Here is a 132,515-nt window from a genome sequence, read left to right as displayed (position 1 = left end):
TTGTCATGTAAACATTGCCTTGTTAAAGAAAGTACTCTTTTTTCTATCCAACACTCACTCCATACATGAGTAATATACCATCGGATCTCAACAAAAATTCACTCACAATTTTATTCCTTATGCCTAGATAGTACTTTGATCGTATGGTATGGTATGGTATGGGATGGTACAGCTGGTTCCTAAAAAACAGATACGACTCAGTAACTTTTGATCATTTTGAGCAGGGTATTTGATTGGTCTGACATTATATTATATTTATTATGACAGACAAATAATAAAATAAACAAACAACAAACAACAAACAACTGATATGTTAATTCATAAATTGTAATAATTATTAAGGTCTAAATTTTGATATTATTTTGAATTCCTGCATTTGCAGTTTTCGCATATTCAAAAGGATTCTCTTCTAATCTCTCCAACAGCATACGATCTTAATGAGCGGTAGATATTTTTAGTCTTCCAGAACTTTGCTTTTTTTCGAGAGTTTCTTGTTCTCTCCATCTTTTATTAATATTAAAAACTGTTGTTCTGCTTACGTTAAAATGGTTCGGTACGGCAGATAGTGACCAATCATCTTCTAATTTCGTTGCAATTCTTGCTTTTAGTTTTTTTCTAGCATGTGGAGCCATTTTTGAGATTGAACAGAATAGATTGACAGTGCCAGTGACAGTATAAGTATTTATTTTTCAAAATACACTGCTCAATTTTCGACAAAATACGCTTTAACAGTCGTATCAGTTTTTTTTGGAAACAGGCTGAACATCGGGCCAGGGCCTACTTGTGAGCCGTTCAGACACTTAGACCCATAGTACTTTGATAGATGATAGATGATAGATGATAGCTAATAATTATCTATCACAGATTATGATAGATTGATACATTATTATGATAGATGACTAATTACACTAGTTTAAAGCTAATTTGCGACTGGAATGCAATATGCTTTTTTTTGTTAAATATTGCTCTTTGAATATGATTATGATGATAAAATGTTCCTAACACGTAAGATTTTTGAGTTATGATTTAAAAAAAATGAGTTGCGATTTTTGAGTTATGAATATTTTAATGTTGTTCTGAAGCTATTTCCTTGTGGCATTTTTATAATTACGTATTTTTTATGGGAAATAAGCCACAATTATACTAAAAAATGAATTTATTAACGTTTCGAAGCCCAAATCGGGTTTCGTTGTCAAAATACAAAATACTATTAAAATAAAACAAACATGTTGTTGCTAAGTAAAAAAATTCTTCTAATAATTTATTTAATCTGAGTCATTTATATTGGCAATTCAGACGTATATTATACATTTTAAAGTAGAAGACTTTAAAATGATATCGCCAATATTTATGAGTTGCGTTCCTGGGACGACTTTACTAAAAGATAGTTCATTCGATTACATGAAATCAATCCCAACTCAAGAATATCCGTCGCAAAAAATCATAGCATGTGATCTGTCTTTAAAAAGACAACCAAATGCAACGATGACAGTAAAATTCTCGCGTTAGAGATTCCATAGTAAATCACGAGGGAAAACCAGGAAAAAACCTCGTGATACTATCCCGACATCGTAAGTATTTGGTCTTACATTTAATCTACCTTCAAAAAAAAACTAATACCAAATTCTGACTTTAATATGTTTAAATTATAAATAATATTAATATTACATAGATATACAATAAGTAATACTAAAATATAAAATTTGTACTAACTCGATATGTTATTGACTTACTAATCGTGGTATTTTCTTTCTATTGACTTCCTCTTTCAGTATGGGTAACCACATCCTACTGCATTCTACCGAGGAATTTGCGACACAATTGGTTTCATTTAGCATAATTAGAGCCGCTTCTTTGATTTTTCTCTTTTTACTATCTGATTCTTTCAGGACTATACTTGAATCTCTCCACTGAACTCTATGTTCATTATCCCATGCGTGTTGACATATCTGAGATCTATCAAATTCTCTGTTTTTGATATAAGACTGATGTTCACTTATTCTAACGTTTAATGGTCTTGATGTTTCACCTAAATAAAATTGTTCGCATTCACAAGGTATTCTATAAATGCAATTCTTTGTTCTTTCTTGTTCATTGTTAGGTTTAGTTTTAGATAGAATAGATCTCAATGTGTTTGTTGTTTTGAATGTTGTTGAAATGTTGAATTTATTTCCTATCGTTTTAAGTTTCTCGGATAGTCCTTTTATATATGGTATTGTTATTTTCCTCGTATTATTTCTTGTGAATGTTGTAGGATCCCGTTCTAAGTTGTTCTGTTCCATTCGATCTAATCTTGTCAATTCCTTATTTATAAACGATAAAGGATAATCATTTTTTAATAAAACAGATGTTAACAATTGTTTTTCTTCTAAAAATGAATTTTCGTTAGAACAAGTAATTTTGGCTCTATCATATAAGGATTTAATGATTCCCTTTTTAACGTTGATGTTGTGATTTGATTTGTAATTGAGATATCTGTTGGTGTGTGTTGGTTTTCTATACACTTGAGTCTCATATCCAGTATCCTTCTTTGAGACTAAAACATCGAGGAAAGGCAAAGTGTTATTGTATTCCTTTTCCATTGTAAATTTTATTGTCTCTTCTTGATCGTTCATAATATTCAGGAATGTATCCAACAATTCTGATCTATGAGGCCATATTGAAAACACATCATCTACATATCTCCACCATACTGTGGGTTTTAAATTTTGTTTAGAAATGATATTAGTTTCGAAATCCTCCATAAATATATTAGCCAATAATGGAGATAAAGGAGAGCCCATTGCTAGACCAAAATTTTGTTTATAGAATTCATTATTTAGTTGAAAATAGGTATTATTAGTACATAATGTCAATAACTCCATTATAGCTGATACATTTAGTTTTGTCCTAGTTGTCAATGTATTATAATTTTCTAACTTCGTTTTAATTATGTTTAAAGTTTTATCTAATGGCACATTTGTAAATAAACTGTTTATGTCAAAACTTACTAAAATATTATTTGGATTAAATTCAATATTTGTTAATTTGTTTAAAATATGTTGTGTATTTTTTATAAATGTGTCATTATTATTTGCAAATGGTTTTATAATATTTAATAAAAATTTTGAGAGCTCACTACAAGGAGAACTGATGGTACTACAAATGGGTCTAAGTGGAATATTCGCTTTATGAATTTTCGGTACTCCATAAAAATGTGGTGTCTTACTGTAATGAGGTGTCATTAATTTATTAATAATTAATATTTAGGCTCTAATTATGCTAAATGAAACCAATTGTGTCGCAAATTCCTCGGTAGAATGCAGTAGGATGTGGTTAGCCATACTGAAAGAGGAAGTCAATAGAAAGAAAATACCACGATTAGTAAGTCAATAACATATCGAGTTAGTACAAATTTTATATTTTAGTATTACTTATTGTATATCTATGTAATATTAATATTATTTATAATTTAAACATATTAAAGTCAGAATTTGGTATTAGTTTTTTTTTTTTTTTTGAAGGTAGATTAAATGTAAGACCAAATACTTACGATGTCGGGATAGTATCACGAGGTTTTTTCCTGGTTTTCCCTCGTGATTTACTATGGAATCTCTAACGCGAGAATTTTACTGTCATCGTTGCATTTGGTTGTCTTTTTAAAGACAGATCACATGCTATGATTTTTTGCGACGGATATTCTTGAGTTGGGATTGATTTCATGTAATCGAATGAACTATCTTTTAGTAAAGTCGTCCCAGGAACGCAACTCATAAATATTGGCGATATCATTTTAAAGTCTTCTACTTTAAAATGTATAATATACGTCTAAATTGCCAATATAAATGACTCAGATTAAATAAATTATTAGAAGAATTTTTTTACTTAGCAACAACATGTTTGTTTTATTTTAATAGTATTTTGTATTTTGACAACGAAACCCGATTTGGGCTTCGAAACGTTAATAAATTCATTTTTTAGTATAATTGTGGCTTATTTCCCATAAAAAATACGTAATGAATATTTTACTAAAATTTTGTTTAAAACAGTCATTTGTAATATATCGGGGAGTGATGTTATCAAATTAACATTTTTTCTAAAAATTGTGCATAATTTGACAACACTGGGATATCTAATGTCTACGAATAACACATTAACATTTAAATAAGGAATAAACCAAAGGTAATCCTTAACCAGTAAACCTACCCATTTAAACTTATATAGTTCTAAACCGTTTTAACGACTGTTACTCCTACATGGCAAAAGTGTCTGTGTTTTCAAGGAAAAGCAAGTATAAAATTGAATATCCAGATATTATCTCAGCAATAAAGCCGGTTTTCCATGGAGAAGATTTACCAGTTCCAGTACCCACGGCAAATTGGGAGGAAGATTTGGAAATGTGTGGCGATAAAAGTAAACCCGATGATGTATCTGAAAAGAATGATTCTTATTTTCACGAAAGCGACGAAAAGCACCTTACTGCATCCAATAAGCTGAATTACATGATTTAGTTCGAGACCTTCACTTGTCCGAAGGACATGCTTAACTCTAGGTTCTAGATTACAATAATGGATTTTTTTTAATGGAATTTACTAGCCAGTAACACTTATAATATTTAGGAACCGTAAGGAGGAGCTATCCTAGTATTTTACTATGCAGGATAAAATGTGTGTTCGTGTTAATCCACATAGTTTTATGGGAAAATTGGGATATGCACAAAATTGTGTACAAAAGACTTACTATAGTTTTTGTTTCTAGTTCTGAACTTATGTGTATATACATAAAGAATTTTTGTAATAAACAGCAATATTTAATGCATTTTATAACTCAAAATCTAACATTTCACCTGACCAGACAATGTACGCGTGGACCCCTGCGCAGAAATTCACGGCACTTTTTGAAGAAGATAACTTAAAATCTATAGGTATGTGGTGGAAAATTTTAGTGTTTGAATTCGCATTCAGGGCGCTTTAAACTCCACGGTAGAGCCATTTTAACATCTGTCGCAAAAGTTTTTTGTTTATTTGTTGACTAGTGTTTTTTGATATTACCTATTATAAATTTTACTAAGATTATCAATTTCAGATTTTTTGTTAATTGTGTTAGAACCCTTGCTGATATAAACCACATCATGAAAAGTACGTTTATGTTTGTTTTCTTCTGTGTTTAATATTTTTGAAAATCCACAAAGAAAAAGAAATGTTTTTCCTGTAGTTTGCTGTATACCATCAATCACAAAATTGGAAAAAATCCTTTGTAAAAGGTATTTTACAAAGGATTTTTTTCCAATTTTAATATTTTTGGATCAAGAAAATTCATAATGTGGTTATTTTGAATTAACATGTTCTGCTAAGGCACATGATGGTTTAAGAATTTTACATTCACTTTTGTAAGATATGAGGCGACCAGATAGATTTCTACTAGTTTCTCAAATATAAACTAAATCGAAGTTTGTACAAGATTTGGAGTATACAACATTGCATTTTTCAAGAATGTTAAATTTTTGCTTAGTTTTAGTGTATAAAGAATACAAAGTTTTTATATTTTTAGTTGCTATCTTTACTCTCGCATACTTAAGTTCGCATAATATAAGTAATTATAAATTATAGTACATATATGTATTATAATTTATGTCATATCTACATTTTAAAATAATAACAAAAAATTTCTTGAGGATAACAAAATGTCAAATAGGGGAGAGGGATTTAAGGTGATACAGTAGCGATCAACAGGTAGCCAAAACGCGTTCCAAGATTGCCGCTGTAATTTTGAATATGTTTTCGAGATATTTGGCACACGTATTCGTAATATAATAAAGAATGGCGGTACAGAGCTCAATTTGAAAAATATATTAATATGTGGAAATTACTCTGTAATTAAATGCAATATTAAAAAAACAAGCCTGTACCGCCATTAAGAAGAACAAAAAAATATACTTTCTTCAAATAAACTTTTTTATCCGATGCCTAGATTTTGTGTCATTTTGGAACTACTAATAAAATAAAAAATTTTAGTAGTTCCAAAATGACACAAAATCTAGGCATCGGATAAAAAAGTTTATTTGAAGAAAGTGTATTTTTTTGTTCTTCTTAATGGCGGTACAGGGTCGTTTTTTTAATATTGTATTTAATTACAGAGTAATTTCCACATGTTAATATATTTTTTAAATTGGGCTCTGTACCGCCATTCTTTATTATATTACGAATACGTGTGCCAAATATCTCGAAAAAATATTCAAAATTACAGCCGCAATCTTGGAACGCGCTTTCGCCACCTGTTGATCGCTACTGTTTCCTCTTAAATGCTCAAGGACAGAAAAAACTTTTACTTTTGCTAATTTTACAGTCACTTTTAACCTATTCTAATAATAACAGCTTTATTGGTGATATAAATTATATTTTTTTGGTCTTATAATAATATGTACAAATAAATGATGAAAAAAGATTTGCTTCATAATATTTTTTAGGACATAGCGCATCATAAATATAGCGTGACTTTAGTCATTAATTACAAATAATAAATGAAACGTTATTTGCCAGCGGCATATTGTTTTTGATATTTGAAGCATTTCTAAACTAAAATTTAGTGCTATTAAAAATAAAAAAACATCTTAATATTATAAGGATAAGCCAATAGTTAGATAATCAATCCTTCTGCATTTTAATCATATTTGGCAAGTTACTGTCGTGTAAAGTGGGGCGAAATTGATAGTTTTAAGTTTTTTTCTTATAGAAGTAGATTTGTAAAGCTAGTTTTTACGAAAAAAATGATATTGTGGGGATCTACTAGTAATATATAGTGTGATGCAAATCTATGGAATAAATTAATTATTTCAAAACTATGCGACTTAAAAAAATTCCTAAAACACCTCAAATTTTAATTTTTAAATGGCCTTAATTATTATGAGCTAATTGACGATGTTTTAATTGCAAACCGATGTCACAGGATACCTCATTTGAAAGGTCACCTAATGGCCTTTGCAACAATTTATAATAAGTGTTTAGTAAAATACAATCGAATTATAAGAAATGTTGAAATCGATGACCTTCAGCAATGATTCAATTAGAAAGACGGTAAATTCTTTTCTAATGTTTTAAAATACTTTAATATACTTTTGTCTTCAAATATTCCCATTAAAAATTCTAGCAAATCTGGATCCCTTGGTAGCCACTCGATAGATTCCCTCCTACTTATCTATCTACCTGGGAAAACGTTAACCACAAATCATTTACATATGAAAATAGCTGATTCAGCTGCAGCTGTAATATCGCTAATCCTGAAGAAACTCCAGTTAACGAGGAGCAGTTAACTTTTCCTCAAAAAAATATGGCCCTGTAAGATGATTGTGGATTTTAGATGCCTATGAGAGTGTAGACAGAATGGCATTATACAAAGCCATGGTCGAATTTAATATCCCAATACACTTCATATAGATAGAAAAATTAAACAAAATAAAGGGGAAAATTGGTGAAAGCAACGATCTCAACAGTCGAGTGTAAGGTTAGAGTGCAGGACGGAGTATCAATAATTTTTCAGACACGAATAGGACTTCGACAGGGTATAATAGAATACGTTTCGTAATGGGGTAGTTACTCTGAGAAGAGGGTTGGTTGTTAGGAATACACTATTTGTTCATACTTTATTTATTGAACACTACTACTTATTATCAGTAACAAGTTGGTGGACGAAAGTCTATGTTATAACTACCTTGATGGTTGAATAATGAATGCTGAATAATGAATGATCTCTTTCTTTACTTGTTACGTATCTATAATCAATCCCAATTGTTTATTATGATTGTTGACACGATTCGACCTAATGAAATAATTATATCAAAATAGCTGACTAAGGTGATCTTGAAACAAGTGCATTATATTGGGAAATTTGTGTCACCTAGTTATTTACAACAACAGTCAATGTTTGTTTTAAGATATTTAAAAATTAAATGAATATGAGTTGCTTTTATTTTGGAATGATAATATAAGTCCTGTACATCCACTACCCTTACAAGAAAAATTTTCTGAGAGATGTACCTTATTTTCTCTGCCTTTCCGACAAAGAAGAAAATTTTTCTAAACAACGTCACCAACTCATTACTGTGTTAAAGATTTATCCAAATATATACAAATATAAAATACAAATATGATATATACAAATATACAACTTATTACCCTATAAAAAAATTAGTCCTCAAACATCGTCTATTCTTACTTATTACTTCCGTATATCTCGCGAAATTCTACACTCAGAAATTGTAATGTATATTTTACCTTTTCCCTACTTAAAATAAAATTATAACTTTAATTCTTACATTTGAACTTACTTTTTAATTATACTTCTTTCACTTTTAACATAATTATTTGATTTTCTGACCTTTTACATATTCTTCAATTAAAAAAATTTCTCCGTTTTCTTCCTCTTCTTCTTGTCTGGTACTTTACTAATACATATTTTCATTTTCTTTATACTTAGTACTTTCTTCGTCGTGTAATAATAAACAAAAATCTTCTTCTTCATATTTCTTCATGATTTCTTTATCACTTACTTTATATATCATGTATCTTCCTTCCTATATTCGTATTATTTCATAATTCTTCATTTTCTAACCCCTACCTACTTGATGGGTAGTTTTTCGCAACTTTATACCCTTGAATTTGCTTCCGCTCCTTTTGCACGTCCTTAGTCGTGAGAAGGTTTGTTCCAAAAAGACAATGGATAGTTGTGCGCTTAAAAATCATCTACGTCTCGCATCCCTAAATTCCTATTTGAACCTACTGCTCCCCCTTAGTTGAGAATAGGATTACTTCAAAACAAAAATTGGGTATGCTAAAATCTTCTGATCTTCATTTTGTACCTTTTTTCTTGACAAGATTGTGTTTTTTTTTGTTTTGTCTAGATTGTCTCATATTAATTATGCTTTTAATATATTAAAGAAATCAGTTATCTCATTAATTAATCATCATAAAACATTTAAAAATCATATTTATATTAGAATTCGACCGATATTAAAAAAAAGTTAAAATCAACGATCTTAATCGTATCAAACGATCTTTATCGGTATCAAAAAACTTCAAGCATTCAATTATGAGAAAAAAAAAATCCGAAAGAAAGTGTTAATAAAAATAGACTATATTCTGTTAAAAAAAATCGATTAAAATCTCCTGACCATAAGGAAAAATTTAAATCCTAATTCTAAATCTGTTTCTGGGCCCGGGTACACACAAAATATTTACATAAAAATTACGAACGAGAAAAACTTACAATAGCTAAAAATAGTTTATTTTTTGACACTAATTAAATATAAGTTCAGTTTCTTCACACGAATATTCACTTTTACGTCATAAAAAATAGTCTCTATTTCTCTAATTGAGATACAGTCTTACATGACTTCATTTGGCTTAAATAAGTATATTTATATTATAGAATTTAAAGTTAGTTTACCTTAAAAAAAAATTAAAGTAACTTAATATTATAGGTACTAAATATCTACATGTACTTGAAGCAATAAAACGTATTCTTCTTAAATAGTACTTTTTACTGTATAAAATTCTTTTTAATTATTCGGTTTCCTAATCTTTTGTAGTCAAATCTTCTTTAAATTATCCTTAAAACTTGTCCTTCATTATGATAATTTTTAAGGCTTAATTGTCCATATTCTTTTGTCTTTTTCCTCCAATGGGGTTTCCTTGTCATATATATCTTCCTTACGTCATTATAACTTGTATGTCTTTATTTTCTTCTTACGTCATTACTTTCTTTTCTTCTTAAAATCATTGCATAAAAATTCTTGTATATCCTTGTACATAAATAATTTTATTTTCTTTGTCATCTTCATGTTTTTTTATTTACCTTTTTAGGATTCTTCTCTTTGCCTTGTCCTTTGTAAAAAAAATTCTTTCAATCTTCATTATCGTAATTCCATTAAAAATATTTCTAATTCACCTTTCCTAGTGTAAAATTTCAGTAATTTTTATGTCTTATGTAATGCGTAAAACTCTATTCAGCAAATTCCTCATGTATGTATTTCTGACTCGTTCAGGGTCAGGTAACAAAAGTATAATATTATGCCAAATAAAAGCCTGATATAGCATTTTAATCCGTTCAAGTTAAAAATAGATTTATGTATAATATGTACTCGTATTGAGTTAAAAATAGCTATTATGTAAATAAAAAAATCGTAAACACTTTTAAAAGTTCTATCTAGGTATTTAAATCAAAGTTCATCTATTTTCAAAAAATAAAATATAACATCACTTATGTAGTTAAAATATCAAGTAACTTGTCAAGTTAATGTTTCTTGAAACGAATATTATGAAAACTAGACCTAATTTACTAATTGTAATAAAAAATAATTACCCTAATACTTCCATAATAATTATATATTATGCATTCTATTTACTAAAAGAAAATTTGTACGTGTCTGTGAGACTGTATGCAATTTAAAAAAATAGTTAAGAGTTACTCACATTCACTATTGTCATTGTCCACTACTGTCTATTTGGTTTCCAAGTCCTCTTGAAGCTGGGCGTGGTCCCAAGACTCCGAACTTCATTCCTGCCGACATCTACCATTTCTACCCTGCGGCTAGGTCTCTCCAAATCCATCTCATACTCCATCTACCAATTTTTTCCTTCTCTTCCAATTATAGAAGCTCGCCATCTTTCCTGTTCCCTACCTCAGAAGTCCAGTTCGTCTCTCCAGGTCGCCATATAATAGAATACGTTTCGTAATGGGGTAGTTACTCTGAGAAGAGGGTTGGTTGTTAGGAATACACTATTTGTTCATACTTTATTTATTGAACACTACTACTTATTATCAGTAACAAGTTGGTGGACGAAATTCTATGCTATAACTACCTTGATGGTTGAATAATGAATGCTGAATAATGAATGATCTCTTTCTTTACTTGTTACGTATCTATAATCAATCCCAATTGTTTATTATGATTGTTGACACGATTCGACCTAATGAAATAATTATATCAAAATAGCTGACTAAGGTGATCTTGAAACAAGTGCATTATATTGGGAAATTTGTGTCACCTAGTTATTTACAACAACAGTCAATGTTTGTTTTAAGATATTTAAAAATTAAATGAATATGAGTTGCTTTTATTTTGGAATGATAATATAAGTCCTGTACAAGGGGGATAGCATATCGTGTTGTAACGTTACAAACGCCACATGTTTGATATTTTATTTTTAAATAATTATTTTACTTTGTTTTCTTTAATATTTCATTAACAATAATTTTCTTCTATTTGTTTTACCAGTTTTCTTCGTTAAAAACTCGTTGGCGCCCTCTTTTATTATCTTCTATTTAATATATCTCTTTTCATCTAAAATCTCAATCATCATACTGAACGCACCCCGTATATTCTTACTATCTAAAGATATCTGTCTTAATACGGAACATGCCTGCTACTTCATAAGTACTTAGTCGTCGTTTCAAATGCCGTTTTCAATGACAGTGACACTTCATCCCTACCCGCTGACAAACTGAAAATGGAAGGGAAGAATTATTCCTTTAATAGGCATGTAATTCCAATATTAAAACATTTTCCATCCACAATTAGTATTCTTTTGGGGTGAGTTTTTCAAACAGTTTTTCTAATATTTTTTATATCTAACCTAACCTCCAAAACCAAAGCATGTGTTCTGATATTTTAGCTTTAAATATATCTTTTAATTTACATATATGCACGTTTAGTAATAAAATCATTTAACTATTCCGTCACTATTAATTTTATTTTATTCCTTCGCCAATTTCTACTCTTTACGATTATTTGGCAAAGGCTCGTTTTTGGTTTTTCTTCTTGATGATTGATATGTGTCTTTATCTTATAGTTTTTGGGAATAAAACCACTTTTCTCCCTCCGGGAGCTTCAAGCATCCTCAAATCGCCGGCGATACAACAACGACGATCGTTTCATCTGAACGGTAACCACATCACCAAGGCTGCAACGACCAACATCCGTAAACCTGATGGAATACAGCACTTAGATCCACAGCGCCAGTTGCAGAAATAGCAGTACCATTCGACATCAAGAAGTTACCATCGAACCGATACCAAAGCCATAAGTATAATCTACAAATTTTTAGTTTTTGGCAAGAATTTGAATATATTTGTTAATACAATTAATAAGTCACATTTTTATTATATCTTTTTTGAACAATAAACATGATTGGTTAAAAATACTGCTTTGTTTGCTTCCATTCCAAATTTTCAAAGTTTATTTCTAAGATTAGGACAAGACGAACACACACCCCGAGCGACTGAGCTAGGCTGGGGTGAACGATGGCTATCTTGAATGATTGAAATAATATTTTCGAATATTATTTCAATTAGCTGGGAAAGTCCAACGCCTCTTTTCGTTTCACTGGCGCCCAACGTGGGGCCCGAATGTGGGGCCCGTGGGGTCATTTCAAATGTCGTTTTTAATGAGTGACACTGCTTCTCTTCCATTTTCAGTTTGTCAGCGGGTAGAGATGAAGTGTCACTGTCATTGAAAACGACATTTGAAATGACGACCAAGTACGTATGAAGTAGCAGGCATGTTCCGTATTAAGACAGGTATCTCTAGATAGTAAGAATATACGGGATGCGTTCAGTATGATGATTGAGATTTTAGATGAAAAGAGATATATTAAATAGAAGATAATAAAAAAGGATAATAAAAGAGGGCGCCAACGAGTTTTTAACGAAGAAAACTGGTAAAACAAATAGAATAAAAATTTTTTTAATGAAATATTAAAGAAAATAAAGTAAAATAATTATTTAAAAATAAAATATCAAAGATGTGACTTTGTAACGTTACACACTCCTCTCATCCATCAGAAAAATTTTGAACACAAATGAGAAATTTTTCACAAAAAACAGGAACGTTGCAATGTCTTAACATTGTCCTAGACAATACTATTAGAGAATCTGGAATATCAACAAGAGGGACCATTATTAATAGGTCTGTACTGCACAAATACTAATGTATGCAGACGACATTGGTATCATAGCAAGAAGAAAGGCGGAACTGGTTCAATCGTTGACGGCATTGGAAGCAGCAGCAAAAGAATGGGGCTACACGTTAATACTAATAAAACTTAGTAAATGAAGATAACAAATAATAATCAAGTAGCAAAACCCGAAAATCTAACGGTTGGAACACATACTTTCGAAGGAGTAAGAGAGTTCATCTAATCAACCAAAGTATTACAGTAACTGCAAAAATTAACAGACGTATACATCTGACAAATAGAGCGTACTATGGATTAAAAAATAAACTTTAAACAACAAACATAGTCACAAAAAGAACAAAAATATTGATAAACAGAACTCTAATCAGCCCGTTATCACTTACGCGTAAGAAACGTAGACGATAACAAAAATGTTGAAGAACGGTTAGGTGTTTTGAAGGTAGAATGCCCAGACATATTTATATAAGGCGTGTAGGGAAACGGATTACGGCGTGGACGCTATAATTATGAGCTTTACCGTCTTTATAGTGAGCCTAGTGATGGTAGGTATATCAAAATAAGCAGGCTGCGGTGCCTAGGCCACTCAGAGAGAATGAATGAGGTGAAAAGGTAAGGAATACGATTTCGGTGTATAATCATGCCTTGTCCCCCCTACAGGGTGTCTCAAACTTAACATAAGAAAAACATTTGTTTTCTTCCACCCGGTATAAGTTAAAAAAAGAGTAGTAAAAGTAGAGTAGTAAAATAGTATGGACTCACACATGCAACCCATTCAAAAAAGAAGTTTGAGTGAACCTTTGTTTAACTGTGTAAATACCAAATACCGAACAAAAATCTAAAATAATACAAAAATAGCGGAATCCGTTAATCTGTTCACGAAAAATTCAATTATGAAAGTGAGCATAATTTTAGGCGATGCATAACTTTTAAAACTATGTGTATTTTTCACTCAGTGTTTATAGACATTAATAAAGTAAATTAATATTTATTTCGTTCATAAAATGCTTCACCGGTGGCCAAAAAATAGTTTAAAGGTCAAAAGATATAATTATAATATGCGGATTAAGGATTATACTTACCGTAGGTATACACTTTATATTTTAACGCGCTTAGTTTTGAAATGAGTCATTATTAAACGATTATATCTTAATTTTAATTACTAATATAGGTTCCATGGTATAATGCATTCTTGGCACTCTTGACTTTGAATCCAGCGATCCGAGTTCAAATCTCGGTGGGACCTCATGAATATTTTCTTGTACATATTAAACGTTACTGTGACACAAAATTCTCAGGTATATTATAATTTCCATCGGTTCCATGGTGTAATGGTTAGCACTCTGGACTTTGAATCCAGCGATCCGAGTTCAAATCTCGGTGGGACCTCATAAAAATTTTCTTGTGTCAAACGTGACCTGTGAAACGAAATTCTCAGGTATATTATAATTTCCATCGGTTCCATGGTGTAATGGTTAGCACTCTGGACTTTGAATCCAGCGATCCGAGTTCAAATCTCGGTGGGACCTCATAAAAATTTTCTTGTGTCAAACGTGACCTGTGAAACGAAATTCTCAGGTATATTATAATTTCCATCGGTTCCATGGTGTAATGGTTAGCACTCTGGACTTTGAATCCAGCGATCCGAGTTCAAATCTCGGTGGGACCTCATAAAAATTTTCTTGTATCAAACGTTACCTGTGATTCAAAAATCTCAGGATTCTTATTTGCATCGGTTCCATGGTGTAATGGTTAGCACTCTGGACTCTGAATCCAGCGATCCGAGTTCAAATCTCGGTGGGACCTTTAATGTTTTTTGTTTTTAAAATAAATGAGTTGTTATTCACGACGGTAAGTCACAATGACGACCTCTCGTAGATTTCGGCAGAACTAGTTTAATGTGGGTTTTTAATGTTAAATCGTTGTCAAATTTTGAAATTTTAAACACTAACGAAAAATATTGTTTATGTTTACATATTAGATTAATTGTTGGGTACTATAAAATTACTAACATGGAATCTTCACGTTTGAATAAAAGTGGCATCGATGTTGTATGGAAAATTGTAAAGGAACATCAGAATAATCGATGGGATTACTAACTTTTGCAAACGTCTTTTACCATTATGTAAATAATATATAGTAAAAATATATAGTAGCTAATTTAATAATCTTATAAAAAATTGTGTATAAATAACACAGATTATGTTTTAGTCCATGTGATATAATATGAAAAAAATTGAGACTTTAATTAAGTATCATTACTATAAATGACTAATTTGCAGTAATGTAATCGTCTTTTTTAAAGTGGTCACTACAAATAGAACAATTTTTGTTATATGTGGTTAAACCACAAGCTTCAATCCATAATATTTACTACGTGGAAAAGAATGCAATTGTAGATACCCAATCAGCAGATTTTTTTTACAAATTTTTATGCAACATTGACTCCAACTTTTATTCAAAAGGAAATCAATTTATAGTACCCAACAATTAATTTAAATCATGTAAACATCAACAATATTTTTTCGCGCGTTTGAAATTTCAAAATTTGTTAACGATTTGATATTCAAAGTCTACATGAAACTAATCCTACGGCGAAATCAACGAGAGGTTGTCATTGTGTCTTAACATCGCAAATCATATTTAATAAAAATGTGATAAAAAAATTCTATAAAATAGAAACGAAAATGTTAATGCCATATTACTGTCTTGTTATGAGCTTTATAACGCGATATACATTCTCACGAAACATAAAAGTACAACATGAGTATGGGGAATACAAGGCAATAACAGAGCTATTTATCTTTGCAGAAGAGGATCAGCTACAAAATGCTTCTGCCTATAGCCAGCTGGCTCTAAAGAACCTGGATCCGAATACAAAATAACTGTCACCCTCCGACAGTTTCTTTTCTTATTACTCCTACGGCCGGCTCTAGACACAATAGGGAACTTGCACTAAAATTTTTTTTGCATAAAATTGTTAATTTATGTTTTAAAATGTTATATTCAAAATATTACGTCTTAACAATGAATAGTGTACGTACAACATCTAATCAAAATTCCGCGCCTAAAATTTCCGTTTTAAACAACTTCAAAAGCGAGACCTGTGGTCTGACGTCACAGGCCACTCGTATCGTTTGTCCGTTCGGGGTAGGCCATTGCATTTAATGCAGTTTGCCCATAGATAAATAATATAGTTGAAATATCTTGTTTTACTCTGTGGCAAAAATGATTTTTTCTGTGACAGGCAAAATATTAACATTTTATCTCTGTTGACATGTATCAAAAAGTTCTTTTTTATGAAATTACTTTGTTCGTTTCTTGTGTTGAAGAACAAAGAAGAAACAAGTAACTTAAAAATAAACAAAACTTTTAGTAATAAAAGTAAGAGTAACTAAAAAGTTTTGGTGCTACTATAGTATGCGGTCTACAGTCGGGTTTCTACTATAGCTTGCGGTCTACCGAGGGATGCGGTGTAAGTATAAGCTGAGATGATAAAGATATTAACTTGTAAAATTACAATAATGATTCTTCTTATTTATGCGTATTATTAACTTTGTAAGGCCGATGCCACATTATGCGTTTTGACCGGATGCGGTGAAAACGCATCCGTTTCCAACGCAACCGGACCGACCTGTCACACTATGCGTTTAGTCTGGTTCAGTTTGTAAGCGCGTACCGATGACTCAAAACGCATCCGTTTCCAACGCAACCGGACCGATCTGTCACACTATGCGTTTTCACCGGATGCGGCAGAAACGCATCCGGTCAAAACGCATAATCTGACATCGGCCTTAAGAAGGATTTTGTTGCTGCTAATCACCATAATCTTTTCTCAGAAGGCTTTGAACACAATAATGAAAGGCTCCAGTAGGTACTAATAAACATTACAATAAAATATAATCTTTATTATAATGCAAATTACATCGTAATCTTTTCCAGGATATACGAAATCCTTCGATTAGAGGTAGGTAGATCAAACCCACGGGGTAAACCGTATAAGTACTGTAATATAATGGTACCAAACTATTGTTATAAACGGTTTAAACATGCTTATTAATAACTCTTACTTATTTGCCTTGGCATCTCGCATTTCTCCAATAGAATAGCTTTTACTACTTTTTATAAAAGTTGCCACGATGAAGACATCAACGGTAGGTAAGTTAGTCAGATTGACCTTTTGAAAAACCCTCGTCCGTCATATTATGCGTTTTAAACTCTTTACAAGGTAGCACTCAACTTTATCAATTTCAGTCATCAGTATCAACTAAGCTGATTGGGGAACTACTTATTACAATATATAAGATGAACATAAATAATACCTAGGAATTTTTCATTAAAGACGATTAAAATGTAATATACCCGTGATACCTACCTTAATCGCGTTGTTTCCGCCGATTCACCGTGGCCGGTGACGTCGAACCAATAGAAGGACGTTCAAGAGCCTCCTAAGATATTTGAATTTTATAGCATTTTCAAAACGTCGTAATTAGCGTACGGGTTAAAAATATTTGTTTTTTTCGCATGCAAGCGTTTTAAGATCATGTTACCTTATGTTTTTTAATATAATTTTAATATTTAAAAATTTTTGCAAGTTCCCTGTGTTAGCTGATCCTCTGCTGATGCTGAAGTTAAAATGTTGTTTTGCTGTAGTGAATTCACCGATGATCTGGAACCCTCACGAGTGTGATAGTGTTGTTTTACCGGTCGCATATTTACAAATGCTCCTATACTACGGCACCAGAGTGCCGAAATCGGTTAGCCTTTGAAATACACTATTACGCTACAAGCCCTCATTGATTTAGGCACCTATTAAAAATTATAAGACATCTATTAAATTATGGTGCCTAAATTTTTATTGCAATTAATATTATTGTAAGTATTGTGTATTTCAATGTATGTATTGTACTCAAATAGAAATGTCGAAACTGCAATAAACCTAGCATACTTAAGAATGTATTTTTTGACCCTAACCCGAGAAACAAATAAAACAAAAACTGAAAAAAACGCCAATGAATAAAAAACAAATAAATATTTCTTATTTTTATTTATTTATAAGTACAGATATAATTACTCATATACAGTGCATCCATAAAGTAACGCATAAATTCATTATTAACTAAATAAACAACATTATTAGAAATTATCATACCAAAAGAGGTCGATTTTTGATTTTAATTTATGATTTTTTGGCATATATATCATATTAGTTACGTCATCCGTCTGGATGTGATGACGTAATTGATAATTTTTTCAATAAGAATAGGGATCGTGTGATAGCTCATTTGAAAAGCAATTCATTTCTCTATTCAGTAATATAAACATTAACATAATTATTTATACAGGGTATTCAAAAACAATTTTTTAATTAAATTGATTGACACAAAAAGAAAACTTTGCGTAGTTTATTTAATTCAAAATACATTTTACTGCTGTCAGAAAACAGAAATAAAATGTTTATTTCAAATATAAACATTGCTTTTTGCTTAAATTCAATGTTTAAACTTCCACCCACCTGCCTTTGACAGTTTGAACATTTAATTTAAGCGAAAAGCAATGTTCATTTGCCAAATAAAAAATTTTATTTCTGTTTTATGACAGCATTAAAGTGTATTTTTAATTAAATATACTACGCAAAGTTTTCTTTTTGTGTCATTCAATTTAATTAAAAAATTGTTTTTGAATATAAAAAAAAATTGGACACCCTGTATAAATAATTATGTTTACGTTTATATTATTAAATAGAAAATTAAATTGCCTTTCAAATGAGCTAGCACACGATCCCTATTCTCTTTTAAAAAATCATCGATTACGTCATCACGTCCAGACGGATGACGTCACTAGTATGATATATATGCCAAATATAAATTAAAATCAAAAGTCGACCTGTTTCGGTAATTTCTAATAATGTTTTTTATTTAGTTAATAATGAATTTGTGCGATACTTTATGGACGCACTGTATACGAGTAATTATATCTGTACCTATAAATCAATAAAACTAAAAAATATTTAGGTATTTCTTTTTTATTCAATGGCTTTTTTTATAATTTTGTTTTTATTTGTTTCTCGGGTTAGGGTAAAAAAACACATTCTTAAATCTGTGCTCTGTGCGTAAAGCGAGTTAAGTCCATAAATGGTCGAAATTAGCTAATGCACTATCTGTATGTTAGAATTTGATATCTACACGTGTGTATAATTTGTCAAGTCCAATTCCACTCCGACACTGAGATATTCATTTTTCACAAATGAAAAACAATCAATACTGACTGCGTAAAGCGTGTTAAGTCCTGAACTTAGAAATATCACTCTTTACACTAAACATTATTTAAGAAACAGGAAGACTAAGTGTGTTAAGTCCCACAATTTTCCGACTTAACACACTGTACCCTAATAATAGACTAAGAGCCGCTATAGGTGAAATTTCTTAATCATTTTAGGCACGATGGGACCCTATAACTTAAATAGTAGAACCTAAAAGAAAACGTTTGAGCACTGTGCCGTCACTTTTCAGTGGCACATGCGTCGACAGTGGCGCATCAAACTTTCCACTTCTGGACGGGATAAATAAATTAAAAGTTACCCTCCCTTACTAACAGAATTAATTTTTTTTATTTTTTTAAGTTCTATGTGATTAACATAAAATTCAGCGTAATTTTAACCCACCACCCCCTTCCCCCTACCCCCACCATCAAAAACTTCATTTTTCGTTTTTATTTTTTTTTGGTGGGATGCAATCAATTTTAAAATTTCAAAAAATTCACAAGCATAGCTGAGGATTTTATAAAACATGCCTATTTTTTATAGACCCATAGGCAAAGTGTATATAACCTCAAAAAATTTAAACAAAAAATTTTTTTCAAAAAAGCGTATAACTTTTTTTGAGGAATAGCTACAGGTCCAATTTTTTCTTAATTTTGTGTGTTTTAGCAAACACTATATTTTTAATTTTTTTCAGATTTTTCTGTAAGGCTCCCCACCTTCAAAAATCCGAAAAACTGTTTTTTGGGGGGTTTTGGGGGATTTTCCCTATTTTATAGACTTCATAATATATCAAATTAATTTTGTTTTTATAGGTTATATGTAACTTGAAGTAAGTGAGTCCTTTAGAATATTTAAAAATCAGAAAAACACGTTCAAACCCCCCAAAACCCCCTTAAAAAACAGTTTCTTGGATTTTTAAAGGTAACCAGCGTTACAGAAAAATCTGAAAAAAATTAGAAATATAGTGTTTGATAAAATACAAAAGACTAAGAAAAAATTAGATCTGCAGCTATCCCTAAAAAAAAGTTATATACTTTTTTCAAAAAAAAATTTTTTTTAATTTTTTGAGGTTATGTACACTCAACCTACAGGTCTATAAAAAATAGACGTGTTTTATAAAAGCCTTAACTATGCTTGTGAATTTTTTGAAATTTTAAAATTGATTGCATCCCACAAAAAAAAATAAAATCGAAAAATAAAATTTTTGATGGTGGGGGCAGGGAGAAGGGGGGGGGGGGTGGGTCAAAATTACGATGAATCTTATGTTTTAATCACATGGAACTTAAAAAAATGAAAAAAATTAAATTCTGGTAATAAGCGAGGGTATTTTTTAATTTATGTATCCCGTCCATAAGTGGAAAGTTTGATGCGCCACTGTCGACGCATGTGCCACTGAAAAGTGACGGCACAGTGCCCAAACGTTTTCTTTTAGGTTCTACTATTTAACTTATAGGGTCCCGTCGTCGTGCCTAAAATGATTAAGAAATTTCACCTATAGCGGCTCCTAGTCTATAAGTTATTACGTTTACTCTCTGTACGCCGAGCGCCGTTAAAACTAATTTGTCTATTTTACTAAAAGTATTTGGAGAAAGTCGGACCTAGAAACTATTATTCAAAAGAAAAGATCATCTTCTTCGGGTATAATCCAACCGGATGAAAAGGAAATTTTAGAAAAACTTTTATAACTAAAGAAGAAAGGAATAAAGCAAATCAATTTTTAATTGAAATTCCAGTTGTTAATGAAAGAAACTACTCAAGACGAGATTGTGGGAAAAACTTTGTTTCTCCACATTTGACGATAGTGATACTATATGAAGAATACAACCGTACTCTATCTCAAACCAGGTCAAGACCGGTAAGTTATAATAAGTTTTGTGAGGAGTTTCACAACTTAAATTTAAAAATTAAAAAGAATAAAGTAGATACTTGTTGAAAGATAGGCTAGACATGCAACTTAAAATATGTTCTGAGAATGAAAACCAGGAGTTTTAAAACAAAAAAATGACCACCATGATAACGCGGACTATGCGTATGAGTCTAAAAAGTTAGACAAAGAAAACTCGAAAAGTTAACGATTCAACCAAAACTGTGAAATTTCACATGCAGCAATGCCTTCCCACTCCACTCGTGAATAGTTCTGTAGCCTTCTACAAATACCAACTTTGGACTTTTAATCTAACACTCTACGACGGCAGTGATGGCACAGCCTACTGTTACCTTTAACATAAAGGTGTACCTGGCAGAGGTGCTAATGAAGTTGGCTCATGTGTATACAAATTTATTTCCGAAGCATTAAAGCCTGTTGTGAAAAGTTTGACCATATACTCAGATACATGTGGTGGTCAAAACAAGAATACTCACGTAGCTGCTACCTGCTATGTGTATCGTGCAAAATTCTCCTAACTTTGAAGAGATTAATCATAAATTTTTAGTACCTGGCCACACGCACATGGAGTGCTATACATCACACGCCCTTATTAAAAAAAATTACACAGCTTTTGCTGGAAACGTTCACCATACTCATGTAGTTGGGCCCAATGTATACAAAGCACTTTTAAGAAACTCCCTTTCGTGGTGAAGAAAATGAATCAAGATAGTTTCTTTGACTTTGCTAAGCTGCCAAAAACCGACCTTAAGCAGCGAAAATATCATGGAAACAATTTTAGCTGGAGAGATGTACAGTGGCTGAAGTTTGTCTAAAACGATCCTGGAATAATTTACTCTAAGAATTCCTTAGACCTTAATCAACCGTTTAAATGCATTAGTTTCAAAAGAAGAGGCAAAGAAACCATTAGCAAAATGGACTTTAGTTTACGTTACCTATACCTAAGAAGAATAAAAAATTACCTCCTCGACCTGCTTCCATACATTTCACCAGTATTTCACCAATTGTATAAAGACTTAATAACCTCAAATGAAGCAGATGATACCCACCCTGATGAAAAAAATGACGAGATAGTGCAACTAGGAAGAAGGGAAAAAATGTAAATACTAATTAATAAAACTTAAAAAAATATATTGATTTGTTTTCCACATTATTTGTTTTCTTCATTTTTTGTATAATTTTACTTAGTATTATTACTTACTTGATTTATAATGAATAAACAGAAGTTTTTGTCTTGCTAAATGTTCTTGTATTATTATTTATTAAAACCTGCTACTTTCGTCTTAAGAATCCCCACTATTATTATTAAATATTACTTTTTATGCTTTTTGTAATCGTTTGTTTTATGCGCTAAGCGTGTTAAGTTCATGATATTTGTACAAATTGTGTTAAGACCATGTAAGAAAAAGTTTATTATTTTTTTTATAATACTTATATGGTTTGTTTATATTATTTATTGATTATGTTATTGAAAGAACTAAATATTTAATTCATCAAAAGTATTTAAAAGAATTTTGAGGGTTACATTCTTGTAAAAACTACAAAAGTATAACTCGAACAGATTATTGCAAACGTTAAACGCGTTTATCTCAACAAAACAGTGTTTTAGGACTTTAACTCTCTTTACGCACAGAGCACAGAAATATGCTAGGTTTATTGCAGTTTAGACATTTCTATTAAAAATTTCGACATTTCTATAAAAAAAAAATAAAAATAAAGCAACAAAATGTACCTATGTATCTATAAAAATAATATTGTAGTAGTTATGTTATGAAATAAGAAATGTTTATGACTATAAATCTGCAATCACTCACAAACAAGTCTGGCTAATTGGCTCTGCCAAAGACATTTTTCAGAAAAGAAAAGACATTTCTAATCCTGTTTTTCAAGCAATAAATTGAAATATAAATATATACATACTTACAATAATATTAATTGCAATAAAAACTTAGACACCAAAATTTAATAGAAGTCTTATAATTTAATAGGTGCCGAAATCAATGAGGGTTTGTAGCGTAATAATGTATTTCAAAAGCTAACCGATTTCGGCACTCTGGTGCCGTAGAATAGGAGCATTTGTAAATATGCTTACCGGTCTGTTTAGATTTTTCTGGCATATTCTGAATATTCATACATCGCATCTTTGTGTATCTGTGACCACGTGACTTCGCACCCCTGTGACCAAAATGATCCAGAGGGTGTGAGTAAAATAATCCGGGTTACTCTTCACCCTACTATACAAAATTCAAACAAAAAGTAGAACATACAATTATATAAAAAAACTTAAGTTTTCACTCTAATGGCATATATAATAATATAATGTTACTCTACATCCCACCAGACTGAAAACAATGGGAACCTTCTCTGGTTACACCTCCGAGGCTTCTACAATTTGCAAGCCATACGGATGCTGAGACTAAGGAAGATGAGGGAATTTTACAATTTATAGGTCACGTCCCATCTGCTGAGCCAGGTAAAGTTCCAACGAGAATGGTTCCCTTCGTACTCCAATGAGAGTAAACATGTAAATCAAAAATGAATAACCATTTTCAATTTCGTGGCAAAATAAAAATACAGCCGCACCATATTCTAGTCCAATCAGAGAGTGTAGCAAGCACCTCTACCGGTTTCGAAACTTATTAGTCTCTCATCAGGAGGCACATATGCTGCTCTCTCTGATCCAACCAAAACAAACCCCGGCGTGCAGTCTCGGATTGCAACGAACGAAATGGCATAGATGACCTAGCGGCAACTGCTAGCAAAAGACTAAGTTTTCACTCTAATGGCATATTGAATAACATAATGTTACTCTACATCCCACCAGACTGAAAACAATGGGAACCTTCTCTGGTTACACCTCCGAGGCTTCTACAATTTGCAAGCCATACGGATGCTGAGACTAAGGAAGATGAAGGAATTTTACAATTTATAATTCACGTCCCATCTGCTCAGCGCGGTAAAGTTGAAATGAGAAGGGTTCCCTTCTTACTCCAATGAGAGTAAACATGTAAATCAAAAATGAATAACCATTTTCAATTTCGTTGCAAAACGAAAATACAGCCGCACCATATTCTAGTCCAGTCAGAGAGATTGTAAAATTCCCTCATATTTCTTAGTCTCAGCATCCGTATGGCTTGCAAATTGTAGAAGCCTCGGAGTTGTAACCAGAGAAGGTTCCCATTGTTTTCAGTCTGATAGGATGTAGAGTAACATTATGTTATTCTATATGCCATTAGAGTGAAAACTTAGTCTTTTGCTAGCAGTTGCCGCTAGGGCATCTATGCCATTTCGTTCGTTGCAATCCGGGACTGCACGCTGGGGTTTGTTTTGGTTGGATCAGAGAGAGCAGCATATGTGCCTCCTGATGAGAGACTAATAAGTTTCGAAACCGGAAGAGGTGCTTGCTGCACTCTCTGATTGGACTAGAATATGGTGCGGCGGTATTTTCGTTTTGCAATGAAATTGAAAATGGTCATTCATTTTTGACAATTATTATACTTTTAGTCGATGGTCTCCAATACACGCTGTAGGTGCGCAGCCTACGAAGACAACCGGCTTAGTCGGTGGTCACTTCCATTCACCCCGTAATTTAAATTTGTTTTAGAATTACTCTTTTTTAACTATATTCGGTGGTAAGTTTTTGTCCTTCAAAGTTTATTAAAAGTAACGAAAATATACAATTTTCCTGCGGCGTGACGCTGCACGCAAACTACAGCGTCTATTGAAGGCCACCGCCTTGTAGTTTAATTGTAGATTCAGTCTCAAAAATCTAAAATTATTGATGTTTCTGAACAATCTGAACAATAACCCTATTTTTAACTAGTATCATTGAGTTAAGAGGATCGGTACGTATTTTCGGCTGCAATGCTATTCAAATGGGGATTAATTTTTTTCGAATCCTGAGAAAACTAATAAGTATTTTTGAAAAATTTAAAAGCAGAATAAAAGATTACGTTATTAGCGAGGGCCCAAAGTCCCTTAGAACTTCTATAATGTTTATTTTAATAAGTTACAGGGGTGAAAAACTAAGAGAAAATGTAGTGTGATTTTTAATTTCAAATATCTCATTCGAAAGAAACTTCTTATATATTCTAAGGGACTTTCGGCCCTCGATAATAATTTAGTCTTTCATTTTGTGTTTAAATTTTTTAAAAATATTTACTAGTTTTTTCAGGATTCGAAAAAAATGGACACCATGTCCGTGGAAATTGAACATTCGCTATCTTTGTCATACAACGCACTCATTCGAATATAATGTTATGACAAGACTCAAGACAGTGACAAGTAGAGATGTGTACGACCCGCTATTTCAATATAGCAGTTCATTCTGCTACTGCTTTTTAACGCTTTTACGATGATAATAAAATCAATCAAAAAGTTGTTTATTAAATAGTATTGATAGTGTATTTGAAAAATAATAATTGATTTAAGGCGTACAACTAATAAAAAGTTATTTATTGTTTATATATTATTTATGGAAAATACAAGTATTTCAAGTCATTAAAGTTCAAATAAAAGTAATATTTTATAAGAGTTTGTTCCGATATCCGTAAAGAGGTACGAGTTTAGCTATAAAGTAAAGTGCCCATGGTGGCATAAAATGTGGTAAATGCTAATGCTTCAAGTACGTACTACATTTTTAGAAGATTTCACTACACTTAAAAAGCATTTCCTTTTCTCCGTAGTATTTGCTACTATTTACCAGCCTACATAGAAGAATGTACTACGCTTTTGAAGTACTTATATGTGCTTGTTTAGTAGTATTTTGCTTCAGTTTAAGTGAAGTTGGTGGGTGGACGTCTTCAGCGTATGTATTTTTTTGTTACAATATGGCAGCATTTATGAATGTGTCATAGAAAAATTTACAAACTAAGAAGAAGATTCTTAATTTTTGAGGTCATTCTTTTATCAAATAAAATTTAACCTCTTCCGCTCCAGGCCACTTTTGAGATAGGGAGCTGTATACCAGCAAAAGTTTTTTAATGAAAATACATTTTACGATAGTTATGATGTATAATAGAAGAGATATTCACCTATGGGGCCAAAAAAATGTTTGAAGCAATTTGAATTTATATGACAATTTATAGTGTTTACCAGAATATCCACATAAGGATACTTGGGTGTAATAGTATATCCACCCTTGGATATCGATTGTACTACCAAAATATCCACATCTGGATACCATTAAAATGTATCTATGTCTATTATTTAATTTATAAAGTCACGCTAAATAAAAATAAAACATATATAAATAGACAGTGAACAATTAACAAACGTCGACCTTGAGCTGTTTACATTATTCTGGTAATTGTGTAAAAAAATGGCTAACCATGATATCGCCGTATGGATATCCATGTCCTACCGTGATCAAAATTAATCTACAGAGCACTACACCACTTTTACAGAGTGCAGTAATATCCCTATATGAATATCCGTATGTGGATATCATGGTAAAGTTCGCCATAGCTAAAAATATCCATACGTGGATACGATGGAGCGGAACAGGTTAATAATTGTGAAGAAGATTAACAAATAACAATTGTTCATTTCTATCCTCGCGTAACTCTTTTGTCGCTTCGGATCTGAGTCACTCATTTTTACTCATGTACATTTCTAATAATTTGGTACGTAAAAATGTGAATTCACAAATCACAAGCACATGGAAAACTAATTCCATCACAATTGGTGTAATGAATAGAATAGAATACTTTATTGGTATAGCTTTACAGCTGCCATCATAAAGATGGATATACACGTCAGATATACAACACAATATAGTCACAGACACATAATCAAATACCTATACATACACTTAAATTTTAGATTTAACATAATGTACATTGATAAATATGAAAATTATTAATATTAGACAGAACTCATAACAGCAATCTAGTTGCTAAGTATTCTTCTACACTGTAGAATGCATGTTTACATAGTATACTTTTCACAACTCTTTTGAATTTCACCGGATGCAAAGATCTAACTTCATTTGGAAGATGATTATATAGCCTGACCCCCACATAATCTGTGGACTTCTCAAATTTGGATAGTTTGTGACCAACAGTAACAAACTGATTGGCATTCCTAGTTGAGTATGCATGTAAATCAGAATTTCTCTTGAATGAATGTAAATTATGCTTAATATACAATATGGATCTCAAGATATATATGGAAGGCAACGGTAAGATATTGTTATTAATGAAAACTTGCTTACAAGTATGCCCAAAAGGAATATTGAAGATAAGTCTAATAATTCTCTTCTGTTTAATAAACACTGTGTCTGATTTTGTGGAATTACCCCATAACGTAACATTATAAGTAAGGTGACAATAAACCAAAGAATAATATACATTAATGAGAGTTTTAATACTGAGTGTTCTCTTCAACTGTACTAAAGCATAGAATGAACAATTTAGTTTCTTATTAACATATTCAACGTGAACATCCCAACTCATAAACTGGTCCAAGAATACACCTAAAAATTTTATGTTTGGAATATTTACAATTTCAGGAATAGACACAACTGGCATATTTCGTTTGCATCTAAAATGTATATACGATGTTTTATCAATATTCAGTTGTAGCAAGTTTTGTGTACACCATGTTTGGAATAATCTGATAACCCTTGACACTCTATTTTGAAGCTCTACGTATGTATGTGCTGATACAATCACAGATGAGTCATCTGCGTACATTACAATGTGGTCATGAGTAATATGATCGGGTAGGTCATTGACAAAAATAAGAAATAGCAGTGGTCCCAACACAGATCCCTGCGGCACTCCTACATCTACACTGAAGATGTCTGACCTTTCCTTGTTTAATTCAACATAGAATTTCCTCTCCAGAAGATATGAGTTCAATAAATTTAACATGTTACCTCTTATTCCGTGGACATACAATTTGTTAAGGACAAATTCAAATTTAAGACTGTCGAATGCTCTGGAAAGATCAAAGAAGATACCCACTACAAGAAGACCATCATCAAGATGCCTATAGACAGATTCCATAAATACTTCAGTAGCCCCCTCTGTTGATCTTCCGGATCGAAAGCCATGCTGTTCTGAACACAGTGCATTATTTTTGTCCAAAAACTGTATGATCCTAGTGTAGTAAGCTCGTTCAAAAATTTTTGAAATTACATTTAACAAAGAAATAGGTCTATAATTATCAATACAAGTGTGATCGGATTTTTTATATACTGGAACAATTTTACTTAATTTTAGGTTTTCAGGAAATTCACCTGTGTTGTATACTAGGTTAATTAAATATGCCAGCGGTTCTGATATAACATCCTTGATGTGTTTGATCATTCTTGTGTTTAATTCATCATTTCCAAAAGAATGTTTATTTTTAAGACCACAAATAATATCAAGAACTTCATCAGATGTTACTGGAAAATAAACAAAACTGTCTATAGTCCACCTATGTGATAAAGTACAGTTTTGAGGGTTATTGTCAAGCCTATTTTTTAGTGCATTATTTCTGTCATTGAAATGGCATGCAAAATATTGAGCTAAATTTTTATCATCTGATATTAGTTTGTCTTCAATTTTGAGTTTAATTTTATTAGTACTTTGCTTTCTCCCTATAGTTTTATTTACTATACTCCACATAGTTTTTTGTTTATTATTACTACTTATAATTTGAAGATAATTGAATTCCCTTTTCTTTTCAGCAATAAGATTATTGTATTCCTTCTTGGTAGCTTTATACTCATTCCAGATGTTACTATTATTAGAGTTTTTAGCTTCATTAAATAGGTTTTTTAATTGTTTACTCCTAGCATATATGTCATGATCAACCCAACCTTTACTTTTATGCACGTCCTTACCTATTTTACTTTTAAGGGGACAGTTTGAAGTAATAGCAAAGTTTAAAGTATCCATAAATTCGATAAAAGCGTTATTAATATTACTTTCATTGTATACCTCGCAAAAACCAATCCTCATTAAGTCTTGTTTTAGGATGTCTAAATTATTATCATTTAAACACCTAAAACACTGCTGTTTTATATTAGATTCCATCCTATCCTGATTACGACCTACAACAATGTCAAAAATAATGGCAAGATGGTCACCCATATTGGGTTGATTGACTTGACAAGTATGATTCATAGTGATATTATTAGTAGCAATGTAGTCAATTTTTGTTTTTGTTACTTTATTGTTATTCATGAAAATACGTGTTGGTATATTTGGGATATTAAGAGACAAACCAAACGATTGAAAAAGATCATCTAATCGAAGTTTTTCATTGCTCTGAATTAAGTAGTTGATATTAAAGTCTCCACAGAGATAAATTTTATCAACACGGTTGTGAAAATGACCTAAAATATTAAAACAATTATTTATAAAAGAATCTAGATTGCTGTTAGGCGTTCTGTACACATTAATGACTAGAAATTTACAGTTACTGATTAAAATAGTCACAGCACAACATTCAAAGCTTTCTTCCTCAGAGAATTTACGGCAATCAACGACTGAGACTGCATACTTGTCTGTCCCAGATTTAGATAAAATAAGAGTTCCACCATGTATTTTATTTTTTCTAGTAAAATGGGTTACTAAAGTGTACCCTGGGATATAAATAAGATTAATATTATCCTCATTACACCAGTGCTCCTGAATACATAGAATGTCAGGTTTTTCAGCATTAGAAAAAAGCTCAAGATTTAAAAGTTTGTTTGTTAAACATTGTACATTAACCGAGATTAACTTCAATTTAAAGTCATTTACTATACGTGAAATAGTTGTATTGCTTGAGGACCCACCTAATGCGACAGCGTCCTCCTCATCTTGAAAAACGAGACTAATGCTCCGCTGGGCCAGATTTCTCGCTTCCATGCATTCTTAATTAAGTCTCGTCTAATGGTCACTTTCATGGATGCATATATGTCAGGTTTTTTGGACTGATGGATTTCGCATTTTACGCCATCTAAATGATTTTCCAGGAACTTTTCTAATTGCTCCGGTTTTGTGTCAGGCTTTAGGCGAGTCACATGTAGGTTGATCATTTGTGGAACAGCCTCAATGTTGCAAGGTGACTCGGTACTTCCAACTAAGAACTTCCTCTTTTTTCTATGAGCTACCTGTGTCCACGCACCGTTGCTTGAAGACTCTGAAAGAACCGGAGCATTATTTTCAGTGTTCAACAGATTATGTAAAACAGTTTGAGTTTTGGCTTCTTGCATTGCGGCACTCATTTGTCTTGATGTAATGTATTTTTTTTCATTTGGCACTTCATTTCCAAAGTTTGTCGATGTTGAGGATCGCGCTAGCGTTCCGTCTGCAGGAATTTTAGTCACTACTAATTCAGTTTGTTTACTATTAGTAAGGTCATTAACATTTTGTAGTTGTTTATCATCTTTACCAGGGGAAGTCCAGTTTTTTCTTTTGTCAACGTTAATTACCTTGAATTCAGGTTCTTTAGTTTTTTGTTTTACTTTTTCTTCAAGGAGCTCGTTAGTTCTTTTTAACAATTGATTATTATCAAATAAAATTTTATATTTTTCCTCTTTTTCACTTAAAATTGTTTTTAGAAAATCAATTTCCAACTGTAGGATATGTGCATTTACCTCTTGAGTATGACTTACTGAGTTTCCTTTGGGATTTTCAGATTGTTCACATGTCTCACATACAATTCTAGTATCACATAACTTTATACATTTCTGCTTTTTTCTTGATGAACAAGATAAATGAAAAATACTTCCACATTTTATGCACACTATAACGTTAGTAGTTTTCTGGCAACATTTGAATGCTTTTTCCTTAAAATTCTCATCATTTACAGAGAGGAGTAATTTCACGTGCGCATCGTTCGGCGCCATCTTGAATAATGCAGACACGGCTGGCGCTACGCTTTGTAGTAGATACTTCTGGTCAGTAGTAGGTACTTCTTTCCATGGTAACAGTACATTATTAAAATAACTTTACAACTTTTTTCTTTTTCGACTATTTGTATAGTATATAACTAATGGTAACCACTGAATACATAATTAGTGAAAAAGTAATCCTATCATTTATACAAGTAAAGGTTATCCAAGAATATTCAAAAACTGAACGAAACCGCAATAGCCATCTCTACCTTTCTAATGACAATGTCACTGTCAACTTAATGTTTATATCTGCAGTTTCCATACCAGTGAGAATTTTACTACACGTAATTTGCCGTGTAAAGACAGAAAAAGTAGGGATAGCCGTAAAATATTTGCGAATTATGTACCCATAGCCTTAACAGCCACAATTATTTTGTTATAATAAACAGTCTTCTTTATTTTCAAATGTATCAAGCTACGTTCTCTTGATTATATGAGCATCTTTCTGCTTGATTATATGAGCATGATACGTTATTAGTTGTTACAGTCCTAATTGTTTCCGAGTAGACACCCCAGCAAACAGACCGACGTGTTAATTACGTGAATTTTGGGTACATTCGTCACCAATATACGTAAATTCCTTTCGTGAATTTCACGTGAAAATTTGTTTGGAATGTCACATTGAAAATACGTCTTTAAATTACGTGAATAACTCTGTCTTCAATACACGTGTTGTTTACCTTAAATAGCAATAAAATGTTTCGGGAAATTCACGTTGCAAATACGTGTTGATTAACGTATCTTTTATAGAATTTATACATTAGTATTCACGTGAAAGATACGTCCTGGGTTCACGTAAATAATTCGACCTTAGTTAACTTATGAATCACCTAATTATTATCCTCATTTTGATATAAATAAAACAAGCATATAAAGTATTAACAATGTATTATTTATTTAGTAGAATTTAGAGACTTTAAAACAGTTGTCTTGTATAATTATTATACAAGATAATGAACCAAAAATGGTACCGACCTAAAAAGGCATTAAAAAAATTTGCCAACACAAAACACAACACAGGTCACTTTTTATTTCGAGGAGGACACTTTCTTTTTTTTTTTTCTAATTGCATCATCGGCACTTCAACCCTCGAGCAGTGAGGTAAACGTTAATACGAAAGATATTATTATAAATAAACCCGCCCAAACTAAAACGAGAAAAATAAAGCTCTTCTCTTCACGTTTCACTTTTTGTTGTGAGAAATGTGAGAAGCTGATATTATAGGTTATGATCATCGATTATAAAAATCGATTATTTTTAAATTACAGTTAAACTATTCTACTTACTTTAAATAAGTATTACGTATTTTTTTGTTTTTAAATTTCTTCTACTATTAACTAATAATTGGTCTTACTAAAAATTTATTTCAATACCAGAATAATATAAAAAAAAATAATCCTATCGAAACGTATCTATTATTCGATAAATCGATTAATTTAGTTTTCGAACCAACTATGTTAATCACGTACCGTGGTCACGTGATAGTATTTAAAGGAGGAGAAAGGCTTGGTAGTACGTCATCACCGCGCGCGATTTGAAAATTAGACTCAACATCATTTTAGCTCCTGTGATATTTTTAAAGGAAAAAATAGCAAAAATAGCTTCAAATCAAGGTTGGATTGAAATAGTTATGCTAAATGATTTTAAAAGCGAAATCATAAACTTTTGCCATAAATTTGCCGTAAATTTAACGTAATGATCACGTAATTGGGTCAAACATGTTTGCTGGGACCAAATAATTATCGACATAAAAATCACGAGCAAACTCATCAGTGTCATCTGGACCGAAATATTTTGTAACTGATTTATTTCTGACAAGTTCAGAAGTTCTTTAATACCCGCTTTACACCAACAATAAATTGATAAAGAACTTAACCAATTTATTCAAAGTCAAACTTGACGTGTACAAAACACAATGTTACATCCAAATTTGGCGTAAATAAAATGAAAATGAAGAAATTTGACAAAATAAAACACGTAAAATTTAATAAAAAATTTTGGCTTGGTAAAAGTATATTAGTTTAAAAAGCCCCTTATAGGGCTAGAAACATACAAACAAAACTAGCCCTATAGGATAGGGGCTTTTTATACTAAGATACCTTTTACCAAGCCAAAATTTTTTATTAAATTTTACTTGTAATTAATGGTATACAGCCAGCTACAGGAAATTCTTCCTTGTGAAAATAAAACATGTTCTGTAATAGAATATGTTCTATTTAGTCAATTTCCTTTTTTTCCTAAAACATGTTCTATAGTAGAACATGTTCTATTTAGTCAAAATCCTTCATTTTATTTTGATTCACGGTAAAATCACAGAACACTTCAGATGATCAGTGGGTACAATTGGACGTCAAATTGTGCTTTGTACCACAAACCATACATTTTGTACCCATCAAATTTGTCCTTGAAGAAGTTGGTCAATTTCTTCATCAATTTATTGTTGGTGTAAAGCGAGTTTTACTGCTGTATATTCCCCGGTGATCTGAAAACCATACTAGTAGTCCAGGGCGCATCTGTTTTGAGATGGACGTTGAGAGGTGACTCATATTTTTTTGCAGAAATTTCTTGGAATTAACTCCTATAATAATAATTGGGTTATCCTCCCACTCAAAAATGCCTGGAATATTGTCTAAATAATCAAAATATCAAAAAATGAAGTAAAAATTCGAATATTTTCTTCGTTTCTTGATTATAACTTTCAAAGTATTTACTTTCGAGAAAAGTAGTTGTACTCGTATAAAAGTTGTGTAATCAAATTTCCTACAATATAGGATTGGTTACAAATTTTAAAAATTGTCACCTTGTTGCACAATAGCAGTAATTGCGAAAAAACCATAAAAAACAAGTATTTTCATTTTACGTTTTTCAACCATTTATGCTACACTTAGGACCTTCATATTTTACCCAGAAAATCTATATAATATAGTAAAACAATACTGTAAATTTCATTAATATCGGTGCAAAAGATTTTGCAAAATAAATTTTGCAATCCAGCTTTCGCAAAAAATATCATTTTTTGAAAATGTTGCACGACTGAAAATAAAGCAGATAGCAAGTTGAAATTTTTTTTACGTATAGAAGAATACCGTACCTTTCATTTACAATTAAATCCATTAACTACCACGGCGTCGGACATTTTTTTAAATAAACATTAATTTTTGGTGCTACGCGCAGGACAGCGGTGTTCGATTCACACAAGTTGATTTCCACCAAAATTTCTTCCAAAATTTATCTAATATATTATTTTCTTACACTATATTTTGTTGTACTTTAATATTTTAATTCCACAAAAATCAAACTAATTTGATTTTTGTTTGTCTGTTTTTGAAATATTGTCTAAACAGTTGCATATGTTTAAAAATAATGAACTTTTATTCTCTAACTTAAAATATATGATCAAAGAAAATTTTTGCCAAAAAAGTGTTATTTCAAAGGACGCATGTGTTTTTATTTTGCAATAAATAAATTGATTTATTTATATCGAAACGTACTAAAAATTAAAATTTGGCAATCATTATCAAAGGTCATTGGAATGCCCAATCAGAGCAAACTATCCGCTGTCCTGCGCGTAGCACCAAAAAAATGTGTATTTAAAAAAAATCCTGTCGCCGTAGTGGTTAACCGATTTTAATTTTGCAAATTGCAAATGAAAGGTATGGTGTTCTTCTATATGTAAAAAATTAAACTTGCTGTCTGCTTTATATTCAGTCCTGCAAGATTTTGAAAAAATTATTTTTGTTGCGAAAGCTGGATTGCAAAATTTATTTTGCAAAATCTATTCAACCGATCTTAATAGAATTCGCAGTGTTGTTTTCCTATATCATAAAGTTTTTTCTGGTAAAATATGAAGGTCCTAAGTCTAGCATAAATGGTTGAAAATTGAAAAACGTAAAATGCGAATAGTTTTTTGTTATCGTTTTTTCGCAATTATTGCTATTTTGCAACAAAGGTGACAATTTTTAAAATTTTTAACGAATTCTATATTGTAGGAAATTTAATTTCGCAACTTTTATGTCAGTACAACTTCTCTCAGAAATGAACACTTTCAAAGTTTTAATCAAAAAACGAAGAAAAAAAATCGAATTTTTCCTTCATTTTTTGATATGTTGATTATTTAAACAATGTTCCGGACCTTTTTGAGTGGGAGGATAACTCAAATATTATTATATGAGTTATTTTCAAGCAATTTCTGCAAAAAAATATGAGTCACCTCTCAACGTCCAAATGTAATAATATTTTTACAGATGATGCTCCCTTGTCTATAGTGTGATCGTGCTGTTTCGCCAGTATGTTTTTGCCAACGTATACTTTTATACTCAATATTCATATATCTGATCCTTCTTTATTTTGAGACCCGTTTGTGATCCAGTTATAACCGTACAACCTAAAATAGATTGTGTGTTTTCTCTGCCTCAACCTTCTCGTGGGCATAACTTTAGGTCTGTTTCTGTGTACCCATATTGTCAAAAGTTATCATACATTCGTTATTGTCAATTTGATTGGATATAATCAAGTCATATTATTATGTACTTATTATTATGTTTGGATTTATTAATGCTATTACTTTTCAGGAAAAAATTTAAAAAATCAAAATAGAATAAATATTTACAAGGAAAAATTTCCTGTTGCTGGCTGTATACCATTAATTACAAGTAAATTTAATGAAAAATTTTTCTTGGTAAAAGGTATATTTATTTAAAATCCCTTAAACGGGCTGCAAATATCACAACAAAACGTTTTCGCTCTATAAAAAGAGCATGTATTTTTTCATCAGTGTTACAAGCCTAACATGCTGAGCCACCCAAAAATACAAAGGTAAAAACCTTTTAAAAGTTGACAAAATCTTTTACATGATTAAATAAATTGTGGAATTCAAAGGATGGATATAATCCCTATGGATCATACCCTAGTGCAACATATGACTCCCACGTGTGGGTTGCTAGGTAATAATTAGGTCATTACATTGAGACAGGTGAAAGGCAACTGGCAGAGGCAACTCGAAAAGCAACTATTTGTAGCCATTTTAAGGGTTTATAAATATACCTTTTAGCAAGAAAAAATGTTCATTAAATTTACTTATATTAAATAGAATAAATCTTTTTTTTTTACAAAATGCAACAAAAGTGAAATTATAAATAGAATTAAAGTTATAAGTTTTGAGTAAAGTGGATTATGTTCTTAATAACGAAAATAAGAAAACCTGGGTTAAAAATATCCATTTTATTTTCAATCTCTTTTATGTTAAATAGTGATATACGTAACACATGTAATATTTGGTAAAAGCTCCATTATTGTTAATAGAACTTTCAGTCTTCTGTTCCTAGATAGCACCAGTCTCTTCATGTTATATTTAACAAGCTAATCCCATGCCTGCTCACAGTTCAATTCTATTTCCTGGCCTAATATTTCTTGCATTTAATTTCTTTGTTAACTCTACACTGAAAAAAATATTGTACATAGTACCAATGAACACCAATCATTGACTTTTTTACATTAATTCAATGAAAATTTCGTTAATACTATAAACACGTAGACATTAAGTAATGACCATATTCATTATTACAATGTAATTCTATTCACTAAAAAATAATGAATAGAATCATCAATCCAATGAATCGTTTTATCTATCCAATGACTTTCTTCATAATACTAATAATTTGTTCATTGTATATATGAAACTATACATCAGGATTATGCGGTTAAATTAATGGATATAAAACGTTACACTAATGTACAGTGTTCTTTAAATTACGAACTCGTTTATTGAATCAATGTGTTCGTAACATTAAATCAATGTTGTCGACTTTGATGTAACGCAATCATTGTATTAATGTAATATACCTGAATCAATGATCAATAACATTGTAGCAATAATCTTGTACATAAACCGATACATAAAGTGTTTTTATTGGTGTAAAAAATCACGTGACAACAGTTGCAGCCTCCTAGCAGACAGTCACTGTGCAGACTCTGAGGAGCGGTGTTTGGCACTAGTGATTTGGTTGATTTTTCTAAGGTATGTATTTACATATATTTTTAACTATTTATAAATTATTTTATTGGATTTCTATAAAAAAAATTGTACCCCTATTTCCACTTTTGCAGATTGATATGGACTTTGGAGTGGCATTTGGAAATGGAAATGGACTTATTGATGGATGGGGCAGCAATTTCGAAAGAATTATCTCCTTTCTTCGGTGTGAAAGTCATATCAAGGATAAAACAAATAAATTTTTATTTGAAAAGATTACCCATGAAGACATTACTAGTTCTGTCGCCAGGGGGGGGTACAACGGCCTCTTTTATTCAGATGGACTTACCCAAGTTTTTTTCGTGTATTTTGACCCGTAGAATACGAATTTTTTGGGTAACAGTTGATCGGGATGTTGATAAGATTGTTATAGACAAAGAACTTGAGGAATTACATAACAGCGATTTCTCGCAAAACAAAACATCTTTTTGTATTTTTTGGGTCATTCTAAGCAAAAAATGTTCTGGTAAGTTTTTTCGTAGGATGCATAGTTTTCGAGATAAGCGCGGTTGAACTTCCAAAAAATCGAAAAATTGCAATTTTCGAACCAGAATAACTTTTGATTAAAAAATAAAATAGCAATTCTGCTTACCACATTTGAAAGTTTAAGTCAAATTATATCGGTTTGGTTTTGATTATTTGCATTGCTAAAAATTAATTTTTTTTATTCTTAAACAAAGCTATAAACAGTAATAAACACCTAGTGCGTGAGTGATGTTTTCAATGATTTCTTCTCATTTAAAATCGAACAAGTAGGTAGAGTAGGTACAAGTGCAAGCGAGGCAATATCTACGTAGGATGTAATAAAACGCATGTATTAGATACGGGAAACACTATGTTTTATAGCTTTGTTTAACAATAAAAAAATAATTTTTTAGCAATGCAAATAATCAAAACCGATATAATTTGACTTGAACTTGCAAATACGGCAAGCAGAATTGCTATTTTATTTTTAAATCAAAAGTTATTCGGGTTCAAAAATTGGAATTTTTCGATTTTTTGAAATTTTAACAGAGGTTATCTCGAAAACTATGCATCCTACAAAAAAACTTGTGGGAACATTTTTTGCTTAGAATGACCCAAAAAATACAAAAAACTGTTTTGTTTTGCGAGAAATCGCTGGTATGTAATTCCTCAAGTTCTTTGTTTATAACAATCTTATCGACATCCGGATCAACTGTTACCCAAAAAATTCGTGTTCTACGGGTCAAAATACATAAAAAACTTGGGTAAGTCCATCTGAATTAAGAAGGCCGTTGTACCCCCCCTGGCGACAGGACTATTACGGAATGTAAGTACCTATTTCATTATTCAATCCTGCATATCTAGTACTAATTAATTTTTGTTCTCTGTAATTTTTTTCAAAAGCTAATTCGACACATAGGTAAAAGAAAATAGGAACTCTTTGAAAATATTTCTAAATGGTATAATCTTATAAAAGATTAATAAATAAATCTTTAGATGATTAAACCGTAAATAATTGAAAAATATTCTTGCAGTCTGTAGTATCTATCAAAGTAAAAATAAACATCTCAACATCTAGCAATTTTTTTCAGGATAAATTAAAATATTTCTATAAAAAAAGTGATACCCAAAAATACAACTATGTTCACTGTTTAGATTTATTTTTTTATAATAATTTATAATAATTTATAATAATTTATAATAATATAAATTGTAGATGGCTAACATGCAGTTCTTCTTTGGGTTCTATATCGATATTTTGTACGAACTAATAAAATGGTTAAAAAAAGATCTTAATGGACAACCAAATATATAATAAAATATACCATCAGAGATTTCCAGTAATCATTCTTACATCGGGAGGAAGACCCAGCAAGAAGTCAAAGATCATATTATTATTAGATTTTTGAAATCAAAGAGTTGCCATTCAACCATTTGTTTTTTGTATGGGTGGTGTTAATTAATCCCAGAGAGATGTTGTATTTATGGAGGTGTTATTGTAGATGTATTTATTTTCACGATATCAGGTATACATTTTTTATATAATATAAATATCTATATATACCTATATTTTTATATATTTTAAAAGAAGAATCAATTTCTGTTATATTTAGTTATTCAGTTTTTTCCAAATTACATTATAAAAAGTTGTTTGTGTTAATTAAAAATATATGTTTTTTTAAACTTATAGATACTTAACATTAGTTTGAGATTCCGCAAAAAATCGTTGCTTCAATCTATATTTGTAATATTTATGTAGATATTAAGTAGTCATTTTGTTTACTTATTAACTATTTGTATGTTATATACAAATATACATGAAGATGACATTCACTGAACCAAAAAAGTACGTAAATATAATGAAAAAAACATTGATTCAAAAACGGGGAGCATTAATTTTCGTCCAAAGATCAGTATCGTTTGTCCAATGTAAGTAGATAAATTAACTAATGCTCAAAAACATTAACTTCTATGAATTAGTACGTTCATTCAATGTACTCTCTAGTTAACAATTAATGTACCGATACATTGATTCAATGTACCGATCCATTGATTCAATGTAGCGATACATTGATTCAATGTACCGATACATTGATTCTTAACTAGAAAGTACATTGAATGAAGGTACCAATTCATAGAAGTTAATGTTGTTGAGCATTAGTTAATGTATCTACTTACATTGGATCAATGATACTGATCTTTGGACAAAAATTAGTGCTCCCCGTTTTTGAATCAATGTTTTTTTCATTATATTTACGTACTTTTTTGGTTCAGTGTACCTACACAATATCGATGGGGTAAAAATCTGGACTCCAGGAAGGACACGGAAAAACATTAGTTTCTTCCAAAGATCCTCGAACAATTCTAGCACAAACGTCCGGGCCTTCAGCACTTATCCATCCCTATACGTTGACCGAGGATACTCAACTATTTCTTAAATGATAGGTTTACCAATAATCAAACCTAAGATATCTCAGCCTATAAACTCTTTTTCGACCATTGCTATATAATTGAAATATTTCTTCATCGGAAAATGCAACGTTATACCAAAAGTTGTCTTCACGGTTTATAAATTCATTACAAAATGCAACTCGTCTTCTATTGTGATTCTCCATCATAAAATTTTTCCTTACTACTCCACCTTTTATCAATTCACATCTATGTTAGATTTTCTATATGCACGTCTCACACCCATACATGGGCACCGGACTCATTACTGTTTTATATATTCGGATCTTTGTACTCGTTAATTGCTTTTTATTTTTTAATACGCGCGATATTTTTAAATGGACTGCGATTTCACAGTATTACAATGTAAATAGGAAGGTGTAAACTATTCAGTGACCGCAGCTGTATATCAGTGTAAACGATGGTAGTGTATTGCTGATGTTTTTGGTCGTCATTAGTTTATACCGTCATTGTAAGACCTTGTAACCATTTGATATCTGCTGCACATGATGTTAACTCGCAGTATGAGCAAGCCTAATATCTGCGTTATTAAAAATGTCTACGGAAATGCCAAATCGAAGTTATGGAGTGATCAGAGCTGACACATTAAAAAATGCTGAAACCCATTAAAAACTTGTGGGATATGTTCGATCAATAGATACATTCGCAGTCGTCCTGAGCTTACTTCGGCAGTGTCATATTAAAAATTTATATCTTCAAAAAAAATTTCCGCTAGTTTTGTAAAGCACTGTATTGTATCACATGTACAAGAGTTTCCATTAACTTTTCTCTTTACCAAAACGAAACAAAGCTGTTGGATTTTCAACTTTATTTTATAAAAATAAAAACTCTTAAAATAAATATGTCAGTAGATAATAATCCTCCTATTAACAAACTTTTTCCATGTCTAACCATAGGCCACCCTCAGGCGTAGGTATGAATGCAGGCGTTAATTTGAGTGGCATTTGCATTTTCTTGCTTATACTTAGCCTATAGTTCCTTAAAACTGTCATGATACCTACTTTTACTTGAATGATGCCAAACCTCATACCTAAAAAATAATCATAAATTTAATGCCTAATAGGTTAAATATTATTATCAGATAAATATCAGATATCAAATAAAAGTACTCAGAAGTAGCCGAAACTGGCTCAAAGAGTCGAAAATGACTTGGCTACTATATTTTAGGATTGCAGAGACATAATTTCCTAGATTATAATATATTAGGTCTGGATCCCGCGTATGAAAAAAAAGTTGATTAATAGCAAGCTGAAAATTTGTTAATAGCTTAAGGGTGTCTAGTCGGATAAACTTTGATATATGGGAACACTGGAACAGGGGCAGTTTTAATTGTGGAACAGGTTAAAAATTTGGAACGGTCACACCACGAAAACGGCACATTTATTTTGTCCGACAGAACAGACTTAAACTCTCCGAACAGAGATTAAACTCTCATGCAAAAATCAGACTGCTATTTATCACCTGTCATAATTCCTGTCATTTGACATATTCTACATGTTCCACTCATTAAAACGCCCATTTGGTGATAAATAGCAGTCTAATTTTTGCATGAGAGTTTAATCTCTGTTCGAAGAGTTTAAGTCTGTTCTGTCGGACAAAATACATGTGCCGTTTTCGTGGTCTGACCGTTCCAAATTTTTAACCTGTTCCACAATTAAAACTTCCCCTGTTCCAGTGTTCCCATATATCAAAGTTTGTCCGACTAGACACCCTTAAGCTATTAACAAATTTTCAGCTTGCTATTAATCAACTTTTTTTCATACGCGGGATCCAGACCTATATACTTATATCCCTGAATATCAAAAAAACTTAAAGTGCTCGTCTATAAAAGACTAATAAGACCAATGCCACCTTATAGAGCAAAAACGTGGTTACTTATACAAAATGGCGAAGAAAATAAAGAAAAATAGCAAGTTTTTAGACCAGGTGTTACAGCTTTAAGTTGTATAGAAATTTTGAGAAATCTTCTTCTTCTTTGGGAGCTGTCTTCTTAGCGAAGGTTTGCAATGACTTCTGCAAAGTCCTCTCTATTTTGGACTTTTCTTATTAGACTTTGAAAGTCTAACCCTGTCCATTTTTGATGTTGCGCAGCCAGGTCATTTGTCGTCTACCAGGGCCGCGTCTTCAGTTTATTTTCCCTTCTATAATAAGTTGAAGGAAGTTATACCTGTCGTGTCTAAATATGTGTCCAAGATGAGATGTTTTACGTTTCTTGGCAATTTCTGTGAGTTCACGTTCTCTATTCATACGCCTTAAAACTTCTTCAGTTCTAACCCGGTCGGTCTATGTAATTTTCAGTATTCGACGAAATACCCACATCTCAAAGCTCTGTAAACGTCGTAATGAGCTGACTGTTAACGTCCAAGCTTCTACGCCGTATAATAGTACACTATATACATAACACTTTATCATGCGGTATCGTAGGGACAGATCAAGATTGCGGGTAATGAGTACATCAGAGATGAATAGAGAACATCTTTAAGAAGGTGTTTTTTGCCTGTTCTATTCTACATTATTTAATCTCTTGTTCTTGGTCTAAGGTTTCATGTATCCAACATCCTAGGTACTTAAACTTTTTCACTTGTTCAACGAGATTGTTTTTGACTAGGATGTTTATAACTAATGTGTGCTTTTTTGAAATTACCATTGTTTTAGTTTTTTTTTTACATTCACCTTAAGGCCATATAGTTCTCCTTCTCGCACTACATGCGCTAATAGAATTTGTAGTTCTTCTTCACTGCCAGCAATCAGTACTGTAACATCGGCATACCTGATGTTGTTCACGATTTTTCCATTGACTTTTATTCCTTCTTGTGCTTCATCTAGAACTCGTGCAAAAATTTCCTCTGAGTACAAGTTGAATAATAATGGTGATAATATACAGCCTTGTCTAACTCCTCTTTGGATACTTATGGTTTTAGTATCACCAATTTCGGTTCTAACAGAGGCGTTTTGATTTAAGTAGAGTTCACGTATTGTATTAATGTAGTTTGGATCCAGGTTCTTTTTTGCTAGCATCCTATTAGCTGATCATGTTTGACTTTGTCAAAAGCCTTTTCATAGTCTATAAAGCACAAGTAGACATCTTTTTGTTGATCCCGACACTTGTTCATGAGAACAATGAAACTGAACAAAGGTTCTCGAGTGCCCATATCGTTTCGAAAGCCAAATTGTTCCGGACCCATATCTTCTTCGCATTTTTTGTAAATTCTGTTATGGATAATTTTTAGAAATAGTTTCAAAATATGGGGCAAGAGACTTATTAATCGAAATTCGTTACATTTTTTGAGTAGTTTGATTTAGGTATAGGCACAAACGTAGACGTTAACCAATCTTGTGGAATTGTACCAGTCTTGTATATACTGTTGAAGAGTCTTGACAATAGTTCTAAATTGTCTTCTTCCAAAAGTTGTATACAATACAATATCTGGGACACGTAATGAGGGGACCGCGATATGAAATGCTAAGACTGATAATACAGGAAAAGATAAGAGGCGGAAGGAGTATAGGAAGAAGGAGAGTGTCATGGTTAAAGAATTTAAGGGACTGGTTTAGATGCAGTTCTATAGAACTCTTTAGAACAGCGGTGGATAGAGTAAAGATAGTGATGATGATATCCAACCTTCGATTAGGAGACGGCACTTGAAGAAGAAGGAGACAAGTTGTATCATTTCACTATGAACGTAGTCAGGTCCAGAAGCTTTTTCGGATTTCATATTTTTTAAGGCGTATTTTATTTCAGATGTTAAGATGGGCAAGTCGTTAATTTCGATGTTTGTTTGTCTTGAGAAATCTGACGTTCTAAAATCATTAAGGTCCCACACCTTAGATGGATAGGACATGTAATCAGGCGAGAGGAAGATGCAACAGAAAACTTTTGACCGAAGAGGGTCAATCGGACAACGAACCAGAGAAAGACCAAGACTTCAGTATCGTGACAACTTAGAGTCTTAGAGGATGATTTAAAACTTATTGAAGTTAGAGCATGCAGAAGAGTTACCAGAGACAGGGGCAAATGGAGGATTATTCTGATAATGATGAAAGGCGTACTTTTATATAATTAACTATCTTGAGAAGGGTAAAACTATCAATAGCCAGTATTATTTTGCATTATTGGACACATTAAAGCTGAAACTCAGTGAATAATGGCCCCATATGCAGAAAAAAATATTGTTGTTTCTCCAAGACGATGCAGCGATTCACAAGAGCGTTATAACAATGGGAAAAATTCATAAGTTGGACTTCGAATTGCTTTCTCATCCAGCTTATTCTCCTGACTTGGTCCGCTTTGATTATTATATGTTACCAAATCTAAACAGATGGCTCGTAAATAAAATATTCAGCTCGATCGAAAAGATAATTTACAAAACAAACGCCTACTTTGCAGAGCGTCGGGAATCGTACTATGCGAACGGTATAAAGAAGTTGGAAAATTGACGAAGTCATTATATTGAGCTAAAAGGAAACTATATCGAATAAAATAAAAGAATTTTCTGGAATGAAAAATATGTTTTTCATTTCAGAGGAAATTACATCATACCATCCAGTACCACCTATACTAGGAAAATATTACAATGTATGATTGATACAAAGGAGTACCTAAACAGCCATGAACAAGTAATTGTTACATGTCTAACTTTAAGGGGAAAGACGCAAAATGTCGCCTGTCAAAATTTTCAATGTGTTTTAAATGTATTTATTTTTTCGAATCCTGAGAAAACTGTTTATATTTTTTAAAAATTTAAATGCAGAATGAAAGATTACATTATTACTGAGGGCCGAAAGTCCATGAAAATTTCTATATTGTTCATTTTAAGTTACAGCGGTGAAAATAAAAGAGAAGATTTAATGTGATTTTTAATTACAAATATTTCATTCAAAAGAAACTTTTTATTTATTTCAAGGGACTTTCGGCCCTCGGTAATAACGTAACCTTTCATTCTGCGTTAAAATGTTTCAAAAATACTTATTAAATTTCTCAGGATTCGAAAAAAATGAATACATTTAAAACACATTGAAAATTTTGACAGGCGACATTTTGCGTCTTTCCCCTTAAGGAAGAATCAAAATAACTGGAATAGATCGAAAGAACAGCAAAAACTAAACATATAAGATAGTACAGCAAAAAAAATAAGGAGGGAGTGCAAAATATGAGATATAAATGGGTAACGTTCAAATAACAAAGATTTACATAAATTTTCAATCCAATTAATTACTAATATTAACCTACCTAAACATAACCTAGGGCCTTCTCCAAAAGGAACATATGTGTATGGAATAATGTTCTTTCTGTTCTCTTCTGAAAATCGTTCTGGATCGAATACATCTGGATTATCATAATATTCTTCATCATAGTGAATACCTATGGTAGGTATGACGACTCTTGTGCCTTTTTCAACTACTATGTTTGTCTCAGGTATCTGGTAATCTTGAGAACATTCTCTGGTGAGAAAAGGAATTGGTGGATATTTCCTTAATGTTTCTGAAAAGATCAAGAAAATGTTTAATGTTAATTAAGTATATCTTTCGAAATTTAAGATCGAAAAAATACAAGATATTGAGTTTACCATATTTCTAATGAAACGAATTTTCTGATAAGTCAAGTAATTAAAATATTGCACATGCAAATTTTTCGTCTATTTATACTTCTGCTTTAAGGCTCATTGACCTTGTAAGAATTAAGAATGTACAGTTTGTTTGAAGTTGTTAACATAGGTATTTCGAAAAAGTATAAATAATATTAAGAGGAAACAGTAGCGATCAACAGGTAGCGAAAACGCGTTCCAAGATTGCGGCTTTAATTTTTAATATTTTTTCGAGATATTTGGTACACGTATTAGTAATATAATAAAGAATGGTGGTACAGAGCCCAATTTGAAAAATATAATAATATGTAGAAATTACTCTGTAATTAAATGCAATATTAAAAAAACGAGCCTGTACCGCCATTAAGAAGAACAAAAAACTACACTTTCTTCAAATAAACTTTTTTATCCGATGCCTAGATCCTAAAATTTTTTATTTCATTAGTAGTTCCAAAATGACACAAAATCTAGGCATCGGATAAAAAGGTTTATTTGAAGAAAGTGTATTTTTTTGTTCTTCTTAATGGCGGTACAGGCTCGTTATATAATATTGTATTTAATTACAGAGTAATTTCCACATATTAATATACTTTTCAAGTTGGGCTCTGTACCGCCATTCTTTATTATATTACGAATACATGTGGCAAATATCTTGAAAAAATATTCAAAATTATAGCCGCAATCTTGGAACGCGTTTTTTCTACCTGTTGATCGCTACTGTTTCCTCTTAAATAAAATATTTGTATATAGTTCCGTCATTTATTATATCTTTTAGAGTTTATATCGTAACCTCTCTACACCCTACAATATATGTATACAGTGTGTTCCAACGAAAATTTGACCCCCGCCCCCAGAAACCCAGAAACCAAGAGTTTCTCCACAATTTAAAAAGAACACGTCAATTTGTATTAAAAGGGGGACGACAGTTCATTTTCATGCAAAATCCATTCCCTCAAATGTAACCCCCTACTGCCCCGCATCAACCCTTAGTTTTTTTTTAAATCACAAGTGTAGTCGAGTGGTACATCATTTGAAAGGTAATTTTTTTCTCTACACGGCCCTCTATTTTTTTAATTTGCTGAATAACTTTGTAGATAATTTTGGATTTAACTAATTTAAAATAAACTTGTTAAGTACAAAATTATCTTCAAACTTTTTACGTAAATTAAAATAAAATAGTGTGTCGTATAGAGAAAAAAATTACTTTTCAAATGATGTGCCACTCGACCACACTTGCTATTTAAAAAAAACTGGGGGTTGATTCGGGGAAGTAGGGGTTATATTCGAGGGCATGAATTTTGCATGAAAATTCGTCCCCCTCCCCAATAAAAATTGACGTGATTTCTTAAATTTTGAAGAAGCTCTTTGTATCTAAGACTCTGGGGGGTAAAATTTTTGTTGGAACAGACCTTCTTCTTCATGTGCCGTGCTCGATTATCGAACATTGGCTATCAAATTGGCTATAGTAATTTTGTTAACGGCAGCTCGGAAAAGGGATGCAGAGGATCTGTTATACCATTCTCTCAGGTTTTTAAGCCATGACGTTCTTCTTCGACCTGGCCCTCTTCTTCCGTCTACCTTGCCTTGTATTATTAAATGGAGTATATTATATCTCTCTGGGTGTCGCATAACATGGCCAAAATATTCAAGTTTTCGATTTTTAACTGTTCTGACGACTTCTGTGACTTTTCCCATCCGGTGCAAAACAACTTCGTTACGAACTCTATCCACCCAACTTATTCGTAGGATTCTTCGGTATACCCAAATTTCAAAGGCTTCCAATTTCTTGAGAAGAGTATCTGTTAAAGTCCAACCTTCGACACCGTACAAAAGAGTAGAGAACACATAACATCTCACTAATCTAATTTTAAGATTCAAAGTAATGTTGTTTCCACATAAAAGTTTCTTTATCTTAAAGAATGCAGCTCTGGCCTTCTCTATACGTATTCTAATTTCTTTGCTCATGTCCCAGTTCTCATTTAGATTACAACCAAGGTAGGTGATACTGTTAGTTCTTTCTAATTGTTCACCATAAGCTGTTACTACTTCCGGTTGTATTGGCGTCTTACTGACAACCATCACCTTGGTCTTTGCGGTGTTTAGCTTGAGTCCATATTCATCACACGTTGTGGTAATCCTATTAATCAGATGTTGAAGTTCTTCATAATTGCTCGCAATTAACACCGTGTCATCCGCATATCTCAAATTATTAATATTGACGCCATTCATTTTGATACCACATTGAGCATTATCCACTGCTTTATTGAAAACAAACTCAGAATATATGTTAAATATTAGTGGGGACAAAATGCAGCCCTGCCTTACTCCTCTTCGTATTTGAAGTTCTTCAGACGTGTCCCAGCCAATCCTGATGTTTGCACGTTGATGCCAGTAAAGATTTTTGATAATGCGTAGGTCTTTATCATCAATACCCACTTTCTGAAGAATAGCAATCATTTCCGTATGTTTTACCCGATCAAAGGCCTTCTCAAAGTCAATGAAACACATATAAACCGGATGTCCGACATCTCTGCATCTCTGTACCATAACCTGAATACTAAACAGTGCTTCTCTGGTCCCAAGGTTATTGCGGAATCCAAACTGTGTATCACCAAGCTGTTCTTCTATTTTTTGGTACATCCTAGAGTGCAAAATTCGTAAAAATATCTTTAAAACATGACTCATCAAGCTAATGGTTCGGTAGTCACTACATCTTTTCGCGTTTGCTTTTTTAGGTATCGTCACAAAAGTCGACAGCAGCCAATCCGTTGGTATATAGCCAGTTTGATAAACTTTATTAAAAAGATGAAGGAGAGATCTTTTACCTGAATTTTCGAAGAGCTTTATTATTTCATTCGGTATTTCGTCTGGTCCCGTCGCTTTTCTGGTCTTTGCTAATCTTATTGCTTGTTCAATTTCGTCCATAGTTATGTCAGGTCCTGTAACTACTTCGTTAATTTCAAGCTCGGGCCTTTCATCATTAAACAGTTCCTCAATGTATTCTTTCCATCTGTCTATTTTATCCAAATCAGTGATAATCAGTTTTCCGTCTCTATCAACGATGTTATTTGCATGTTTTTTGTTCTGACCGGTGAGTTCTTTTATTTTTTTATACATATTAAATGAATCATGTTTTCTCTGCAACTCTTCAATTTCTAAACATTTTTTTTCAAAGTATGTTTCTTTTGCCGCTCGTATTTTAGTCCTTATCTCTTTATTAATGCGTTTATACATTTCGATGTTTTGATTCTTAAATTTGCGTCTTTTTTCCATCAAATTCAAAATCTCATCGTTCATCCACTGTTGCTTCTTTTGATTTTTCTCTTTGAAGTTTGGAGTTGAGTTGCTTATAATCGTTTTGATTTGGTTCCAATGATCCTCGATGGATTCTTGTTGTTCGCTATTCTCAAAATTGCTCTCTAAATTGTTTGAAATCCCCTGACTGTTGTTTCTAATAAAATCGGTATCCAGTTTGTTAGAGGATCGTGGTTGTTTTATCCGTTTAAGTTTTAATTTTATTTCGGCTAACAATAGATTGTGATCAGATGGCACATCGGCGCCAGGATAGGTTTTTACAGACTTTACTGCATTTCTGTAACGCTCACTGATGGTTATGTAGTCAATTTGGTTTCTTACGATATTATTGGGGGTATCTGCTGGAGATTTCCACGTATATAATCTCCTTTTAGGTAATTTGAAAAAGGTATTCATTATACATAGATTATGTTCTTTGCAAAAATCTGCGAAATAGTCTCCCCTTTCATTTCTATCGCCCAGCCCATAACAGCCAATAATATTACTTTGTCTGCCTTTTCCTATCTTAGCATTAAGGTCACCCATCAGAATGGTGAGATCTCTAGTCTTGAGTTGGTCGGTAACAGTTTTTACATCGGCGTAGAACTTGTCAAGTTCTTCCAGTTCACTTTCCGCTGTCGGTGCATACACTTGTATTAAATTTATGTTTCTGGGTTTCGCGTTCAACTGAATCATTATGACTCGTTCAGATACCTGGCATACCGCTCTAACACATCTGCTAACCTCGTTTGAGACTATGAATCCTACACCATGACGATGGTAATTACTCTCTTCTCCTGCATAATACACTTCATGATCATCCACATGGCATTGGCCAGATCCGGGCCATCGCATTTCACTGATACCCAGAATTGATATTTGCAGCCTTTTCATCTCATTTATGGCATTGTGTGTTTTTCCTGGTTCATATAAACTCCGCACATTCCATGTGCCTATTCTACAACTTCTCTGTATATCAAATTTGGCCAAGCGGGAGATTCTTCGCACCCCTGCCCCATTTAAGAAGCGCCCGTACTCGGGGCCATCGTTTATTTCCTCAGCCATATTGATTAACCTGGGAAAAATAGTGTAGTAGTCATTCCCTTGGCTTTCTACACCGCTGTGTACACGCTGTTTAAGTGGTTGCCACCGCACCGAGTACTATTCTGTATTGACCGTTCTGGCCTAAATGACTTCCGCTCAATACAGATACTGAAAAACCAGCTGCCGATTTCCAGGTTCGATTTTATACAAGCCCTAAAACCAGGGCCACCTCCGTCCTCCAGACCGTTGTGAAGACCTTCTTCTCCGCCCTGGATGCCGTTGTGGGCTTCATCCGTGACCCTGGACAGGGGACCCTTAGCAGGTACTAGTTTCCCGGGTCAGGAAACACCTGGAATCTGCAGAAGGCAGGGATTGATTCAATTTCCCTGATACGACTATCCAAAAGGAGTTCCTACCTGCTACCGTAACAGACCTACAGAGGACATTCCACTAAACATTGGAGAACAACGAATCAACCACTACATCTTTCTGATAGATGTTTACAGAAGATGGCGGTGTGGGTGATCTTCATCACCCACACCAATGCATCAACTGTCTGAAAATCAATTTATTGCATCAAATTCCACGGTACTATTGTATGCTTTACGCACATATCCATTTTGGATAACTTAACTCATTACGCAGATGTTTTAGAACTAAGTCCTTGATTGAGGGTTTAAATCTAGATGTGGAATCATCATTAAATCTTCGATTGTCCACTGCTGGACATAGATCTCCCTCATAAGTTTCTGTCTTGTGCCTCTTGCATCCAATTCCTATGGCAAAGTTTTAGATCGTGAGTCCAACGTGTTGATGGACGACCTCTGTTTCGATAAGTAACAGGTCTTCGTCTAGATTCCAGTTATATTATTCTCGCATAGCACGCTCCAGTGAAACGCCCATCATAGTACGCTTCATTGCCCTTTTTTAAGCCACACGGATCGTTTGCACTCTCCATGTCATGGTCAACGTTTCCGCTCCGTAAGTCAACACTGGCAAAACACATTGATTAAAGATTTTTCTTTTAATACATACTGTTATGTAGGATGATTTGAAAATGTGGTTCAACTTGCTGAAGGCTGCCCAAGTCAGTCATACGATGGATAAGTTCAACGGATTGGTTATCTTTTCCTATGCGAATCTCGTGACCTAGGTATTTATATGCCATTATTTGGTATGGCTCTTGTTCCTACGCATATTCATAATTATCTTCACTGACTACAAGATTTATCATCATCTGGGTTTTAGATATATTTATTTTGAATCCCTTTCTAGCAAGGACAAGTAGAGGTGATTTAAAAGTTCTTTGGCCCCAGCTATCCTATCAGTTATTAGTACAATATCATCTGCAAATCTCAGAGGGTTAAGCTTTTTTCCGTTTATGTTAATGCCCTTGTGACCAATTTTGCCCTTTTACATATCTGGACTTTGGAGGTAAACTACACTACTATATTATTTCGAGCAACTGTGTTTAGCCTGTGTTTGCAACAAAGTTTAGAGCACTTAGGATGTTAATAAAAATCTGATATATCCCATAATTGGTTGAAAGACAATATAACCATATTTTAGTGATAATATATAACCAATTTGTATAATCCAACTAATAAAATAAGTGGATTAAAGGAACTTGTTCAAAACAACACCATGTCGACATAGTGTAGTTTACCTCAGAGGTCCAGATATATATTCCAAAATCTTATTGAATTGAGGCAAACATTTTGGGAGAAAAAACAGGCGTTCTTGCCATCTACTTTATAATATGCCACCACCTTTAAAAAAACTTGTGTCTGAAGGATAGAAATATTTTTAAGAAAAGCAATACATTATGCTATTTATAGGCGAACGGTTTATCCCTAAAAAGACGAATAGAAAGGGAATATACTGACTAATTTTTCTTACATATTTTGTGCTGCACCAAAGCTTTTTTATTCGATTCTAGATATTTTTGTGTCTATATATTATTATAAAAACTACTCTATGAATTGTAATTCTACAAAAAGCTTTAAAATCTTTAAATCTATAAGTAAGAATATTTTGGTAAGGGTAAGTGTTTCACCTTGCTATAAATATACAATCATACTTTTAAATTTAAACAGAGTGGTAGACTGCTCGAAAGACATTCGAAATATTTGGATCCATATTTTCAACGACATTGTCAAACGACATTTATCCTTGTCAAAATATTCTTACTTATACTTAGAGGTTTAACGGTTATAAAACTTTCTATATAATTATAAATCATTTAGTAGTTTTTTAGAAACAAACCCGAAAAATCAATAATTAAGGCATTTTTTAAAAAAAATATTATATTTTCCATGAGATACGTCAAAGATATCGATTTCAAAGCGATTCGGTAAAATTGTTTTTCTACGGCCGTTCTAAAAGAGCCACTTTAACGCACGCATTTCGTTTCCGAAAGTTGCAATTTCCCGCACAGCGTGCGTGAAAGTAAATTTTCCCGCACGGCGTGCGGGAAAGTAAAATACCTTGTAATATGGCATTTTAATACATTATAATACATGCGATAAACTAATATTTAGATAATATTCACTAATTTATTTCAAATTCATCTTATTGTGTTCATGTTTTAATGAAATTAGCGCGAAAATTCAATGAAATAAAATTATTTTGACATAATATTTAAAAGTCAGATCAGTAGAAAATTACAATGGTTTTGAATTGTCGTCATGGAAACCAATATCGTCGTCGTTGATTGAAAGTTTGGTTTTGACAAACTTGCCAAAGAATTAATTTGTTTATTTTCACTTCTAAATAAAAATTGATATAACTCTATTTTTTGTGGCTTTTTTCCAAACGTATGGCCCTAGAAAAAATATTGTTCCTAACTCATCCATTGTTCCAAGTGTCTTCCCGCACTCGTCTGCTTGCCCGAACTCCGCTATCGCGTCGTTCGGGTCAACGGCAGTCTCGTGCGTGAAAGTATCACTTTCCGCACTAGTTAGGAAAATAACTATTTCCACCTACCTCTACCGAAAGTAAACTTTTCCGGACCTGATTGTAGGGAGCAAAGTTGTACTTTTCCTCCCTAGGGAGGAAAATATTTTTCCACCCTAGGGAGGAAAAGTAAAAGTGACGTCATGGTATTTCATTCATGAAATATAACTTATTGACGCCCTATTGGGACCGTGCAAGTTCGGCAAAGCGACCCCTATTTCTACGCTCTGTACTTTTATTCGCACTTTTAATTATATTGGCCAATTATATTAGTCCTGGTTACTGGATAATTGTCAAGGCCATGGTCCAAAAAAATAATAAGAAGAAAAACTAAGATGCAGGTTATGTTATGCAAACGTAAACAATTGTATGTAGTAAATAAAATTAGTTATTAAAATGCAGTACTGCAAGCAAAATACAATTAATTAAATTTACCTTTATATAATAATTGCATATCATATCAATATTGTGGAGCAATATATAATTTTTCTGCTTCAATGACAAAAGGTATGAAATATACGTCAATTTGACAATTTAAATTGACAATATGAATTATTTAAGATAGTTGCAATATTTCTCCGCGACTCGCGCACGGTCGTTTCTCGTTTCCCTTCCAAGTACTTGCATGCACACCGCGAATAAAATATCTATTTTCTATTACGTAAGTATCTATACATTTTAACGTTTATTTATAAAACACTCTGTATTTTGCAGAATGGTAAAAAACAGTAAATTGTTATTTTGATTTAACAATGTTTACATTATTAATTTGACTTATATTTGACAGTTGACAGTTATATTGTACCTACTTGTTAGTTTTAGTTTTAATAAATTTTGTTGGTTAGTTATATAAATAAATTAAGTAAAAATGAAAAATGACTTGTTATTAATTTGAGGAAGGTGGAAAAACCATATAATATATAACATGGGAGTAAAGTGCCTTTTCCTCCCTTGAATGATTACTGCCCTCCGCTACGCGTCGGGCAGTAAACTTCATTCTCGGGAGGAAAAGTAGCACTTTCCTCCCTTGTTATACAAATAGCTATTTCCACCTAGCTAGGGAGGAAAAGTAAAAGTGACGTCATGGCATTTCATTCATGAAATATAACTTATTGACGCCCTGTACAATATCTATTTTCTATTACGTAAGTATCTATACATTTTTAAGTTTATTTATAAAACACCCTGTATTTTGCAGAATGGTAAAAAACAGTAAATTGTTATTTTGATTTAACAATATTTACATTAATAACTTGACTAATATTAATTTGACAGTTGACAGTTATATTGTACATACTTGTTAGTTTTAGTTCTAATAAATTTTGTTGGTTAGTTACCTAAACAAATTAAGTAAAATTGAAAAAATGACTTGTTGTTTGAGGAAGGTGGAAAAACCATATGTATATCATGGGAGTAAAGTGCCTTTTTCTCCCTTGAATGATTACTGACCTCCGCTACGCGTCGGGCAGTAAACTTCATTCTCGGGAGGAAAGGTAGCACTTTCCTCCCTTGTTATACAAATAGCTATTTCCACCTCGCTAGGGTGGAAAAGTAAAAGTGACGTCATGGTATTTCAGTCATGAAATATAACTTATTGACGCCCTACTACAATATCTATTTTCTATTACGTAAGTATCTATACATTTTTAAGTTTATTTATAAAACACCCTGTATTTTGCAGAATGGTAAAAAAACAGTAAATTGTTATTTTGATTTAACAATGTTTACATTAATAACTTGACTAATATTTGACAGTTGACAGTTATATTGTACATACTTGTTAGTTTTAGTTCTAATAAATTTTGTTGGTTAGTTACATAAACAAATTAAGCAAAATTGAAAAAATGACTTGTTGTTTGAGGAAGGTGGAAAAACCATATGTATATCATGGGAGTAAAGTGCCTTTTTCTCCCTTGAATGATTACTGACCTCCGCTACGCGTCGGGCAGTAAACTTCATTCTCGGGAGGAAAGGTAGCACTTTCCTCCCTTGTTATACAAATAGCTATTTCCACCTCGCTAGGGTGGAAAAGTAAAAGTGACGTCATGGTATTTCAGTCATGAAATATAACTTATTGACGCCCTACTACAATATCTATTTTCTATTACGTAAGTATCTATACATTTTTAAGTTTATTTATAAAACACCCTGTATTTTGCAGAATGGTAAAAAAACAGTAAATTGTTATTTTGATTTAACAATGTTTACATTAATAACTTGACTAATATTTGACAGTTGACAGTTATATTGTACATACTTGTTAGTTTTAGTTCTAATAAATTTTGTTGGTTAGTTACATAAACAAATTAAGCAAAATTGAAAAAATGACTTGTTGTTTGAGGAAGGTGGAAAAACCATATGTATATCATGGGAGTAAAGTGCCTTTTTCTCCCTTGAATGATTACTGACCTCCGCTATGCGTCGGGCAGTAAACTTCATTCTCGGGAGGAAAAGTAGCACTTTCCTCCCTTGTTATACAAATAGCTATTTTTCAGTGTGAAAATTAAATCAATAGCAATTTCCGCCCCATTTGGAAAATTAAAAAACTGCATTTGAACTTTTAGAAATACGAATAGAATCAAAAAAAATTTGGCACAGTAGAAATAGAAAAAAATGGTTTGGTCACATACAACGAATGGAGCAAAAGTGAATAATAAAGAAGGTACAAAAAGCCGAAATGGGAAACAAAAGAAAAAAGGGAAGGCCAAAGAAGACATAGATGGACCAGATCCAGGATATAGATGAAAGGACACACATGAGTGTAAGAGATATGAAGAACCTGCCCACCAATAGAAGCGCATGGAACAAATGGATAAAAGGCGGAACCCGACATCCGACGCCCTGAACGGCACTAAGGATTATGAAAAAGAAGAAGATTGTTCTGCTTATACAGGTTATAAACCGCTCGTATATTAAGTTACCCACGAAGTTTGAACTCAGTGATACTGACAGAGTTTGTAATATTATTTTTCGTACTTCCGGGCCTAAAGTGACAACTTCACTCCCTTGTGACAGGTACTAAAGTGTCACATTTAATCCCTCCGGGATTAAATATTGACGAAACTCCCGGAACGATTAAATCACAAACAAACGAATTTAAGGGATATTTTATTGAAAAATATAATTAATTAGAATGGTAATTAACGTTAATATTCAAATTAATATTGTGACAGTTCGTCATATTGACCAGTCTTTCCTGGGTTAATGCAGCAGGTAACTGACGAGTAACAGATAGGTCCTTTTCATATTGAACTGGTGTTTGTTTCGAAGATCCTGCGGAAACAGGAAGCGAGAATGAGGACTGTGGCATAACTATAGTGGACGAATCGGCGACTTGACCAAATATTTTATCTGAAATTTTTTGTTTATTTTTAATAGACGATTCAATATATCCCTCGGCCACGTTGGAGGATTTCCATCCTCCATGTCTCTTCAGCACGTCTATTGTTGCTCCCGAATCAGCTAACAAAGACGCAGATGTGCGTCTAAAACAATGTCCCGTATAAGACGTCGCATTTTCTAATTTCAAGAAAGCTGCTATTTGCCGTGGAATTGTACCAAACATGTTTTTTCCTACTACTCGCGTAGTACATTCTTTGTTGATGTATTGAACAAAAAATTTTGAATGAGTTGTCCCTGTCTTTCGCAATGCCACATATTTCCGAAATATCGCCACAAAACTGATGGCACTGTTTTCTGAATTTTTGATCACAAAATTTCGGTCAATTTTATTTTTGGTGTTTCTAATCGCAATTAGGAAGGAATCGCCCAAATCTCTCACATCGTCGATTTCTAAATCAACCAACTCTTTTCCACGACAAGCTCCCGCAACGCCCAAAATAAGTGCAACCTACAAAAAAATTGATTTCTTAAAATTTCTGAATATAAACAAATTTCCAAATTTACCTTAAGCATTAAATATTTATCATCCGGAGCCTCCCGTAAGAACTGATCTACCTGCTCAGACGTGAGAATTCTTGACTTCTTTGGCTTAAATCCCTCATTTCTTCTCTTCAAAAAAGCTAATAATTTTGGAAATTTACTTATATCAATATCTTCTCTAATGTTAATAACCGATTTCAGCATTGAGTAATGTGCCCAGAGAGTTGAGGCACAAACCGCTTTTGATTTATCATCGAAGTAGACTAACAGCGCATTTTCAGTAGGTTGTCTCACATTTTTTAAGCGGCACCACTTTTTAAAAGCATCGTACTGCTGCTCGTATAGTTTTCTAGATTTCGGTGGTAACAATTCTTCACCTACTTCGGCTGCTCTTTTATCAATATCAGATACACCTTCTTCACTCATGATACCAATAATTATCAATAACAATGTTTCTTTACAATGACACTAGTAATGACAATGTTTCTAAATTATAACTGTCACAACGCAATGTTACTATGGTAACTTATTTTAAAGACAGTTTATTAAATGAGTTGAAGAGAGAAAAAACTGATTGAAATTATTGAAATAATTAATAAAATCATACCGGAAGTACGAAAAGTATCGTATATACCTTGCGACTGAAGTACATTTAATCCTTCAGGTAAATTATGGCCCTCCCTGCGGTCGGGCCATAAACTTTACCTTCAGGATTAAATGTACTACTTCAGTCCCGCGGTATATAATGTACTATTACACCAAATAAAACGCGTATTACGTAGAGAATAGCAATGAGTTAAACTGTATACATGGATGCATTTCTAAGAGTTATTAATATTTTTGTTTCATTTATGCTGCTCCCACTTCCTCTATATTCAGACTATATTCGGCGTAAAATAATTAAATTTAAAAAAAAACAAATTTAAGTAAAAGTAATAAATTTAAAAATATTTCATTTACTTTCGAGAAAAAAATTATCATATTAATTTTTTTGTAGAATCTATTAAAAATACATAAAACTCGAAACACTCTAATCTAACATATGCCGGTGGAAACTTTTTAAAGATAATATTTAAAATACAAATCATAATGATTATCACCCATGACGACAATATCTATAATATGACTACCAACATATTTATATGAATGTGAATATAAATTAACCAAGACATACCATCGATGCATTGACCCATATATTTAAGATCGCAGAGGGACTCGTAGGTGATTTCGCCGTTGTGATTGTTTAGTACTTCTTCTATTTCTTCTCTAACTCTTTCTTGGATGTCGGGATTGGCAGCCATCTCGTATAAAACCCATGACATAGTGGTTGCGCTGGTTTCGTAGCCTGCTACGAAAAACACGAAACTTTGAGCCACTATTTCGTCCATTGTGATAGCTGTCTCGTCGTTTACTGAAAAGTTATTTTATGATTAACGAATCATTGGCGAAACTGATAAATTGTACTCGGGTACAGAGTACCGGGTACTTTTCATATTTGAGAAACGAGTACAGAATACCGAGTACATTGCTCAAAAATAGTACTCAGAGTACAATACTCAGAGTACAATTACCCGAATTTCTCGGGTACTTATTTCGACTACATTTGAATATAGAACCCGAAAAAAGATAAGAATGTAATAATTATCTCTGCCTCTCTAAATATATTTATTTATGAGTCATGAAAACATAAAATAACGTACAACTCCAACTTAAATAAAAAAATAAGAATTTTAAAAATTGTTCATTGATTAATACAATAAAAACTGTCAGTAACGGCCACTAAAAATGAAGGAACTACTTACCAATATAGAAAGGTGGCCGGTATTTCCAGTTTTTGTAGTCCACAAATACATAAAAGATAATTGGAACTTTGTTTATTTGGTTAATAAAAGCAAATATAATGCTATACATAAACGGAAACTACTAAAGCTGCTTTAATATCCTAATATAAAACAAATCTAGGTAGGTACATACTATATACTACGAAAAAAAAAAACAGATTGCTGTTAAGCTCTTTTAAAGAATTTTTTAATTCCCTTTTATTTTTTATATCCTTTGATAATTTGAGTTTTACACCATATTTTCGGCCAAATTTTGTGAATTGAAATCATACTTATAAATAGTGGCAAACGTTTCTCCTTTACAACGCTTTTACGACATTTTATTATAGGATTTTAAGAACCTTGTGACCTCCTGTTTAGGTAGATACAATAGGTCCTAATAAATAGTACTGGAATTTCCATCAACAAATAGACAAAATGATTTTAACAAAATTATTTAGGCCGACATTCACATTCAATTTCTATAAAATGGGCTTTAAAAATATGTGATTATTTGGCCGCGTCCGTATTATAAAGGTGGCCGCAAATAGCAGGTGGCTGATTTTGGCAGGTGGCCGGTAACACAGGTTTACTGTAATCAATAGTAATACCACTAGTGATTCAATTTTCGCGAAAACACCACGAGTCCGTTGGACGAGTGGTGTTTTCTTTAAGCAACTCAGTTGAGTTTGGAAATAAAAGACAGACTTATAAGATAAATTAAATCACGAGTGGTATTTTATTAGACTATTTCACGAACAAAGTGATAGGTCAAAAATTCAGTAGAATGAGAGGAAGGAATTTAATAATAATACATTTGATCTAGGTAACCCAAATCTACCCATTTTTTGAATAATTCACAATTAGTCATAATCATGAAATATTTATTATAACTATAAATAATTTGTTATAATTATTTTTTACCTATAACAATAAATAATTTGTACACGAAAAAAATACATTATTCTCGACTATAATTATTATAAACGGTGCAATTGTAAAAATTTTGAATAGTATGACCGTTATTAGGTGGATACAATGTATTGTTGGTATTATTACTTGATGTACTTGGAGTATTCCTAAAAGTATTCACTATGTTCTGATGATGTTCGGCACTAAGATGTAAATACGGTTTCATCGAGTTCGAACTTCCATGTCCAGTAATTTTCATAGCTTGTTGTTCACTAACGCCAGATTGTAGTAACTGACTAACTGCAGTGGCACGATTAGAGTGATTTGTTATTTTTCACTTTTTTAGTGTCTAATCCTATCTTTTCTGCAGACATTTTTGTCCATTTGGATATTGTATTAATACCAATAGGACAATTCTTGTACCAATTACTATTATTATATTTATTCCACTTGCCATTCACAGTCAGAAAAAGTCTATCATTGGTAATAGTTTCCCTTTTCGATATAAGTTTCCGGTATAATCTCACAGGACACATTTCAGGATTCTTCAAATTTTGAGTAAGCCATTTATTATCTGCACAGTTTTTATCACCACCTTGGCGGGTTTTGGAGAATATCGGGTTATATGCAATTCTGTTTGTTAAACAGCCTTTGTTGTTAGTCTCTTCCTTGAAAAAATGTAACATGGAAAAACTTGCTTCGTTACCTCTCCAAGCTATTTCTACGGCAGCTATATGAAAAAACTCCTTTTGGAGTCCCTCTGGCGTGTCTTCGTCCCATTGTAAGCACATATTTTTATATTCATCCGAAGTCATAGCGACAGAACCCATTTTCCTTTTATCGGGTACAGTTTGCAACAATTTTCTCTTACTATCACGAGCCGCTCTCGCTTCCTTGAAGGTTATATCTTTGAAGGGATCAATATGTCTCTGATACTCACAGAAATATTTTTCTTGTACCAATTTTGCAGTAGTGTTCCATATGGTTTTAATAACACTCTCCTTGTAATCACTACCATCAATTTTTCGCATGTTGAAGGCCGAGTCTTTTAGAATGAATGCTAGTCTTTCGTTGTTATTTTCTGCATCTAATTTGTAGTTGCGATCCACACAGAACATCATAAATTGTCTCCATATATAAGATTTAGATTTTCTTGTGTTACTCGGTATATTTTCTTCAATGTTTTGGTTTATAACTTCGTTCGAAGTACCACCGAAACGACTCATTTTGACGTATACAGCTACAATATTTTTTTTGGCAAACGTCAAACTTTGCTTTGCGATCGGTATCCATGGTTACGTCGTTGAAAACACGAAGCTGATAGACCAATCAGAATTGAAAGACAGTTGGTGTTTTCGCGATAACACAAGCTGTCTTTGGTTTGTGATTGGTCAGATTATGTGAAAATTTTAAGATGAGTGAAATAGTCAAGCAACTCAGTTTCGTTTAGAAGTAAATCGACAGACTTATCAGTATAACACCACTCAGACTCACTGACTAATTTTATTGGCTTTTAAGATAACTAATATTTCAAAGTTCCATCAGTTCTTCAGAGCATTTCTTCGAGGGCTATTAATTATTATGGCATAAGGGAATAGGCGTTTGCTTGACTTTGCGAATGGACTGATACTGAAAACGGCGTTTTGCGTGTTGCTATTAATTTGCTGTCCCACATGCAACGACAAGTTTACACTTACAAAAAGTACTCGTATAATAAACGCGGGTACCGGGTATTTTACCCATACGCTACGGGTACGAGTACCGAGTACTTTATAGAAAATGTACTCGGGTACTGGGTACTGAGTACCCAAAATGTACTTAGAGTACAAAATTCGGGTACTTGTATCCGGGTATTGCCCAGCTCTGGCGATAAGTAACATGAATAAATTATTTTTAGTTTTTTTTTAGCTTCTAAACTCTAGAAAATAATTCAGATGGTAGTTGAATCAAAAGACGTCAGTATTCTAATCTAAAACTACTACCAAATCTGTAAGTGAAAATACAACTAACAATGTTTTGAATAACTGGGTACTTTACCCTACGTGCTCTGATTGGGTATTACAATGACCTATCAATAATTGTTCAATATGGCGGTTATGGGTAAACAAATGTTGTGTAGCTATATTAGTTTTTATTGTTGTGAGGACAGAGACAAAAGCAATTTTATAATTGTAGTGACTTTTTAAATAGTTTTTAAAAGCAACAGGTACGAAATTGTAAATGTTTCAATATTGTAATAAAAACTTACATACCTATTTGGAAAATGTAAAATGTAGGTACCTACCTAGTAAGTAATGCTTTGATTTACATAATTTGATTACCAACAAAATTTCTACCAATATTCATCTAATATATTGGTCTCTTACTCTATGTTTTGTTGTATTTTAATATTTTAATTCCAAAATAATCAAATTAATTGGATTAAATTCAGAAAATAAGCAACAACTGTAAAGTTTATAACGTTTAGTTGGTGTATCTTCCCACATGACAGATATGTCTAAGTGCCTAAATGCTAATGTGCTTGGATTTCAAATCTAAAATCTCTAATATACGCGGGTTCGATCCCCAATGCGAATTTTTATTTTATTTTTTTATACATTTTATGATAGTAAATATATTTATTATATAATTTTTTTTAAAGTACGTATTTAGTTAAAAATTTTGCCAACAATTATTGTTCAGAAATCATTTCTTTGTGGTATTTTTCAATGTTTTTGTGTGTTTTATTCTTTTATTGCTTTAATTTGTAGTATTGTTTTAATAAAATTTTTTTGAAAATAGTAAGTATTAAAATTAGTTTAATATTTAAATCAAATATAAATAAACTGTTAAAACTATATTGAATTCGTTGAAATCATATAATAGAAGTATAACTTCTTAGGTGCGTATAAAGTACACACACATTCTTTTTTTTAACCGTAAAAGTTATTTGAGACTTCGCAATAATGATTTTTAAACCTTGAAACAGATTTCCTTTCAAGATTAAGATCATCATTGATAAGAGGGCTTGCTGTACTCTAGTAACACAAATTTATTAGGTACTTAAGGCTATGGGTACATAATTCGCAAATATTTTACGTGTATCCCTACTTTTTCTGTCTTTACACGGCAAATTACGTGTAGTAAAATTCACACTGGTGTGGATATGTAAACATTACTAGAATGTCATTCTACTTGAAAATGTCATAATTAATTTAAAGAGATGGCTTTTGAATGTTCTTGGATAACTGTTATTTTTATAATTGCAAATTATTAATTCAGTTAATAAATGTGATAATTTTTTCACTAACTATGTTTTCAGTGATTGTAATAATTTATTTGTACAACAAAAACTAATAATCAATCGAGAAAATAGGAAAAGTGTTAAAGTGATTTTTTAATAATATGTTGTTATTTTGGAACGCTTACAATTTTGAACATCTCTAACAACAAAATACTTGGATCACAGGATATATCTGATGTATTCTCTGCTTGGATCTTCCACAAATAATACACAATAAATAACTTTTTATTAAGTTCACGTCTTAAATCAATTATTTATCAAACACACTATATATCAATAATATTTAATCAATTTCTCAAAATATTCCCGATGCAATGTCAAATATTTAAAATTGTCACTGATTGTCAGTGTCTGACTGACAATATATGCTGACAATATTATATTCGGTTGAGTGCGTTGTAAGACAAAGACAGATTTGGAAAATATTACCACGGCATTGTGTTCATTTTTTTCAAATCCTGAAAAAACCAATAAATATTTTTGAAAATTTTAAACGCAGAATGAAAGACTAAATTATTACCGAGGGCCGAAAGTCCCTTAGAATAAATAAAAAGTTTATTTTGAATGAGATATTTGAAATTAAAAATCACACTAAATTTTCTCTTAGTTTTTTCACCCCTGTAACTTATTAAAATAAACATTATAGAAGTTCTCAGGGACTTTCGGCCCTCGCTAATAACGTAATCTTTCATTCTGCGTTTAAATTTTTCAATAATACTTATTAGTTTTCTCAGGATTTGAAAAAAATGAATCCCCATTTGAATAGCATTGCAGCCGAAAATACGTACCGATCCTCTTAAGTAGGCAACGATGTCAACGACAAACAGAATTAAGAAAACCAACTGTAAAAATAATGTTTAACTTACATTTTCCTCTTGTTTCTGGATCGTTCTTAATATTGATCAGTCCTTGTAAGAAATCATTACGATCAATTTTACTATTTTCCCTATACGTAACAGTATCAACAACAACTTTCGTGAAAAATTCCTTAATAGTCTTCGGTATCCAAGTCAATCTGATAGCACTAGCTAATTTTGGAAAGTTGATTGCAACAGCAAATTTGACGTCATCCGAAAGTGTTCTGTTTACGATTCTATTGGCCATCTGCTTGAACGGATTGTCATCTTCGAAACTGTTGCAGTCTATTCCAAATGCGCATGAACCTATTACGCTGATGGTGAAACTACCTAAAATAAAATATTATTTATGTAATGAAAAGTATCTCTCTAATATGGTTTGTGAGATAATAACGATGACTAATCACCGAAACAGCCCTTGAAAAGTCACTGGGTTGCCAATCTCATAGAAAACATCACAAACTACACAATTATCTAATACTTAAAAATATTTACTACCTAATGGCATCTACTGGGTTATTAAATAAACCCAAAACCCAAATTGTTCTCATATGGCTGCCATTTTAAAGAGGGACCAAAGCTAGTGACACGTGTCTACATTGTAATACTGTCAATCGGCACCAAAACTATTCGGAATTTTTATAGTGATAATAATCCATAAAAGGGTATGAACAATGACCAATGACACATGTTACTAACTCTGGTCCCAACCTTTCTCCTGGCACCCATATGAGAACAATTTGACGTTTTGAACTGAACCCATTATTAAATGTTTGTTAAGTATTCATTGTGTGTTTTGTGATGTTTCCTATGACGTTGGCAACCAAGTCACGTTTCCAGTTTTCCAGTGCTGTGTTATTAATAATAGTCTTTAAATTAGACTCCGTTGCAAATTTTTGAAAATAGAGTGGAGTCTTAAGAGCTTTTCAGTAATAATTAATTTATAAAGTTGTTTATGCTTGCGTATCTCAGATTTTGTTTCCCCTATTATAAATCTGATGGTGGCAATGATGTCGAAACACTTTCATCATTTTATTGAATAAAAAAATTGTTTCACAATAATTGGTGGTTTCATTTGGAGATTAGTAATAGTTATTTTCCGTCGACCGTCCATTTATGATCAATTTTAACACCCTCAAAATCATTTATTAATGACCCCTATTAATTAATGATTTTCTATTAATGAACGATTTCATTATAGGCAACACAACATAGATTGCTTGCATAAGTTAATTAAACGCTCTGTGATTGGCAGTAACCTGTGGTGTAGGCAACCAAACATATACCTATTTATATTCCCACTAAAAAATTTAAAATCAAGTATCCGCTGTTAGTACTATCTGTCATTGTATGTCATTATTTACTTTATTGTTTAAAATTCTGTGTATTTGAAAAATCAAAAGATGGATATATCTTTATTTCTGAAAAGTATGGTCGACGGAAAAGTTTTGTAACGAACTCGTGAATTAAAATGGCGATTACCAATCTCGAATATTAACGCGCTCGTACCGCTCACGCGTTAAAATATCTCAATTGTTAATCGCCCTTATTAATACACTTATTGGTTAAATAACTATAAAGTATTACTGGTTATGTTTATTAATATTATGTTCAGAAAATAATAAAAATTTTTACAAATATTTAATCATAAACTAAGGTAGATATTGCAATTATTAATATGTCTTTCTACGCTCATACTTTAATATATCAATTACGATTTCAATACCTATCATAATGAGCTTCCGTGGGATATAGATTTTCATGATGATACAGATTTTTAACCGATAGAATCGCGAAATGAGGTTCTGTATTGAAGGTGGCCATACACAATGAGCAATGTCATGTCAAGTGCATACGCTTTGATCCGTTAGAGATATTGAAAATTTAACCTCAAATTCATTTTAATGATTGTAATATTCGAAATATAAATGTATCAACCAAATAATTAATTTAATTATGTTACTACCTACTTACATAATTTGTTTGTGTTACATAATAAATAAATTTGAATATATTTTTTTTTGTTGTATATTGATCATAGAAAAAATCGTGTATACAACTTACATTTAATTGTCATTATGATGCTCGTATTCTATATGACATGTGTCTATCATAATAGCATCATAATGACCATCATAAAATGCTCGTTGCAGAATATAACATAATTGATGGAATCGTTCGTATACAATGAAAATATAAGCAACTGTGTGCAGTTGAGTCCGGGAATCTTTACCCGTGCGTCATCATTTAAAACACACGAAATAAGTCGATGATAAGTCGGAAATTAAAATTTACTAAACGCAACAGCAAGTCACTTACTGTCACTTGCTGTTGCATTTAGTAAATTTCAATTTCCGACTTATCATTGACTTTTTCGTATGCTTTAAATGATGACGCACGGGTAAAGATTCGCGGACTCAACTGTAACTGTTGGGCACTAAAAAACGCAGTAGACATGAACTCGGATGAGTAAACTTGGTGACGCAAGAAGCAGGGTATATCGTTGAATTTAACTGAAAACCTTAAACAAAGAACAGAACAGTATGGTGCAAACAACTTGATAAAGCCGCCACTGATGATAATAAGTGCGTTCCTGTCGGCGACTAGTCGGTGACAATTCCTAACCTCACCTAATATAAATAATAGCGTTAATAGATAAATATACAAGGTATATTTACTTTTAAACTTTTAAATAATATTAATATCTATACTAAATTTACAATCAAGATGCAGCAGAAATAAACAAACCAAGCCACGTTAAATGCTACCAGGAGCAATCCCGAATCATAATTTACAATGTATAAACTTTTGAAATGATGATTTGGGATTTACAATGTATTATTGTCATCTACTTTGATTAATTAATCAATTAATTATCTCATTAATCAAACAAATCAAACATAAATAAATTGTATATCTCAGGGCTAAATTATGCTTATTTTCGTGGCTTCAAAATATTTCTCTGTTGTTTCCTAATAGGGATAGATAAAAGAAAATAAAATAATACACATATGAATTCCAATTATAAACTATAAAAGTCGTTTATTTTATCAAACGGAAATAAATGTTTAATATTGCAAATTATATTTATTCTTCTATCTTTATTTTTTATCTAGCAATTATGAAAATAGGAATCCTTTTTCTTTTTGTCTCCAAATTTGTTTTTTTTTTAATAATCAACTATGAATCTCTCTACCTCTGCTATACAGGATGTTCTACCTGTTCAAATTTTGATATAAAAAAAATTATTTTATCAATATTATTGTATATAATAAAAATTCTCAAAATTGATTGAGGCTTGATGATTTTATAATAGTGAAATTTGCAGTTCAATATGCACTGTGGTATTTAATACACAAAACCATACATTCATGTCTCAACAACAAAAAAATAACACTGACCTTTGCTGATGATTCGATAATGTCTTCACACAAAACACATTTCCCTCTCTGCTGGTGTTGCGATCCAAAGAAACTCGTCCACGTTTTCCAATAATGTTCCTGCTCCTCTGCAAACTCGTTCTCCCTTTCCTCACTATGTCTCGTACAGTACTCGTTCCATCTTTCTTCTGATGCAGTATTCCAACTTTTTGAAACACTTAAACAACACTGGATACTTTAGACTCAAAGAGTTATATCATCTCTCGACTTGGTCTATTACTCGTTCCACGATATGATGCTTGTCACTTTTCCAAAAACCAACCGGCGCTTTACTTTTGTTGTACACTACCTTCAAAACTGGACTCTTCCTTTCGATCCAACAAAACACACTGACTCTCTCTCCTCATTAATTCTCATCCTTCCACATCGTTCCCCTCCAGAATCAATTTTCCATCCAATCAAAACAAACTTTCAATCATGACGTATTTACCAAAAAACTCTTTCCTTTTTCTAAACATGCCATTTTGGATTTTCAAGAAAAAATAATAATAATAATAATCATTATTTTTATCTATGTTTAAGAATCTTAATACACAGGTATATTTTAACTATTTATTATGTACCGTGCGGCTAATGAATTACCTAACCGCATATCTTGAAAAACTTAATGACCTCTTCTTTTGTTTAATAAAATATAATATCTGTGGTTTTGATAAACAGTTCAAAGAACACTTTCTAAAACCAGCACCCTAATTGCTTATTTAAAATGCATTGTTGATGGTGCTAGTAAACACTTTCTTAAAAACTAGCTATAACTATTTTTACAAAATTTGTCCTATACAGGGTGTTCAAAATGTATATGCTCGTGGTTGAGAAATATGAAAATTTTTCAAATGATGAAAGGGTTGCCAATGATTACATAACAACTAATATAAAATACAAACTATAGATTGCGAGTATTGACTCAATTATCATATCCAATTGTATGAAAATTTTTATTTTAATTTGAATTTTAAATATAAATATAGTCTTTTATTTGTGATGTCAAATAGGAATATAACAGTATATACATTGTAAATTATGATTTGGGAGTGCTCTTAGTAGCATTTAACGTGTCTTGGTTTGTTTACTTCTACTGCATCTTGATTGTAAATTTAGTATAAATATTAAATTAGACTAGGTAAATACACCTTGTCTATTTATCTATTAACGGTATTATTTGTATTAGGTGAGGTTAGGAATTGTCACCGACTAGTCGCCGACAGGTACCAGCGGACGCACTTAATGATGTTCTTGTTGTTATAGGACTGTGGAAGCTAATGATATTTTAGCTGTCACTTGTAAAGACTAATTAAATACCGTTAATACCACTATACTAAATTTAAATTCAAGATTCAGTTGAAATAAACAAACCAAGACACGTTATATGCTACTAGGAGCATTCCCGAATCATAATTTACAATGTATAACCTTTGGAAATCATTATTTAGGATTTACAATGTATATACATTGTAAATTATGATTCGGGAGTGCTCCTAGTAGCATTTAGCGTATAATGATTTGTTTATTTCTACTGCATCTTGATTGTAAATTTAGTATAGTGTCTATTATTCTCAATTATTATTTTTTGAATTTCTACAAATTGTTTATATTTTTTGTCATTATCTTTGTTATTTATTGGTTTCCAAACAAATAGTAAATGATAAGTTACTGAATAACTTAAAATAAACCAGCCGAGACGCCGAGACTCGTCTGGAACTAAAAGTAAATGTAAAAGAAAATTTATTTAAAATGCAAATTTTTTGGATATTCAAAATATGCAAGTTGCATAGAATATTAAATTTGTAAATATTCATAGACAAACAATATCAAAACTTGAAAATCAAAATAGATGCACAACTAAATGTCTAACTGGAAAAGGCATCTGAAGAAGAAAGTTTTAGGCTTATGCCTTATGCCCATAAGCCCATATTAATAGTCTAGTTTCAAGACCTCGTCGATGTTTGAGACCGACCTTGAATGAAAAGACCCCGCACACATCTTTTGGAAAATATAATGTCCCTCAAATGAAATAAAATTTTCATGAAAAGATGCATCACCATTCTCTTTGCCTTATCCCTATGCGGGGTCGGCTTCCCTAATTGCATTTCTCCACACAATTCTATCTTAGGTCATATCAATGTTGATCCCCTTTACCAACATGTCCTGCCTTATCGTCTCCCCCAGGTCTTCTTTGGTCTTCCTTTCCTACTCCTTCCAGGAATCTGCACTTCAGCTATTCTTCGTATTGGGTGATTAACGTCTCGACGTTGAACATGACCAAACCATGTTAACCTATGCTCTCTCATTTTGGCATCAATTGGTGCCACACCTAGACTTCCCCTAATATACTCATTTCTAATTTTATCATTCTTTGTCACTCCACTCATCCATCTAAGCATTCTCATTTCCGCCACATGCATTCGTTGTTCCTCTTTCTTTTTCATTGCCCAACATTCAATTCCGTATATCATAGCCGGTCTTATGGCTGTTTTATAGAATTTTCCCTTCAGCTTCATTGGAATTTTTCTGTCACACAACACATTACTCGCTTCTTTCCACTTCATCCATCCAGCCCTAATTCTACTGCATGCATCTCCATCTATTTCTTCATTACTCTGTAATACCGATCCTAGGTACTTAAAACTATTGCTTTTCACAATCTTTTCACCATGCAAAGATACTATTTTATTTGTAGTAGCTCCATCTTTAAATGAACATTCCAAATACTCTGTTTTTATCCTACTAAGTTTTAAACTTTTGCCTCCAGAGCTTGTCTCCACTGTTCCAGTTTTTGTTCTAAGTCTCTTTCACTATTTCCTACTAACACGACATCATCAGCATACATTAAGCACCGTGGAATGTTACCCTGTAGTTTCGCTGTTATCTGGTCCAAAACTAATGAGAATAAATACGGACTAAGCACAGAGCCTTGGTGCAATCCTACTTTCACCTGAAATTTATCAGTCTCTCCCACACCTGTCCTAACATTAGTCGTTACTCCCTCATAGCCTCATACATATCCCTCACAATCTTTACATACTCACCAGGGACTCCTTTCTTATTGAGTGCCCACCACAGAATCTCTCGAGGAACTCTATCATATGCTTTCTCAAGATCAATGAATACCATATGAGCGTTTATTTCTTTACTCCTGTATTTTTCCATCAACTGCCTTATAATGAAAATTGCATCTGTTGTTGATCTACCCTGCATAAAGCCAAATTGATTCTCGGATATTTCGGTCTCTTCACGTATCCGTCTATCAATTACTCTTTCCCATATTTTTATGGTGTGGCTAAGCAGTTTTATAGCCCTGTAGTTTGTACATTGTTGTACTACATCTCCCTTGTTTTTGTAAACAGGTACCAGTATACTGCTTCTCCATTCGTCTGGCATTTGTCCGACTTCCATAATTCTATTAAATAGACCTGCTAGCCACCTTGTTCCTGTCTCTCCCAATGCTCTCCATACTTCCCCAATATATATGAAAAGATTCGTCTCGAAATTATATCTAGTAATTTCATATCATTGAGCCAGCTCTAAATTTTGCTTAATTAGGGCGTAAATTGATGTAAATAAATCTAAAATCAAATGAGAGTGTACGTCAGCAAAGAGAGAAAAAAGATGATGTAAATCGCCAGTTCGTAAATCTATTTTCAAGAGACTTAATCTTATCGATAACAAAGTAGGTATAATTTAGTCAGTCGCACAAAAGTATATTGTTCGTGTAATCGGCTTAGTGGGCTTAGCTGACAATGGGAAACTATTTTCAATAGGCATTAGACTAATAGTATTTATGAATGACAGTTTTATGAAGTTCTAAAATATGATTTCGATAAATTTTAATTAAAATTTATGCCGTTGTTATTTAAAATTCAGAGTTGGTGCAATGATACAAAATCATTGGAATTTTAAGACGAATCTATTAATGTAAATTTTATTGTATTTGAGTAAAATTATTTTTTCCATAAGATGTATGCGGTGTCCTTTGTGTTTAACCTAATACAATATAAACTTTAAACTAAATACAAATTTGATTCAAGGTCGTTCTCAAGTATCGGCGCCGTCTTGAGACTTGACTATTAAGTCTTAGGTCAAAACGGCAAACAGGTGTATGTTCTTAAAAAACTTTTGATAGTGTGTAAAAAATTTTTCACACTATCAAAAAATTTTTGAGAACATACACCTGTTTGCCGTTTTGACCTATTTAGAAGTGTGTACAAGTCTTGCAGTCTTTTCCAATTTATTAAGTCTTAGACTGAAAAAGTCTTAAGAGCCTCTTATAGATATGCAACTGCTATTTCATCGACTCTTGATGTAGATATCATGGAATAGCAATTCAATATTGGGTAAATTTGTCACTTACAAATACCAAAACGAGTCGCCAAGTGATCTACTACTTTAGAAAATAGAAAAAAGCACTTAGCGCTGGAGGATTATACCATGCCTACCCATATCCTAGGCACCATAAGTATAAGATGATTAAATCATCCTGCTTAATAATTGTGTTAGTAATTAACAACTTACCCATAAATTGTTTAAGATCAACGGGCTCCTCTCCATTAATCTTTGTGCTTAAGCAATTCTCCAACATTTTTCCACATGAAATGACAGTGTGAAACATCGATTTTAACTTTCCCGATGAAAAATTTGGCGTAAATTTACTTCTAAGGCTCTTCCATTTTGTCCCACCAAGTGCAAATAAGTGAGCGCCTAAAACAAAAATAACTCTATCAATTTTAAACTTGCACATGTTTTATTTTTCAGTATATTATAATTAATGTATAGAAAGATCTCTCATTCTGTGGTAACATAAATGGTATTGAGTAGAAAAAGTCAAGGAATATAATCTAACTAGGCTAAGGAAAAATCCTGAAACTTGACAAAGAGAACTTAACAAAGAAAAGTGTGGAAAAACTAGAAAAGCAAGACTAGCATGGACAAGATTTGGAAAACTTAGGTGGATACTTAAGAATACTTGAGAAGCAAAGTGGTCAAACAGTGCATTCTTCCTATCATGACATTTGTATGGCAAACCTGGACCCTAACCAAGGCAAATATGAATAAACTAGTCACAACAGAAAGAACAATGGAAAGAGCAATGTTAGGTATACGACTGTCAGATAAAAAGAGGAACGACTGGTTAATATCAAAAACAAAAGTCGAGGACATAAAAACAAAAACTGCCAAATTTAAATGGAGCTTCACAGGCCACACTGCTAGACAAAAAGACCAACGTTGGAACGCAATAATACAACATTGGAGACTTTACTAAAGTAAACGAGCAAGACGACAACCAGAGATGAGATGGGCTAATGACATTAGAAGAATAGCCGGAACAAATTTGAAATATGTTGCTCAGGATTGAGACCGATGGAAAGAGTTGGGAAAGGTCTATGTTTAAACATGGAAGTTAGAAGGCTAAGAAGAAGAAGAAGAGGAAGAAGAATGTCTCTTATCGGGTACCCAACTTCCCAACTTTACTGCTTGTACTTTTGAGAAAACAGATATTGCTTCTTCCTTGAAGCTTCGTTTATAGAGACAAATAGAAAACGGCTAATGGTACTTACCTATAGGTTCATCTTTTTCATTGATATATATTCCTCGGGCATTAAAGTAATTAAAATCCTTGGCTAAAACCCGCTTTATAAGATCATTATCTACTGGCATATAAATTGGAGATATAGCGGCATAAAGTCCGATGTGTTTGTGTCCTGAAACATTATTTTACTATTATAGTTCATACAAATCTAGAAGATAAAGGGACTAATAGATATAGGCAACAAATTAGAAATCCGATTTCAAATAATTAGATCCGGATAATCTGTATGTAATCCGGATAATCTGCATGCAATGTAATAGTTGTTTAAGTATTAGTTACTGTACCTACTTGAGCGTAGGCGCAAATATTTTACGGCTATCCTTACTTTTTCTTTCTTTACACGGAAAATTACGTGTATAATAGTAAAATTGTCACTATTATGGAGATTAGTTGACAATGACATTGTCATCATAAGCTTGGCTTTTACAGATGGCTTTTGAATGTTCTTGGATAACTGTTACTTGTTTAATCTATTAAATTATTACTTTTTTACTAACTACGTATTCAGTGGTTACTATAATTTATGTACTATACAATAAAAACGAACACTCGAGAAAAGATAATAAGATATATTTTTAATAATATATTGTTACTATGGAACGCTTAGATAAATTTTGAGAACATTTTTAACAACTAAATACTTGGATCACAGAATATATCCTAATGTATTCTCTGCTTGGATCTCTGCTTCTCTGAACAAACCAATAAATATTTTTAAAAAGTTTAAACGCAGAATGAAAGGCTACATTATTGCCGAGAGTAGAAAGTCCCTTAGAATAAACAGTTTCTTTTGAATAAGGTATTCGAAATTAAAGATCAGTTTTCTCTCCTTTTTATCCCCTGTAATTTATTGAATTCAACAATATAGAAGTTTTCAGGGACTTTCTACCTCGGTAATAACGTTTCGTCTTTCATTCTGCGTTTAAATTTTTCAAAAATATTTTTAGTTTTCTCAGGATTCGAAAAAATAAATGGATTTAAACAGCATTGGAGCTGACATTTTGCGCGTATCCTCTTAATTGTATGTTCTACATATAATTCTGTATTTTAGTTTTAGTTTCCATACAAATATTTTCTTTTCTTTTATACATCCAAGCTAATATTATGTGCTCAATCGTAATGCGGCATCTCTATGTAACATCACACCAATATTTATGTAATTCTGGCACCTATTTTGCCAGTTTTTATCGTTTATCGTTTTACACTATTATTGTATGTTTGTGTTGATTATAAGTCACTATAACTTATTTAAGAAACTTCGTATGTCAGTAAGAAAAAATTATAGATGATGTACAAAAATCTTTAAAATTTTGCTATAATCCCTATTACAAATATTGGATTTATTTAACATTTGATTTTGTTGGGTGGTTTTTACTATTACTATGAGCTATTTTATAGAAATACCCTTAAAGTTTTTTATCATAATTTCTAGTTTGATCGACATTCAAATATTAAGTTATTTTATTAAATTTAGCCTTATCACTAATTTTAAGTCGTAAACCATGTACGTAGGTCTTCAAAAATCAAAGAAATCAAAGTTCAAGTAGCAATCACTTGAAACAATTTTAAGAACATAATCGACATACAGCAAATATTCTTGTTTTCTATACAAATTCATCTTTTTTATTATTAATATTAAGGAAATTTCATTATGATCATCATATGAACATCATCAGAGCGCATGATATATCATTAATTATTTTGTAGAAAATAAGAAGACTAGTTCAAAACAAGCTGAAAATGCGAGCATGATCATAACGAAAACTTTGTTTATTTACGTATTTAAATTCATAATATGGAAAATTTCTATTATGAAAAGTTGTTTAGTATTAAATGCTATGTTTTAATATGCAATTATATCCTAATGTAAATATTGTGAACTATAAAAAGGTAAAATTGTAGTTCAGAGAAATAAGGAAAAAAAATATCGTGTTGGTGACACATCCCCCTCCAGGCTGAAACCAAATTTTTCGAGTAATATGGTCATCTATAATAATAACCTATATGTTTCCTGCAGCCGATTTTGATGATATACATAGTTATAAACAAATGAAGATCAAAAAACGGTAAATTTTCGCTTTTTTCGTCTATAACCAAAAAGTTAAGTATTTTAAACAAATTTGAGAGTAATAAACTCATAAACCGTATAAAAAACTTCAATATGGCGTTCGCTGAATATGTCTATCCTTATTGGTTACTTAGAAAATTGCCAAATAAATCATAAATTTTGAGTTTTTATAAATATTCATAACTTATGTAAAAATTAACTTAGAACCTTCTTATTACATGGAATGCTGAGACTTATGGTGCTTAAATTATACCCTAAATTCCAAAGCAATTGGTCAAATAGTTTAAAAGTTATTTAATTTGTTTTTCCAAAATTATTTTTTTTGCAACACTGTAAGTCAGAAAATGATGAAGTTACAGTAATATTTTGGATAATTTATGAAAGAAGAAAATTTACAATATTAATTTAATTTAAAAAAAATGACAAAAAATAATTATAGATATTGCAAAATAATTTTGCAAAAACATGTGAATTAAAAAAATGGGGGGGCTAACTTTGTCCCTAAATGTCCTAGAACAGTTGTTTTTCTTTCTAAATGTGTATAAAAATTCAGTCTTTCTAAATATGAAAAAATAATTTTTCTACGGGTAACGGTTAAAAAGTTATTCTAATTGTTTATAAGTAAGCAAAGAATGGACATGTTTTTGCAAAATAATTTCACACTGTTTAAAATTATTTTTTGTCATTTATTTTTAATTAAGGTAATAGTATAAATGCTCTTCTTTCATAAACTGTCAGAAGTATTATTGTAACCTCATAATTTTCTGACTTGTAGTGTTGCAAAAAAAATGAATTTGGGAAAAATAAATTAAATAACTTTTAAACTATTTGACCAATTGCTTTGAAATTTAAAATACAATTTAAGTAAAAGAAGTCTCGGCATTCCGTGTAATAAGAAGATTCTAAGTTAATCTTTACCTAAGTTACGAATATTTATAAAAACTCAATATTTATGATTTATTTTGCAATTTCTAAGCAACCAATAAGGTTGGACATATTCAGCGAATGCCATATTGACGTTTTTTATACGATTTATGAGTTTCTCACTCTCAAATTTGTTTAAAGTGCTTAACTTTTTGGTAATAGACGAAAATAGCGAAAATTTACCGTTTTTGATCTTCATTTGTTTATAACTATGTATATCATCAAAATCGGCTGCAGGAAACATATAGGTTAATAATATAGATGTCCATACTACTCAAAAAATTTGGTTTCGGCCTGGAGGGGGATGTGTCACGAGAAAAACCTTATTTCTCTGGACTATTGTGGCTTATTTCCCATTTGAATATACTTGATTATAAAAATGCCACAAGAAAATAGCTTCAGAACAACAATATAAAAAAATACTCTACTCTCGAACGAAATTCATATTTTTTGACATACCTCGAATAAAATTGATAAAATTTGATATATGATGATTGCATCTTAGATTTTAGACCATGCAGATATTTTTATGAAGAATAACTTTTATTCGTAAAATTAATAATAAAAGAGTTATGAATGAAAATGATATTGGTATCCGTAATTTGAGAAAAAATTTCAAATATTTTTTTTTATCTTTAGAAGGATGTACAAGTAATAATTGCATATTAGAACATAGTTTTTAACTCCAAACAACTTTTTATAATAACACTTTTCAATATTGTGAAAAATAAAGATACTTTAATATTGATCGAACTTCACATTTTTTGACATACCTCGTATAATATAGATTTGATATCTAATAAAAATAAATACAAAATAAACAGTTTTCCTTGAAAATAGTGAACTGTAATTTAACATTTAACATTACATTAACATAAATAAATAAAATTTGTTTATCTGACATTTCAATTTTATGTTGACGTTTAGTTGTGTCAAACGAAAACAAAGTAGAGTTGACGTTTCTATGTCGGAAGAAAATGACAATTTAAAGGAGGCTTGTGACGTCACAATGACGATTTTGAGATCGGATATCTCGAAGATGGTTAGAGATAGCGAAATGCCATTTTCAGATTTGGATTCAGAAGATAAAACTACATAGGAATCCATCGCTAGGTGGCCTCTAGATATTTCAGGAGCGGCAACGCAATAACACACACACTTTTGCGAATTTATAAACGAAAAGTTTCCGTTGAAAATAGATTTGAAAAAACTCAAAATTTTCCTAAAATCAGAACAAGACGTAAGATTGGACAGAAAATAAAATGTTGCCGAAGTAAATGGATACAACTATACTAAATTTACAGTCAAGATGTAGTAGAAATAAACAAACCAAGGCACGTTAAATGCTACTAAGAGTACTCCCGAATTATAGTTTACAATGATATACATTGTAATTCCCAAATCATAATTTCCGAAGTTTATACATTGTAAATTATGATTCGGGAGTGATCCTAGTAGCATTTAACGTGTTTTGGTTTGTTTATTTGTACTGCATCTTGATTGTAAATTTAGATTAATGTACCCATAACAGCTTCGGTAAAACAATATGAAACAATACATAAGATAATAACTACAAGTTAAAGCAGAAAACAGGGAGAACAAACTAAAATATATATATATATATTTGTACAAATATTATCGACCGTACTGTGTTAAATAGTAATGTTTGAATAACGGCAATTCGGTCAGTTGAAAGAAAACTCTATTTGTTTTAAGTCTCAATATTTCGTCACTATTTGGTGACTTCTTCAGGAGAAAACTGCAAATTTATTAATATTAGACATTAATATTATTAATATTAGCAAATTTATTAATATGTTAAAGAAATTTAAATTTTTACTCTTATAGTTGTAAGTATCGAAATATTTAAGTTTGTCCATGTCTAATATTAATAAATTTGCAGTTTTCTCCTGAAGAAGTCACCAAATAGTGACGAAATATTGAGACTTAAAACAAATAGAGTTTTCTTTCAACTGACCGAATTGCCGTTATTCAAACATTACTATATATATATATATATATATATATATATATATATATATATATATATATAGCGACTGTTTTACAGCATCCTATGCCGTTTATCGCAATTCGAACGCCAAGAAACCAAAATAAATATCGAAACATAAAAAACCCGCCAGAAATTCTAAACTTAAAAATACAAAAAAAATAGAAGAGTTAAGGTCAGAAAATACTATCGTGTAAGACTGTAAAAATTATTACTGGCAATGTAGACCAGGGCGGATCTGTAAAAAACTACTATATTTGGATGTGAGAGGTGGCATTAGTTATGATTTTTGCAGAAAAAGTTATGTGATAACTTCAGTAATAATAATTGACTTGATTTTCCTTTCCTCTCAAATAGGCCGGGATTATTAATAAAAAATTATAATATGTATTTAAAAATTATTTAAAATATCGTTTTTTGTACTGTCCTTGATTGCAGCATTAAAACAAATAATTTTGGAGCAAAGTAGTAAATAAATTAAAAACGACAATTGGATTTTCTATAAGACAGAACTGGTAAAAAATGTTTTAAGAGCGTAGGCGCAAAATTTCGAGCCAATGCTTTTTTAATGCATTCGTTTTTTCGAATCCTAAGAAATCTAATAAGTATTTTTGAAAAATTTAAACGCAGAATAAACGATTGCATTACTACCGAGGGCCGAAAGTCCTTGAAAACTTCTATAATGTTTATTTTAATAAGTTGCAGGGGAAAAAAATTGAATGTAATTTTTAATTTCAAATGTCTTATTCAAAAGAAATTTTCTGTTTATTCTAAGGAACTTTCTGCCCTCGGTAATAATATAATCTTTCATTTTGCGTTTAAATTTTTCAAAAATACTTATTAGTTTTATCAGTATTCGAATTCATTTAAAAAACATTAATCCCAAATTTTTCTCCTACGCTCTTCATGTATTAGCCTTACTGTAAAGTGGCACTGAATACAAAAAATGGGTGAAAACGCGCCTTTTCTTATTGAATCTTTTTCAACCACTTTTCACTTAGGATGTTCATAATTTGTCTGGAAAATATTTGTAATATAAAAAACAGTACAGTAATAGTTTTGCAATCTTTTTTTATTAAAGTCTTTTCAAATCTTTCACAACAAAAAATAAACCATAATATGAAAGTTTGACAATTTTTTATACAACGCACTTTATAAAATTGAAATCGGATTATTTGGATGGCCTCAGGAATTTTTGAAATTGTAAATAATTTTTTAGCTTAAAAACAAATAGAATATCTCGGTAATCGGTAACTATAAGTCTAAGCTAATTCCGAAAACGGTATTAGAAAATACTCGGTAAGACGCCTCTTATAAAAGAAAATAAGTTGAAATACGATCAGTGCTTTACATGAGATACAACTAGTAAAAGTTGACCGGCATTTGCGACGAAGTTATAAAAAATATTATGGTAACCTTTGAAACATTGCATTATCTCTTTCGGATCTCTTTCTTGATAAAAAATTTATTATCTTGAAGATATACATGACATAAATATTATAAGAGCATAAAAACAATCAGCATTGCCGGTGAGAAATGCTAAAAAACTAGCTTAAATAAAATTGAATTTCGAAGTTCAAAATCGTATACATAAAAAAATGTATCTTCTCTGCTAATAATCGAGCAATCTTCTCCTATTTAATCCGATGTAACTCGAATAGACACGCCTAAAAAAGTAGCGCATTACCAAATCCCAAAGATGCTTGGTACATACCATGTCAGGATTGTGATTCCATTTAGTGTATGTATTGTGGATTGTGTAATAATTTATGTTTCCATTGAAATCCGGCGCACCAATATGTAAATTTAAAAAAAAATTACTTTTCTTAATCTTAATTTAGATTAAAAACACTTATTCGTTTAAATGAAGACCATATATTGCGATATCAACAGCAGAGACATTTGGAAAAAAATTAATAATTCTTATATTATCACCAAATAGAAGTTCTCTAAACACAAATAAAGACAGACAACGTTCAGACATTAACAATCCAAGGCTAAAAGACAACCAGACAATTTAAGACTTAAAAAATTTAACCCTGGATAAAAGATGTCCTTCCTGTTATTAATCAACAACACCCAGTCAGTACTTGAACCGTTGAAGAAAAACGAATTTACAGATAAAAATTTTTATTGAGAACAGTTTTGATAAATGATTTGACTTATGTTATTTTTATTTGAATAATAATTTATTTGTGTGATTTTATCTATCAAACCCCTAAAAAAGCTTTAATAACTTTACTATTGTACTAAGGCCAGGTCTTTTAACCTCCGGATAACTTGTTATAGCCATAGGGAAGTTTATCTGACAGATTACCATGTAATCTGTCAGATAAATTTCCGAGTTATCCGTAGGTGAAAGACCGGCCCTAAGACCAATTGCTTCTTGCCATATTTCAACTGAGTCTTTGGGGAACCGGAAATTATCTGAAGCTAAATGTGTGACCTTTAAAGACATGAAGTATTCAGACATTTATAACGTATAGTTAGTTGCTTTCCCAACACAAGTGGCGCCCTCTTCTATGGGTCAAATACCCAGCAAGGAATGAAACTAGAGATAACTGGTCCTAACACCAGATTCTTAATAATCTTCAAAAATGTTCTCATTTCTCATAATATTTCAAGTAGAGCTGCTATAGTCCGTCCCACCTTGACTTTACAGTATAAGGAACATAGGCAATGCAGTCCTTATGATAGTTTTTAACGCGGTGAATCTACAATTTTAGGATTCATGTGTATATCAAATAAACTTAAACGCATAGGAATCCTAAAATTGTAGATTGCCTTTCTAAAACAGTTTTAATTTAATCTCTCTAATGTTCGATTACAAATTCTTTTTGATAAAATCGGCATCACCGCGGCAAAAACTCTTATGAGAACTGCATTGCCTATGAATGTTCCTTATACCGTAAATTCAAGGTGGGACGGACTATAAAAATATATTTTTTCGTGCAAGTGTACTTGAAAAAATACCCCAATTTGGCTAAGATATTTATTTCCTTTGACAGGCAAGATACACAGAAGAGTCTGATGTCGATAACTTAAAATTCCGTATTAGCTTGAAACCCGTCCTGCGTAAAATGATATATCTACTATTTTATTTTATTTATCACCAGAAGCTCTTAGTATTATTGGTAAATATTAGAGTAGACGTACTTATATAGTTATTTTATCGGCAACATCAGCTCGCGCAAAACGCGTTCCACGATTGCAGCTGTAATTTTGAATATTTCGTTGAGATATTTGACATATATATTCGTAATATAGTAAAGAATGGCGGTACAAAGCCCAATTTGAGAAATATGTTAGTACATATGTGGAAATTACCCATAATAAGAAGAAAAAAAATACACTTTCTTCAAATAAACTTTTGTATCCCATGCCTAGATTTTGTGTCACATTGGAATTACTAAAAATCGGTTATTTATTATAACAATAAATCGAATTTAACTGACTTGGCAACATTTAGCGCGGCGTGCGTTTTTTGATAGTATAGCCACAGCATAGAAAACGCAACAGCAGTGACACACTAGTAGGCGGGAAAAGTTCGCGCACTATTACTGCGCAGATCGTCGGCCATTTTGTGCGTAGTACCAGACAATGTAGAAAATCGACAGTGTTGCCGATTTGTACATAATTATCAGATTTACTCAACTTTTATGACATTCATATTTTTTAACATAATTTTATACGTATGCCTGTGGGAATTATGTCAATAATTGGGACATAACACAAAATATTGACGATGAATGGCGATTGTATTGTTAATCTTTTGCATAAATTCCAGAAATTATTCAAAAAGAATCTCTTACGGGTAATAAAGTTGGTGACATCGGCAACACTGATGAACCAACACATCACATCACCACTGAGATGTACTACGCGAAAAATGGCGACCCTGTACTTTTCAACTTCAAAGGCGGCATCAGGGAGTGTCCTTGCTGGTTTCGTTTATTATGCTGTGGTATAGCACAGTGTCACTCTCAGGTGCATAGACGATAGACGTATATATTAACATAGACTGAGCCTACCCTCCGCGCTTCCTAACGGCAAGATAGCTTGGACTAGTTTGCCGTATCTCTTTCTAGCACATTGTATCGAGCAACTAACATAAAACGAAGTGGGGGGTATAGGCACAGAAGGGGAGGACTACTGTCGCTGCTTTACTATGCGTAAGAGTGAAACAGCACTTAGCCAAAAAAAAAAAATGGTCTCGTCAAATCTCTCAACATGACACTATGTCTGTGTTAATATTTATGTCTATGGTCGCATGTCGTACTGCACACTCTTGCCGCACTGTTGAAAGTTCGCAGAACTTTCGAATAAAATATTGATGAAGCGCTGATGTAGCCTCTTAATAAAAATCATCTGTTCTTACCATCTCGCTTAGCGTTTACATACATCTGAGCAAATTCTTCTCCCATTGATATTGTGGAGTTGATTTGTGGTTTGAGACTGCCCCATGGAATCCTAGGCTCCACAAATGGTACACCTCTGACCTTCCAGTAACGGAATGCCCATTGACAGTATACAACAAATATGGCTATGAATGCAAAAACTACTCCCGTAAGATCGTAACAGATATTTCCTGTGATGATGGCCATTTTTAGATAGACTGAAACAAAAAAAAAATCAGTGTAGGTTTTTAATAAGAAATAATTAAATTGTATCATTTATAACCCATAATTTACCCTCATTAGTGTAAATGTAAAATGTAAATGTAAAATATTGCTGTTCTTTTTTTTATTATTTGTTTGAACTACTGTTTGATTTTTGTTAGTATATATCTGTAATATCGAGTACCAGATTATATCGATCTCGGGGTTACCCAAAGTTATTAAATTTGTCTAATAATACTGGTAGCTAGTTTGCTGTATTGAATGTAAATTCTTTTAATAATATTTCTCTTCTTCTTCCTTTACATAAACAATTTTTGCTTATTCATTGGAGGATTATTGCCTCTATGGAAGATTGTCACCAAATCTCGTGCGCGGTCGGTCTATAATTATTCTTCTACCACTTGGTGCGTGATTTGTCCCTTGCTATTTTAACCTTTAACTACACGCGCTGGCGTATTTTGTACGTCAGATATAATAATTCTACTGCATATATATTTAAAAATTTAATTTTTGACCTTGTTTATCTATCTAACCTATCACTGGAATGTGCTTTACAATTGGTTTTAGTTTCGTTATAATCAGCGTTCTGGGAAGATCGTAATTTACAGTTTAATATTTGTTGTTTCCGGTGGTGGACAATATACGCCACGATTATAGTAATATAAGTAGTAATATAAGTACATCTTTCAATTGTTTTTGCTCATTATGACACAAAATATATTTTTTTATAAACAATACTTTTTCTCATGTAAAAAATCAGATTTCAAAATTTTTTTTATTAGTAATTTCATTTATCATGGAATCAGATTCCAGTTATAAATCCCAATTAGCTTACTGAGAAGTAACTCCAAGTATTTGCTGATGCCGAATAAGGTTTATAATAAACAACTAAGTGTATTTAAAAAAAAATAAACAAATCTGCTGTTTTTAAGTGTAATTTCTTGTGGCGTAAAAAGTACGCCACGCGTGTAGTTATGTTATAACTTGATGCGCGGGTAGTTAAAGGTTAACGACTATCGTGTCCGCCATTCTACTGATGTGGTTATTCCATTCTTTTTTCTGTTTAGTGTCTACTCGTTTATATATTACATATTGTTCTAATCTCACTAATAATCACCCTTTATTCGGTTTCTCAGTGTATTTCCTATAATTTTTCTGAGTACTCTAAATTCTGCTACAATAATATTTCTCAGTATTATATTTTTAAAGTTATTATTTACGTGGCTTAACAAAAATCGTGACACTGTCATTATCTGTTAAACATAATTACAGTGCTAGACTGACTTCAAATATTTTAAAATATTCGTTGTTTATCAAACAAGCAACAACTCCTTATGAAATAACCAACAAAACAGAATATTTTAAAATACATTTTCATATATTTCCTTACGCTGTATCATTAAATCTTCTATGTATTTGCAAACTACTAATAAGGTGTTGCAAAGGAACAACTGTGAAGATTATGACGCAGTAAGCTCTTGTTCAGCAACCCAAAATAGTTATTTTCCCAACTAGTGCGGAAAGTGATACTTTCCCACACGCGACTACCGTTGACCCGAACGACGCGATAGCGGAGTTCGGGCAAGCAGTCGAGTGCGGGAAAGACACTTTCCGCATGAGTTAGGAACAATATTTTTTCTACGGCCGTATGTTTGGAAAAAAGTCACAACAAATATAGTTATATCAATTTTTATTTACTAGTAAATACAACAAAATATTTAGTGGAAAAAGAAGAACGTCTATTTATTGCTTCGTAATATTAAAGATAAATGAGCAATTCGCAGCATTCTGCAAATTTATAACGGATGCAAACTGATTCTTGAATTGACACTGTGTATTCTCCCCCGACCTGTGCTCGCTGTGATCACTCGACTTAGATGTAGATGGTTCTAAAGAATCGATACTTAAAATATTGTTACACACATCTCTTTTTTGCTTTTCAGAGTCTTCTAGGTAACCTTCGGCTACAGAAGTTGTTTTCCAACCTCCTAGACGTTTTATATTTGTAATCGTTTCTCCAGAATCGGCTAGGAAGGTTGCTGATGAGCGTATGTAGCTGTGTCCTGTATAACGTTCAGGATTGGGTAGATGCAAAAAGGATGCAACTTCGGAGGGGATTTTTCCAAATGTATTAATTCCTACACATTGCACTGTACATTTTCCTTTCCGAAATTTTATAAACAAACGCCGATGAGTTGTGGTTGAAGGTGGTAAACTGACGTATTCTCTGTATAGCTTCAAAAACATTCCATTGCTTATTTCTTCTGAGACAATAAATGATCTCGCAGAGTTGTTTTTCGAGTCCGTAATTTTGACGATTATTAGATTCCCTTTGTCATCAATATCGTCGAGAGTGATTTTCGTAAGTTCGGCTCTACGACAAGCCCCAGATAAACCAAAAATGGTAACTACTTTTATCGTAAGATATATCTCGTTTGGTGCGTCTAACATAAATTTGGCTATATCTTCTTTACTAAAAAAGTTTGCTTTTTGTGTTCGAAAACCAATATTTTGTTTTTTCAAAAAAGTTGGTTATAAAATTTACTTATATCAATATTGTGCTTTATTTTCATTTAACTTTTAATCATGGAAGAGCGTGACCAAAGTGTGTTTGATTAAAGCACTTTGCTCAATTCTAAAACGTATGCCAAAAATACTTCCTCTTTATAGCTCCTTACTTTCATGGATTCGCACCAGTTCACAAAATGGACAAATTGTTTTTAATACCTCTCTTTGGATTTGGCAGGCAACAAATTTAAATTTGCTTCCGCGGCGGCTATCAAGACAGCTTCCGGGATCTCTTCGTCCGATGAATCCATGTAATGTTTTAAAAATTGCAACGAAAACACACAAATGCATACGTTGTTTAACAAGGTTGTCAAAATCAAACTTTCAATAAAATTGGTTACTATGATGACGATAATGCTTTCAATGACGACGATATTCAAAACCATTCTGATTGTCCACTGATTTGACTTATGAATATTATGTCAAAATAATTCTATTTCAAAGAATTCTACCGTTAATTTCATTAAAACATGAACACAATAAGATAAATTTGAAATAAATTAGTAAATAATATCTAAATATTAGTTTATTGCATATATTATAATATATTATAATGCCATATTACAAGGTATTCTACTTTCCCGCACTAGTGCGTGAAAGTGCAACTTTCGGAAACAAAATGCGTGCGGGAAAGTAGCTGTTTAGGCACGGCCGTAGAAAAAATATTAATGGATGGGAAGTACAAAAATAAAACAACAACAAAATAAATAAAATAAATTGATCAAAGTTGACGAACAAGTTTAATTATTTACAGTTTTCTATCAGTTACTTTAGAATGAAGATAAACTGGATATACAGTGGAACCTCGATAAGTCGGCCCCCGATAACCCGGAAGTCCGGCTAACCCGGACCGATTTTCATCAGACAAACATTTCAATAATAAAAATGTATGTAATATAATATTTGACAGATAATGTGTATTTGTGACTTGTGTAATTTGAACTATACGATAGTAAAAAATACTTATGGCACACGGCGGCAGAGTGATTATCGGATTATCGGAAAGAACAAGCACCTGTAGTATTTCTTTGTTTACTTCAAACTGTCTTAGCATTGTTTAAAAAGGACTAAAAGACTGCTTAAAAAATTATTTTTTAAACAATGGTCTTAGTTTTCACTGTTCTTAAATAACATAACATCGTTCTGATTGTGACTGTATTGTGTGTAGTACAGTCTTGTATTGTTCACTTCCTCTTGCTTAGGTTTGTGTTTGCGTGTTTTTAGTAATTTAGATGTGTAGGTACTGTGCACATAATATATATTTCATGTTATTTCAATTATAACGGAGTTTATCTGCAAGTATACCGTATTTTATTAATTTTTAGGTAAGGTAAGTAATTACTTAGCGATTTTAGTAATAATATCAATCTCTCAGTAAGAAAGATCCTTCATCAAGGGATAGCTGTCAAACTGGGACTTCTCCAAACGGATCATCTTCCATATTATCAATGCGTTCCTGAAAGCATGCTTGAGAATGACAACTACAAGCTATACTGGGACAGCACTGTACTCACAGACTAAACAGTGGCACATAATAGACCAGATCTTGTACTAGTTAATAAATTAACGAAACAAACAACACCAATTGATGTGACGATACATTACAAAAATAATCTACGTACTAAACACACTGAAAAAAAGATCGCCAAGTACAGAGATCTTGAAATTCAAATACGAAGACAGTGAAGAATGTAAATTAACGAGACAATACCTATTATTCTTTCTACTACCGCAGTCATTCCGAATGACCTCCTAGAAAACATCAAAAAGTTGGGTCTGAATGAATATTTCTATATAAGACCACGCAGAAAGCTGTACTACTCTCGACTGACGGCCTGATGTGTACGAAAATTTTTGAGAGATACTCCAGCATATCAAGTCATCTAGGGCTCGATAACATGGAAAGAGTCCCACCAGAACTCAATCCTTTTGATACCATAGGTATCTGGATGAGTGAGTTTTCTCCTTAGAGGGAGTGAGAGCCGTATGGCTAAATCTGGATATTAATGAAACCGTATATACAGTTAGTCACTCAAAAAAGTGTATTGTTTGGATTTTGTAAAAATAATAAAACATGTCGACGTCAATAAGTACACAAAAAACTTCTAGTTACGAAGATGGCAACTCTTACCAAAAAATAAATTGCATTAAGCAAACCCAGTTCTATCAGCAAAAATACCAATTTAGTAAAGCGAAGGGACCAGGTTGTACTACATCGTATCCGAATAGGGCATACCAGACTTACGCACGAACGCTGACTAAGGAAGTAACCTCCTAGACTATAATATGCTACGCCTGTGACACCAATATAACTGAGACCACATTGTCATAGACTGTCCATTATATAAAATTAATGGAAAACAAGCTATTGCACTACCAAGTGATATAAAGTCTGCATTAGACAGTGCGGATTGTGACAAAATCACTAGGTTTTTAAAGAAAACGAAATTATTTAATTAAATATGAGTGATACTTTAAGAAAAATTGTAAATTATAATCAACTTTGTAAAAACTCGATAGTTTGTATTTTATATTAATTTAATCTGTGTTGCACCACCGCTAATAACCTTTTATGGTTGATGCGGGTTATTTTTAATAAAAAAAATGTCGACTCTTATTCCAAGTGGGACATCTTTTAACGATATAAATACCTGTCATTTGCTGATACCCGCTTCCACTACCACAATATTGTGTCTATATAACATTATTTTTTGGAGATGTGCCATTCCTGCGAATTCCGGTCAATACGTTTAATTTCAATGGCTGTTGGTATGTGTTTCGTGGAAAACTCTAGGATTTTTATCAGAACAATAAAAGCAATTGTATCGATTTATAGTACCATTTGTCCAAAAAGCACACTTATCCAAAAACAAATATTAAATAGAAAGTTTGGATTCATCACAAAACATCACAAAACTTTATTTGCCTGTCTGAACCATATTCACTTTCTTCATGTAGGTACCACGTGTATTTTGTAATAATTTGTAAAGATGAAATTTGTAATGTTTTGGGTACTCTTGTATTGTTAATAAACCATATTCTTAAATTAAGTTTTTAATATTTAAAGTACAAACTAACAAAGGTAGGTGCCAAACTAACAAAGGACCTAAAATTTCTACTTTTGTGGCCTCAGTCTTAACATGTTTTTATACTCCCTTTTTATCAACTATTTATTTCGTTTTCAGAAATTTTTTAACTAGTTTTAATACGAATAAAACTCATGAAGCTGCTTATCTCGATGAAGTTGATTCAATAATTTCGCTGTTTTTCGCATTTTAAAAATATATGGAAATAATTTCAACGCGATAGCATCGACTATTTCTAACGAATTTAAAAAATTCTTATTTAATAACGTTGTTAAGTGATATAACTCCAAAACCGGAAGTCCGAGGCCAAATTTCTCACCTCTAGTATCATCTATGGGTTATAAGCTCTCATTCGTCACCTCATTTATCGTTCTATCTATTTTAATAACGGAGGAGTTATATTCGCGGACAGACAGACGGACGGACCGACAGGCATGAAACTGGTAGGAGATATATTAGTTTTCGTTTGCTAAGGCGCGTCAAATAATATACCGCTTGTGCTCTTTCAGAGAATTTTAAGCAGTACTTTCGGTAGTAACTTTAAAACCGGATGTCCAAGGTCAAGTGTCTAACATTTAATGTCAGTCTTGGGTTATAAGCTTTCATTCGACATCTCATTGGTTGTTCTATCTGGTCTAATGACGGAGAAGTTGTGTTTACATAACTGTATAACAATGATAAGTGGCGTTCCTGGGACGACTTTATTGGAGGATAGTTCATTCGATTAGATGAAATCAACTTTAACTTAGAATATCCATCAGAAATAGCATTGCATGTGATTTGCCTTTAAAAAGACAACCGTACGCAATTATGACAATAAAATTCTCCTGTTAGTGATCCCATAGTAAATCATGAAGAAAAAAACCAGGTAAAAACCTCATAATGCCTTAGTTTACTGTTTACTTTCAAAATTAACACCAAAATCTGATTTTATATGTATGATGTTTCAAAACATAAATGATGTATATTATGTTATAACCTCGATATGTTATTGGTTTACTAATAGTAGTATTTTCTTTCTAAAGATACCTATCCTTTTTTAATATTGGCAATATAAGCCATCTACTTTAAAATGTATAATATATGTCTGAAATATTGGCAATATGAATGACTCAGATAAAATTAAATTATTAGAATTTTTTTTAACAAGTAACAAATACAAAATTTGTCTAATGTATTCATGTTTTGTATTTTAATAACGATTTCCAAAGTGGAAATCGAAACCTCAAATAAACCTAATTTTAAAGTAAAATGTTGCTTATTTCCATCAAAATAGTAAATTGCGTTATCGTCGGTCTAAATCGCAAATTGCCTAAGTCCATTTTTTGCGAAAATTATTTTTTGGTTTCATCTAGTAGTGGACGGTAAAAGCTACCGCCTGACAATTCCCACAAGCGCAATTATTATTTTATTTCGCGGCAATTTCGCTAAACGAAAGTTATTTTCCTCATAACACATAGGCAAACTCCACACTTTTTTGTCTCTCCTGTAAAATTTTCAATTTGTGACTTAGGCAATTTGCGTTTTAGACCGACGTTATGCCCTTATTTACAATGGTTTAAGGTACTGTGGGGAAGCGGTTGACAAATGACATATCTATATCGTTAAAAGATGACCTCCTGGGGATAAAAATCGAGTTGTTTCAGGATTTTAACAAAATTCAATGAATATTGCCAAATATCAAGGTGGACTCTTGTGAGTGGCTAAACCTGTACATGCAACTCAAGAATTTATTGGTATCGACTTCATTTCCTGAATCGCAAATTAGCAAAATTCTTTAACTTAAAAGCTTTACTGCAAATCCTTTTTATATACTGTATGTAGTTATTTTTTAATATGTACCATATAGGTACTACATTTCATTTCATATGTACCATTTCCACAAAGCATATTTTATTACTTGGGTACATAATTATTTTTTTAAGTTACAATAGCAGTCTTTTCAGTTACTGTCAATAATAATAAGAATGGACCAAAAAAAAACGTAAATATAAAAGAGATGGAGGTTTGAAATAAAAGGTAACAGAAAAATAAAGAAAACAACAAATCATTATAACGAAAGCAGTAGAATGATGTAAGGTACGCAGCACAAAGGACCACAGTAAACAGTACAAATAGAAATATTATAGAATCAACAAAAAACTAATCAGAAATAAGAATGTACGAAGTGAATTATATTATCCAATCGACAATGGTGGACAAAATAATAAATTAACTCATGAAGGGAATTAACAATATATTTTATATACCAAGTATATGACAAGCATTTATTTCATCAACAAAAAACTGACATGCAGAATAAGTAAAATAAGGAAGAAATGTAGAAGACAAAATATATTTTAGACAAAGCTTGACAAAAAAAACTTTAAATATTAACTTAAACAGCTTTCGGAAATGGAGATTTTTAAAAACAATGAAATAGTTCCTTTGTTACAAATAATGAACTTTGACCTACCACGTCATTGTCGAATTATTATTATTCAAATTTTTTTAAATTGAAGCATTACTAGTCGATTCAATAAAAAAAAAAGACTTACCAAGTTTTAAAACAATTATTAAAAGCACTACTGTAAATATAATACTTTTTTTTTACTTTTTTTACAGTCTAATCATAATAATAATTATTTGAGTAATGTAAGACGACACAAACTGTGCGCCAGAGCAGCTACTAATTTGTCTCTTTTTAGGAATATATAAGACATGTAAATTTTGGAAGATAACGATAATCATAATCATAAAACAAACGATTTGAATTTTTTGGTCATACAAATTTCAAACAAAATTATACACCTTGAAATTTTCACTTGAACTCTATTGAAGCACCATTAGTCAGCTGTGAAAATCCCCGCTAGTTTCACAGATATATTAACCTTTTAAGAAAAAGAGAGAACAAAGAAAACAAAATGTTGGGGATATCCAATAGATGCGAAGTATTTTTGCTGTTTGTACGTAAAATCAAACTACAGTCGAACCCGCTTATTAGAATACCTGTTAAAAGAATATCCCGCTTTGAGGAATATAAATTTGAGGTCCCGAAAGGTTTCTACCGGCCACCAATGATCGGTTATTAGAATATCCCGGTTATAGGAATACTATTGCTTGGCACGATGGCTATTCCAATAAGCGGGTTCGACTGTATTATTTTATATTTCTTATGGTTATAACAAGGTGTATTCAGAAAAGTAAAAATGATTTTTAGTTATTATTTCAAGTTATTAACTTAATAGGTTACGCCATCTATCGTAGAAATGAAACACGTGGGTGGTTTTATGTAAATGTTAGTATCAGGAAAACTTTCGGATAAATACCGCTAGTGTCTAAGGGGGTGTTCTCGTCAAAAGCTCCCGGCGATCGCAATGCAGCAGCAATGCTACTCGACTCTAATGTTTAAATACACGCGTTTCCACCTAATAAAAGGCAACTCAACTGCAAATCAACCAGTCGACGGTTAAACTGCAAAACCTCGTAAGCTGATTTTGGTCCATTACGACTTTTATACTTTATTAGTTTATACTTTTACATATCTTTTAAATTACGAAAGCTTGTAAGTCAATATTTAAATTTAAGCGATTTTAGCGACATCTACAAAAACCTCGTAAGTGAGATTTTAAGTTACAAAACCTCGTAAGTAGCATTTTTTATGAGACAAAATCTCGTAAGTTTAACGATAGTTTAAGATTTTAAGTTACAAAACCTCGTAAGTCGCTCTTTGACAAAAAAAATATTACTGAATTTTACTTAATGGTAATGGAATCGTTACCTTAAAAGAACCCTACACACAAAAAACGAATAAATTGAACCTTACATAAAGAAGCCAATGGTTTTGCAGTTTAACCGTCGCAGTTCTTCATTGGTTTCTGGCAGCGCTGCATTCCGCGTCGCTGTGGCCAGTTACCTGTACAGTGTCAAGAATAGCTTAGTCATCATAGATGAGACAGCAAGAACTTTCACAAGGCAGCACAAGAGACTTTAAAACAGTTTTTGATTTCAGTAAGTACACCAGAGCAACTCTACTAAAGTTGCGATCTCATTGTAATTGCGTTGAGGTCGCCTCGCGCCGGTTACTTTTGGTGAAAACCCGGCCTAAGAGAATTGTCCACCTTCGTGTATATCCGTTTCTCAATCTAGGAAAAAGGGTTTCATAACGTCCAATGCCATCTACTCTAGCCAATAAAGAACTTGCCCATTTTGTTTATTACATAATAATGGTCAGAGTATTTTAAAAATAAACGCCCCAAAACCTCATAATAACTTATAAGTACAAATTTAAAATCTATGTATTTAAATCATTTCAAACGATCGAAAAAGTGCGCGAATACTTGTGACGTCATATCATAATATTTGGTAATGACATTTCTCATCATTTCATAATATTTGGTAATGACATTTCTCATGTCTCATTTAAAATTATATATCATTTTGTTTACTATATAAAATAAAAGTAAATACTATAGTGTTGTTTAGTACCATTGTATTAAAGTACAACCATTGAAACCCCCAATAAAATATTTATTAGATTACCAGTCGATAAGAAACGGCGTTTAAAGTGCATGCTAAAAGTACATTAAAGTCATTTCAGTTCATTCTTAAAATATTCATGTATGTGAGATCATTTTTTTAATGTAAGTATTTAATATCTGTTGTCTGCTTAATGGTTTTTTCCATAAATTAAATGTATTTTGAACAAAAAGAAAAAATAACTTTTGGTATATATTCGCAGGTGTAATATTTTTCTGGAACTGTTTTTACTATAAAATTAAAATAAACTATCAGATTAAAAAAGATTTATGTTCATAATGGGTAAGTTATCATATTTCCCTTTAGAGAAACCCTCTTCGGTCATTTTAAAAAAATTGTCTTAACAAAAACACTCAAATATTATGAAATATATAGTTCACAGCAACTACCTATCTAAAGATTTATAAAACTGAGGTACACCATAAAATGATATCAAGTAAACGAATATCGATAAAATATTACGTTTTTTATGTAAATATGCATGAGCAAGAGAGCATTTTTACTTCATGCATATATACAGGGTGATCAACTTCTGTGACAAAGTCCAATATATCTGATATTATACAATATATGAAGAAAAAGTGTTAATAAAAGTTATAGACACCTTTAATGTACACATTTTAAAATTAGTGAGAAATATACAGGGTCCTCCATAACACGGTGCCAAACCAAAGTTATGTTTTTTTAAATGGAACACCCTATATTTTATTCAAAATCTGGTTTCTCTACATTTTTTTGATTAAAAATATATAACACTTGTCTAGGGTTATACCAAGCGTTTGAAAGTTATGAGCACTTCTATTAAAAAATCACACTGATTTGATCGCCCTGTATGTTTCTAACGGTGTAATATACGCTTATCTTTTTACTACTTTTGACTGTCAATATTAAAGTAGTTTTGCAACAAGGTACATTTTTTTATAACTACACAAAATTGTATACAGGGTAAGTCAAAATGTAAATTAAAGATTTTCTTCATATTTTTAAATGGAACACCCTGTATTTTATATCGCCATCGAAAAGTTCTGTCAGTATACTTGCATATCTTTTAAACATTCCCTATACCTAAAGTTATTAGTTTTCTAGATATTTTAGTTTTATTATTGATAACAACATGTATTACTTAGTCATTAATAACACTACTTTAATTTATCAAGAAAACTAAGTTAAATAAAAATATGTTCAACGTACTTCTTATATTTCTCATAAAAGGTGTTCAAAGTGACCTCCCATAATGTCTACACAGCCTGGAGACGAGTTTCGAAAGACCTACTGATGTTTGTAAGCATTTGTTATGTGACACTTTGAAAGGAGTTTTAAATCCCTATTTTCATATCGTCAATTGTTGTTGGAGATGTCAAATAAACGTCTTTAATATAACACCAGACAAAGACACCAGAAAAAGAAGTCACTTTGTTAAATTCTGGTGATCTGGGTGGCCATTGAACTGGCCTATATATTCCTATCCATTTTTCAGGAAATAATTCATGGAGTTCACCGATGACAAGTGCGTTGTGGTGAGCAGGAGCTGCAGGGTATTAAAGACGTAGTGTATAGGGCACCTCTAACAACAGTTGACGATATGAAAATAAGGATTAAAAACGCCTTTCAAAGTGTCACATAACAAATGCTTACAAACGTGAGTAGGTCTTTCAAAACTCGTCTCCAAGCTATGTAGACGTTATGGAAGGTCACTTTAAATACCTTTTATAAGAAATATAAGAAGTACGTTGAACATATTTTTATTTAATTTAGTTTTCTTGATAAATTAAAGTATTGTTATTAATGACTAAGTAATACATGTTGTTATCAACAATAAAACTAAAATATCTCAAAATCTAATAACTCTAGGTATAGGGAATATCTAAAAGAATTGCAAGTATACTGGTAGAACTTTTCTATGTTACTATGGTAATATAAAATACAGGGTGTTCTATCTAACAATATGAAGAAAATCTTTAATTTACATTTTGACTTACCCTGTATAAAATTTGTGTAGTTATAAAAAAATGTACCTTGTTGCAAAACTGCTTTAATATTTACAGTCAAAAGCAGTAAAAAAATAAGTTTATATTGCACCGTTTGAAACATACAGGGCGATCAAATCAGTATGATTTTTTAATAAAAGTGCTCATAACTTTCAAACGCTCGGTATCACCCTAGACAAGTGTTATATCTTTTTAATCAGAAAAATGTAGAGAAACCAGATTTTGAATAAAATACAGGGTGTTCCTTTTAAAAGAACATAACTTTGGTTTGGCACCGTGTTATGGAGGACCCTGTATATTTCTCACTAATTTTAAAATGTGTACATTAAACGTGTCTATAACTTTTATTAACAAATTTTTTTCGTATATTGTATAATAACAGATATATTGGACTTTGTCACAAAAGTTGATCACCCGCATGCAAAAGACAGCAAATTTGATCTCAGCAAAGTTTCTCAAAAGAAATGCACAATTTTAGAACGAAAAGAGAAATATTACAAACCATAAAAATTATATTACAACGAATATAACATAGGTTCTCTTGCAAATCCTTTAAAATTGAAAATAATTAAAAAGACTATTGAATATAATAGGTAAGATTGAAGTGATACGGACATAGAATAAAGATGCAGTTATAGCATATGAAAAAAACGTATCAGAATAAAGCTCCATAGTAAGCAGAAAGTCAGGGAAAATCCTGAAGGAACGAAGGTCATGTTGCAATTTTAAAACTGAGTATAATAGACTGGGAATTTAACAAAAGAGAACTTGAATGACAAGGTTAAGCAGTGGAACGCGAAAACTTCACTATTCTTAAATAATATGTAACTTCTTAGAAAAGACTGTTTTCAGTGCAGCTATTGCAACAAAGTTTACCTTCGAAAAAGTAACGCACTTTTCTCAATCGACGTAAAATACTTTGCACAATTTTCTTCTATCTAATCAGGACTGCACAGAACCAAGAAGATAGTAGAGGAAAGTAAGTAGAGAAAACAACTATGTCATAAAAATTACTGTTTACAAAGTTTTGGTAGGTTTCCATTTTTTTTTTAATTTCGTTTTAGACTTTATAAATATGTGTAACATATTACAATTAATTATATTTATATGATTCTTATAAATGAATATAATTCTGAAGCTATATATATTCTTGTGGCATCTTAATTCATTTTGCTATTTTTAGAGAGAATAAGGCACAATTTTAGTGTAAAATTAAGTTTATTTGACATTTGCATTTTGGGAATCTTTATCAAAATACAAAACGAGTTCTGAAGTGAAAATCGAAACATCAAATAAATTTAATTTTAAAGTAAAATTGTGTCTTTTCTACGCAAAATAGTCAATTACTTATAAATGAAACTTATTTTTATTAATAGGAAAAAATCTAAATTTTGCCGTTATTTCCAAAGAGAAAGAGAGCAACCTATTAATCCATGTGGTGAGACCGCTCCCGTCTGGAAAACATTCTGATTCGGTTTCTTTGTGGATTCCTATTCAAAAATGTCCCCTTTAAACAAATCTGAAGGGGGCCGGGCGGAATTTTTGGGCAGAAATTGTTTAAACATTTTTTTTAAACAAATACAAAATAGTACGTTTTTTGCTCCAAAACATATATTTTTGAGTTTTGTGGGTCATTCTGAACAAGAAAGGTATCTTGTAAAATTTCTCAGAGATTGATAGTTTTCGAGTTACAGGCGATTTAAAATCTGAAAAATGCGAAAATACGCATTTTCGAGGCTTAAAAACTCACATCCAAATTAAAATTTTTGAGGTTTCCAGATACTTAAAGTGAAGACTAAATATTAAGCTTTCAAGATTCTGAAGAGTGATCGCGTCTAACTTTAATTTATACCGTTGTTTTTTAATTGTTAAATATGCGTGTTTATCACGTTTTTTTTTGCCGGTGCGGCGCGCTCCGTTTCAAAAATCTCCTATTTTCCTCCGAAAAATATTTTTTCTAGATTCATTGGGACATTCTTAATAAAATAAGTTTCTTAATATTTTTCTCAAAAGTTAATAGTTTTAAAGTTATAAGCGATTTAAAATCCGAAAATGCGTTTTTTGTGATTGTTCGGATTTTAAATCGCTTATAACTTAAAAACTATTAACTTTTGAGAAAAATGGCAAGAAACTTATTTTATTTAGAATATCACAGAGAATCTAGAAAAAATATTTTTCAGAGGAAAATAGGAGATTTTTGAAATGGAGCGCGCCGAACCGGCAAAAAAATCGGATAGACACAAATTTAACAATTAAAAAATAACAGTATAAATTAAAGCTAGACGCGATCACTCTTCAGAATCTTGAAGCTGAATGTTTAGTCTTCAATCTAAGTATCTGACAACCTCAAAAATACTAATTTAAATATGAGTTTTTAAGCTCGAAATGCGTATTTTCGCATTTTTCAGATTTTAAATCGCCTATAACTCGAAAACTATCAATTTCTGAGAAAATGTACAAGATACCTTTCTTGTTTAGATTGACCCAAAAAATCTAAATATATATATTTCAGAGCAAAAAAACATGATATTTTGTATTTGTTTAAACAATTTCTGCCCAAAATTTCCGCCCGGCACCCTTCAGATTTTTTTAAAGGGGACATTTTTGAATAGGAATCCACAATGAAACCGAATCAGAAATTTTTTTCAGACGGGAGCGGTCTCACCACATGGACTATATATATAAAAGCTAAATAAACAAAAATAATAGAATGTTAACTTACTTAATTAATAACAAAACTATTATATTATATTAATAATAACTATAATTTTGTTGTTACGGGATGTTCCGCATCCTAGGACTCCACTAACTAGAATAAAGGTATGGATCTTGGAAATACCACGTTTATAAAAATACCAACGGTTTTATCATATCAGAAATCTTGCATAAATTATAACTGTGTAAAGACAGATACCTCTTCTAATAAGTGGTCTTTATGTTAAATTATTATCCAAAAAACTGATAAAATAAACAATCGGTCTGCACGAATGCCATGAAATTGCTTAATAGAAACAATTGTTCTAGATAACAAGCATTCCGAAGCCTGGTTCATGATTTTTTTAAGATAATAGTATATTAAAAAGAAATCAATAAAAAATCACATAAAAGTCTTTTATTATAAAATTTTTAACAAAAATGTTAGTGTACCGGGTGTCCCAATAAGAATGGCTCTCGGCCATATCTCAGGAACCGTTTATAGTAGAGCTTTGAAATAAAAAATTTTATAACAAAAGTTGCCTCAGGAAAAGCCTGGAAATTATTTTCATAATTGTGGGACCACCGCTAGAGGGCGTAATTGAATATCAAAAATTAAAAAATCTAAATTTTACAAAATTTTCCTAATGAAGGGGCACTGGAAATCCGATCGTCGTATTCTTCATAAAATTCTACGCATATTTGATTTAACAAGTTTAGGTCTTCCTTTTGAAATAAGAGGTGGGGGTGAGTGGGAACCTTGTTATGAAAAACTGGCTGTGAGTCCGGTTCTGCTTAATCAAATTTTGCAAACTTGGTCTTGTTGAAGACAGATCTTTTTCGTCAATGTAAAAGTTATGATTTCGAATCAACTTACTGAGTAATATGCCAGCTAGAAGGCGTTATTTAATTTTTTTCAGAAATCTAGTGTTCCTTGGAAAATATTAAATACAAACATGCATTTTTAATACCATATTACAAAATTAGACAAAATTAGCAGCAGAATAGCGAAAACCGCATGTTAATACCTTTTTTCTATCTCGAGATATCTTAGAAAACGTGTAAATTTAAAAACATAACTGTTACTGTCACCGGTAAATGAAATAATTCATTAAAAGTAGTGTGCTATGGAAACAACAAAGAAACATTTTCCAGCTGTCAACGTATATTAGGTCTTTTCAACGCTTCTCATTTGTTTCGAGCCTCGTTCATATCTCGTATATTAATATTATACACGGATTATACGGCATATGACAGAGGCTCGAAACAAATGAGAAGCGTTGAAAAGCCCTATTACAAAGAAATAAAAACAACTATTTAGTGATGACATAAACGTTCAAATTTTTGCCCATCATTTTCGTTGCAAAAATTTACTCTTTCAAGAATAGATTGAACAGCAGTCTCAATTTCTGCTGTCGATATGCTTTGAATGGCGTTTAGTATTCTCTGGATAATGTATTCTAGAGTAGTATATGATGGGCAACAATTTGAATATTTAGGTCGTCACTAAGTAGTTCTTTTTGTTCTGTGTTATATTTAATTTTAATAGTATTTTTTCTCTTTATATTGTTGTTTTAATTAATTATATTTTTATACGTTGACATCTGGAAAATGTTATTTTGTTTTTTTTTCACAGCACACTACTTTTCATTAACTTAGTTTACCGGTGATAGTAACAGTTATGTATAAAATTTACACGTTTCTCGAGATATCTTGAGATACACAAAAGGTATCGACATGCGGTTTTCGCTATTCTATTGCTAATTTAATCTAATTTTATAAAGTATGATTAAAAATGCATACTTGTATTTAATATTTTCCAAAGGAAACTAGATTTCTGAAAAAAATTAAATAACGCCTTCCAGCTGGCTTATTACTTATTAGGATGGTTCAAAATTATCACGCTTACATTGAAGAAAAAGATCTGTCTTCAACAAGACCCAGTTTTCAAAATTTGATTTAGCAGAACCGGACTTACAGCCATTTTTTCATAACAAGGTTCCCACTAACCCCCACCTCTTATTTGCAAAGGTAGAGTTAAACTTGTTAAATCAAATATGCGCAGAATTTGATGAAGAATACAATAATCGGATTCCCAGTGCCCCTTCATTAGGAAAATTTTGTAAAATTTAGATTTTTTTATTTTTGATATTCAATTACGCCCTCTAGCGGTGGACCCACAATTATGAAAATAATTTCCAGGCTTTTCCTGAGGCAACTTTTGTTATAAAATTTTTTATTTCAAAGCTCTACTATAAACGGTTCCTGAGATATGGCCGAGAGCCATTCTTATTGGGACACCCGGTACAAGTTAGGAAAATATACATACATGCTTAGATAGGGTAAAGTCATATTTAAATATTGCAATTTTTGTAGTTTCATTGCTATTACTTATGAAATTATTTTTTTTAGAAGTACCTACCTATGTACAGTGGCGTAGCTGACAGGCCTGCAAGGCCCGCAAGGCGGGGGCTCCTTAAATCCTTCGAGCATAATACTTCTACTTTCTTTAAATTAGGGACCAAAACATATTTTCCTAATAAGCATCAAAATAGGAAATTTGGAAGAAAGTAATGAAGCGGGCAATTGACGTAACTCTTTACTCTTTCCGGGTGCAATTTAGCCTTTCGTGGAGATGTTGGTAGTTTAGATGAAAGTGAATTCCAAAAAGTTAATTTTTTGTCGGTGACTCTTTTACTAGCTAAATGTGATCCTGTTTTAGCTAAATTAATCGATAAAAACAATTTACTTGAGACCCCGAATACAAAACGAAGTTATAAATTTGCTGGCTCAAGAAGCTGAAAACAAAGGACCCCGCAACACTCCTTATAGAAAAGTGGTCCCGGTCAAATTTAACGAAACTTTGGTCAATGATAGTTCTCAGTGAGTAGATTAAAAAAGCCCGTGGCACCTAGGTCTGAAAAACTTTTATTCTCGAGCTACAGCCTTCTGAAGTTCTTAAATTCAGGTACTCGGTTTACGTTAAGTGCACTAATTCACGGTCAAGTGAATGAAAATATCCATTATTGAGAGAAGAGAGACTATTTTCTTCATGTATATTTTCGTGTTGCATATGAATTCGTGGCATCGTATTTTAGTCTTCAGAAAAGCTCCTAAAAGTACTCAGAAAACTAAAGAAGTGCAATAGAAAATGTGTAGCTACAGCGACATTAGAATTATCACGTTTTCATGAAAGGTTCAGACTTATCCAACACCAGCATAGCTGCAGTTCCGCCTTATCTTTAGAAAACTACTGAACAGTGGCGGATATATGGGGGAATACGGTAATTCCCCCGTAACACGGTCCAGAATTAAAGAAAAAATTGTTGAAACATAAAAATATATTAGCTGACATGAAACTTACTACAGAAATACAAATTCGACCCAATTAACTCGACAGTTAAGGAAATTACGGGAACTTATTGCACATGCAATGTCTTGTCGTTTGGGTTTATCTATTTTATGTATTTTGGGGTTGGTGTTTTATTAGAATTCGCCCCCTCTTCCAAGGCAAATGTTCCACCACTGCTACTGAAGCGCCTTCAAAAAATTGAGGAACAACCACAATAAGTGCTGCTAGAGCAGAACAAGACATCTCACGTTTTCACGCATGCAGAATAGAGTGCCTCTAAAAATCATTAGCTATGCCGACGAAGCAGTAGTTTTTGCAAATGAGGCGCTCAGAGCAACAGTGGCCTAGAACCAAAAACGAAGTTTTGAAATTCGAGTTCGTATTTTTATTATGTTTATGGGATGGCGCTACATTCTGTAGACCCTTGTTCATCCGAAGATTTAATGTTGCTACTTTTATTGACATAATAATCTAAAAATGCTCAATTTGTGGCTTAGGCCACTGTTAGATGATTTGCTTACCAAATAGCTTAGATGATTTGCAAAGAATAATCTCCAGCATATCAGATATGAGTTAAATCTATGGAGTAGATAAAATGAACTTGATCTCAATACGAAAACAAAACACAAAGTTCATACATGGTAGTAGGTAAACGCGGATTATGAATTACAATCTTATATGGAAAAATCGGGTTTATGTCATCTTCGACTATCTGTACGTTAAGATTTTGCTGATTTCAGGTAGATGCATCATGGCGTGTTAACGGACGACATATCAGGCAGGTATACGCCAGTAGCAGTGGCGAAACATTTGATTTGGGGGAGGGGGCGACTTCCAATAAAAGACCAACCCCAAAGTATATAAAATAGATAAACCCAAACTACATAAAGATCGAGAATAATAGTCTTTCAGACCTAGTGCTTCATTTTTTAAACAAATGAACTGCGAAATTAGATGTTTTTTTAAATAACTCCGAAAATATAAATTGTAGAAAAAAACTGATTTGACCGTTGAAAAATTCAGAAAATTTTACAAAAAAAGCCTTTTATAAAGATTTTTCTAAAATTAAATCTGTATCTTCTATATTTTTTTATTTATAACTCTAAAGTCACCCTTCTCACAAACATTGGCGCACTGTAAACTAGCGTACGGCGAAGTGCACGGTTGAGTTATTTTAATGTAATTCTTTAACTAATGGATCAAATGAAATTTTATAAATTGATCATGAAAGAAGAGTAATTTAAGCTATATTGTCGTTGTAATAAAAAGAAATAAAATGTATGGGCATAAGTATGGGGTGGGCGGAAAGTGAGACTTACATGAATTTGGTGTAAAAATGATTTAAAAATGAGTAACTAATACAATTTTTCTTACAAAACTCTCAATTTTGCACAGCTTACCTTTCAGAAATCTTACAAAACGATGTTTCTCTCAAAAAAAATTTCAAAAATTTGATTCAAATGATACGACGTCTCAAAAAATGGAATTTTTTGAAAACTTCGTAGTTTTACAGAATTACCACGACTTTGAGACCGTATTACTCAAGTTTGAACATATTTATTACAGTTTTATAGGTGATTTTTAAAGCTTAGGATGTATTCTTTAAAATGAACCAAACTATTTTACTTTAGAAATTAACTAAACTATTTCTTTTTGAGAAAATTAAGAAAGATAACAAAAATATAATACATAAACCGAAAATTACCATTTAAAAAAATGTTTATACAATATGATCAAAACTTTTTTCTATAAAACTTACCTAAAATACATTTAATAATAAGCTTCAACCATAATAAATGTTCAACAAAAAAAATTTTTTAGCTCTTATACATTATGTCTGCGTAATTTGAAACCTATTGCTAACTTTTTTATTATAAGTTTTACGAAAAAAAGTTATTCTTTATAAAATACTCTGCATCGTATATAATCACAAAACGCATCCATCAAATGTCAAATTTTATTAATTTATACGAGGTATGTCAAAAAATATGAATTTCACTCAAGAGTAAAGTACCTTTATATTTCACAATATCGAAAATTGTTATAAAGAAAAGTTGTTTGGAATTAAAAAATATGTTTCAGTGTTTAATTACATCCTTCTAATTAAAATATTGTGAATAAAAAAAGCACATAATTCGTAAGTAAAATTACCTCGCATAAAATTGCAAAAGTTTGATATCTGTTAGTTGTATCTTAGATTTTATACCAGGTAGAGCATTTTATGAAGAATAACTTTTTTTCGTAAAATTGGTAATAAACTAGTTATCATAATTGTAATAAAATTATGATGGGTATCCGTAATTTGAGAAAAAAATTGATTTTTTTTTTCGATTAGAATTATGTAATTGTATATTAAAACATAGTTTTTAATTTCAAACCACTTTTCATAATAGCATTTTTTGATATTCCGGAATATGAAGGTACTTTACTCTTTAACGAAATTTATATTTTTGACATACCTCGTATAAAATTAATAAAATTTGATATATGACGGTTGAGTTTTAAATTTTCGACTATCCAGAGCATTTTATGAAGAATAACTTTTTTTCCTAAAATTGATAATAAAAAAGTAAAAAAAATGTGGTTCCTAGCTACGCAGATATACTGTATAAGAGCTTCTGTATAAGAATTTTTAAATTGTAATGCCATATTCGGATTCAGCATAATCAAAAACAAAATAGAAACATATTTGATCAAAGTAAAATGATGAATTCAAAGATATTTTTAAAATTATTTATACAAAACAATTGTTATTGTTTAAATACTTAATAAACAATAAGCGGCCAAATCTGCGAGTAGAACTTTTTACTTTAACATGTATATAAACTAACAAATACAGTTTTAGAAAAATATAAGCTTGTTTGAATTTTTCCGAAACAATGCATGTTTTTGTTCTAATTGCACTCCCCTAGTATTATAATGAGATATTACTACATTATGTTACTAAAATAACTTATCAATAATATTTAAAGGAAAGTTAGTACATCATATGTTTAATTAATTATTTTAATTAAACATTATGACTAACATTATACATTATTATTCACATAATTAAAATTTTATTTTATATTATTCACTTTTATAATCAGATCCACTGTCGTCGTCCTGGAATTACATCTTCCTATGCCACGTTCATTTTCCAATTAGTTATTTTTGACCTTGACAACATGTTCACACACTTTCCTTCCAGTTATTTATGGTTACTTTCCGGTCCCACCAATATTTTTAGTGCTCCTAAATAGGGATGGGAAAAACCTACCAGTTATAACCTAAAACCGGTTTTTTAACTCCGGAATAATCGGTATTTTCGGTTGTTTTCTTGTCCCGGTTATACCCGGTTTTTTATTTTTAACTTAATAACCGGTGAAAAACCGGATAAGTTACCACTAGAAAAAATAATCAGTTCAAAAAAAAATGAGGAAGTTTTTTTTATATATTATGGGGTCCATATATATTAATCCACCCTAATATATTTACACACAAACCTCTATTCGCGGTGTGCAAGTACTTGGAGGGGATACATGGGCGTCGTTACAAACTTTTCCAGGGTGGGGCAAAAATAAAAATTACCTTAATAAAAAAAACTGTATTGTAAAAACATAACAAAACACCTAATTCTAACCTAACCTAAGCGTAGCCATAAACAAAATATGTTTTGTTTGATGCTGCTGGAAAACAAAATTTTACAAAATATATAGTTTAGTTTCAAATGACACTAAAACCTATTATTCTGAAAAGAGGAATTTTAAGTTTCGCCTGTCAGAGCCAAAAATATCAATAACTTGGGAAATAATATTTTGCTTATCTAAGTTAACTATTTTTCGATGTACGGAAATCATACAAAGTCCAGACAACCTATTTTCAGTCATTGTTGATCGAAGCCATGTTTTAACGCGTCTCAAAGTACTAAAGGATCGTTCAACTGAACAAGTAGTTGGTGGAATTGATAAAAATATTTTAATGGTTTTTGCAATTGCTGGATAATATTCACAATTTTTGATTAACAACTCCATAAATTCTACATTTTCTGACATTGTCACTGGCTTCATTTTCCACATTGATACCCATGTTGAATATTCAGCCTCAAAATTTTCAAAGCTATACTTTTCAGCTATGTTCTTGATATCTTTTGAGTTCAATAAAATATCCTTCTCTATGTATATCGGATGAAGTAAACTTAGAGAAAATGCAATATTGGAGTCTTCAGAAAACCTAGATTTAAGAGAAGATATTAAAGAATCTAAATAGGGATTAAATATAGATATTCTAAAATATTCTTCTGCCGATTTTCCATTAACATTGGCTCTGTGAGTTTGCCGTCCAACAAGCCTTGGAATAACAATTTCTATATTTAAATCTTTGGATGATTCTACTACAGCTTTGAATATTTCAGAAAATATAACCTCGCAGTGGTTTCGATCGTTTTGAAAGATCTCGAGTAATTTTCCAATATGTTTTTTCACAGAAAGAAGATTTACGGAAACGCCTTGCAATTTGTTTGTAATTGGCTCCAGTTGTGAAGAATAATGCGCTATTATTTTTAGACAAACCATAAAGCAGGATTTGTTATGGCATTAAACAAAATGTTTGCTTTTGTTCTCGTTTTTAAATTCATTTCCGGCTCAGATGACATCTTTTCTAAAGCAATTCCTAAGGCAAGGAACTTTTCAGAAAATAACCTTATCGCCTTGTATTTGGCTGTCCAACGCGTTTCAGATAGTAGGGGAATATTTGGTACCAAAAACCGCCTCTTGGGGCTCTCCCTGAAAAAATTGATAAATTCTTTAATGGTCCCAATCGAATTCTGTATTTGTTGAACAGAGTTCAAGTCATTTACGACCAAATTTAATCTGTGCGAGCTGCAGTGGAAAAACTCGCAAGCGGGTACTCATCTCTTATAATTTTTTGTACCCCGTTACCAACTAGTTTGTTCAAATTTAACCCATAATTTTTCAATGATGTCAGTATCCCACAAATTCCACAAATCGAATCCCTATGGATAACTGCTCGTGGCCAGATATATCAGCAGTTTCGTCAGCTAACACAGAAAATGCCTCTGAATTATTAGCTGCATTAATAATTTTCTCACGAATAACATGCGCACAAATATCAATAAGTGTATTTTGAGTTTGGACAGACGTATACTTCTGTTTATTATGACAAGTTTTCAAGTGATCTTCTAAGGCCTTATCGCCGCTCTCAATTCGAAATTTCAAGAGGTCATTGAAATTTCCTTCATCTGAATGCTTTCCTTTCAGTGAAAGATCATTAGAACCGCAGAAGAGAATTGCTGAAATATTAGGCTCGATATTTTTACGGTTTTCTTGTACGAGTTCCCTTTCTTGAATATTAAGCTGTTCGTAAACAGTTGGTTGTCCGCCAGAAATAATTTTGGTAAAGGAACTTGCTCGACCTGTTGATTGCTTATGCCATTCTGAATTTTGGTGTCCTTTAGCAATTTCGTGGAGCTTTTTGTAATTACTAAACTCCTTGATTACAAAAGAACCTAAAAATCCTCTTTTTGTAACAGGTTTAAATAGGACGCAAAATTTGCATAAAGCACCCTTTAGTTTTGGAGAATATACCATCCATTCATAGTCGCTAAGCCACGGCCTTTTAAAACAACGTTTAGCGTTTACACCTACGTCGTTTTTAAAGTTATATTGAGCACTTGGTACATAGGGATTTTTTAGAAGGCCATATTTTTTGTCCTCTGATATTGCCGTGTTCTCTACGAAGAAACCCAAGTCATTTTGATTTTGATAAGTTCTTCTCTCTTCAGATGAGGGTCCGGGTAACGGGATATCCAGATCTTCTGACGCCCCATATTTAAGTTTTTTAGTTAAATGCAGATGTTCATTTTGACTTTCAGTATTGTCAGATTCACGGGAAGGGTGTGTTACCTTTTTAAGGAATTTCCTTATATCCATTCTCTGCAAGCAAGATACAAGAAATCACCAATCAGCAAAAATACTGTATACTGCTAGCAATGGACGTAGGTAAGAAAAATTCCCGTCGGAAAATATAAATATTTTAAAACAGTTAAATTTTAGTAATTATTAATTATAACTTGAAATATATTTTCAATTTTACAACAATATTCGACAGTCATAGGTATGTACCTACATATGCCACTCGATGTTTTCAGAATTTATTAAAACATTAAAATACATTAGGATTTTTTAAAAAATAATAAAAAAAATGTTTGTCAAATATACAATCCAAATTGATTGAATCTAACTTGATTGAATAATATATGCTCATCTATCTTAAAAGCATATGAAATGGCAAAAGTAATAATAACAGTAATTGAATGACCAATGTCGAATATACATATTTATATTATAAAATAATTTTATGCATGTATGGCACTGATATATTTACCTGCGTTAATTCCTTAGGCCTTAATCAGATTCTTTTATTAGTTTTGTTATTAAAACACTATTAAAGCAAATAATAGGTTGTATTTTTGTCAATCATGCAGAAAATACGCGTTTATAATATTCGACGATAACTTATCTGAACATCAGTCTGCAGTCAGTATACGACGTGTGCAGTAGAGTACATTAAGAACAAGAAGCAACTGATTAGTGATCTATGATGCAATGCTGCGCTACGAAGTGCGACCGTTAGGAGTTTCTTGAGTGTTCTTTGGTTACAACGTTGCAACGTTGCCATCTTTTACCAAATGTCTTAAAAACATTTTCGAAATAGTTTTTTGTTTTTTTTTATTACCTCTTGCAAGGGGGGGGGGGCATTTGCTCCCCCTTGCGCCCCCCAAACGACGCCCATGAGGGGATACCAGAAACGATCGTGAGCGAATAGCGGAGAAATATTGCAACTTTCTTAAATAATTCATATTGTCAATTTAAATTGTCAAATTGACGTATATTTCATACTTACTGTCATTGAAGAAGAAAAATTTTATATTGATCCACAATATTGATATGATATGCAATAATTATTATATAAAGGTAAATTTAATTAATTGTATTTTGCTTGCGGTACTGCATTTTTTACGTTTTACTAACGTTTTAATAACATAACCTGAATCTTATTTTTTCTTCTTATTATTTTTTTGGACTATGGCCTTGACAACTATCCAGCAACCAGGACTAATATAATTGGCCAATATAATTAAAAGTGCGAAAAATCTTGCTGAGCGTAGAAATCAGGTGTCGCTTTGCCGAACTTGCACGGTCCCAATAAGCTGATATATAAAAGCATCTATAGGGTGTCCCAAAAGTAGCGGAACGGTCGAATATTTCTCGAAATAAACATAGTATCGAAAAACTGAAATGTACGTTTTCAATAATTTTTAAAAATCTATCCAATGACAAAAACATGACACCCCACTTCACCCCCCAGAGGTGGGGTGGGAGGCAACTTTGAAATCTTAAATAGAAACCCCCAGTGTTTATTTCAGATTTAGATTCCATACGTAAAAGTAAGTAACTTTTATTCGAAACATTTTTTTGAACTATGAACAGATGGCGCTATAATCGAAAAAAAAATCCATTTATCCTGATGTCATAGGTTAATAATAGAAACGGTCTAATATCTCAAGTAATACACCTCCAAATAAAAACCAAAAAAATACGTATTTAATATTTTTCAAAACCTATCGAATGGCCTCAAACACGACCCCTCACTCCACAACCTGGAGGTGGGATGGGGGGCAACTCTAAAATCTTAAATAGCAACCCCAATTTTCATTGCAGATTTGTATTCGTCATGAAAAATTAAGCAACATTTGTTCGAAACAATTTTTAGAATTGTTAATAGATGGCGCTAATAAATCGTCTTTTTCCAATTATAGCGCCATCTATCAACAATTCTAAGAAATGTTACAAATAAATGTTGCTTAGTTTTTCATGATTAATCCAGATCTGCAATAAAAAATATAGGTTACTATTTAACAGTTTCAAGTTACCCCCACCTCGTGGAGGGTCATGTTTAATGTTATTTAATAGGTTTTTGAAAAACATTAAAAACGTGTTTTTTGGTTTTTCATTTGAAAGTGTATTTCTCGAGATATTAGAGCGTTTCTATAATTTACCTATAGTATCACAATAAATTGTTTTTTCCCATTATAGCGCCATCTATCCACAATTCGAAAAAATGTTGCAAATAAAGGTTTTTTACTTTTACATAAGGAATCAAAATCTGTAATAAAAGCTGGGGGTTTCTATTTAATTACAATAGTATCTTGTGATACTGTAATTTACCTATAGTATCACAATAAATTGTTTTTTCCGATTATAGCGCCATCTATCCACAATTCGAAAAAATATAGCAAATAAAAGTTGTTTACTTTTACATAAAAAATCAAAATCTGTAATTAAAGCTAGGGGTTTCTATTTAGGATTTTAAAGTTAACCCTCCACACCACCTCCATTGGGTGGAGCAGGGGACCGTGTTTGGTGTCATTGGATAGATTTTTAAAAATGGTTGAAAACGTGTTTTTCAGTTTTTCGATCCGATGTTTAGTTCGCGAATTATTCGACCGTTCCGCTACTTTTGGGACACGCTGTATAAGCTAGACAGCTAGTAAATGTTATATTATTCTTCAAACCTAGTATTGGCTGGAAGATAAACACGGATTAGATCGATAGTATAGATCGACTGTATTTTTATCAGTGTGCCAAAATTGTGGAATATTGTAAATATAGAGCACAAAGCTCATGATAATTAAAAAGAAAAAGATAACAGGTCAAATCTACATCAACCAAACCCCAGTAGTAAGGGTGATAAACTACAATTATGAAGGTACCATAACGAATGAGGAATGGACAAACAACCAGGATATAAGAGCTCTCATCGGAAAAGGTAGATCCACCTTCAAACGGATGAAGGCCTTCTTCAAAAGCCACAACCTAACTCTCGATATAAAAGAATGAGACGATGTTACGTCTTTTCTGTCCTTTTACGGTGTTGAATCGTTGATCCTGAACGAAGATATGTGCAAAACATTGAAAGCATTTGAGATGTTGCTTGATCGCAAAATAATTAAGATCTCGTGGACTGACGAGTAATAAAGGAGGAGGCCCTAAGAAAAATGGAGAATAACCGATACCACAATCAAATTTTGAAAGCTACAATAGTTCAGACACATTATAAGAAATGAATCCAGATATGCCCTGCTAAAATTCATACTGAACGTTTTATACATAACATACATGTATAATGATATTGATACATATATTCTTTTAATAGTATTGATATAGATAATATTGATACCGATTCGAATGGAGTATCTTCAATTAAAGTGCATTGTAAACGTAACTTTGTAACCTAATCGTTATTGACTATTGATTAAAACAACCGAACACTGGTTTTTGGAATAACCGGTTTTTTTATCGGTTATAACCGCCAGGTTAAACCGTAAGTAGAAAAAACCGGCATAACCGAAAATCGATGTTTTGTAAAAAACCGCCATCCCTACATTTAAAGTAAGATTAACATTGTGATTTGCAATTCAATTTTTTATTTGCGCCCAAACCACTTCTACACGTTTTAAATCTGAATGATATGGTGGAGGTTTTAAAGAAATATGTCCACATTTTTGCAGTAACTTGTCTTTATGTTGAATAAGATCATGTTTGTTTGAGGATTTCATAATATTACGGATTTGACATTGATATTACAAATGGTACCTATATCTTTGGTCAACCAAGATACCATATTTACCTTTATAGAATTACTGGTAGGGTAGATGCTCTAATAATTTGTACATTGTGGTATAGAGCATTTTTTCGTCGTTCATGTCATCATGATAATTTTCTGACTTAGCACCTAGGTATTCGGTAATAAACCCATTTGAGGACCAGGGTTAGATTTCGTCAACACATACAATTGGTTTACCTTCACTTCTGTTGTATTTAATACTGTCTAAAATTTAGACTGATTTAATCAGTGGTAGGCAAACTTTTTTAATGGGGGGCCACAAATTTCAAGAAATTCTATAGGAGGGCTAAAATTGTTGAGAAAATGCATTTTGTGTTAAAGCTATATGTGTACTATGCCTGTCGATGGATCATCGGCGGGCCGGATTAAATACTTTCGCGGGCCGGAGTTGGCTCGCGGGCCGTACTTTGCCCATCATTTGTCTAAATTCTTTAGCCGCATAACATGAATGCTATTCCGTTCAATTATTCAAGCCCTTACTACAAAATTTTCAATGATACACGAGAACTCTCAGTTTCTTGAAAAATGGTAAATTGTATTTAATTGTAAAGCACACATTTTGGTTTGTCTCCAAATAATATTAACTTTGAGTGGTTTTTATTAAAAAACACTAACAAAGAAGTGAAAACTTTGAGTGTAAACTGGTATGATTTATTTAAAAAAATTTAAAATTCGACCAAACGGATTACAATTCTCCAGAACGTTTTCGGTTTAGTCAGACCATCATCAGTGAAACATTTGAGACTAGATTGATGTGAATGGTACAGACAAACTGGACTTACCGCTCCGAGAGCGAGGTGTCACCTTTTTCGAACAGGGAAGTCTAAATACAGTATATATTCCCTTAGGCAGGCCGTACATCAAAGAAACATGAAACGTAAATTACGTTTCATGGAAATTTATGAAACTTTCCGAAAATAAAAATGTGGTATGAGCATGAATTACACTCGTTTCAATCAAATGAAATAGAGAATGTGGAGAAATCCCCTTACGAATAATTCACACATCCACCATTTTGGGTTGGGAAAATTTTTTGAATAGAATTAAAAATCCAAACACTAGTTGTTAGAAATGTGTTTCGCCCTCTTCAACCCCTCTGGGCTCATCGGTAAGGATGAGAGGTTGAATATCCTTAGACACATTCCACTCAAAAACAACATTCGAGACCAAGACATAGCAGAAGCGTAGATCTACGCCAAATCTGAAAATGACAGTCTCACGTTTTAATTCCCTAATTACTTGAAGTAAAACATATGTTTAAAACAAAAGATGAGAAGTTATTGGTTTAACGACCACTCGTACGATATCAATCAAATGAAATAGAGAATGTGGAGAAATCCCCTTACGAATAATTCACACATCCACCATTTTGGGTTGGGAAAATTTTTTGAATAGAATTAAAAATCCAAACACTAGTTGTTGGAAATGTGTTTCGCCCTCTTCAACCCCTCTGGGCTCATCGGTAAGGATGAGAGGTTGAATATCCTTAGACACATTCCACTCAAAGGATATTCAACTTATAAATAAGGATATTCAACCTCTCATCCTTACCGATGAGCCCAGAGGGGTTGAAGAGGGCGAAACACATTTCTAACAACTAGTGTTTGGATTTTTAATTCTATTCAAAAAAAAATTTCCCAACCCAAAATGGTGGATGTGTGAATTATTCGTAAGGGGATTTCTCCACATTCTCTATTTCATTTGATTGATATCGTACGAGTGGTCGTTAAACCAATAACTTCTCATCTTTTGTTTTAAACATGTTTTACTTCAAGTAATTAGGGAATTAAAACGTGAGACTGTCATTTTCAGATTTGGCGTAGATCTACGCTTCTGCTATGTCTTGGTCTCGAATGTTGTTTTTGAGTGGAATGTGTCTAAGGATATTCAACCTCTCATCCTTACCGATGAGCCCAGAGGGGTTGAAGAGGGCGAAACACATTTCTAACAACTAGTGTTTGGATTTTTAATTCTATTCAAAAAATTTTCCCAACCCAAAATGGTGGATGTGTGAATTATTCGTAAGGGGATTTCTCCACATTCTCTATTTCATTTGATTGATATCGTACGAGTGGTCGTTAAACCAATAACTTCTCATCTTTTGTTTTATACACTCGTTTCATTGGTAGGCGGACTTCAAGATTTGTTTAGCCGTGTTTAATCTTCATGAAACGTGTTTTACGTTTCATATTTCATGTTTTTCGTTTCATGTTTCGTTGGTGTGCGGCTTGCCTTAAAGTGAATTCATTAACATACCATCAACATGTAACATAAAGGTTTTATTAGCCAAAATATGGTCTAGTTTCAACAACAATTTGAACGTTTCACTTCTTCTTCTTTAAGTACCGTCTCCCAATCGGAGGTCCCTTTCTCCCCTTATCTTTCCCTGTATGATCAGTTTCAGCAGTTCATATCGCTGTCCCGTCATTACGTGTCCCAGATATTGTAACTTTCTTTTTTTATTGTGTTTATAATTTCGTATTCTTTGTCCATTTCTCGCAATACTTCCGTGTTAGTATTTTTCTGTGTCCATGCTATTTTACGCATCCTCCTGTAACACCACATTTTAAAGGATTGTAGTTTATTTATGTGTTCTTGCTTCAATGTCAAGCTTTCAAGTCCATATTTAAGTATTGAATTTTTCACTGATGATGGAAAATGGTCCGACCATCATCTGACCGAAAACTTTCTGCTGAATTGTAATCCATTTGGAAGAATTTTAAAATTTTTTAAATAAATAATTATACTATTTTAGACTCGAAGATTTTTACTTATCTCTTATAGTATGATAAAATTGATCCAAAAAATGGCATAACCCAGACATCCAAAGTGAAAGTTATTCTCCAACACCAAATTATTCTATATGGTCCACATAATGTTCAGAAAAAGTCACACCATTTTGAGCGTAGGGTTTGGGTGGGAGAGGGGGTAGAAATCGGTAAATTCGTAGGTTTTTAGGTTTTTCATCAATATTTCTAAGACTATGCGGTTTAGCATGAACAACCTTCTATACAAAAATATTCTACATTAACTTTTAAAGAAAAAAGTTCCTATGCATAATCCTTCTAAAATGAACGGTTCCAAAGTTACGGAGGTAAATATATTTGGTTATAAATATAATTGGTCCAAAAAAAACCTAACCCAGACATCCAAAGTAAAAGTTTTCCTCCAACATCAAATTGTTCTATATGGTCTACATATTGTTCAGTAAAAAGTTACACTAATTTAAGCGTTTGGTTTGGGGGGGAGATGAGGGAGAAATCGGTAAGTTAGTAGTTTTTTTAAACTATGTTCTATACAAAAATATTCTACATAAAATTTAAAACAAAAAATGTCCTATACTACCTCCTATACATAATTGTTATAAAATCAACGGTTCTAGAGTTACGGAGAGTGAAAAGTGGAGGTTTCGAGGCAATTTATAATATTATTACTGATGAAAGAAACTTTCTTTAACAGGATTGTGTTTTGTAAATAAAATTTGCTATTTCAGTGACCGATGGTATGTTAGTGATAAGCCCTTGAAGAAACGTCAACCTCACCATCTTCTCAGGGGGCGCTACCTTGTAAGGGAAAAGAGGCTTAAAATTTTTCACCCTCCGTAACTCTGCAACCGTTGATTTTATAACAATTATGTATCAGATCTTTTTTGTTTTAAATTTTATGTAGAACATTTTTGTATAGAACATTGTTCACGCTAAACCGCATAGTTTTAGAAATATTGAAGAAAAACTTAAAAAAATTACTAATTTACCGACTTCTCCCCCATCTCACCCCCAAACCGGACGCTCAAAATGGTGTGACATTTTACTGAACAATATGTGGACCATATAGAACAATTTGGTGTTGGAGGAAAACTTTTACTTTGGTAGTCTGGGTTGGGCCTTTTTTGGACCAATTATATTATACTACCTCCGTAACTTTGGAACCGTTCATTTTAGAAGGATTATGCGTAGGGCCTTTTTTATTTCAAATTTAAAGTAGAACATAGTTTTATTAATATAAACCCGACTTAAAATGGTGTGACTTTTTTCTGAACATGATGTGGACCATATAGAACAATTTTGGTGTTCGAGGATAACTTTCACTTTGGATGTCTGGGTTTGGGTCTAGTTATACCATACTATAAGGTTTTTTTAAGTATAGTATACTGCCCATTTTTTTCCTTTCCTGGTATGGTGGGATTTTTCCTTATAACTTTTTAGGTTTTTATTAGTTCGTGATGGTTCTGTTTAGTACCAAAAAATAGTGATAATCGGAGTTCATTAATATGTTACTCATCTTTTATTTTGCAAATTGAATGTCCCGACAATTGCATTTAAATACAATAATTGAAGTATGTATTCACTTTCCTAATTGTATGGAATAAAACGTTAAGTACTCTTTAGAGAAAGTTATCAGTACTTTTAATTATACAGGTGTTAATAAATAAGTATGAAAAATTTTAAGAGATAATTCTACATGAAAAAATAATCGCAGTTTGCTCTATAAACGTATGTCCGCAAATGCTTTGTTTTCGAGATACAGCGTGTTGAAATTTCTATTTCAAACTGCCAATTTTTTCATTGCTCCAAGACCGGTTGAGATATGACAATTACATTTGGTGGGATTCAAGAGGTAGCTACTGCGCATTTTTTTAAAAACAAATAACAATTTTATATTCATCATTGGCGCGCCTACGGGTAATGGTCTAACTTTTTTAAAGAAAAAAATGGTACGCCACTGAGATATTTCAAATTAAAAATTATTTTTGTATTCCACGTTTAATTTATGAAAAAGGACTTTTCTTGTATTTTTTTCTTATGGTGCACCGTTTTTATGCGAAAAAATAAAATATCTTTGAGCGTATTTTTCATTTCTTTACATTATCAAGAACTCTCCAATATAATAATACCAAAGTAGAACAATAACAGAAAATATTACTAAAAAAATTTTAACTTGGTGCAAAGCTACAACAAATGTTCAAAATTACCTCCTTTAAAGGTGACAGAATAATTTTATATTCACCATTGGTGCCCGTACAGGTAATGGTCCGAACTTTTTAAAGAAAAAAATAGTACGCCACTGAGAAACGTCAAATTAAAAATAATTTTTGAATTTCTCGTTCAATTTACGACGAAAAATCATGCTCGTCTTTTTTTCATATGCGGCACCGTTTTTGTACAAAAAAAATAAAACATCTTAACGCTTACAATTTATTCGAGGTGGATTCCATATGCATAGAAACTTATTTCAAATACTTTGTAAACGTTAAGATATTTTATTATTTGCATAATAACGGCGCCTCATATGAAAAAAAGACAAAAACGATTTTTTGTCGTAAATTGAACGAGGAATTGAAAAATTATTTTTAATTTGACATATCTCAGTGGCGTACTATTTTTTCTCTAAAAAATTCGGGCTATTTACCCGTACGCTCGCCAATGGTGAATATAAAATTACTCTGTCGCCTTTAAAGGAGGTAAGTTTAAACATTTGTTGTAGCCTTGCACATAGTTAAAATCTTTTTAAAAATATTTTCTGTTATTGTTCTAGTTTGCCATTATTATATTGGAGAGTTTTTGATAATAAATTACAAAATGCAAATTCCCGTGAAGATGTTTTATTTTTTGCATAAAAACGGTGCACCATATGAAAAAAAGACAAGAAAGGATCTTTATGATAAATTGAACGTGGAATACAAAAAAAATTATTTGAAATATCTCAATGGCGTACTATTTTTTTCTTTAAAAAAATTCAGACCATTACCCGTAGGCGCGCCAATGATGAATATAAAATTGTTATTTGTTTGCCAAAAAATGAGCAATAACTACCTCTTGAAACACACTAAATTTAATTTTCATAGTTTAAAAGGTGTTAAGATAAATAAAAAATTCGCAGTGTGAAAAAAAAATTCACAAAAATTTTATCGACCATTTTCACTTAAATTGAAGAAAATAATACTAAACTATCAAATACTTCAAAAGCGTAGTACATTCTTCTATGTGTCTGGTAAATACTAGCATATGCTACGGAGAAAAATAAATGCTTTGTAAGTGTAGTACAAACTCCAAAATTGTAGTACATACTTGAAGCATTGATACTACGTTTTATGCATTCCACCCACGGTGCAAGCATCACAGACTGATTAGTATAATGAGTCATTTGCTGCATTTCTTCGCATACTCCACACAAAGATGTTCAGAATGCTAGAAGAGCTAAGCGTCGAGACACAATTTGGTTTAAAGAACGGACTTAGGACACGCAAAGCAGAAAGCATAATTCTACTTGAATACGCTTGGACAAGACTGCATAGACCAACGAAAGGATTATACTAGATAGATTTATATTAAAGTAATAGAGAATAACTTATTAGAGCCCAAATTGAAAAAAAAATCTAGAGCAAGGGGAACAACGGATGTAAAATCAAGTTTTTTATGGAAAATCAAGTTAGCAAAAGTTACCCATGTTAACCCGGCATACGACAAAGACAGGTGAACTTTTTTGCCACTAACAGACAGGTGGGGTGTGACAAACCACAGCAATTGAAAGAGTTAAATAATCTCCAAAAATATCTTTACGTTTAGTTGTCTGTGATATCTGGAACGTCAACATCTTAAAGCTGGTCAGGATAGACACTATTTACACTAACATTGTCTATTTCTTTACTTACTTCCGAATAACTCTTGTCAATACATTCGTCACCGTCTGCTTCATCCCATAAGACCCAAAGGTGTGCTTATTCTCGTTCGTAATTCATTTTACCTAAGACTAATAGTCTAAGAGCTGTGTTTAAGAGCCTAACAAAAAAGATATAAACAAAAATATGTAAAAAAATTTTAACAAGATTTCTTCGGGGGTTATAACTTTTTTCAGTTCATTTTAAAATAAAATAATATTATAGCAATTTTGTAGAAAGTTTTTCAGCGAACAATTTCCACTATAAATTTGTTTAATTCTATTTATTTATATAGGTGTTACAGCGCTCCAAACTTGACCAGATTCTCGAATGCTCATAGGGATATAATAAAAACAAAAGTTAGGCTTAATTTTCTATCTATATATATATTTTTTATTCATACAATTTATTATGATTTTAACATTCCTATGATATTATTAATCTATTTTTGACTTTTCTCCCCACTATAAAACTTATAACCCGAAGCATACATAGAAACGGCCCAAGAATTTGTTTGAGGACAAATTCGCCGGTTCAGAAGAAGAATGACGCAACCGCATATTGCAAAATTCTTAAGAAGAGCAAAAAACGAATTTTTTTTATCAAAATCATAAAATATGATCAAAATTAGCCATTCACCACACCGTGGTCAGGATCTCGAGATATAAGCGTTTTTTGGGGTGTGCCCCTTGTTTATGAAGTAATATAACTTTTTTCCTATTGTACATTTTGACTTAAAATTTTCCAAAAAACTTCTTCATGAATTATGTTTTATTGTTGTGTTGGTTAAAATTATAAACTAAAAAGTTGGTCACTCAACTTTTTTAAGTAAACATGAAACTAACGAAATATGATGACAAAAAGTTTAAAAACTAACAACTCCTTTTTTAATATGTTTAAATATTTAGGATAAATCCCATTGTTATCTACATACTACAGAGATTAAATAATAAAATTTTCAAAAGGAAATATTTACAGCGACCAAAGATACAGGGAGGTAAATTTGAAAAATCATCAAAATTGATTTTCGGCATTTTTGTATAAAATTTGATTTTTGAACATGTTCCACCAAATCTAGATAAAAATAAACTTTATATTCGGATTCAGCGACCTCGAAAACATAAAAATAGACCAAAATTGGTCATTCACCTTAAATTTGATTTTCGTGGTCGGCATAAAGATTGCTGCCGCTCGACTAATATGTAGATAGAAAAATATTTTTTTTTTATTGTATTCCTATGAGAATTCGAGAATCTGGTCAAGATTGGAGCGCTGTAAAACCTAAATAATAAATAAAATTAAACAACTTTATAGCGAAAATTGTTGATTGAAAAATCCTCTACAAAATCGCTATGATGTTATTTTATTGTGAAATGAACGGGAAAAAAGTTATAACCTCCAAAAGGAAACTTCTTACAAAATTTTCTCATATTTTTATTTATATCTTTTTTGTTGGTCACTTGACGATAAAAAGTAATAGATATATTCATTGTAGAAAATTTAATTTGCTACATTTTATGTGTAATTAAATTTTCTGTAGGATTGCTAGTTTAGAAGATATAGCGCGAAAACCCTTTGCACCCCTTTTTCCAATATGGCGGCCGGTGGACAAGAGTGGCGACCCCAAAAACTTGAACTTAAGCTTCTACTGAACCCCCTACACATTAAAAAAATAAAATTGACTCCTCTAAGAAATGCAACCTAAATGTAACATTTTAATGGACAACTTGGACACTCTGATACCTATGTATCCAAAATGTTCAGTTAAACACAAATATAACTACATCTGGGATTCAATTTTTTAATGACGTACCTATTAACTATTTTTGTAACATTTATTTATCCAAGTGAACGATAGTTCTCGCCAGTGTCGCACACCCCCCCTTAATGCGACACAATACGCGAAGTTTTCGATTCTGTCAATCTGACTGAATTGAAAAATGGACCAAATCCCATCTTAAAGTTTAGTAAAAAACTAGCCAATCGATATGTCAACCATTCATTTTGATTGAAGGGTATGGGTTTTACGGCCCTCCCCATTCGGAGTCTGTTTTTCGTTCTCGTCCCTAAAACTCCCAAAAATTTCGACAATTTAGTCGGACCTTTGCGGCTTCGGATATTATTGATCATTACATTTCCAACGCATGTCTTATTTTAAAAATCGGTTATACCATTCAAAAATTACCGAGCTCAGAAATTTGACTCAAATGTATGTTTGTATGTGTGTGGAAAAGTTAGATCGATCTGATTTTTTTTCTATGTTTCAAGAGAATGTCGGGGCCGATTCAGAACCGGTGTAGTTTATGACTTTTGACCACCCATAAGCCAGCTAGAGCCAGCTATAAGACTGGGTAGGTAAAATACGGCATATTTTTTCGGGGTATATATCTTAGGTTCAAAGAGAGACAAGAAACCCGCGAATACACCAAATCGATAGCGCTTTCAATTGGTGTCAAAGTGGTCAAGATCGAACATACACATTACTCAGTATAGCCGAAAAACTGAAAAATTGAACTTTAAAAATTTTGGGTTTTCAACCATTACGCAAAATTTCAACCTAAGAATTGCGCCAATACCTGAGCGTTTGTAGGAGGTTTCTAGATGGGTCTAAGCGTTTGGCCACACGGGCGGTTTTTTACGGCCGCCGTAAGAGCAGTAAAAATCAGCGCCAAAATTGGTCCCACGGTGAGAATAGTACATGGCCAGACTGTTGCTGCGCGATATTTTACAGCTCAGTCTGGCCATCTACTATTCTCACCGTGAGACCCATTTTCGCGCTGATTTTTACTGCTTTTACGGCGGCCGTAAAAAACCGCCCGTGTGGCCAAACGCTAACGGTGCATACGTCATATGGCACCTCCGCTCAGAGAGTGTCATAACTCAAACAATTTTAAAATCGGTTTTATTGCACCAACAGTTTAATAAAACTATAAACCCCTATCTCACAAAGTGTACGTCTATGGATTAAGTATTTATCGTTAGATGACACTAGTGTCATTATACGATTATCCAAAATCAACGACGCAACGAACACACACAGGGTCACATACCGACTTGTGCAAAAAATTTGTCCATCTAAGTTGTGTATAAAGCGTCGTTTGTCGTGTTAAGACAGTATAATATGTGATTACTTTATTCAAAACAACCTGCGTATGTGCTCAAGAAAAGCGACAAATTTATTACTTATTTATCTTTCTTTTTGCAGTATTTTTTGCTTAATGTTTTTACTTGTATTTAAAATTACATCGTTAAAAAGTATAAGTCTGTTAACCAGATAATAATAATGATATTATATTTATATATTCTGTACTGCAAGTGTCACTTGTAATAAATAATATTTTGTAAATTTTTCGTTATTTTATCTGTATAGTGTCACAACTCAAATTTTTTTTTATTATTTTTAATATACTTTTAATACGCTATTTCATAGAGCTTCAAAAACCATTATAGCTGACTTAGGCCAGGGTAATAAGACAAAAATATACCCTGTTCGTGACACTTCAGCAGCCAGGGTACTGAAGCGTTTTTTCGACAGGTAATACCTATAGGAACAAATTGTAACTATTTCCTGCGTAGGATCTGGCGGCCATTTTTATTTATAAACAATTAACTGTTAAAAAATGGCATTTTCCCTTTTTTTTTCAAATCAACGGAAAGCAGTGAAACTTATTTTTAGTACAAAATATCTTCGAGATTATGGAAAGAGCTTCAAAATGACGTATCGCACAGTTTGATATACTCATTTATTGTTAATATAATTGCAAAAAAAGTCGGAATTGCAAAAAAAAATATTTTCGCAATAGCTGTTGTCAAAATTAGTGTACAGCTTTGAAATTTTTGTCAGATGAGGATTCTTTGGTGCTTAATATGTAATAAAAATTTCCAAGCGTTTCATTCAATTGTTTAAATTTTATTCAAATTGTTTATCCCAGAGAACATTTTTTTTGCAATAACATAAGTCAGAAAAAAATGACGTTAGGACCATTCCACATGTGTCAAATGAAAGAGCATGAGCTACGTTTTCAACATGGTTTAAAAAAGTGAATAAAAAATACATTTACTAGTAATAAATAATTATGCAAAAGTATCGTCAATTTTCAACGAAAACTTTTCGTTTATAAATTTGCAAAAGTCTGTGTGTTATTGCGTCGCCGCTCCTGCAATAGTTAGAGCAGACGTATCGATAGATTCTTATGTAGTTTTGTCTTCTGAATCCAAATCTGAAAACGGTATTTCGATATTTCTAACCGTCTTCGAGATAATCGACCTCAAAAACTAAAATGTGACGTCACAATTCGGTTATTTCCTACCAGGTACTAAACGTCAGCTGAAATCTTTGATTAGGAAGTAGGCTACTTTTTTAATTTGAATTTGTTAAGCAAAGCAAATGTTATTATTTACATTTGAGTTTGACACTTCGTGAATGTCAAACTAAATTTTAAATTATTTAGGTATTAGTATTAATATTAATAAAATATAAATGACATTTTATAGTGAATTTAATTATTATATAAAATAGTATGTGTAATAAATGTGTAAAAATACAATTTGAGTATATTTTGAAAGCAATAATGTATTAATAACTTTCAAAAGGTTTGTACGAGTAAATGTACGGCCTCCCCTTTAATGTTAAATAGACTGTTCCATAAGTACCTACTACTACAGTTCATCAGTAAAAAGTATCTTTATGTATTATATTATGTATTTCACAATATTTGAAAATTGTTCTTAAAATGTTGTTTGGAATAAAAAATTATAATATTTGACGAATTTTCTCAAATTAAGGATACCATACATCATTTTCATTTATAAATCTTGTATTTTTAATTTGACGAAGAAAAGTTATTCTTCATAAAAAGCTCTTCTTGGTCTAAGATTTATGATGCAACTATCACGAATCAAATTTTATTAATTTTATACGAGGTATATAAAAAATATGAATTTCGAGTAAAGTATATTTATACACTGCGCGTCATAGAAAACGGGCACCCCAAAAAATGGGCCATGTTTGATGTCAAGTGTCTCCTAAACCTGTCGTCCGATTTAAGTAATTTTTTCAATACCTTATAGCTTTATTCTTTAACAATATCGCTGCAATAATATTGTTGCTAAACACGCAAATTTTGATTGTATACCGGGTGTACGAATCAAACTGTGTTTTTTCCTCAAAGCTTGCAACACCCTGTGGCATATTCTATCATTTATAAAATACTGAAATTAAAATACAACTATAGCCTCAGGTTCTCTTAAAATTCTGTTTATTGATACATTCGCTTATATTGGATAATACAAAAGTTAGGTACTTTAACAACAAGCCATGTTCTTCATCAGTACAGGGTGTTTCTAAATAACTACGACAAACTTTAAGGGGTAAATCTGCATGAAAAAATAATGACCATTTTGCTTTATAAACATATCTCTGCAAGTGCTTCGCCTCTGAGATACAGGATGTTGAATTTTTTCTTACAAACCGACTATTTATTTATTGCATTAAAACCGGTTGAGATATGCAAATGAAATTTAGTGGATTTTAAGAAATAGTTATTGCGCATTTTTTGACATGCAATTAAGAAATTTATATTCACGTATGCACTCCAAGAAATTGATATTCACGTATGCACGCCAATGGTGAATATAAAATTTTTAATTGTATGTCAAAAAATGTGCAATAACTACGTCATGAAACCCACCAAATTTTATTTGCATATCTCAACCAATTTTTAAGCAATAAATAAATCGTCAGTTTGTAAGAAAAAATTCAACATCCCGTATCTCGGCAACGAAGCATTTGCGGGCATACGATTGTAGAGCAAACTGTCATTATTTTTTAATGCAGAATTACCCCTTAAAGTTTGTCGCACTGGTTCTCGCCTTTAGAAACACCCTGTACTGATAAAGACCATGTCTAACTATTAAAGTACCTAATAACTTTTGTACTATCCAACATAAGCGAATGAATCATGAAACAGAATGTTAAGAAAACCTGAGGCTATTGTAGGGCTTTAATTTCAGTGTTTTATAAATACTAGAATATTTCACAGGGTGTTGCAAATTTTAAGGAAAAAACACAGTTTGATTGATACACCCGGTAGGTATATAATGAAAATTTACCTGTTTAGCAACAACATTATTACTATATACAGCGATACTGTTGAAGAATAAAGCTATAAGATATTGAAAAAATTAATTAAAGCGGACCACAGGTTTACGAGATACGAGACATGAAAAATGGCCCATTTTTGGGTTGCCCGTTTTCTACGACGCGGAGTGTAGTTCACAACATTTAAATTAGAATGTTTATTTGCACATTAAAACATAATTTTTAATTCTAATTAACTTTTCGTAATAGCAATTGTCCATATTATGAATTTAAATACGTATATTAACAAAGTTTTCGTTATGATAATGCTCGCATTTTCAGCTTGTTCTTTATAAACTTTTTGAATATCTTTTTCCAAACAAACTAACTTTTTTACCCTGTTTTAAGTGTACAACTACCGAGTAATGTTATTTATATCATAGTTGATAAAAAATTGTAATAAATATATATAATTTCTTATACAGGGTGTTTCATTGGGAAACGGAAATACTTTAATTGTAAATAGAGGTCACCGAGGTGGTTCAAGGTATACTACATTTTTTGCCCTACCGACTTTTATAACCGAGTTACAGGGTGTTTTATCGATTTTGCCAATTTCTTTCATAAGCCATAACTTTAGAACCGCTCTGTATATTTTTTTGATATTTCTTACACATGTGTTTTATCCAAAACCCAAATGACTGACATACTAATCACAATAAAAATCCAGGTCCGGATTAACAAAAAATTATAAAGTATTTGTGACCTTCAAACAACACCCTGTATATTGAAATTCTGAAAATCTGTTTGCATATTTGAAAAAAACACAAAAAGCTAAGTCTAATCGTTCGCTTTAATTTTTCGGCCAGACAATTTTATGACTTTAATTTTGAAATTATATTGAATTTTTTAAGAACTCTGACATTAAAAAGCAGATATTATTAACTTTTAGTTATAAATTATTAAAGATAATGAATAAATACTCATTTTAAAAATAATCAATACATATTTACCACATTGGAACGACGCAATTATTAATCACAAGAAAAATCCAGGTCCGGATTAACAAAAAAACATAAAGTAATTGTGATCTTGAAACAACACCCTGTATATTGAAATTTTCAAAATTTGTTTGCATATTTGAAAAGACCACAAAAATCTGAGTTTATCGGTTTGCTTTAATTTTTTGTGAAGGAAATTTAATGACTTTAATTTTGAAATTAAATGTATTGATACTTTAAAGAACACTGAAATTAAAAAGCAGATTTTTAAAGCACTTTTAACAATAAATTATTAAAGTTATTAAATAAATACCCATTTTAAAAATAATCAATAGTTATTTACGCTATTCGAACGGCCCACTTACAAATCACAACAAAAATCCAAGTGCGGATTAACAAAACAATATAAAGTAATTGTAACCTTGAAACAACACCTCTATATTGAAATTTTCAAAATCCGTTTGCAATAGGTATGAAAAGTTTAATCGTTCGCTTCAATTTTTTGGCCAGACAATTTAATGAATTTAATTTTGAAATTATGTCGAAATGTTTAAGAAATCTGGGAACTCATAATAAAAATTTCGATATAATTTCAAAAATAATGTCATTAAATTGTCTGCAACAAAAATTAAAGCGGGACATTAAACTTAGTTTTTCGTGCTCTCTTCAGGTGTGCAAACGTATTTTAAAAATTTCAATATACAGGGTGTTTTTTCAAGGTCACAATTACTTTGTATTTTGTTGTTAATACGGACCTGGATTTTTCTTGTGAATAGTAATTGAGTCCTTCTAACGCAGTAAATAATAACTGATTATTTTTAAAATTAATATTTATTCATTAACTTAAATGATTTATTATTATAAGTGGTTTAAAGACCTGCTTATTAATTTCAGGGTTCTTAAAAATTGGAATATATTTAATTTCAAAATTAAAAGTTAATAAATTTTTGCACAACAAATCAAAGTGAACCCATAAACTCGGAATTTTATGGACTTTTCAAATGTGCAAACAAATTTTGAAAACGTCAATATACAGGGTGTTGTTTCAAGGTCACAATTACTTTATGTTTTTTGTTAATCCGGACCTGGATTTTTCTTGTGATTAATAATTGGGTCTTTCCAATGTGGTAAATAAGTACTGATTCATTTTAAAATGAGTATTTATTCAATAACTTTATTAATTTATAATTAAAAGTTAATAATACCTGCTTTTTAATGTTGAGTTCTTAAAAAAATCAATATAATTTCAAAATTAAAGTCAAAAAATTGTCTGGCCGAAAAATCGAAGCGAACCATTAGTGTTAGTTTTTTGTGCTCTTTTAAAATATGCAAACAGATTTTCAAAATTTAAATATACAAGGTGTTGTTTTAAGGTCACAATTACTTTATAATTATTTGTTAATCCTGACCTGGATTTTTGTTGTGATTAGTATGTCGGTCGTTTGGGTTTTGAATAATACATATGTGTACCAAATATTAAAAAAATATACAGGGTAGTTCTAAAGTTATGGCTTAGGAAAGAAATGAGCAAAATCGATAAAACACCCTGTAACTCGGATACAAAAGTCGGTAGGGTAAAAAATTTAGTATACCTAGAACAGCCTCGGTGACCTCTATTCATCATTAAAGTATTTCCGTTTCCCAATGAAACACCCTGTATAACAAAATAAAAAGTTTATAAGGAAAGATTTACGAAACTTTTGCATAATTATTTATTACTAATAATAGTACATTGTTTACCGGGTAGGAAAAGCTTAACATTCCTGGACGACTGTGAAGATTGCTAAGTCGAGGCGCAAGCCGAGACTTAGCAACACAGAGTCCAGGAATGTGGCTTTTCCTACGAGGTAAACATACTATTTTTCCGCAAATCGTTTAAAATTCGACAGATATTGATTGATTTAAAAAAAAAAACGCGATAATTTTATTCCCAAATAAATGGTGCTTTGAAATTCCTAATAAAATTACTTGGGTTACTATGGAAACGTATTGAGGTTGAATTGTCAAACTTGACGCTTATAAATTTAATTGCTGGTGTTCTCGAAAGTAAAATGATAAGTGATGATGAAATTTCCATTCCTGGGACTCCTCCAGAGCTGGTTGAGGCAGTGAATACTGCTTCATTAGAATTATTGCCAAAGAAATCAAGAGAAAAGTACGAAAATGCATACAGACGTTTTATGGATTATCGCATGAGTAAAAATACGAGTTCTTTCTCAGAAAATGTTGTAATGGCATACTTCCTAGACCTTTGTTTAAAGATGAAATCTTCAACATTATGGGCCAATTATTCAATGCTGAAGTCAACCCTTGCACTTAAACACAATGTAGATATATCTACATACTCAAAACTTCGTTCTTTATTGAAACGGCAAGCTCAAGGTTATAGGGCAAAGAAATCTAAGATTTTAACGAAGGAAGAAATTGAAAATTTTATCCAGGAAGCTCCAGATAAAGAAAATTTAATGATTAAGGTAATTTACAAGGTTTTAATAGCAATGTGTTTTCTATCATTTATGTAGAACACTAACAACTGTACGGAAATATCATTTCCTTACAGTAAGGAAATGACATTTCCTTACAGTAAGGAAGTCCTGACTTTTTCTTCAAGAAATTTTGACAGGAATGTCAAAATTTCCTGGCGATTTGCGGAAAATGCATTTTTTATTCACTTTTTTTAAACCAAGTTGAAAATATAGCTCATGCTCTTTCATTTGACACCTATGGAATAGTTCTAACGTCATTTTTTTCTGACTTAAGTTATTGCAAAAAAATTCTCTCTGTGATAAACAATTTGAATAAAATTTAAACAATTGAATGAATCGCTGTGAAATTTTTATCACATAGTAAGCATCAAAGAAACCCTTATTTGAGAAAAATTTCAGAGCTGTACACTAATTTTTACAACAGTTATTGCAAAAATATTTTTTTTTGCAATTCCGATATTTTTTCGCAATTATATTAACAATAAATGAGTATATCAAACTTTGTAATACGTCATTTTAAATCTTTTTCCATAATCTCGAAGATATTTGTCTTAAAAAAACCATAAGTTTCCCTGTTTTCCATTGATTTGAAAAAAAAGTGAAAAATGTCGTTTTTTGACACTTAATTGTTTATAAATAAAAATGGCCGCCAGATCCTACGCAGGAAATAGTTACAATTTGCTCTTATAGGTATTACCTGTCGAAAAAACGCTTCAGTATCCTGGCTGTTCAAGTGTCATGGAAAAAACCTTTTTACCCTGGACTAACTAAAATAGTTATTATTCGAATTTTAATAGTTTTGTAATTAAACCCGAGAATGTAGTAGGACAAACTTCAAACGTCGCACATAGGTTGATTTTCAATAATTAGCCGGCCAAAAGTCAAATTTCAAAACTGACGTTAAAAATTCAAGACACATCCCAGAGACTCTTGATGGTTTGTCTTAACAAAAACTTACCATCCCCACTCCAGAAATATTCACCACGCACGTGTTCACGTGCGAATGCACGCGCATGTAATTGTTAGTGAATTTTTGTTCTCCTAGCTTCTGTATTCAACTTTTTAAAAATTGTGTAATATTCACCTTATGTTTCAAAGTGTTTGTGATGGAATCGAATAATTCAGGTAAGAATCAATATTTCTGGAAATATTAATAGAAAATTTACTGTTATTTTATATTATATTTAGAAAGTCAAAAACAAGCAATTTTCTAGTGACATTTATGTTTAATTTTAATGATTATAAGACATTTAGTTATATTATCGCCACCGATCGAGCAATACTATTTATTTTATAGCGTACTGTATATATTTGGCTAATTAATGCAGATAGCTGCGGATGACCGAAATACAGGGGTTTTAATTTTGCTAGAAAGGATGACGTCACAAAAATAAAAGTACCTACTCATTTGTTTTAACTGTAATAAGTTAAGATTTTTTTTTTGTTTTAGCTACATCTGATGCCTTTGCTCTGGCGTAAAAATAGTGATCCATCCATAAATATCTGCGACCAAATGGAGCTATAAGATTTTCCTAATCTAGAGGACAAATTAGAATATTTAGAAATTAACTTATTGACCTCTTATATCTGATAATTTAATCAATTTAAAGCAAAGATTTCGAGATTTTAAAACGGCGATGATAGAGAAATGGTTAAAGACTCACGAAAAGATGTGATATTTCTACAAACAATTAAAGATTGGTTAGATCGAACCTTTAAACTGGTAGAAAACAAATAAATGGAATCAGGTCGTATTTCTAAATTATTTGGGGACTCCAGTGAAAGGATAAAAAGAATCACCTGTTACCTACCGGGTGACCCAAATACTGAGTCCGATATGTCATATACCGGCTGAGGTATAAGTAAAAACCCGCATATTTTGTATTCATTTTAAATTTTGATTTTTTTCTATGAAAAATACAAGTAAATTTTTAAAAAACAATATTTCTCTTTTATTTGTACCAATTTTAGTAGAAATATGCTGTAAAATAATTTTGGCCGTGTAAATCCATTAAATCGACGTATATATGTGCGTCGTTTTCCCGAAACTTTGCTTTTTTGACTTATGACACCCTTTGAGCGGAGGTGCGTCATTTGGAAAAATTCGAAAAATATGATCAAATCCATTTCCTATGGGAAAAAATGGATTTTCAAGCTCACTAAATTCTATAATACCTTCAGTTATCATATTTGAACTAGGATGCATCAGACACTACTTCTCAATACCTTTCAAACTCATGATTAGTGATCAACATAGGTTAAGCCGTTTAGAAGTTATCGAGCACCAAATGTATAATCCATTGAACAATTATCGCTGAAATCCCAATATTTTTTTTAATCTATTCTAAAAAATCTAGTGTACATACATTCGAAGCACACAAAGAATTATATTGAAAATAAAAAAATATAAAAAAATTTTTTAGGAAACGCTTTTATTTAGTTACGAGTGACTAAAATTAAAAATATTATAAAAAAAATCAACTAAAAAGCAAAAAATAAAAAAAAATTCAAACACATTCGTCAAAGAAAAGCGTGGGGCTAAAACCGTTTATTCGATGAAGATGCGCCCCACGCTTTTCTTTAACGAATGTGTTTGAATTTTTTTTTATTTTTTGCTTTTTAGTTGATTTTTTTATAATATTTTTCATTTTAGTCACTAGTAACTAAATAAAAGCGTTTCCTAAAAATTTTTTTTTATATTTTTTTATTTTTTACTTTTTAGTCTAAAGGCCGCGTCCCACCATCAAATAATTTGATCAAACTGGTTTGAGCAAACTGAAAGTGAGAGTTAGTGACGTCACATCCTGAGTGTTCATTGTGGATAATAATGAAAAATTTTAATTTTAAATAAAGTACAAACAAGTTAGACAACTCAATACAAAAAATTTGATCAAACTAGACTGATAGTGAGAGCACAGATTATTAGAATTTCAAAAAAACTGCAATTGTGACGTCACTTTGACGTACTTCCCGAGTTTGCTCAAACTGTTTGATCAAATTATTTGATGGTGAGACGCGGCCTTAACAGTTTTCAAACATTAAAATATATCATGTTTATTAAAATATATGTATAAAACATAACATGATTAACAAACATGAAAATTAGTCGGAATCGGCAAAAAAATTTAATCTCTATTGTTTATTTATGAAGCATAATGTAAACAATTAACGTAAAAAGCGAAATTATGTATAGTTCATATAACTAGCTACAATCTCAATAACTTTTAAGTTTCTTCATTGTAAAAAACAAGGGAATTTAAGCATTTTCCATTAAAATCGTGTTTTTTATTTAAACAATTTTTTATTTAAACATAAAATTTTTTTTATTGACTATTCGTGTATTGTTCCTGCGAATGCATATGTCTGCAAATTTTCATTCATTTTCATTGAAGAAAAGGCAGTCAAATTAACGTCTAAATATTTGACACAAACGATTGAACTAGAGAAAAGTGTTTAAAAATAAATTACATACATTCTTCTTTTTTGTCAAATAATTTAATTAAAAAATTATTTTTGGACACCCTTTACAACTAATTATATAAATTTTTATATTACTGAATAAAGAATTGAAATGACCTTTCAAATGAGTTATCGCATATCCTCTATTCTCATTTAAAAAAATCATCGATTACGTCATCGCACCCAGATGGATGACGTCACTAGTATAACATATATGCCAAAATATCGTAATTTAAAAATAAAAATCGACCTCTTTCGGGATTTTTCCTTAAAGTCGCCTTTTTACGAAAAAACGAATTTATTCCTTTCATTTGCATCGTACTGTATAAACAAATATACAGTCGGAAAAATGAAAGAATACCCATGAACGAACATATAAAACACGCTGTATTTTCCTGTCACCGTGTCACAAAGAAAATTGTCCAACGCAAGTACATGTAATAATAATTCTTACATGTAAATACTTGAGCTGGACAATTTTTTGTGTGACACGGCGACAGGAAAATACAGCGTGTTTTATATGTTCGATCATGGGTATTCTTTCATTTTTCCTACTGTATGAGTGTTGAAAATTTTAAACTTTATTGTTTATTTATGACGCATAACGTAAACAATTACCGTAAAAATTGAAATTATGTATAGGTGATCTCATTAGCTACAATCCGTAAAAGTTTCAAGTTTCTGCATTGTAAAAAACAAGTGAAATTAGGCCTTTTTCCATTAAAATCGTTTTTTTTTATTTAAACAATTAGTAAACATAAACAAAAATTTTTTGTTGTCTATTCGTGTATTGTTCCCGCGAGTGCATATGTCTGCAAATTTTCATTCATTTGCATGGAAGAAAAGGCAGTCAAATTAACGTCTAAATATTTGACGCAATCTATTGAACTAAATAAAAGCGTTTAACAATCTTAAGATAACATGCTAAGAATTTATTTTGTATACAAAAATATTTTATTATAATATTATTCACAAGTTTATTTTCATATTTTCTATACCCACTACTGCAAATTGGTGTAACTTACAAACAAGGTTGGGGTACAAGTGTACCCCAGGTAGCATTCCAGGGTTCAAGTCGCCTTTTTACGAAATAACGAATTTATTCCTTTCACTTGCATCGTACTGTATAAACAAATATATGAGTGTTCAAAATTTAAAACTTTATTGTTTATTTATGACGCATAACGTAAACAATTAACGTAAAAAGTGAAATTATGTATAGGTTATATCATTAGCTACCATCCGTAAAAGTTTCAAGTTTCTACATTGTAAAAAACAAGAGAATTTAGGCCTTTTTCCATTAAAATTGCTTTTTTTTATTTAAACAATTACTTAATAAACATAAACAAAAATTTTTTGTTGTCTATTCGTGTATTGTCACCGCGAATGCATATGTCTGCAAATTTTCATTCATTTGCATGGAAGAAAAGGTAGTCAAATTAACATCCAAAGATTTGACGCAATCTATTGAACTAAATAATAAAAGCGTTTAAAAATATACAGATTGTTTCGCATTTACGAAGACGATGTGTATAAAGGAGTTAACTAGCAGAGTTGTCAGATGGTCATTAATACAGGAAGATCATCAATACAAGCTGAAACACAGAAAGGGAACAAAGATGGCAAGTAGACAAGTTAAGTTCATACCCGATAGTAATGGTAATAAACGGGTACTGAGTATATATTATTATGAAGACATGGATACAGATCTACACGGAATTCAGGTCGAATTCGAGCAGGATGGCCAAATGTAAAATTGTAAATATTTTATCTTAATTTTTAAGATTCCTGTATACAGTGCTAGTCAAAAGTGCGTACCCCCTCTTATCTTTTGAACGGTTATACCTATAATAGTGAAATTTGGAGGGAGGAAATAAACGGACGTAAGCTTCTTAACTACTCATGACAGGTGACGTAATAGTGACAGATGACTTTACAGCGTTACCGTGCCAGATAATTTTAAATGGGATACGGCAAGTGATACCTCGTTTGAAAGGTATTAAAAATACCTATTCACTCATACTAATTTTGTTTGAGTATAAGCTAATTTTGATGAATAAATGAAATAAATATAAAATTGTAGTTTTACATTTAATTAATAAAAATTCAAAATTCCGCCTATGATTACTTGTCAAAAAGGTTGACGTTGACGTAAAAACTACTAGAGAATTGTAAAATGTCAACTTTTTTGACAAAAAAACCATAGACGGACATTTGAATTTTTATTAATTAAATGCGAAGCTACCTCGACACCATAAGGTACAAGAGGACGGCTTAAGTAAGTAAGTAAGTAAATGCGAAACTAGAATATTTTATTTATTTAATTTATTCACCAAAATCAAAATCAACTTAAACCCAAAAAAATTGGTATGATTCAATAGGTATTTTGAATACCTTTCAAACGAGGTATCACTTGCCATAAGGTCCTATTTAAAATTATCGGTCACAGTGGTTCTGTAACGTCATCTGTCACTATTACGTCACTTGTCATGACTAGTGAAGAAGCTTACGTCCGTTTATTTCCTCCCTCCAAATTTCACTATTATATGTATAACCGTTCAAAAGATAAGAGGGGGGTACGGACTTTTGACTAGCACTGTATAATTTTTCTTAATTATTATTATTGCGAAAACGAAATAAGAGTCTCACGCATACGAACACATGTGCGGATCGGCTTGGGGATATGGAATCGGAGTTTTTCTAAGACGCAAGATAAACAAGTAGCAGC

General features: G+C 31.7%; 2 protein-coding genes and 4 non-coding genes across 6 annotated transcripts; 4 read left to right on the top strand and 2 right to left on the bottom strand.

The window, feature by feature from the left end:
• Window positions 1–14,264: 14,264 nt before the first annotated feature.
• Trnaq-uug (transfer RNA glutamine (anticodon UUG)) lies at window positions 14,265–14,336 on the top strand. Its single transcript has one exon. It is a non-coding gene; the product is annotated as a tRNA-Gln (tRNA).
• A 68-nt stretch (window positions 14,337–14,404) lies between these two features.
• Window positions 14,405–14,476, top strand: Trnaq-uug (transfer RNA glutamine (anticodon UUG)). The gene has a single exon. It is a non-coding gene; the product is annotated as a tRNA-Gln (tRNA).
• A 68-nt stretch (window positions 14,477–14,544) lies between these two features.
• Trnaq-uug (transfer RNA glutamine (anticodon UUG)) lies at window positions 14,545–14,616 on the top strand. The gene has a single exon. It is a non-coding gene; the product is annotated as a tRNA-Gln (tRNA).
• A 65-nt stretch (window positions 14,617–14,681) lies between these two features.
• Window positions 14,682–14,753, top strand: Trnaq-cug (transfer RNA glutamine (anticodon CUG)). The gene has a single exon. It is a non-coding gene; the product is annotated as a tRNA-Gln (tRNA).
• Window positions 14,754–40,729: 25,976 nt separating this feature from the next.
• Window positions 40,730–97,329, bottom strand: LOC114324959 (cytochrome P450 6a8-like). The gene is made up of 8 exons (XM_028272886.2): window positions 97,094–97,329; window positions 81,971–82,207; window positions 72,561–72,704; window positions 71,518–71,703; window positions 63,578–63,898; window positions 57,871–58,107; window positions 45,167–45,418; window positions 40,730–40,966 (listed from the first exon to the last, which is right to left on the bottom strand). The coding sequence occupies exons 2-8, from the start codon at window positions 82,194–82,196 to the stop codon at window positions 40,803–40,805; spliced, it is 1,530 nt and encodes a 509-aa protein (XP_028128687.2). The 5' UTR covers window positions 82,197–82,207; window positions 97,094–97,329; the 3' UTR covers window positions 40,730–40,802.
• A 6,813-nt stretch (window positions 97,330–104,142) lies between these two features.
• LOC126890699 (uncharacterized) lies at window positions 104,143–104,970 on the bottom strand. Its single transcript, XM_050659855.1, has one exon. It carries the CDS (start codon window positions 104,968–104,970, stop codon window positions 104,143–104,145), a length of 828 nt encoding a protein of 275 aa, XP_050515812.1.
• Window positions 104,971–132,515: the final 27,545 nt, after the last annotated feature.

Source organism: Diabrotica virgifera, chromosome 1 (genome assembly GCF_917563875.1).
Source record: "Diabrotica virgifera virgifera chromosome 1, PGI_DIABVI_V3a".
Classification (NCBI taxonomy): Eukaryota; Metazoa; Arthropoda; class Insecta; order Coleoptera; family Chrysomelidae; genus Diabrotica; species Diabrotica virgifera.
Note: the sequence above shows the minus strand (reverse complement) of the source record. Positions and strands in the feature narration are given on the sequence as shown.

Bases quoted from the DNA above. Each gene is read 5' to 3' on its own strand.
- LOC114324959 (XM_028272886.2), bottom strand. From the start codon at position 82,196: ATGGCCATCATCACAGGAAATATCTGTTACGATCTTACGGGAGTAGTT. The intron at 72,705-81,970 runs GTAAGAACAGAT...ATAATGTTTCAG, and splicing joins TGTAAACGCTAAGCGAGATG to GACACAAACACATCGGACTT. The intron at 71,704-72,560 runs GTAAGTACCATT...TTTTTGTTTTAG, and splicing joins TGAAAAAGATGAACCTATAG to GCGCTCACTTATTTGCACTT.
- LOC126890699 (XM_050659855.1), bottom strand. From the start codon at position 104,970: ATGGTTTGTCTAAAAATAATAGCGCATTATTCTTCACAACTGGAGCCA.